General features: G+C 36.3%; 3 protein-coding genes and 8 pseudogenes across 11 annotated transcripts; 1 reads left to right on the top strand and 10 right to left on the bottom strand.

Moving 5' to 3' along the window:
- Positions 1-6913: 6913 nt before the first annotated feature.
- Positions 6914-7923, bottom strand: LOC306639211 (olfactory receptor 4C11-like; annotated as a pseudogene). Its single transcript has one exon. The product of its transcript is annotated as an olfactory receptor 4C11-like (transcript).
- Positions 7924-26162: 18239 nt separating this feature from the next.
- On the bottom strand, positions 26163-27120 carry LOC306639000 (olfactory receptor 4C15-like; annotated as a pseudogene). Its single transcript has one exon. The product of its transcript is annotated as an olfactory receptor 4C15-like (transcript).
- A 26630-nt stretch (positions 27121-53750) lies between these two features.
- Positions 53751-79965, bottom strand: LOC306639770 (olfactory receptor 4C15-like; annotated as a pseudogene). The gene is made up of 2 exons: positions 79616-79965; positions 53751-54322 (listed from the first exon to the last, which is right to left on the bottom strand). The product of its transcript is annotated as an olfactory receptor 4C15-like (transcript).
- Positions 65812-66747, bottom strand: LOC306638993 (olfactory receptor 4C15-like; the record flags this gene model as incomplete). The annotated part of the gene is made up of 1 exon (XM_079102442.1): positions 65812-66747. One exon carries the CDS (start codon positions 66745-66747, stop codon positions 65812-65814), a length of 936 nt encoding a protein of 311 aa, XP_078958568.1.
- Positions 77682-78616, bottom strand: LOC306639013 (olfactory receptor 4C15-like; annotated as a pseudogene). The gene has a single exon. The product of its transcript is annotated as an olfactory receptor 4C15-like (transcript).
- Positions 79966-83233: 3268 nt separating the features above from the next.
- On the bottom strand, positions 83234-88154 carry LOC306639769 (olfactory receptor 4C3D-like; annotated as a pseudogene). Its single transcript has 2 exons — positions 88136-88154; positions 83234-84197 (listed from the first exon to the last, which is right to left on the bottom strand). The product of its transcript is annotated as an olfactory receptor 4C3D-like (transcript).
- A 2100-nt stretch (positions 88155-90254) lies between these two features.
- On the bottom strand, positions 90255-96288 carry LOC306639768 (olfactory receptor 4C46-like; annotated as a pseudogene). Its single transcript has 3 exons — positions 96262-96288; positions 92814-92884; positions 90255-90929 (listed from the first exon to the last, which is right to left on the bottom strand). The product of its transcript is annotated as an olfactory receptor 4C46-like (transcript).
- Positions 96289-100636: 4348 nt separating this feature from the next.
- On the top strand, positions 100637-101614 carry LOC306639766 (heterogeneous nuclear ribonucleoproteins C1/C2-like; annotated as a pseudogene). The gene has a single exon. The product of its transcript is annotated as a heterogeneous nuclear ribonucleoproteins C1/C2-like (transcript).
- A 2438-nt stretch (positions 101615-104052) lies between these two features.
- LOC306638930 (olfactory receptor 4A15-like) lies at positions 104053-105004 on the bottom strand (annotated as a pseudogene). Its single transcript has one exon. The product of its transcript is annotated as an olfactory receptor 4A15-like (transcript).
- A 9811-nt stretch (positions 105005-114815) lies between these two features.
- On the bottom strand, positions 114816-115763 carry LOC306639765 (olfactory receptor 4A16-like; the record flags this gene model as incomplete). Its single annotated transcript, XM_079103515.1, has 1 exon — positions 114816-115763. The coding sequence occupies one exon, from the start codon at positions 115761-115763 to the stop codon at positions 114816-114818; it is 948 nt and encodes a 315-aa protein (XP_078959641.1).
- Positions 115764-128394: 12631 nt separating this feature from the next.
- LOC306639764 (olfactory receptor 4A47-like) lies at positions 128395-128970 on the bottom strand (the record flags this gene model as incomplete). The annotated part of the gene is made up of 1 exon (XM_079103514.1): positions 128395-128970. The coding sequence occupies one exon, from the start codon at positions 128968-128970 to the stop codon at positions 128395-128397; it is 576 nt and encodes a 191-aa protein (XP_078959640.1).
- Positions 128971-144179: the final 15209 nt, after the last annotated feature.

The raw sequence follows: 144179 nt of genomic DNA, 5'->3' as shown, positions 1-144179 counted from the left end.
TTTATCCATTCATCAATTGAAGGGCATCTAGACTTGTTTCACAATCTAGCTATTGTGAATTGAGCAGCAATGAAGAGTGAAAAGAATGCATCATTGTAGGATGCTGATTTTAAGTCCTTTGGGTATAAGCCAAGGAGTGGGATAGCTGGGTCAAATGGTGGGTCCATTCCAAGTTTTCTAAGGAATCTCCACACTGCTGTCCAGAGTGGTTGCACTTACTTTCAACCCCACCAGAAATGTATAAGTGTACCTTTTTCCCCACATCATCACCAACACCTATTATTGTTTGTGTTCTTGATAATAGCCATTCTAATTGGGATGATATGGAATCCTAGAGTAGTTTTGATTTGAATTTCTTTTATTACATGAGATGCTGAACATTTTTCCATATATCTATTGATCACTTGTAGATCTTCTTCTGTGAAGTGTCTGCTCATTTTCTGCACCCATTGATGATTCGGTTATTTGCATTCTTGGTGTACAGTTTTTTGAGTTCTTTACAGATTCTGGAGTTTAGTGCTCTATCTGAAGTGTGTGTGACAAAGATTTTATCCCACTCTGTAGGCTGTCTCTTCACATTGTTGATTGTTTACTTTGCTGAGAAAAAGCTTTTTAGTTTGACTCTATCCCAATTATTGATTCCTGCTTTTATTTCTTATGGTTCGGTAGTTATGTTAAGGCAGTCTGGTCCTAAGCTGACATGATGAAGATTTGGACCTACTTTTTCTTTGATTAGGTGCAGGGTCTCTGGTCTAGTTCTGAAGTCTTTGGCCCATTATAATTTGAGTTTTGTGCAGTGTGATAGCGGTTTTGTTTCATTTTGCTGCATATTGATGTCCAATTTTCCTAGCACCATTTGTTGAAGAGGCTGTCTTTTCTCCATTGTATGTTTTTGGTACCTTTGTCTAGTATGAGAACACTGCATTTATGTAGGTTTGACTCTGTGTCCTCTATTCTTTACTACTGATCTACCTGTCTATTTTGGTGCCAATACCCTGCTGTTTTTATTACTATTGCTCTGTAGTATAGTTGAAGATCTAGTATTGTGATACCCCTTGCTTCACTCTTCCTGCTAAGGATTGTTTTAGCTAGTCTGGTACTCTTATTCTTCCAAATGAATTTCATGATTGCTTGCTCTATTCCTGTGAGGTATGTCATTGAGATTTTAATTGGAATTGCATTGAATTTTTATACTACTTTTGGTAGTATGGCCATTTTGACAATATTAATTCTGCCTATCCAAGAACATGGGAGAGCTTTCTATCTTCTAAGGTTTTCTTTAATTTCTTTCTTTAGTGTTCTATATTCTCATTGCAGAGGTCTTTTACCTCCTTGGTTAGATTGATTCCCAAGTATTTTATTTGTTGAGGCTATTGCGAATGAGGTAGTTTTCCTAATTTCTCTTTCAGAGGATTCAGCACTTATGAATAAAAATGCATTAGACTTCTGAGCATTGATTTTATATCCTGCTACTTTACTGAATTAATTTATGAGTTCTAGAAGTTTTCTGGTGGAATTTCCTGGCTCCTCTAAATATAGAATCATGTCATTGGCAAATAGGAAGAGTTTGAGCTCTTCTTTTCCTATTCATATCCCTTTAATTTCTTTCATCTGTCAATTTTTTCTGGCTAGAGTTTCGAGAACAATGCTGAATAGAATTGGTGAAAGAGGGCATCCCTGCCTTTTTACAGTTTTTAGAGGGAATGTTTTTAGTTTTTCTCCATTTAGAATGATGTTGGCTGTGATCTTACCATAGAGAGCCTTTACAATGTTGAGGAATATTCCTACTATCCCTATTTTTTTCTAGTGTTTTGAGCATGAAGAGATGATGTATTTTATCAAATGCTTTTTCTGCATCTATTGAAGTAATCATGTGATTCTTAACTTTACATCTGTTGATATAGTGAATTACATTTATTGATTTCCGGATGTTGAACCAACCTTGCATCCCTGGGATAAAACCCACTTGATCATGGTGCATTATCTTTTTAATACATCTTTGTATATGATTAGCTAAAATTTTGTTAAGAATTTTTGCATCTATTTTCATTAATTATATTGGTCTGAAATTTTCTTTCCTCGATGTGTCTTTGTCTGGTTTTAGTATCAGGGTGATATTAACTACATAGAATGAGATTGGAATGGTCCCCTCCTCTTCTATTTCATGGAATACTTTGAGGAGTATTGGCATGAGCTCTTCTTTGAAGGTCTTGTAGAACTTGGCTGAGAGTCCATCTGGTCCTGGACTTTTCTTTGTTGGTAGGCTTTTGATGACTTCCTCTATTTCATTGCTTGAAATTGACCATTTAAATTGTGTTCATCCTCCTGATTCAGTTTAGGTGGATCATATGTTTCTAGGAAACTGTTGAGGTCTTTGAGATATTCTTTGTTGGAGTATAGATTTTCAAAATAATTTCTACTTATGTTTTGTATTTCACTTGTGTCTGTCATGATTATTTCTTTTTCATTCTGAATTTTAGTAATTTGATTTTTCTCTCTCCTTCTCTTTGTTAGTGTGACTGTTTATCAGTTTTGTTTATTTTTTCAAAGAACCAAGTTTTTATTTTGCCAATTTTCTTGATTGTTTCTTTTGTTTCAATTTCATTGATTTCAGCCCTGATTTTTACTATTTTCTCTCTTCTACTACTTTTGGTGTTGATTTGTTCTTCTTTTACTAGGACTTTGAGTTGTAATGTTAGGTTGTTTATTTGTTGACATTTCCTTCTTTTATTGAATGTGCTCCATGCAATGAATTTTCCTCTTAGTACTGTTTTCATAGTGTCCCAGAGATTTTGATATGTTATATTTTGTTCTCCTTTACCTCTAAGATTTTTTTTTTTTATTTTCCCCCTCATGTCCTCTGTTATCCAGGCATCATTCGACAGCATATTATTTAATCTCGAGGTGTTGGAGCAGTTTCTGTTTTTTATTTTGTCATTGATTTCTAATTTCATTTCATTATGATCTGATAGAATACAAGGTAGTTTCTTTATCTTTTTGTATTTCCTAAGAGTAGTTTTGTGGCATAGCATATGGTCTATTTTAGAGAAGGATCCATGTACTGTTGAGAAGAAAGTGTATTCGCTCATTGATGGATGGAATAATCTATATATGTCTGTTAAGTATAAATTATTGATTGTGTTATTGATATGAATGGTTTCTTTATTCAATTTTCTTTTTGGAAGATCTATCCAGTGGTCAGAGATGTGTGTTTAAAGTCACCTAGTATTATTGTATTGTGGTATATTTGGTTCCTGGAGTTGAGAAGGATTTCTTTGATATACATTGACAAGCCATTGTTTGCTACATAAATATTTATGATTGTTATGGTTTTCTGATTTATGCTTTCCTTAAGCAGTACAAAATGTTCTTTATCCCTTCTAACTAATTTTGGCTTGAAGACTGCTTTATCTGATATGAGGATGGATACCCCTGCTTTTTTACAGAGTTCATGTGCATGCTATATTTTCCCCATCTTTCACCTTTAGTCTGTAGGTATCTCTTTCTATGAGATGAGTCTCATGCAGACAGGAAATTTTGGGGTCTTTATTTTAATCCAATCGCCAATCTATGTTTTTGATTGATGAGTTTAGGTCATTAACTTTCAGAGTTATTATTGAGATACAATTTGTATTCTTGGTATTTTGGCTTATTTTTTTTTTAACTTGACTTGGTTTCTCCTTTATTTGACTATTCTTTTAGGGTAGTTCTTCTCTATGCTGTCTTTCATCATTGTTTTTTATTTCTTCCTCATGGAATATTTTGCTGACAATCTTTAGTTCTGGCTTTTTATTTGTAAATTCTTTTAGCCTTTGTTCATCATGTAAGGATTTTATTTTGTTGTCATATCCAAAGGTAAGTTTTGCTGGGTATAAGATTCTTGGTTGGCATCCATTTTCTTTCAGGGCTTGAAGTATTTTGTTCCAGGCCCTTCAAAGTTTTAGGTTCTGGATTGAGATATCTGTTGATTTCTGTATTGGTTTCCTCTTGAATGTAATCTGCTTTTTCTCTCTTGTAGCCTTTAAAATTCTATCTTTATTTTGTATGTTAGGTATTTTCATTATAATGTGACTTGGTGTAGATCTGTTGTAATTTTGTATATTTTGTGTCCTGTAAGTTTTTTGTGTTTGTTTTTCCATTTCATTCTTCAGATTTGGGAAATTTTCTGATATTAGTTCATTAAATAGATTGTTCATTTCTTTGGTTTGTATCTCTGTGTCTTCCTCAATCCCAATAAATCTTAAATTTGGTACTTTCATGATATCTCATAATTCTTAGAGGTTCTGTTCATGATTACTTACTATCTTCTCTGTTTGGTTAACTTTGTTTTCACTATTAAATATTCTGTCTTCAGTATCTGGGATTCTGTCTTCCACATGATCTAACCTATTGGTTGTGCTTTCTGTTGAGTTTTTAATTTGGTTTGTTTCCTTCATTCAAGGATTTCTGTTTGGTTTTTATTTTCAGACTCTCTATCTCTTTATTGAAATAATCTTTTGCTTCTTGCATTTGGTCTTTTAGCTATTGATTGTTGTGATCATTCAAAGCCTGCATTTGCTCTCTTATCTCATCATTTGCTTCTCTGATCATTTTAATTATGTACATTCTGAACTCCCTTTCTGACATTTCTTCTGTCATGCTTTCATTGGATTTTATTGATGTAGCATTAGGTTTTTTATGACACTTTCTTCCCTTGTTTTCTTATATTTTTCATCTATCTTCCCTTTTAGGACTGCAAATCTGAGGTAAATCAGTTTCCCCTCTATAAACTTATAGTGTCCCTGCAGGTTTCTAATACCTCACCTTGAAGTGTGAGATCAATATTAGGAGTACACCACACAAACAATGTGCATCCTCAACTCAAATAGTCCCTTTTAAGATATTAACTATTTTGTCTTAATAAACAGAGATTATGAGTTTGATTATTATCTACAGCTTAACCAATAGGTTAGCAATAAGGACCACAATTTCTAATGCTGGACAGAGGATGTGGAGGAATGTAGGATGTAATGTTACTGAGAAAGGATTGTGTGTATAGAGGTACTATGTCATAGGAATAGTGAAAGCAGAATTAAAAGAAATTGTTTGTTAGCATGTGAAAAGAGAGTGTCTCCAAGGAGACAGATAGATAAGAGGAAAATAGGGTGAGAAAAATATTGATAAAAGAATGGAAAAGTAGGAATAATAGAAGGTATAAAAGGAATAATCATTACTACTAATAAAAAAACTACAATAAAACTACACAGTACCATTCAAACATTCCATTCTTCATTAGCCTGATTCCTGGGAGAAATATTATAATGCAGTGACCCAAGAAGGGTGCTGCCCCTCTACGGACAGTGGCCTCCAAGTGGGTTATAATCATGCTACTGGGCAGAGAAGCCTCTTTGTGTTGATGGATATTCAACCACAGCACAGATTTTAGGCCGCTTGCTGGGGCTGGGCAGGGGCTGGGCTCGGCTGGGCCTGGTTCTCTGGGTAGGCCTCCCATGCATGGAAGTCTCTGCACAGCAGTTTTAAAGCATAAAGTTCTTTTGTTGAGTGACTAAAATTATGCCAATATTATGGATCATTCCTGTTTTTTCACTGTGGTTAGAAGCTAGGAAGGACAGTTCCAAATATCTTAAATAATATAAAAAAAATGAAGAAAAGTACATCACATTTTGAATGAACAAGGCCTAGGATGAGAGAAAAATAGAAATAAAGTAAGACTTTGGTTATAAAAAGAGTTGGGATCCAAAGATACAAAAATCAGAGAAGTGAGAACATTAAGGTCAGAGAAATGAAGCCACATTTTAATGAAAATGAGAAGAAAAATATTTTCTCAGGCAAGGAGATCAGTGTGATATTACTAGTTAGGCCAAATCCAAATATATTACAGATAAGCTTGGAAACATAACGTGTCCTTCAACAGAGCACCCTGAAATCTAGGTTGCAATATTTTAATATCTTTTCATTGACAGACTGACAAAAATGAAACATTTTCTCTTACACTAGGACTGTACCTCATACCTAGACAAAACTGTACTCCCATGAAATCCTAAAGCCCAAAATTTCACTTTGGTGCACATGTTCGTTCTTTGCAGTAATGATGATACTAGGTCTTTTTTCTTTACTGTGACTATTTCAACAATTATATGTCATCCATGATGGTGGTAATCTTTACAATTCTCATAATTTTACAAAAGATTTTCAATTCATCAACAAAATGATTTGGGCGATGTGCACTGGTTATAACAAAAATAATAAAATAAATACATGGAAAGAAATTATGGTTAAATACTCAGTAAGTGCATTATAACCAGTATTGATCTTATTTTAAAAGAACAAGGGATCACTCTATTTATGTTTATGAGAGGAATAAAAGGCTACTTTTCAAGTTTGTTACAAAACTACTCAAGTATCAAATGGGAATTAACTATCTGATATTTATGATCCTTTGGGAACATAGTTTTCTTGGGGTAACTTTGGGTTGTTGATTGTTAAGGCAGATAAGAGATGACACAGATTTAAGAGTGCCACAACAGATTTCCTCAAAGATTTGATATTAGAAATGCATGTTGAGAAAGAAAATGAAGAATAAAAATCACAATCTTAATAGTGTATAAAATAAATAAAATTATAGAAACAATAAGATCTGTCTCCCAAGCTTCCAAGGGCAGGGTAATCAATGCAGAGAGCCACAGTGTGTGAGCAGTTGCTCCCCAAATATGGCTGCACTTGGTATTCTATCACTACAAGTAACGTGGCCTTAAAATAAAAATATTCATTCTGCTTATTTTACCAAACATCCTACTGAAATAGAATTATACTATAACATCAGAACAAGAATATTTATTTTTCTCTATGGATGCAATTTTATTTAAATTATCATAGAAGTAGTAAGGAGCCTACCACTCTTCACTGCCTTGCATCAGAGTTTGTTGAACCATAACTTTCTGATGGCATTTTTGACTTCTACATTCCTCAGAGTGTAAATCAGAGGATTGAGCAAGGGTGTCCCAATTGTATAAAATACAGCCACCAACTTATCTATTGGAAATGTAATTGGAGGGTGAGTGTATGTGAATATACATGAATCAAAGAGAATAAGATAACCACAATGATGTGGGAAGTGCAGGTAGAGAGGGCTTTCCTTCTTCCTTCTGCACTGTGATGACTTAGAGAATGTAAAATGAAAGTGTAGGAGATAAGCAGGATTATGAAACTCACCATGCATATGGCCCCACTGTTAAACACTATGAGTAAATTGATGACATAAGTGTCCATACAGACAAGTTTCAACAAAGGTTGCAAATCACAGAAATAGTAATCAATCATATTGGGGCCACAAAGGGGTAATTTCAAAGCCAGGAAAAACTGCACTGAAGAATGGATACAAGACCCAAACCAGGCTAGAATCACCAATGCTCCACAAACCTGTGGGTTCATGATAACTGTGTATTGCAGGGGCTTGCAAATGGCCACGTAGCCATCAAAGGCCATGAGGATGAGAACCAAGGTTGCCATGCAGCTAAAGAAGTGAACAGCGAAGATTTGTGTCATGCACTCATTGTAAGAGATGACTTTCTTCTCAGCTATCGCATCTATAATCAATCTGGGGGCAGTGCTTGTTGAAAAGCAGGAATCTGAAAAGGATAAGTAGAAAAGGAAAAAGTACATGGGACTCCCAAGAGTCCAGCTGTATCGAATGGTCATCAAAATGAGCAAGTTTGCCAACAGAGTTGCAAGATAGAGAAACAAGAAGACCACAAACACTATTTTCTCCTTTAGAATATCCTGTGTTAACCGAAACAGAATGAACTCATTCACACTGTGATTCAACTCCATGGTTACAGTGAGTAGAGAAAGGGCACAGCTGAGAAGTGGTTTATCTGCAAATAAAATTGATGAAATGATAATTTGATAGTAGAAGTGGACTGCACTCAATTACATCTTTGTAGTTCCAAAACGTTCAACATAATACAGTGAGTCTCCCATTTGTTCATGTATTGTAATGACTTGGTAAAATTATTTTTTAAGTTGATGCCCTCTAACCATAGGCATTGATGCAAGGTCTTCTTACTTGGGACAAAGAATATGATATTTTGTGGAAAAGAATAAAACCTACAAGTAATTGTGGTCTCTGCCCATCTCTGAGAGCTAGTGACTCTGTTGTAGCACCTTACTCAGGTCATCTTAATGTTTTTTTAATTTTCATTTTTATAAAAGTTAAAGATTCCAACAGACTCGTACACCAATGTATATGGTAAAAATGTGCAAAGAATGGAAATGCATCTCAATTACTAAAACTGTTATCTATATATAATATCAAAGTATTAAATTAGAGAGGTCCTCTTGTAAAATCCTATTTTTAGATATGGACTGAGGTTTGTGCCCATTCTTCCTCATCAGTGTCTTGACCAAGTTTTGCTTTAAGATGGAATTATTTCCTCCACTTTTGGTTCACACAGTCCTAATTTTACTTTCATTTTCAATCAGCACACATGAGATCTTTAAATAAATCATTAAGTTTGGAATTAGTAAGTAAAGTTACTACATATTTAAAACAATCCATCACTCATGTTAGATTGAGTCTCACACCTTACACATTAAACTTAGTGTGTCACTTTGTATACGCCTAAAACTGAAAAACTGGATTTTCCTACCAAGTTTTCAAGAAGTGTTTGTATCTGTCTGTCTCTGTTTTTTCCAAATCATTAACCTAAAGGATTTCAATACATAGACCTTTTCCCATCATTTGTTCAATCTTCCTTTATGTGCACACTTCTCTACACAATTTAAATCATCCTATAATATTTAACTTTCTGGCCATCACAAAGAGTATCCATGACACAATATTTCATTTTATCAATTATAAATTAACATTCAAAATTTCATGGTATAAACTTTTGATTTATTTTCAAAGTTGTTTTCAAATTTTAACTCCCATGTATAAACTTTTGCACAAATATCTTATTTATATAAGTTATATTTATGAATTTTATTTAAAAAAGACAAAGGGATCTCTAAGACATAAAATGTATACATTTTTAAATAAATTGGTAATCATTCTCTAATACCCTTCCAATTTACTTGCATTGATGTTTATTAGAAATATTTTGACTATAGGATAGGAGTATTTTCACAATAAAATATTCAAAGATTACAGTGAATTACAAGATAACAATTCATATTTTTTAATCTCATTCTCCAGAAGTAACTTTATATATTATTCAAATTTTTCATATACATATGTTTTTGTTAAATATCCCCTTTTTGTATAGATACTCAGTAAGCTTATACTGGATTTCTCTAAGTAAAATCAGTATTTCATAATTAGTAATTCTAACTGTCCATTTATTTCTAAAATAAACTCATATATTGTAAATAAAAATTTAACTTTCTTTGCTAAAATAGTATTAGTTCAATGTGATAAACTAGGGTTTTTATAATAACTACAACTGATTTTAATTCTAGTTATCTCTGACAATTATAAAACAGAAAATGAACTAATTATTAGTTAATTTCAATACATTAGGTTCCTCATGAGAGAAAACTAGAAAGCGAGTGTGAGAAAAGGACCAGTTAGAAATTACAAGAAGAAGAAAAAATGCTTTTCATCAGGTAAACACACAGAGGTTCTTCAGAAAAAAACTACTTTTGCATCAAATACAAAGGCTGTTTGAAATACAGTCATGGGCAAATGATGGACACCCACGCTATCCAGGCATGCAAACCTATTTTGGTTTATTTTAAATAAGAGGATAAAAAGATTTAGGGACAAGGAGCACTTTGTCAAGATCCTTGCATAAGCTTAGGTCAATACTGTTTCAGGTTTATCATTGAAACCAGTTATTATTTCTTAAACTCCTGAACTAAACTTTATCTCTGATTTGGGGGACAACCGTGGTAGTGAAGCATACCATTTACTCTTCTTTAAATTTTATTTCTGCTCATTAGAATTTTAACAAGTTCAAATTATATCTGGGCACAAAACCCTTCTGAGCTTTTGTCCAGAAAATCATCTACCTCTATCCCTTTTCTTTGATATTACTATGTGTTTTGATTTGACTTGAATAAAATACTCTATATTACATATTTTCCTTGTTTCATTACCTTATGGTTTAAACAAAGGTTCACTATTCTTATTTCATTTGATGTGAATGTTTTCTTACAAGGTAAGTATGGCCACTGGTCTTGTTGTTTTCTGTATATTAACTGTGACCTGTAACATAGAGAGTTTTACTAAGCAAAACCAAGAATGGGATGTTGATACTAAACAGTTATTCTCTTTTGTATCTGCCTCACCTGTCATGTAATATAACAAACCACAATCTTCCATGTAGATTGCATCCTCAAAAAGAGAAATCTTGAGCCATCAGAAAATGCCAGTTGTTTTTATTTTCCTGAATTTATCATAAAATCAAGTTCTTCAACTTTCATGTTGAGAAAAGTATCAAAACATGAATTAGAGAGCTAATGAATAACAGTGAAAAGGAGACAGGGCAGAGAGTCAATGAATCTGAGTAGCAGAGAGGAGAATGATAGTGAAGAGAGAGCAGCAGAGTCGGGGAAGGAAAAAGGAAGATCTAGAGAGGAGAGGTCAAAGGAGTCTGTTACCCAAGATTTCATCTCAAAGTTTAGCCTCCTTCTTTCCTACCCAATTCAATGCTCTTGTGCCAAAACCAGAGAGAGGGAGTTGTGCATCATGAGCAAGGAGGACCAAAGTCCTGAAACTCGAGGTGGGTAAAAACTGGAGTCCTAACATATACTCTGTCCCAGAAACACCACCACTAGCACTAAACTCTTCAAATGAGATGATCCTATGATAAAAAGTACAGCCATGCTGGGTTCAATGTCACGGTGATGTCTAATTCCACCTTCTGTTAACAGAAAGCCATTAAAGATATACTACAACTTCCTGCTGAGGCCAGGGGGGTATCATGAATCCTGGACCACCATAACTGTTCTTTTGGGAAATACTCCCCAGGAGCTCCACGTTTCATAGGAGAAGTAGTCAGTATAGTTTCCATCAAATCAATCTAGAGAAGGTAAAGTGCAGAGAGCCTTTCAGAGAGATTAAAACTCTTACCTCTTTTCTTTTAAGCAAACAGATGATTTCCAAGAAACTTCAACTTTCATTTACAGGAAACTGAATCACATGAAGCCTGGTTACAGCTTTCTATCATAATGACTATGAGATGTGGAGATACTATGCAGAGAGGAGATTTTACAAGTGGACATTACGTATTACACATGGTTCCTCCAAAAGCACTGTGTCATATGAAAACAACAATTTCTCTACTGGAACAAGGAACAAAGTTGTAAAAATTGGAGGAAGTTTCTTAATTTGGTTCTTGAAAACATTATGGAACAAACTATTCCAGTGTTCGGAGAAACCTCTTAAACCAGCATTTTTTCCAAGTTTGTCTTTGGTAACAGTGTAAGTAAATGAGTTTCTTTTTATTGGATTGGATATTTATAGTAATTCCACAAAGGTTTTAGAAGCCTAAGGTTTTTATTCTCAGGAGCTCTAAGAAAGACAAACTCCCAATCAGTCAGTCCCAAAGGTTGTCAGTGAGTTACCTAGTTAACACAGTCTGAAGACAAGGCAGGCACTGGGGTTAAATTTCAACTCAGTATTAATAGCAGCTGAGGAAAACTTGCTCTTTTTTTTATGTGATTATGACTTAAGTCCCTCTCTTATGTAATCATGGAATTCATTGAAGCCAGTTAGATGTCCACCTACCATGAGCCCTGGCTCTACCACTACCTGCTATCTGAATTTAATCAACTACATTAATCTCTTCAATTTTCAATTTAATCTTGTGTAAAAGTCAACTAATAATATTTATTTACCCCATTTCCACTCCCCTCTATGTTTTAAAACAGTGCAGAGAGAAGAAAGGGATGAGGATTACTGAATATTTTTTAACACATTTTTCTTTTTATTTGTAAAGAAATATTCTCTTCCACACAAGGAAGATGGCTAGATATTTGCATTTGAATGTGATCATAAGCTACTAAAGTTGGGACGTTACAAAATTACTTTCCTATGCTGGATGGAGACTGTGATTTATTAGCTATTGTATATATCTGCTAGGTATTCCATTGCCTCTGGAATACCTATAATGAGGTTTATGTCACAGATCCAGAGATGGGGTGGGAGGACAGAAGCAGGAGACAGACTGCACAATGCTTCACACTTTTGCCCATGTGTCTGAGCACCAACCAGCAAGTCCAAGTGTCTGAGAGAAATATCTTAGGGAAAATATTACTGCCAGCCTGGCCTTTTTCATTGCAAACAGACTGGAAGAATTTTGAGAACATTTTTTGGTGTGTCACCTAAAGCTTTTGGACCTCAACTTCTCCACCAATTAAATGGGAGTGTGAAGAAAAATTTATAATGTTATCATTTTATCAGTATACAATTTTATAAAGACTTCAAGATATATCATAAAAGAAGTAATCCCAGACTCAGAAAAAGATGCAGAAGTAGTTATTGTGTTTTTATGAATCCTTCTTAAATATGAGGATTAAGGTGAGAAAGTGAAAAGACTCCCTCAAGGCGACAAAACCCATTAGTAACAAAACGAGCTTAGAATCTAAATCTCTAACTAGGAGTCTAAAGCTTTGAAAAAGAAAAAAAAGTAGTAAGATATTTATAGTAATGTCATAAGATTTCTTGTCCTGTAAAACAAGATCAGTCAACTAGGCAGGAGTCTGGGTCAGTGATCTCACCTAGCACCTTCAAGCGCTGAGTGAATTCTGTGAATGCACATTAAATATTTCTTGTGGACAGAACAGTTGAGATACCTAACAACTCCCCATAAAGCAAAACCAGGGCTAGCCAGGGATGGATTGAGGGCAGTGAACTCTGGTCATTTAGTCACAGAAAGTATGCAAGTCGGAATAGATGACAACTGATATTTGTACGCTATCATCATTTTTCTTTCTTTCTTTCTTTCTTTTTTTTTTTTTTTTTTGTACCAGGGATTAAACCCAGGTGTGGCTCTCTACAATTGAACCACAACACTAGTCATTTTAAAAAATGTCTTATTTTTAAAAAAGTTCTCACTACATTATTGAGGTTGGCCTTGGACATTGTGATCCTCTTTCCTCAGCCTCCCAGGCCCCTGGGATTACAGGTGTGTTGCTACCATCGCAGCCCAGCACTCTTTTGTCTCTCTCTTTTTTTGCGGGGGGTTGGTTTACTAGGGATTGAATGCAGAAGCACTTGGCCCTGAGTTTCTTAGTGTCTCACTTTTGCTGAGACTGGCTTTGAACTCACTTTCCTCCTGCCTCAGCCTCCCAAGCCTCTGGAATTACAGGTGTGTTCCTCCGCACCAGATCACTCTTTGTCTTTTGATCCACGTGTCTTATGTAAAATCTCAGAGTGAATTAGGAACTTACTCTAAAATTTGTTCACTTAAAGTTACTTCTTACTAGGGTAAGCATGTCAATGAATAATAAAGAAATTGTTCAGATCAAAACTAACCAATAAAATGGAAAATTGAAGTGATAGATTATTTTATTGAGATCCAAAATACCTATAGATCACTGAAAGCAACTTTTATTTTTGAAAGCAATGGGAGAATGAATGGAGAATGAACAGACTTGTAGAAAATAACTTAGTATAGACATAGGAAATAACTAAAAATAAAATTTTTTGAAGGATCCCATTCCATGCCATGTTAAAATATGAACTGTAGTTTTCATCACTATCTGTGTGCTAATGACACCAATGACTACACGCACTCTGCCAACATTTCAATAGATTAATGTCAGAGGTGGGTTTGAACTTTTCTAAGGGAAGATATATCATGCATTCATTCAGTCAAAGTATGTTTAATAAGACAGAGATGCATCAGTGAACCAAAGGGAAAGAAATTCTGTTCCTTATAGCTTAGGGTTTATGAAAGGAGACAAACAAAAATACAAGTATACAAATTATATGGAGGATCAGAGAGTGATATAGCTGTCAAAGAACAGAGAGGGTGACAAGGGGCTTAATGAAAGCCACAATGCAGAGTTCTGCCTTTTAAAACACAGGTGATGTGGAATGCATAGGGAATCAGGGAAGAGAGTGAGCTGGCACACTGATGGAAGAGGGGTCCAAGTCAAGAAATAGGTGCAGAGACTGTGAGCTAGGAGATGCCCCAGTGTGTTCAGTGAAAGAAAAGGAGCCCAGAGGGAGGGAGGGTGTGAGAAAGAAGCAGTCAGGGAGGTCACAGCCACCTAAACTATAGAGTCTTGGAAGTGACTGTCAGGACTCCACATTTTCCTCTAATCAAATGGAGAAAAATTGCAAGATTATGATCAAAGTCATGTTTTCAGGGTACCTATGAGTTAATACAGCACCACTCCTGAATTATTTCCCTTTTAAAGTTAGAAACCTGCTGTTATTCTTTCAAATGTCCAGAAACATTTTTTTCAAATCTCCACTTTTAACATTGGCACTGTATTCTTGCAAATTCTTTAAATAACTCTGGTAACTCCAAGGAGCCAATGTCGTGTTAGCCCAACAACATTGTTGGGATGAGTGTCATCATGCATAAACAGATCTACATGGAAAACAAAATGCAAATCTAAAGCCACATCTGTTGTTCGGAGAGAATGAAATATTTCAGTACATAGGTTTGTTCTAGAAGCTACCTGATAACCAGAGATCACTAAACTTTAGTAATAGAAATGACAAATGTATCTACATTTAAATTATCTTTTTATTGATAATTGTTCCAATAGAATCATTTTCACTTGGTAGTCAAAGCTAAAAAAATTAGAATCATACAAATTTAAATGAGATCCTCTTTTAAAATTGACTTTTTACTTTGTAATACTTTTGGCTACTATTTTTTTCTGCAAGAGGGAAATTTCACCGCACTATGTATGTACCTTAATAAGGCATTGCTGGTATAGAGGTGTTATAACAGTTCCCTTTGACTTTACTTGGATAAGAAATGCTGATTGTTGACTCCCATATGGAGTGTGCCCAACTATCCCTCCATAACTGACTGATGGCTTCTGATCTGAGAGGAGCTATCCATAGGCAGAACTCTTTCTCAGGAAACACAAGAAGGGACTCAAATTCTGCACCCCACACTGAATGCTGAAGTCACCTGACACGGGGTGTCCTACAGCAGAGGTTTGGTGAGTCTCTACCCTTTATCCATCTTGAGTCCTAGTTGTTCTTCAACAGTAACTAAGATCACTGTCATCCATATTTTATAACATGAAATGGTATGAATAAATTTCTGTTTCTAATGTGCAAAATATTTTGTTTTCACTCTGTAAAGTTCTTGCGAAGTAGAGAGAAGGGAGAGTAATCAGTAGGTAATCTCTCCATTTTTTCTTTCTTTCAATTTTAGACTCAGAGAAACATAGAATTCAATTCTTTTGAATTTATATATGAAATATCAAATTGCCCAGTCAGACCTGATAACTCATGTGAACATAAAAACCATTTCCTGAACCCTATGTGAAAGAATGGACATTTTTTAAGCTGTTTTATCTCAACTCCCTAAGGTCTCCCTCCCAGTAATGGGAACAAAGCCCTTAAAGCTGTTCCAGGAAACAGCCCCAAACAGAGAGTTAAAGAGTAAATTGAGCCAGATAGTCAGATAGTGCTCAGACAGTAAGATTACCAGAAACTAGTGACCAGAATCTGCGTCCTGTTGTAAAACATTGTGAAACTTGTTGCATGTTATCAGCCAACTCAGACCCCCTTTGGAATTTCCCGGTGGCTTTGTTCCCCTTTTTTTCCTTTTTTTCCCTTTCATGTGTGACCCCACCTGATGTGTGGTTTCTGCCTTTATAAACTTGTAAGATTTTCTGCTAGGGACTCGACTCCTCGACTCCTGCATGAGTCACGAGTTGGGTCCCAGCACGCCGGAATAAAAACCTCTTGCGGTTTGCATCAAGTGACGCCTCCTGTGGTTGATTGGGGTTGACGTAGAGCTGTGGGACAGAGTTGGGGTCTCCTTTTTGGTGGTCTTATATTTGGGGGCTCGTCCAGGATAAGACGGCCCCCCCTCATCTGCGGAGTCGACCTGGAGGTAAGAAGGGGTACCCCGAGGTTGTCTGTCTTTGTCTTGTGTTTTGTTAGTTGGTCTGGTCCTGTGAGTGTGCTTTTGGTTTCAGTTTCACAGCCATTCCGCGAATCCTGAGAGTGGCTGAACAGTGGTCGGTAGACTTTCCCGGAGGGCCACAGGTTGCAGCCCTGGGGGACGCCCCAAGGGTGGAGGAGGGCCATGGACGCCTGGTAGTCTCCTATGGTAAGGGCGCTGATAGGGTTCAATTGGTGGATCAGATATTGGCACCCGTCTGATTCTGTTGTATGTTTGTGGTGGACAAGGTGGAGTAAGTGGGTCCTTGTATCTGTAGCATTTTTGTTGTTATTTTTGTTGTTTGTGTTTCTAACAATGGACGAACTGATGATGGGACAGACTGTGACAATCCCTCTTAGTCTGACATTAGACCATTGGGCTGAAGTTAAGGGAAGAGGTTGCGACCTATCAGTTGAAATCAAGAAAGGCCCATGGTGGACCTTCTGCTCCTCAGAATGGCCTGCTTTTAATGTAGGATGGCCAGCAGAAGGGACCTTAAATCTATCTGTCATTCTTGCTGTTAAAGAGATTGTTTTTCAGAAGGAACCTGGAGACCCTCCGAATAAGCAGCCTTACATTGTGGTCTGGCAGGATCTGGTGCAAAATCCACCCCCCTGGATTCGACCTTGGGTTGCAAAACCCAAGCCCCAGCCAGCCACACAAATCCTAGCCTCCCAATCTCCCAGTTCTGGGGGGAAATCCAGTCACTCAAACCCCCCCAAGAAGATTTATCCCGAAATCCAGGCTGACCATCTTCTCCTTGACTCACCTCCCCCATACCCTCCTGCCTTGGTCCCCATAGGGGGTCAGGAAGAGACAGAAGAACTGCCGGCCCCTGCAGTCGCCCCCTCTGCTCCCCCTAACGAGTCTCTGCCAGGGCCCACGCAGGGCACCACGGGGCCTGCTCAGGGTACCAGTAGCCGCCGTGGAGTAACTCCCGACACCACCGTTGCCCTTCCCCTAAGGGCTTATGGGCCCCCGCCAGTGGCAACGGATGGTGGACTGGCTCCTCTTCAGCCCCTCCAGTACTGGCCTTTCTCCTCTGCAGACTTGTATAACTGGAAAACTAACCATCCTCCCTTTTCAGAGGACCCCCAGTGCTTAACCAGGCTGGTGGAGTCTTTAATGTTCTCTCATCAGCCCACATGGGATGATTGCCAGCAACTACTGCAGACCCTTTTCACTACTGAGGAGAGGGAGAGGATTTTATTGGAGGCAAGGAAGAATGTACCAGGAGAAGATGGACGACCCACCCAGCTCCCCAACATCATTGAGACTGCCTTCCCCCTCTCCAGGCCTGACTGGGATTTCAACACGGCAGAAGGTAGGGAGCTACTGACAGTCTATCGCCAGACTCTAGTGGCCGGGCTCCGTGGGGCAGCGAGATGCCCCACTAATTTGGTAAGGTAAGAGATGTTATCCAGGGGGCCACAGAACTCCTGTCAGTATTTCTCGAGCGCTTAATGGAAGCTTTCAGGCGCTACACCCCATTTAACCCTACATCTGAGGGGCAAAGGGCTTCTGTGGCCATGGCTTTTATAGGGCAGTCAGCAATAGATATTAAGAGAAAGTTGCAGAGAATAGAAGGGTTACAAGATTATACCCTACAGGATTTAGTTAAGGAGGCAGAGAAAGTGTATCATAAGAGGGAAACTGAGGAAGGGAAGGAGCAAAGGAAAGAAAAGGAGAGAGAGGAAAGAGAAAACAAAAGGGACTGTAAGCAGGAGAAGAACCTAACACGGATTTTGGCCACAGTAGTAGGTGAGAAAGGCCAGGAAAAAACACAAGGCAGGGCTAAAAAAAGGGTCAGGTAACCTGGGCAACCACACTCCATTAGACAAGGATCAGTGTGTCTACTGTAAGGAGAGAGGTCACTGGGGTAGAGAGTGTCATAAGAAGAAGATCAGGCCCGCCAAGAAAGCATTAGCCCTAGAAGAAGAAGAAGATTAGTGGGGTGGGGCTCGGAACCCCTCCCTGAGGCTAGGGTAACACTAGAGGTGGAGGGGAAGCCAGTTGAGTTCTTAGTAGATACTGGGGCTTAACACTTGGTCCTACTCCAACTGACTGGGCCAATCGCCCACAAGAAATCGTGGGTCATAGGAGCTACAGGGCACCAGCAGTACTCATGGACTACCCGAAGAACGGTAGACTTGGGAACAGGACGGGTAACCCGCTCGTTTCTAGTCATCCTCGAGTGCCCTGCACCTCTACTTGAGAGAGATCTCCTAACCAAAATGGGAGCTCAGATTACCTTCACCCCTGATGGCCCAGAGGTACCCCAAGCAAGGGAATAACTACTGCCCTGACTCTGCACCTGGATGATGAACACAGACGTTTTGAGAGACAGGGAGCAAAAATATGTCACATAAATAACTGGTTGAACAGGTATCCAGGTGTGTGGGCTGAAACAGCTGGAGCAGGACTAGCCACAGAAAGACCACACATAGTTATAGAGCTTAAGGCCACATCTACTCCTGTGGCTGTACGTCAATACCCTATGACTAAAGAGGCCCGGGAAGGAATTAGGCCGCATATCCAGCGCCTCCTTCAGCAAGGTATCCTAGTGAAGAGTCAGTCACCATGGAACACTCCCTTGTTACCTGTTAAAAAGCCTGGCACAGGAGACTATCGCCCGGTACAGGACTTAAGAGAAGTAAACAAGCGAGTACAGGACATCCACCCCACTGTACCTAACCCTTACAGCTTGCTGAGCTCTCTTCCCCTGGATCATATTTGGTACACTGTCTTGGACTTAAAGGACGCTTTCTTCTGCCTGCGACTACACCCTTCCAACCAAAACATCTTCGCATTCGAGTGGAGGGACCCTGACTCTGGGACAACAGGACAATTGACTTGGACGCGATTACCCCAGGGGTTCAAGAATTCCCCGACCCTCTTAGATGAAGCTCTCCACCAAGATTTAGCGAACTTCCGTGCCAGCCATCCCCAGGTAACACTTCTGCAGTATGTAGATGACTTACTACTGGCTGGGGCCACAGAGGAGGAATGCCAATGGGGCACGGGACTACTGCTAGAAGAACTTGCCCGCTTAGGATATTGGGCCTCCGCCAAGAAGGCCCAGATCTGCCAAAAGGAGGTAACGTACCTGGGGTACGCCCTCAAAGGGGGGCAGAGACAGCTAATGGAGGCCAGAAAAGAAACTGTGACTCAGATACCCATTCCTCGCTCACCCCGCCAGGTGCGAGAATTTTTAGGGACTGCGGGGTTTTGCCGCCTGTGGATCCCTGGGTTCGCTACCTGGCAGCTCCCCTCTATCCTCTGACTAGAGAGGGTGCCTCATTTGAGTGGGGTAATGACCAGCAGCCGGCCTTTGATGACATCAAGAAGGCATTACTGTCTGCCCCAGGCCTGGCATTGCCAGACGTAGCAATGCCCTTCGTCCTATTTGTGGATGAGAGGAAGGAAGTAGCCCGAGGGGTGCTGACCCTGCCTCTAGGGCCATGGAAGAGGCCGGTAGCCTACCTCTCCAAGAAGCTAGACCCTGTTACTAGTGGCTGGCCTGCCTATCTGAGGTCCGTGGCAGCAGTGGCAGTATTGGTGAAAGATGCTGACAAATTAACTATGGGACAAAAGCTAACGGTCTTTGTCCCTCACTCACTGGAGAGCATCATCAGACAGCCCCCTGACCAGTGGCTGTCTAACATCTGCATGATACATTACCAGAGTCTCCTACTGAATGGAGACAGGATCCAGTTCGGCCACCTGCCATCCTCAACCCAGCTACCCTACTACCTGAAACATCCACCCAGGAGAGTGTGCTGCATACCTGCCAACAGATACTAGCAGAAGAAACAGGGACACAAAGGGACCTCCAAGACCAGCCCTTACCAGATGCTCAGCTGACCTGGTTCACTGATGGAAGCAGCTACTTAATAGAAGGTAAAAGGGTAGCCGGGGCGGCAGTAGTGGATGATGAAAAAACCATCTGGGCAAGCGGCCTACCCGAGGGGACGTCGGCTCAGAAGACTGACTTACTAGCTCTGACTCATGCTCTGTGGTTGGCAGAAGGGAGAAAAATTAACATCTACACTGACAGCAGGTATGCCTTCGCTATTGCCCATGTCCACGGGGCCATCTACCGACAGCAGGGGCTGCTGACCTCAGCAGGGAAGGAAATCAAAAATAAAGAAGAAATTCTAGGCCTGTTAGAGGCCATTCACCTTCCTAAGAAAATAGCAATTATTCACTGCCCTGGACACCAAAAAGGGGGGTCAAAAGTTACCAGAGGGAACCAAAGGGCTGACAGGGAAGCCAAGCAGGCGGCTCAAGGACTTAACATCCTATCCTTGTTGGGGAAAAACTGATGTCTCACCCTAAGAATGCGGTATGCCCCTCTGTTAAGAACTTTGAATATTCAGAAGTAGACCTTGAGGAAATGGACAGATTAGGATTTCGCCTGGAGACTCCAGAGGGGATCCGGGAAACCTCAGAAGGAAAAAGAATTCTCACTGAAAAACAGGCAATCATTTTTCTCAGACACCTTCACAAGTTAACTCATCTGGGCCCAAAACATTTAAAAACTCTTGTCCAGTCTTCACCGTATTACATCATGAAGCTTGAGGGGCTTGCAGATACAACTGTAAAAGAATGCAAGTCTTGCCAGATGGTGAATGCCCGGCCCAGCAAGCTACCTCATGGCAAACAGCTCTGAGAAGACCGTCCTGGGAGTTACTGGGAAGTGGACTTTACTGAGGTAAAACCAGCCAGGTATGGATACAGATACTTATTAGTATTCATAGATACATTTTCAGGATGGGTTGAAGCCTTTCCTACCAAGAAGGAGACTGCTCAGGTGGTGGCCAAAACAATACTAGAAGACATCTTCCCAAGGTTCGGGGTGCCCAAGGTAATCAGGTCAGACAACAGCCCTGCGTTTGTTGCCCAGGTAAGTCAGGGACTGGCCAAAATCCTGGGACTTAACTGGAAATTACATTGTGTTTATAGGCCCCAAAGCTCAGGGCAGGTAGAAAGAATGAATAGAACTTTAAAAGAGGTCATGACTAAATTATCCTTAGAGACTGGCATAGCAGTCTAGACCATCCTCCTTCCCTTTGCTTTGTTTCGGGTGCGCAATACCCCTGGCTTCCTCAAGCTAACTCCTTTTGAAATCCTTTATGGGACTCATCCCCCACTCATTACCATACAACACCTTCCTTCCCCAGAATCTTACCCCTCTCAATTTCTGTACCAGATTAAAAGCCCTTGAGACTGTGCAGAGGGAGGTGTGGAATTGGTTGGCTGAGGCCTACAAGCCTGGAGAACTGCAGGTACCCCATCAGTTCCAGTGTATGTTCAGCGCCACCGTGCGGCCACCCTGGAATCAAGGTGGAAAGGACCATACATAATGCTGCTCACTACTCCAACTGCAGTAAAAGTCGATGGCATTGCCTCCTGGATTCACGCTTCGCATGTCAAGCCTGCACCACCACCAGACCCAACGTGGAAAGTGGAAAAATTAGACAAACCCCTCAAGCTACGCATCCACCGTGTTTCTGCTCCTGTTGACGCACCTCCCGCCGATAAGTAGCCCCAACCCTCATGCCCCCCAATGACTAACATGGCAGGTTCTCTCCCAGACTGGAGATATAATATGGAGCACCACCAGGGAGAAACCCCTTTGGGCTTGGTGGCTGTCCCTAACCCCAGACATCTGTGCCTTAGTAGCTGGGTTAGATAATTGGGACATCCCTACCCTAACTTCTGAGGAGGCCTGTAGACATTGGCCAACATCACCCAGGCCTTTCGGGGGAACAGAATACCGCCTAGTTGAAGGGTATGACCCAGGATGTAGCTACCCATGCTCCCGTGACAATCTAAAACAGACCCCTTTCTATGTCTGCCCCCGGGATGGGAGGTCACAGAATATGGCAAGGACAGGCGGAGGTATAGACCATTATTATTGCTCCGCATGGGGGTGTGAGACTACTGGCAACACTTATTGACGCCCCACCTCCTCCTGGGATTTAATAACCATACAGCAAAATCTTACGGCAGACAAATGTAACAACCAAGGATGGTGTAACCCTCTGAACATCTCCTTCACGGAAAAAGGAAGGTTATCACATGAATGGATAAAAGGGAGAACATGGGGATTCCATTTCTATATGTCAGGGTGGGACAATGGATTTACCTTCTCTATCAAGCTGAAGATTGAAACCCCAACTACCGTCCAGGTAGGACCTAACCTAGTATTATCTGAACAGCTCTCATCACCCGCCGATATCAGGCCCCCTGTTTTCCGAACCCCAACAAATAAGCCAGTTACAACTCCATTGGCCCCCAAACTAGCAGATACACCCAAGATACTGAAACAGGGCAGAGACTCCTTAATTTGATACAGGGAGCTTTCAGCATCCTCAACGCTTCCAACCCTAATCTGACTGACTGAGTCTTGCTGGCTATGTCTGGTGTCAAGTCCTCCGTATTTTGAAAGCATCATCTTCTCGGGGACCTTTAATAACACCACCTCCCATGACTCCTGTAGCTGGGGGTCAAACAAAACTCACTCTTACAGAAGTCTCTGGGCTAGGCACTTGCTTAGGTACAGTTCCTGCAAACCGTAGACATCTGTGCAACTAGACAATAGGAAGCCCTCAAACAACTACCAACTACTATCTGATTCCCCCCGTAGGTGGATGGTGGGCCTGCAGTACAGGACTGACCCCATGTGCATCCTTATCAGTGTTCAACACAACCAAAGACTACTGTGTCCTCTTACAACTGGTACCTAGAATTATTTATCATGAGGCAGGTTCTTTTGAGGCTGAGTTTGACCTACAGCCCTGTAGACAGAAGAGGGAACTGGTCTCACTCACTTTAGCTGTCCTGCTGGGCCTAGGAGTAGCGGCTGGAGTAGGGACAGGGACCACTGCACTTGTTCAGACTCCCCAGTATATCGAAGAATTACGGGCAGCTGTAGATGAGGATCTGAAGGCTATAGAGCAATCAATCACAAACTAGAGGAGTCAATGACCTCTCTATCCAAGGTGGTACTACAGAATAGGCGAGGCTTACATCTCCTATTCCTTAAGGATAGTGGATTATGTGCTTCACTAAAAGAAGAATGTTGTGTTTACATAGATCACTCTGGTGTAGTAAAAGATTCCATGTCCAAACTTAGAGAAAGACTAGAAACAAGACAACGAGATTGAGAAGCACATCAAGGGTGGTTTGAGAGTTGGTACAGCTGGTCCCCCTGGTTCACCACCCTCATGTCCACCCTGATGGGTCCCCTTGTTATACTGCTTTTACTCCTCACTTTTGAGCTCTGCATCCTAAATTGCCTAGTTACCTTCATCAGGGAGAGAGTAAGTGCTGTACAGGTACTAATGCTCAGGCAACAATACCAGTCCCTCCACCAAGGAAATAACTTTGGAGAAGAGTATATAGAGACAGAAGTTCCATGATTAGAACTTTCCAAAAAGAAAATGGGGAAATGAAAGAATGGACATTTTTTTTAAGCTGTTTTATCTCAACTCCCTAAGATCTCCCTCCCAGTAATGGGAACAAAGCCCTTAAAGCTGTTCCAGGAAACAGCCCCGAACAGAGAGTAAAAGAGTAAATTAAGCCAGATAGCCAGATAGTGCCCAGACAGTAAGATTACCAGAAACTAGTGACCAGAATCTATGCCCTGTTGTAAAACATTGTGAAACATGTTGTATGTTATCAGCAAACTCAGACCCCCTTTGAAATTTCCCGGTGGCTTTATTCCCTTTTTCTCCCTTTCATGTGCGACCCCTCCTGATGTGTGGTTTCTGCCTTTATAAACTTGTAAGATTTTCTGCTAGGGACTCGACTCCTCGACTCCTGTGTGAGTCACGAGTTGGATCCCAGCGCGCTGGAATAAAAACCTCTTGCGGTTTGCATCAAGTGATGCCGCCTGGGGTTGATTGGGGTTGCTGTCGATCTGTGGGACAGAGTTGGGGGTCTCCTTTTGGGGGGGTCTTACAACAGAAGACAGATAATGTAGGAATCAGACAGATTAATATCCACAGTGGAAGAATGAGCCATGATCCATGGTAGCCACAGAGACGTTTAGGAGGGAAAACACTTCCATACATTGAACAAAGTAAAGAACATATCTGACTTATGATTTCACAAATTACCATTTCTGAATAATTTTTAAAATTAGGATTTTTGTTCTACATGTACTGTCTTCTTTCAGCTATCCAAAGATCTTTTTCTAAATTCATACTTTTTACATTATCATAATGTGTTTCTGCAAACTCTTTTAATAACTACAGAAACTCTAACAGGTGAAATTGTAATTAGCATAACAGTTAGATTGCCTAAAAGTTGAAAACACTGGAATGTACTTCAATATGCTTAAAGTTATCAATACAGAAAACAAATTGGAAAGTCAAAGCTGCCATTGTTTTGGAGGCAATTTTGAATTATTGTTGTTCAATAAACTAGTGGGAATGAAAAAGTTTGGGTAGATGCCTTTCAGTATTTGTTTACCCTCCACCCCACCCACTGAATATTAGTGCATTTTCTCCTTGTATATAACTAGAGTCCACAATGAAATGCTGAGCATCAAAATAATTTAAAAAGTTTGAATTTGAGCACATGATGGATCAGACATGATTTGGTGTTGGTCACTGAGATCTGATCAGAATAGCATTTTACCTTGTAGCTACATTTCAAATCTTGGCTTCATGGATTCATAAAGCGAAGCTTTATGGAGTCAGGCTAAAAGGTCCACATTTCTTGAACTAGTTCTGAGGGATAAATGAACTGTAAAAATGTGGACCTTGAAAGGCAGAGGACCTGAAGAAGCTCCTCCTGCTTTGAGGACAGGCAGGTGCGAAGAAAGGGAAAAGTGAAGCAGACACGCTTGCGTGTCTGAGCCTTGTCACACTCTTGGTCTGCTGCAGGACACCTGCATTGTCCAGGTGAGGTTTTGACTCTCAATTTAATCTTTCATGAACTTTTTCTGGGGTGATCATTGAAATTACATGTATCTTTTGAAATCTATTTTGAGGAGGAAAGTAATATCTTATGCTCTTCTACTGTGGTGGTGGCCTGTAAGATTAAACAGAGGAAAAAGAAAAGATACTTTACTACCTTTGCCCACAGTACTCTCAATGGTATGTCTTCATTGTTGATTTTCCAATTACTACTGATGACACTTGACTACCTGAGACTAGCAAAACAGAAATGACCACCAAATAAGTTTTTAAATTTGAATGATCCCTTTATTGATAATTACTCAAATTATTTGCACTTAGGTACACTCAATCAGGAAAATGAAAATCACTAAATAAACTGTCATTAATACTCTTTAGGACATATGCTTTACATCTGGTTCCTCTGGGTGCTGTCCCCTCTGTGGGGACATGGGGAAAGTGTGTTCACTACACCTGCAGGTTTGACCTGGTGTTGCAGGTAGGTGTTGCCTCAGGGGTTGCCTTTGTACTAGAATAAGAGACTCTCCCTAGTGATTCCTCTCTGGAATTGCCCCACCTATTCTTCTGTAGTCGCTTGATATTAGGTGGTCACCTGATCCAAGGGCCCACCCATAGAGGCAGAATTGGTGCATTTCAGATTCTATCTCTCAAATTCAAAAAGTGACTCAAACTCTAGTAGATGGTAACGGACCCATCATTCAGAAGAAGTGAAATGATGCAGGTGCCTTGAAAGCTCTTCTCTCTGATTTTCCTAACTCCTGAAATTTTACATTGGAATCACTGATTTCAGCATCAGAAAGAATGTTCTTTTCATTTGAAATATTCCTAATTTCTAATAGTTTCTTCCACAAAGTATTTTTTCAATGCATAATATGAATGGAAATCATTGTTATTAGTTAAAATCCTTCCAATCTTTGATAAAGGTAAGAAATTGTAAAATTGAACTTTCATTTACATATGAGAATATAGAGTGGTAACTCTGAGTGAAAGTGTGATATTAAATTGAAGCGTATGTTTTCACTCCCCAACACAGGATAACTCTGCCTTAGAATTAGGTAATCTCATTCCATGACAGCAACTGTTTGTCTAACTAAATATACTAATGTTTTTACACTCTACATCATATTTTTTATACTGAAATACATTATTTTTTAAGTGAAACCACCAATAATCTCTTCCACAATTTCCTCATTGCATTTTTCACTTCCTTGTTCATCAGCATATAAACCAAAGGATTGAGCAAGGGAGTCAGGATGGTGTAAAACATTTCCACTTCTTTATCAAAAGAGAAGGCAGATGGAGGCCATGCATATATAAATATACATGGGACAAATAACAAGACCACAACAGTAATGTGAGATCCACAGGTGGACAGAGCTTTCCTCCACCCTTAAGCACTGTGTGTTCTCAGGGAGAACAAGATGACACCATAGGAGACAAGCAACAGGGAGAAGTTGATGATGCAGATTAATTCACTGTTGGTGATCACCAAAAGGCCTAGGATATGGGTGTCAGTGCAGGCCAGCTCCAGTAGTGGGTACAGGTCACACATGAAATGATCAATGACATTTGGCCCACAGAAGGGCAGCTGGAAGGTAAAGAGGATCTGGATGATGGAATGCAGGAAGCCTCATGTCCAGGACACCCCCACCAGAATGCCACAGAGCCTCCAGTTCATGATAGAAGAGTAGTGCAAGGGCTTGCAAATGGCCACATAGTGGTCAAGGGCCGTGGCTGTGAGGACAATCATCTCTGCCCCTGCAAGGAAGTGTTCAGCAAAAAGTTGAATCATGCATCCTTCATAAGAGATGGTTTTCCTTTCATGAATGGAGTCCACGACTATCTTTGGTGTGATCACAGAGGAGAAACAGGCATCCAGGAAGGACAGGACTGCCAAGAAGAAGTACATGGGGGAGCCCAGCAGTGCAGGGCTGCAGAGGATGGTCACTACAATCAGCATGTTGCCCACAATAGTTGCAATGTAGACCAACAAAAACAAAATGAGTACTATCTTCTGAACAGTGGGATTCTGTGAAAGCCCCAGGAGGACAAATTCAGGTACAAAGCTTTGGTTTGTCATGATTTCTAATGAAATGGTTAAAGTAAAACTAATGATGCAAATCTACAGTATGATAAAAAAATGATTAGTTTATAAATGTCACCACCAACAAGCTGTTATATACTCATGATGGTTTTGTTTGTTTTGTTTTATGGTACCAGGAAAGGAAGTCTGTGAAGCTTAACCACTGAGACACATTCTTAGCCCTTTTTTTTTTTTTTTTACTTTTTATTTTGAGACAGTCTCAATAGTGGCTCAAGGCCTTCCTACTTTGGTGAAGCCTGCTTTCAAGATGTGAGCCTTTCCAGCCCTGTGATTAGAGGATTATGCCCCATCCCAGGCTACTTATGACTTTTTCATTACAATTGTGACTACTGCTTACTATTGTAACCGAGAACAAAAATTAGAAGTTTGTTGAAGGTAGTTGTCAGAGGTCAGATACAATTGAGGTAGGTGTAAACTATAGAATACTTCAAAATGCCAGAAAGTTAATAAGGGGAAAGCATCCACATTGTTTAAAGAGAAAGAATATATATATATATATACATATATATATATATATATTTAATTTCAAGTGATATTGATAATTTAACAGTGACTTCTAGGGTAAGTGATTGGGAAACTTTCCAAAACTACACAAGTCCTGTGATTTATTAACCATGTCTGGTGGGAATGAAAACCAGTGTGCCAACTGTTCCTGGAGACAGTCTTATCTACAAAAAGAATTAGAAAAATATGCACCTAAAGAGACACTCAAAAATGATAACTTCTGCAACCTTTTTTCTTTAAAAATGGTGAATGGGCCTTTTTCTTAGTTGGTTATTTATTTAATATTTATTAAGTATTTTTTCCTGGTTCTCTTTGATATACATGACAGTAGAGTATATTTTGACATACACACATGGAGTCCAACTTATTCTAATTAGGATCCCATTACTGTGGTTGTACAAGATGTGGAGTTTCACTGGTCATGTTTTCATATAAGAACATAGGAAAGTTATGTATTGTTCATTCTACTGCCTTTTTGTTTCCCATCCCCTGACCCAGAAGTTCATTTGATTAGAAAAAGGGGAATGAAGTTAAGTGAATTGGCTTTTAAATGAATTAATTCATTTCTTTTTTAAAAAAGGAAGATTTGGGTAAAATATTCTGCTCTATAATAACCATGTAACAAGTAGAACTTTTATTTTTTTTTAATTTATTATGTAAATATGGAATAGAACTCCATGCAAAAGACTGATTGCTACTCCTGAGTGTTATCATGAGCCCTGAGTAATGTATTCCAGGTCAGATACAGCTCAGGGCTCACTCGCTATGAGCCGTTCTCTAGTTGCTATTATCTTGATTTTTTTTTTAATGGGAAACCCAAGCTTAAAGAACTTAAGTTAAACCAAACAACACATACTTCATATGGGATGTCACCCACAGTACCTCTGTCCCCACACCCATGTCCTTTCCTCTGGATCAACAGGAAAAGGATGGGGTTTTTCCATTTCCTGCAAGGACTTCAGTGCAGACTGACCTTTCCAGAATTACTCTCAAAACTGATAAATCTTGAAACCTCTGATTCTTTGTTCATGTTTGAATGAGGCACTTTGATGAAGCAAATCCAACAAATGATGAGGAGTGAGAATGTATGGCCAATCCCCTAAACGTGCAAACCAGCAACAACCACACAGGTAAGGAAGAGAATGTTAGCAGCCAGCCACAGTCTAGAGGCTTAATCATTTGCCAATGTTTACTAAAATATGACTCACTCTGATCAGGTACAACTCAAGGTAAGTGTTTCAAACTGATGAGACTTTCTTGTCAGGCAGAGTTTTTCATTTATAGCTTACCTGTTCATCTCCCAGGATTATCATGAAGGTCAAACTTGAAAGTATAAAAATGTTGCTTATGATGATGAGCTCTTACACATTGTAGTTAATATGTGCTCACTTAATGGAGCCAGCTGCCTTGCCTGGAGAAAGTTTCTCCATGATTCATATGGATAATTCCTTGAACCCTTGATATCACAGTCCACAGACAGAACTTCAAGAATGATGTGTCCTCACCTGTATGCATAACCAAAATGTTTCAGTGAAGTAACTGATGTGTGTGTCTACATAAAAATGTCTGTATTTATATGTATGTAAGTTTATTAAAAATAGATGTATTGAAGTATAAGGGGTTTTATAAGAGAATAAAAAATCATCTATGTTTTATGATTCCCATTCAGAGTAAGCAGAACAAATTAAACATTTTACAACTAAGTAGTATGCATTGTATAAATTAGTATTTGTTTGTTTTCTTTAAAACCATCATTTATATTGTGTTCTCAGGTGGTTCCTGAGCAAAGTCTCTACTTTCATCTTCACAGCTGCTTAAAACAGAACATATAAAACAAACTATGACTTTTCATTGGATCAATTAGAAACCACTTACTACAGAATAAGGAGTAGCAATGCATCACCCATCAGTGTACATGTTTGCCAAGGACCAATACAGAAAAGAAAGAGAAAGGAAATGAGTGAGAACATTGTGTATATGGGTTCAAATACAGATTGTTCTGTTTGCTCTATGGCATGAATCAGGTTACTTAAAATTCTTTAAGGCTCTGGTTTTACTTTTTGTACTTATGAGTTTAATATTAATAAAAAACTTTCTTGTGCAAATCAGATAAAGTCACAAAAATAAAAAACACCAATGTTCATTAGCAGTGAAGAAATATTAATTTTTTATGCACTGCAGTTTTGAAGGTGCAACGTAGCCCCTGAATATGTTATTGTGGAGTCAGACCCACCTATATCCATTCATCCTTCAGATTCTTCCTTGTGAAAGAAAACCAAATGGAGTGGCAAGTTGAATACAGGGTCCCAAAGTAATCAAATAATTACAGACATCACTCCACTTGTGTTTTCTGGGAGGTTTAAGAGCAATACCACTGCATAATTAAAACATTGAATACAAGCACATCGATCCTTTTTTGTCCCAAATGAAAATAATTCTCAATATTAGTGTTAACAATCTGACATGGATAATATGCTGTGCCTCATGGTTTATGATCACATCGTTTAGAAACTTACATCATTAAATGCTAATTATCTTAAATAAGATTTATTGTCTTGGATTGAATCCTGGAATATTAAAAGGACAATAGTGGCAAAATTAGTGAAATATGAGTAAAATGTGGTGTTTATTTATAAAAATTTACATAATTCATTACATATATTGACAAATGGATGCACAAAAATGTAAGGTAATAATATTAAGGGTAATTGAGAATTCTACATGAATTTTCTGTATTCACGCATCTTTTTGGCTAATCTAATATTACTTCAAATGAAAAGTTAATAGAGAAGCAGTGATCAATTTCTGGTATAAAAAACCTACAATTCAAGCCCCATTGTCTACCAGAAAAGTACCATTTAACAAAGTCCTGTGCCTCAAGTTGTCTGACCATGGAGCTGACTACAGAGGAATCATGAACGTGGGGTTCCCAGTGGAAGTCAACAGGAATATCATGATAAGTGAAATAAGCCAATTGCAAAAAAACAAAGGCTGAATGTTTACCCTGGTAAGTGGAGAATTATATATAACGGGGGTGGAAGTGTGGGGAGTGAGAGAAGAATGGAGGAACTTTGGATTATGCAGAAGGAAATGGAGGGTATGAAAAATAGTGGGATGAGACAGACATCATTACCTTGTGTACATGTATGATTACACAAATGATATGAATTTACATTGTGTACAACATTAGAAACAAAATGATGTACTCCATTTGTGTACAATGAACCAAAATGTAGTCCGTAAAAATTTTTAAATAATTAAATAATAGAAAAAAAGAAAACTAATATCACCATTTTTAAGCAACACATTCACCCCATGAAGTAAAGGACAACATGAATCACAAGATTATCAATTTCAATAAAAATAACTTTTAAATGTAATCCTTTTGGAAGCAAATTGACAAATATTTTTAGAATCATAAATGCATTTGTATTTTTTGACTAATTTGCCAAACCTAAAAATATATAATGAAAGCAAAATGACATAGGTACATTTTATAATGGAAAATGCTGCCATATTACATAAAACAAATTCAATGAGAAAGATTCAATTAGAAAGATGTCTCTATAAATCAGATCATCACATTAATGTAACATGATGCTATGAATAAAGCCATAATTAATAAAATATAAGGTAAAAACATTTTGCAACATTTTAAAGAAGAAATAAAAATATGATAAATCCCCCTCATATGTACTGATATTTTAATAGAGTCTTACAATCCAGAAGATAAACTACTACAGTGAGTCTTAATTTGCAATAAATACCTGGTTATTATGATGACAATTATTTATAATTAAATATAATTAACAAACACAATGAAGAACTCACCATTATCAGAACAGTACAGAAAGAGGATGTGAAGTTTGAGGACAATTCATTCGCAAATGTGGCAGTAATACCCTACCAAAGGGGGAATCTTAAATTAAAATTGTAACCTATTGTAAGCTCTCCCCTAATGGTACTACATATGCCAGACCCCTCCATCCTTTATATATTTACTGATATCAACTATAAATTTACATTCTCCTACAGACATAAGTTTAATGTGTCTGTATTTTTCCTGGAACATTCTGGGGTCTTTCCTGTCTCAGTAACAATATTCTCCAATATGCTGGAGCCACATCTGAGATTGCTCATGGACCCTCCCAGCATTATCTGTGGCTACAGGACCTGAGAGGGTGGGAATCTTGAGAAGTTTGCTTCCCTTTGCAAAACTATGTACACTGACTACTGTTTTCTTCCTATTAGTTTTATCAGCACAAATATATTTAGCACTATTCTAAAGAAGTTATATTTCTTTAATTTTCAAATATGTATATATAACATTCAGACCTAAAAGAGAGATTAGTAATAAGGTTGTCATTATTACTAGTAGTAATACCTTATTAGTAATAAGGTTTAGTAATTATATATCGAGCATTAAATTTCAGATGCAGTTACATATACATACATGTGCATATCAGTCACATTTTCCTACGTTCTTCTAAATATTGTTATTGCAAATTAAAAGGGTAAAGTCCTATTTGAAAATACTCCACCTGTTATTGCTTTAAATAAACCACATTTTTCTTGTTCATTTTGATTAAATTTTAGATTCATTTTAAGATAAATATAAAAGCATGAAATATAATTTGCTGTAATTCAGTCCCTAGTACTTCCCCCTTCCTTTCTTTCCTCCCTTCCCCATTCCTTTTCCTTTATTCTACAGATCTTCCTGCTATTTAATTTTAGATTTTTTTAACCATATTTTTAATTCAGAGTTATATTCAGCAACAAAAGATAAAGTTTTCAGATTTCAGATCCTTTGTTTGCCCCTCAATATTCTTCTGATATTTTTTCCTAAACTTCAAAACACATATATGTATAACATATAAATTTCAAATGCGTGTGTGTGTGTGTGTGTGTGTGTGTGTGTGTGTGTGTGTGTATGATATGCTTATGGAATTTGAGAAAAAAATTCTTTGTTTCCACTGGTGTGCTTCCAGATATCGCAATGGTTTGGCTCATTTTAAGACAGACAAACCACAACAGCAAGCACTACAGAAGTTCAGAGCTTAGTCACTTAGATTTTTCTGAACAATGCTGAGGCAAAAACCTAATGTTACTTATGACATCAAATGAACATAGGAAAAATTCAACAGATAGAGTTAAAATCTAAAGGCTCCATTCTGTGTCTTAGTCACTTTTTCTTAGGCTTAATTTTTTTCTCTGTATTTTTTAGCAGTGTGGTGTGGAAATAGTGGATAGTACATTCAATACCAACAAATTGTGACAGTTCTGAAAGACTTATGTTTATCAGGTTAAAACATAAGCATTGTTTGTACATCATCTTATAAGACCACTTTTTTTTTTTTGTTTTTGTTGTTGGAGATTGAACCCAGGACCCTATGTATGTTAGACAAGCACTCTACCAACTGAGCTATAGCCCCAGCTCTGAAAAGACCAATTTTAATCTAAAACATTACAATTGTGCAAATATTATCAAACAAATGACCTGTTGTCACTTATATTTGGAAGCTAAATGAGCAGCTCTCACAGAAGTGGAGAGTAGAATAATGGTTCCCAGAGGCTGGGGAAAGTGTGGCAGGAGGTTGGAGGATGGTTAACTGGTGCAGTGGTGCCCGAGGATAGGCAGCATAGCTTCTACTTTAGCATAACCAGGATTGAAACCAATGAATTGTATATATTTTTAAATGCTGGCAGACATGATTTTGTATTTTACCAGGTTGAAAAAATGATAAATATTTGACATGACAGATAATGCCTATCCCCTTTGTCTGATCAAATTTTTCCCATAAAAGTCATCATGTACAATCATCATGTGTCCATCAAAAAAGACAATAAAAAATAATTACAATTATGAAAAGATATATGAATTTGGAGAGATAGTCCATATTCATTGGTCATAGCACTAAATGAAGTGGAAATTCTCCCCCACGACAGTCACAAAACAAAAAAAAAAAAAAAAAAAATCACATTTGATATGTGTTTCTAAGTGTTTGTATTTGGCTTGAAGATAAAAAACTGAAAATGAGTCATATTTCATTAGACTGAATTTTATCAATGAGCCAAATATTCCCAATAAAAGGCTGCACTCTAAGAACTGATGCTAATTGGTCACTTATTCTATGTGAACTATGCACTGTCTGTTCCACATGTATTATTTTATTAACTTCAAATCCCTTGACTCTGTTAATCTTATAAACCTCATTCAACACGAGAATTCTGAGGTCATAAAGGTCGTGAGGTTTTAACAAGTGCACAGTTGCTGACAGACTCATTCTGTTCACAGAGCTCAGCACCCCTGCTCTACACATAATTTTAAGCACTGCATCACAATTTTAAATCATCCATAAAAATTCAAAACATTAAACTATAAACCTTACCATGTGTCAATTCCTTGAAAATTCTAGTGATGGCCTTTCCTATTCTCTATGAAGAAAAGTTCAACTGTGGGTCCAAAACTGTGAGGTCTACATTCATTCTTTGCTCCACACCAAAGATAGAGAGGAAGAGCATCTTTGGCAGTCAAATGGCCCCACTGTTCCTTGAGAGCAGTGTCAGGAACCAAGAAGGAAAGAGAAGCAAAAGTTCCTCCTGAATTTCCAACTGGACTTTAAAGAGGCTTCCATCATAGGCCATGAACCTGTAGAATTCCTAATTGGTTCACCCCAGGGAAAAATTATTCATCAGCATGATGTGCCAAGACACAATTTTGTGTGGTTTTTCACTTGCTCAAATGTTTACAAAACTTTTGTCCCAAGCAATTAGGTGTTTATTCTTCTATTTCCTTGTCTTCCTGCTCTTGGGTTTCTATCTGCAGATGCTATTATTTCCCATCATACTCAGGAATAGAGCACTTGGTGTTTGGGAGCATAATATAATGGATCTTGCAGGATTCAGGCCAAATGATTGTGCATCTACTAAATGAAAATGCAGAGTTCTGTTTGATAAGCCATCCATTCACCATTCCATATGGAAACATGTACTGCTGGAAGGAGTATTTGTTAAAGAAAAGTATTTCATGTAAAATATGTGAAGAAGTATACATTCCTTGAAATGTTGTTTCTCTCAAGACTGATATTATAAAATAATAACTTTAAAGACACAAACAAATTTAGAAAGGAGATTGAAGAAACTTTTCTCTTTTCATTTATTTGGAAGATGGTTGAGCAGATGTAGTTAATGTGAAGGAAAATGTCATCTAAAATGATGTTTGGGGGAAACATGTACGTAACTCTTTAAGCCCCTTCAGGAGGATCCCCACCAATAATTTTATACTTTTGTGGTATTTAAAAATTACATCCTATCTAATTTTATGTCCATTCACAAACCACAAAAAGTGCCAAGTTTAAGTGACTTGTGAGAAAGGTTTAGACACTAAAGAAGCATCATATCCACAGTCTGTGAACGTAATCACTGCATTCAATAATGTGAAATTTGTTGACTGTGTCCAGAGTCCTGAAGCCACACACTGCAATCAAAAGCAGGAGAGAGTGTTCAGACATTTTAAAACCATGCACACTTCAAATCAGATAATGAAGTTCTCAACTAGATTGTAAAACACACAGATGGAACCAGACTACAGTGTGTTATCTCAGTGATTGTCATATAGTTTGAAGCCACACTACCTCCTGTCAAATCACACCCTACTGCCCATCAGTTTCTGTCATTCAACCTGTTCCCTGATCTTCACCTGTAGAACATAAATGATTCTTTTTTTTTTTTACCTTTAATAAGTTTTTATTCTGACTTTGAACAAAGAACACCACATTATTTTGGTCCAAGAGCTGAAAAATATATAGCCAGCACTGTTTCTGAAAACTCTGAATACCTGCAGAAACTGTAACAGAAACAGATGAACTTAGTATTAGTGCAACTGTTAGTTTGCCTAAAAGCTGAAAATATTGAAATGCCCTTAATCATGCCAAAGGTAATCTACATAGAAAAGAAAATGAAAAGCTAAAGCAACAGTCATTTTGGGGAGAATTTTGATTTATTCTGTTCATCAAACCAGTGGGAATGACAAATATTGGGTACATACCTTTCATAGTTATTTATTCTTCTACTGAATGTTAGTGGATTTTTCCCCTTGTATATAATTACAGAGGCCACAGTGAAATGTTGGCATTAAAATAGTAAAAACATGTTGGAATTTGAGTGTATGATGTATCAGACATGAATTGGTGTTGGTCAGTGCAATCTGGCCAGAAAAGTGTTTTACTTTGTAGCTTCATTTCAAATCTTGGCTTCACACAGGTTCATAAAGTATTGGAGTCAATCTGGCAGGTCCACACTTCTTGAGCTAGTTCTTAGGAATAAATGATCTTAAGTGACAGGACTTCGATGGCAGAGGACATGAATAAGCTACCCCTGCTTCAGGATAGGTGATGTGAAGAAAGGGAAACATGTCTGAACCTTGTCACATCCTTGGTCTGTTGAACACACATGTAGTCCAGGTGATGATTTAGACTCACAATTTACTCTATCACAGACTCTTTCAGGGGTGATCAATGAAGTTACATGTATCATGTGCATATCTACTATAAGAAAGAAAACTAAAATCATGTACTTTTTCTAGAGTTGTGTTGGCCTGTCAGATTACAGAGAGGGAAAATAAAAGATGATTTGCCCACAACACTCAACTGGATATAATCAGTATTGATTTGTCAAAGCAAACTAATATTTTACTCTAAACAAATTTATCCCAATGACACTTGACAACCTGAGACAAACAAAACATAGAAATGACCACCGACATGTTTATAATTTGAATGATCTCTTTATTGGTAAATACTCAAATTAATTATTTGAACTCTCATTTCTGACTCCCTTGTGGAATTGCCCCACCTGCTCTCCCAGAGCAGAGTGTTGTAAGGTGGTCACCTGGCCCAAGGGGACCACCAACATAGGCAGAATTGGACTAATCAGATTCTCTCAAAATTCAAGAAATAACTGAAATTCTAACAGACATTAATGAACCCATTTTGGAGATGAAGTGAAAAGATGTAGGTAACTTGAAAGCTCTCCTCTCTTATTTTACTAAGTCTTGATGTTCTAAATCAGATTCTCTGATACTAGTATCAGAAAACTCTATCCTGTCACATTAAATCTTATGTGTTTTTCTCCTGATTTCCGGAATATTTCCCATAAGGTTTTTTCAAAGATTAATGTAAATGTTTATAATTCTGAGGGGTTAAACCCCTTTCATTTTTTAAAAATAAATTTCACAAAGCACAAAATTGAACTACCTTGAATTTACATATAACACTATTGAGTTGCCAACTCAGAGGGAAGGGTTTATTTCCAATTGAAAACATAAATTTTAACTCCCCAGCATATTAATGTCATCTTCTTAAAATTATGTGATCTGTTTCCATAGAAGGATATCTGATAGTGTTTGTCTAAATAAATACCTTTTACTCCTTACATTATGTTTGACTCTATAATATTTTATTTTCCATGAAATACCTCCACCAGTCTCTTCCACATTTTCCTCATGGCATTTTTCACTTCCTTATTCAAAGGATTGAGTAGGGGAGTTAGCATGGTGTAAAATATTTCTACTTCTTTGTCAAAGAAAAAAGAAGATGAAGAAGGTCATGCATATATAAATATGCATGGGACAAAGAGCAAAACCACCACAGTAATGTGAGATCCACAGGTGGACAGATAAACACTAAAATCTCCCTTCTGTGGCTTAGTCACTCATTTCTAGGCTTAATGTCTTACTATTTGGTTTTTATGAGTGTGTTGTTGTGATGTAGAGGGTGTTATATTCCATGAATTTGTGCATGGTCCTGCAAGACTTAGGTGTTTACCATGTTAATATGTGATTATTCTTTCTAAAGCATCTGAAAAGATCACTTTAATCTAAAACACCAGAGTGGTGGGAACATTATCATGCAAATGATGAATGAGAATACTGTTAGAAAAACATACTGAGCTAGCACAATAATATGCACTTCAAATAAGTCACACAGAAAGACAGATGCCATTTGCTGTCACTTTATGTAGAGGATAAATAAGTAGGTCTCAATGAAAGAGTGTAAAATTGTGGTTCTTAAAGTCTGGGAGAAGTGGAGTGGGACGATAGTAAGGGCATGGTTAATTGGTAGCATGGTGCTGCTGGGCAGGGAGAATAACCCTACAGCACAGTGGAGTTACCAGGGCTGAAATTTTAATTCATTGTATGTTTCCAAAAAGCTGATAGAGGTGATTTTCAATTCTCCAAGTCAAAGAAAAGATAAGTGTTTGAGGTGACAGACAATAGCAATTACTTAATCTGATCAAACTGTTCCCAAATATATATACAATCATCATGTGTCCATTCAAATAGACAATGAAAAACTTAATTAAGAAGTATGAGTAAAGATCTACATATTTGGAGTAATATTCCGTATTCATTTTTTTTAAGTACTGAATGAATTGTAAATTCTTCCTTCTATACACACAGAAAAAAGACATGCATTTGATGTGTTTCAAAGTGTTTAAATTTACCTTGATGATGAAAAGTTGAACATGGGACTTATTTCATTAGATTTAATGTCATCACTGCACAGAGCCAAAAATAATGCATTCTAAGACCTGCTGTTCATTGGACACTTACTCTGAATCAACTCTATACTATGTTCTTAACATTTATTATTTTATTCAATTTCATATTCCTCGACCTTGCTAATGTTTTAATCCTCATTAAATATGAAAACTCAGAAGTTGTAAATGTCATGCAGTTATACCAACTGCAGAGTTGCTAACAGAGACATCCTGTGCACTGAACTCGGCACACCCACACAATCCTGTTCTAGGCACTGCATCACAATTTATAATCATCCATGAAAATCCAAAAAGTTAAACTCTAAATCTTACCATGTGTCAGTTGCTTGAATATTTTGCTGATGTCCAATCTCCTGTTCTCCATGACAAATGGTTCCTCTGTGGGCCTCAAACTATGATGTCTATACCCAATTTTGCTCTGCACCTAAGAGACAGAAGAAGAGCCTCCCTGACAGTCACAGTAGCAAATGTCCTCATTGCTACTCAAGAGCTATTTTCACCAGGGTCTCAGAAACAAAGAAAAAGGGAGAAGCAAAAGTTTCCTCCTGAATATCCATCTGGACTTTAGGAGGCTTGCAACATAGGTCATGCACCTGTTGAATCACTGCTTGGTTCTCCCCAGGGCTTGGAAATTTTCTATAAGCATGATGTGCCAAGACACAATTCTGTGTGGTTTTTCACTTGATCAAGTATATGCAAAACTTTTGTCCCAAGTAATTAGAGGTTTTCTTTTCTGTTTTCTTGTCTTACTGCTCTTGGATTTCTATCTGGAGATTCTGATTTCCCATAATATTCAGGAAGAGAGCACTGGGTATTTGGACACATAGTACACTGTTGCTTGCAGAATTCAGGCCAAATGCTTGTACTTCTTGTAAATATGGAAACAGAGTTCTGTGATAAATCATTCATCCTCCAGCAAATATATAAACCGTGTACTGTTCTGAGATGGAAATAGCAAGGGGTACTTATTAAAAAGGAATATTTTCTATAATACATGTGAAGAGGTATACATTATTTAAAAAGTTATTTTTCCTCTCAGAAACTGCTCTTGTAATCCAGTGATTTTAAAAACAGAAAGGAAATTTAGAGATGAAACTGGAGCAACTTTTTCCTTTTTATTTTTTATTTTTTTGGAAGAAGATATTTCAGACATGATTAATGGAAAGGAACACAGCATTTAAAATAACATTTATGGAAAAACTTGAACATACCTCCTCAAGGTCCTGGAGAAGAATCCTCACCAACATTTTGCTATTTTTCTGTATTTAAATACTGCATCCTATCTATTATTATGGCTACTCATACTTTACAAAAATGCAAAGTTCAATTGATTCATGAGAAAAGTTGAGATCCATGAACCATAACTTCCATAGTTTATAAACTTGAATGTTATTTTATGCTAATTGAAATTTAACCTGTGTTTCCTGACACAGAAGAATCAACTGACATAAATTATGCTCCATGTTAGGATGATATTTTTTAAAATATTATTTAGCAATTAGACCCTATCTATATTTTCTGCAATCCTGGTTCTCACTGAATAACATTCTTAGCATCTTCTTCATATTCCCTGTGGCTTTGTTTAATCCTTTATTATTTGCTACTTGTTTCTGTTTGAAAAATTGTGACATAACATGAAAATAATATTGTGAATAAGAAGTAGAACAGTTAATATAACAAATCATATTATTTTGCACAATTTGAAAGCAATGAGGTAAGGCAGCACAGGTGAGCTCACATCACAGCTTGCCGGGATGCTTGATGAGCGAGGCAAAGAACTTCATTCCATGGAGAGTTTTTACCATTTCCTCAGTTTCTATGCCCAGACTGTTTGGCTTATTTAGACCATGGTGTCAGTGACTGCTGTCAGATAAGCTTGAGGAATGTTCCCTACACTCATCCTCAAAGTTGTTTTTGGTCAGAGTGACTATAAGCTGATTAAAACACGTGGCCTCTTGGGCAATTTTTTCTGGGTTCTGAATACCCTATTACTTCATTTAGCTCATAGCAAAACTTTTAAAACAAAGATTTAGTCCTTGTGTTGATAAAAGAGATCTAGACCTCCATTTGTATTCACACATGTTCTTAACAAGGCTGCTGCTAGTAGCCATATAAAATTGAGAGTTGGCCTTATCAATCTTCGTGAAAACTTGTTTGTCTTTGTGAGAGAAGTACTGGGATATTAATTCACCAAAATTATCTCTAAAATCAATACCTCATCTATAGTCAGTCACAGGTAAATATTTTATATAATCAGGCTGTTGAAAGACTACATATCAGGTAGGGAAGTCATCTTTTATTGTTTTCTGTGGAGCATTTTCATGTTGAAATGATGTCTCTGAAGTTACTTGGTAACATTTACTTCATGCTACTTATTCACAGTCCTGCATTATTTATCTAGCTGCCTATTTTAGAGACTTCTAATGATTTTTTCAAAGATACTTATATAATGGTTACAGACACAAATCTGACGACTAGAGTACAAAGAAAATGTGAGCAATGATTCAGCTTTATGTTAAATCAAGTGGAATTTTATAGCACAAATATAGAACTATGCATCTTCTAAATGTGTCTTCCATTGAAATTGTCATAATTACTGCACTCCTGAAGTGTGAAGTCCTTTGACATTGTCCACTTCCCAGCTCTTCAAAATTGGTTAACATTAGGGAGGACGGATTGTCCAATGAAAAATGTAAAATTATGTAAGTCAATTAAGTATAATGAAAGAGATTCATATTCTAATTGTGGTTCTTACAAATGCAAATACATCCAGAGTTTGACCCTTGTTTGAGATCAGTGCATAATGTGAGTCTTCAGAGATTAGTCTCAAGCCCAACCTACCACTCAATAGTGGTCAGTTAACAAGTCTCTTGAGATTCACGTGTGAAAAAGAAATAATAAAAATTCTACCATTTTAGGATTGTTGATTGATTCAGCAAAACATGCAGATGATTTGACTGTGTGCTATGAACAAATGAAATGCTTGCTTTCATGATGATATTTAGTATTGGCTTTCTATGAGGCTGCTTTTGTTGTTCAAAAATATTAATTTCATTTGTTTATTTACCTATACTACAGTTGTATAAGTGTTTTAAAACATGAAGTTGCTTTGCTGAGTAATTTAAATTATATAAGCGCTATGGATCACACAGTTTCTCCTATGGTGAATAACTATCTAGTTATGACCAGTCTCAAAAACTTTAATAAATTTAAAAATTAAATTAGTAAAATACACACCTTCTTTAATACATGGGGCTCAGAGTGAGAGGAAATAAGAATAAAATAGGTCTTTGGATTTGAACAAATTGGGGATCCTAAGATAGGAAAATCAAAAGAGCAAGGACATTTGAGATTACAGAAATAAAATTAAAGATCAATGGAAATAAGTAAGAAAATTCTTTCTGAAATAAACTTAAGATAAATATAAATAACTTCTTAACCAAATTTCAGTCACAGTAGAAATACTTTGAAAAATAAATTTTCCTACTAGTTCAAGGTCATAAAAACCAACATATGAAGTTGGGATATGCTTTTGTGGGCACTGTTCACTCTTCTTTTCACTTTTCCATTCTTTCTTCTTTCCTCCTATCACATTAGAAGGAAAGTAGGGCCAGGCATGGTGGCACACTCCTGTAAGTGTGTCATGATGCAGGAAGATCACAATTTCAAAGTCAGCCTCAGAGAAATCGAGGTGCTTAGCAACTCAGTGAGACCCTGTCCCTTAATAAAATACAAAATAAGACAGACTATAAGGCAGTGTTTGAGTGCCACTGAGTTCAATCCCTGTTACCAAAAATAAAAAACAAGAAAGAGAAAGTAGTCACTTTAAAAATATTATGATTTATAAATATAATGCAATGATTATTCTGGTTTTTGAGATAATTGCCATGGCATTCCAAGTCTTTAACCTCATGCTATCATCTTGCTTTCCACCTGCCCTCCCAGAACTTCTGCTCATTCATGCTTCAGTTACGCCCAACACATTCTGGTCCTCATAAACACACCTGGGAACTCTCATTCTCCAAATGTTCCTTACCTCATAGGGTCTAATAACCCTTCCTTTGAAATGTTATTAATTACCACAGTCAAATAATGGACTTACTGATAAATGTCCACTGTTAAATGTGTGTGCATGTGTGTGTACATATTGAATCATACAATCTTCTAAGTATATCCTTCTTCATTATTGCATCAAAATTTTTCATTCATTTCATTTTACCATATCTTATAAGGCAAGTTAATGTTGTTTTACTTTGTGTCCTTCAAACTAACTTGGTGGATAGAGTTTAGCAGAGAGTGGTCAGAAAAAAACTCCAGAACAGGAAAATCTCACTAGCATGACTACTCGTTTGTTATACAATTCCTGGTCAGCTACAAGGTGTTCATTTTCTCCTGATGATGTTTAGATCCTAATATAAATCCCTGTGGATTTTTTAAAGAGAAACCAATTAATCTTACTGACTTTTTGCCATATCTGATCTGAAAAAGAAAACCAACATTGTACCCTTCTCCTTTGGACCTAACATGAAAGATTAAGGAAATAAATGGAAGATTTAGACTTTTGTTCATAGCACACAATAGGCATTTTATTACTGTCGGTGTGCTAGGGGAAACTGACATATTTTTCTCTAAGCATATTTAACCCAGAAACTAAATGACAACCTGAGATTAGCCAAATTTAACTGTGGGAATGTCATGTAAGATGTGTCTATATTTGAATGATCACTTTATTAAAAATTGTTCTCATAGAATTATTTTCACTGGGTGCAAAGATTCACAAAAATTAAAATCATTGAGAAAATTGAAATGTAATATTTTCAAACAATCTTTCACCCTCTGGTGCCAGTAGACTCTTTCAGCAGTAGACTGCTTGACTAGGGTTCACAAGGTCCTGGGTTTGATCACCAGTTCTGCATAAAGTAATAATGATACATATTTTCAAAGGTTTTCACTTTAAATAGAGTATATTTGTATCCTGAAGGCTTTGGGAATTTTGTTAACACTCACATTTTTTAAAGGGTGACTGACATCAATGTCCAACAGTTTGACAGGAAGTTTCTCTATCTCCTTTTTTATTGATTACTAGATTCACATAAGAATACAATGTATTTCTCTTTAATTCACATATCAGGATATTGAATTGCCAACTCAGAGTAGATGACTGATGGGAAAGTGAAAGAATCATCGACCCCAAGAAAACTGCAATTTTTATAGAATTGGCATTTGACTTCAAAGAAAGTGAGCAGCCCATAATATTTTGGTTTGCTATCATTTTTTATTTCTTTACTTTTTACACTTTTTATTGTAAAGCCTAATATTTTATTGTTTCATTGGAAACCACCACCAATCTGTTCCACAATTTCCTTAAGACATTTTTCACTCCCTTTTTCCTCTAAGTATAAATCAAAGAATAGAGGAAAGGAGTTAAGGTAGTATAAAATATGACCACCTTCTTTTCAAGGGGGAAGACACAAGGAGGTCTTGCATATGGAAATATGCTTGGGATAAAGAACAAAACCACAACAGCAATGTGAGATCCACAGGTGAACAGAGCTTTCCTTCACCCTTCAGAACTGATGGTTCTTAAAGAGAAATAAATGACACCATAGGACACAATCAACAAGAGAAAATTATTAGACAGATCCACTGTTGGCAACCACAGAAAGTCCAAAGATGTGGGTGTCAGTGCAGGCCAGTAGTGCAGGTCCAGAGGTCTCAATCCACAGATGGCCAATGATATTGCCCTGGGCCCAAGTGAGGCAGCACATCATGGGGTGAGGGACTAGAAAAGGAAAGGTGCCCCCCTTGTGGCAGCAAAGAAGCAGAAAGCAGCAGGGAAGGACACCAGGGAAGATGCACCTTCCAGTGAACACCCCCAGTGTCCCAATTCCTACACACCTACCCCATTTGCATATGCTTACCACCCAGTCATTAACACTAGGATCTACTGATGGTTTCAGCTCTCACGATCCAATCAGTTCTCATTCCTGTATCAATACAGGGGCTTTGGATGTGGACACCTCATATCCAAATCATAACAGTTTACTTCACTGGCATGGGACCAGGGCCATACTGTGCCACAAGGTAGATGCTGGCTAAAACAGCACAGCAATATTTCTTGTTATCTCCAGGTAAAATAAAGATGCAGGGACTTTATGTTTCCAAAGCAGCAAGCTCAGGCCTGACCCCACAAGATGGCTCCCCACAGAAGCTCTTCATTCGTAAGTGCTGAAACTCAGGGCACTTCTCACACATTAGCTTTCTATGCAGCTCTTGGATCAGCTAAGTTCAGACTAACTTTCTGTTCTGTAGATGTTTCTACACCAATATTGTTCTTTATCTCTTTTCCTTCCCCTTTTTGTCACCACTGTCCCCTGCCTGGCTCCAGATGTGCCAGCACAAGATTGTTGCTAGTGCATACTTTCTCCTTTTTTGAGATGAACAGAACCTCCTTTTGTGGGGGGCTCAAGCCACATCCACCATGGATAAGGGAAGGGTTAACTGCCAGAGGACAGTGGTGCCAGTGACAAATCAATTAATTACTAATCAACTTATCTAATCAATAGACATACAAGAGTCAATATTCTTTTCAATTGGAAGGGGGTGGAATGGATTGAGCCATACCATAAATGACCAACAACATGAAGTAGCCCACATCTCCTTTATTTATAGTTGCATAGGTAAAGGGAGCCAATACTGGGAGAGGCTTCTTCTGTTAGGAACAGAATGGAGTGGAGTTAAGAAAACCATTTGCTTAGGAAACTAGCATATCCCCAGACAGTAAACCACTCCCATATAGGGCCACCTACTCCCTAGCAGTCTGGAAGAGTCCCTCAGTTCCTGGGAGTCGGAGCTCTGTATCCCATGGATCAGTCAAATCTGATTCTTTTAGGCATGGATTGCCCCTCACATATTCCTCCTTTAATATATTTTAAGAGGAAAATGATGGGCAGTTATTTTGAGATCTTGGTTCTGAAACCTGCTTTGAGGTCCCAGAGTGTGATTCTGAGGGTATGAAAAACCTACTATCATGATACAAAAAAGAATTAGTAGCAAACATATTGTTCCAATAATGCACCATTCAATTAAGGAAATAATTGATCAGCTAGAGATGCAGAGTCCATGAGACAAATTTTGCTTTTGGAATATGCTGGATGTGGTGATGCGATTTAATAAGATCCAGGCTATTATTATTGCTGTGTCAAATGTTCATTAGATGATTCTTGATAATCTCTTAGTCCCATTGGGACATATAATATTTAGTTGCAATACAGACATGCTTACAGTCATTATGGTATTTAAGCATTTGTTTAAATTGGAGAGCAAAAATCTCATCACTGATATTTGTAATAACACCTATTAAAGCATATAATTTGATCTCAATCATTTTATTAATACTTATCTTTCAGGGGCCATAGCATATTAACAGAAGAAATTATACCCCTAGATATAATAAAGGTGAGAACAGATAGAAACCAAAAAGAATACATTAAAATATACAGGACCCAAATTATCATCAAATAATGAAAATATCTGTTAGAATATATATATGTGAATTATTATTAATCTTTCTAGTGCAATATCAATCAGTTCATTGGACTCAAATTTTGTCTTTATTACATGGTTACCAGCAGTGCAATGTAATATCCAAATAACGGAACAGTCCAAATTTCATGGAGTTTCAAAAATCAGAATGATTCTTTATCTAATCTTATAATGTGTTCTGAAAATTAGTTTTAAATAACTCCATTATTTGCCTAATTTCTTAGATCTCCCACTGTATTAAAAATTTAGATTAAACATGGTTGCTTGTAAATTCTTTGAAAAAGTGAAAGTGAAACATATTTAGTGGCAATGTTGCCGCAGTAGGACTTGCTAGCTTTGAATATTCTAGAGGAAGATATTTTGATATAGCTGTCTTTTGTCAATTGTTGAAGATCAATCCAAAAACAAGTCCAACACCTGTAGAAATTTTATGTAATATTGGCAAGACATTTGTATATTTTTAACATTTATGGAAGGTGCCAGACTCTATTGCAGAACAAGTAAGGCAGTAAGATATTGGTGGATATTTCATAGAAGTGAGTGTCTTTTTAAAAGAAAGTCCCATTCTAATAACTGTTTGAACACATAATCTTAAGTTTCAAGGGCCAGTATAATTAACTTGTCTAGGTATTCCTTATGCTATCTTCTCCTCCAAGGTTACCTGTAGACAACCAGAGAGTCTATCATGGGACCAGCATATAGAGAAGTCTCCATTGCAGCCAGTGTACTTAAATCCAGTCACATAGATGGGCATGATGTATCTGTAAAACCTCCCATCATATGAATATCATCAGTAAATACTGGGATTGATTCTCCAGTCCACATTGCTGGGTGTATTAAAGGTGGATCTGAGAAATGGGCCCAACAGATTTCCCATACATTTCACTTACCTGAGAGTTCATTAGAGCCAACATACAAATATTGTGGTTGGAGATTTAAGATCTCCTTATTGTAAAATTTTGTGCATTCTATTGCTCCATGTGTATAAGACTCCTAATATCAAAAATTTAAAAAAAGTTTTTGAAATTAAGTGGGTTTACAAAGGGTTCTGTTTTCCCCTATTTTTTAAAATTGCAGAAATAGATTGATATAAACTGGAGCATTATTAACCTTAAATTATAGACAGTGTCCTAGCATTGTACAAGTATTTAAATCATAAGAAGTGACATAATAAATATTTCTATTTGGCTAGGAAAATTAATAAAAGTTACCTATTGTTAAAGTTAGTGTTGTTGAGTTGAAAGGGCTTTATAATAAAAGAAGGGTTAGTTTTTACCAAATATGTGATTTGAATTCATCTCTAATAGGGGTCTGAGTTACAAAGTTGTAAAATGAAGTCATTAAAGACATTGACAATCACTATCATGACCTATTTGTTCTATACATAATGGCCTTATTATTTTAACTTATTATAATAGAATTGGTAGCTTCTTTCAGGACATTGATCTAAGAAATCATTTAAAAATCTTAGAATTTATGTCATTGATCTACCAATTGAATTTTAAGGTATCTATGTAAAGATAATCTTTATGTATAAAGATATAGTTGTATGAATACCATTAATAACCTTGTTTTTAAAGTAGTAAAAATAATCCAAATGTCCAATGTATGGGTTTGGATAAATGAACTATATGACCAAAACTCTGGCAGTAAAAGTCATGTTGTAAAAGAATATTAATTATGTACAATCTAAAGCAATCTTTTAAGAATTAAAATTAATAATATATTTTATATATATAAAATATATATATCTTTAAGCTTATGTATGGAAAGCAGTTTAGAAGGTTATTTAGTAAATGCTAATAATACTTGTTTATGGATGGTAAAGTCTCAAAAAATAACTTATGGGTACTTAATTTTCCCTAAGTGGATTTCTTGACAAAATTCAGGGAAGGTATCTTAATTTTGAAACCATCTTTAGCCTCTTATCTGAATATTATTTAACAAAACCTCCATATATGATTATCTGGATTAATATAAATTAAGTAACATAATCCAATATCACATCTGAAACATGAAACAGACAAGCCAAGAGAGCTTCCATCCCACTGGGGGATAGTGTCAAAATGCTTCCATATCCCATATCGTTAATCTTTAAATGAGCCAGTATCTCTGGAATGTCCTCTAGAAATATAATTTAGTTTACTTCTTAATGTAGAGAGTAACATAAAAATTGTATAACTTATATTTATTCAATTTTAAAATATTATATGACATAATTAAGTTTTTAATTAATGTTATTATTATATGTTTGTAAGAGAGCATTATTGAAAAAACTTTGGTGTGAAGAGCATTGATTTAATAAAATGACCCTTCAAATCTTATATTTCAAAGACTTCTTCATCTGGGAAAGGAGGATACCACTAACATCATAAGTTAGTACTCATTACCATGGTTAATTAAAATATAGTCATTGATGTATTTATATTCATCAAGTTTGGCTTCTAAAGAGAAATCTGAAATTTGGAATGTAAGGTGTTATTTTGAAATAACAGTTATTGTTTAACCAAGTTGTATAGATCATAATTTCTTTGAAATTAACTTTTTTAAATAATAGAAATTCAACAGGCATAAGTTATTTTATTAGATGAGAAATTATTGTTTTAATATTTCCTTTTTCTTCTATCCTTTAGTTAGAAGACCCAAATAATAGGGGTAGTGAAAAGATCTTATCTATATGTGTAAATAGCCTTTATGATAGAAACTTAGTAGAATTTAAAGAATAAAAAACTTTAAATAACCTTAGATGATTGTGTTAATTAGCCAATGTAATTACATGTAAACCTTTTAAAATTGTTTTGTACAAATTTTGTTTTAATTTACTCAGACATGTTATAGTCTTTTACCAGGTGAAAAATAAACATTTTAAACCCTATATATATCACACCTGATAGTACAAGTCCTAGCATCTTATTTCTCAATGAGAACTCAGAGAATAAAGGAATTTTAGACCTTCTTTATATTAACCAAATCACAAAGCCATCTAAGGTTTAAATATATTTAGGTAAAGAGTAAAAATCTGATGTTTTTATATTTAGTAGATGATGTTTCATTTGACACTCTTTTAGCATTTCATCCTTGTATATCAATGGGTATGTCCTGTTATAAAGGCCATGATAATTAATTCCATTTACCTCAAATTAGATTCATTTATTCTTTTTTTTTTTTTTTGTTTTGCATTCTTAAACTATTTATTTAGTTTTAATAAGCACACAATGAGTGGCATGTGTTAGAGGTGTACAATTTGAAATGTTGGGACAGGTATGTTGGTGGTTAGCAAACATCACCACAATCAAGAAGATGAACCTATCATCCCCTTGAAGTCCCTCGGACTTCTGTTATCCCTCCTGCCTGACTTTCTTATCCTCACCCCATTTCAACGAGTCAACCAATCTTCTTTCTGCTAATAGAGATAATTTTGTATTTTTCAGAATTTGTATCAGTAGAATTATGTACTATGAGTTCCTTTTTGGGAGTAGAGGGTCTGACTTCTTTCCTACAGGCATTTTAGTAAGTCCACAATATTATCTTATTGTGGTTTTTATTGAATTTCTCTAACGGTTAACAATATTTATTTATTTATTTATTTATTTTATTTTATTTTTTTTTAATCTCTCTTTTTTTTTTATTGTAAACAAATGGGATACATGTTGTTTCTCTGTTTGTACATGGCGTAAAGGCATACCATTTGTGTAATCATAAATTTACATAGAGCAATGTTGTTTGATTCATTCTGTTATTTTTTTCCCTTCCCCCCACCCCTCCCACCCCTCTTTACCCTCATTTATTCTTAACTGCAAAAGTCAAGGCATCAAACAAATGCAGATGTTAATATTAGTCATCTCTTTCCTGTTGAAGAAAATCCTTAGAAACAAGATATACTGATCTTAAATTTTATAGAAATTAGCAATTTTATTATTTATTTGAACACATGGAAAAATGTGAATTGCTAATTATAAAAAAGCCTTTTTATTTTTATTTATTTACCCAACATAAATTAAACCATATTAGTTCATGTGAATTAAAGTTATTTGGATTTATTTTTATTTTTATTTTAAAATGTGAGCATGCTCAATGAAATGTAAGCACATTTTGAAATCATGTAAACATAGTCATTGTGTGCACACATTTATAGACAGTCAAAAAAGAAATTTTTTTATAGTTTGCTATAATTGAGGCTCCACAGCGATGAACAAACACCCCTCAAGGCCTTGATTCAATTTGTCTAAAAAGTTAAGAAAAAAATTCTTAAATATATTTCAGGTTGCTGGCTTCTGTCCTGATGATTATTATGCACTTTAAATTCATCCCTACAAATCAAAAGATTAATCCATTAAAAAGCACAATTAGAACATATTTTATTTACTTAAGAATTTTTTTTTCTTTAATTTTGGCTAAAGGCAATCTATTTGAGAAAAATGGGAAAAAATAACCCTGGTGAAGACTGTGAACTCCAGTTCATTGTAAAGGAGATGCCCTTTAAATTTGCATTTCTCTAATTACTAGAGATGTTGAATACTTTTTCAAATATTTATTAATTACCTGTATGTATTCTTCTGTTAAGTGTCTGTCCAGTTTTTTGGCCCGTTTATTGATTGGGTTCTTTGTATTGTTGGTGTAAAGTTTTGTAAGTTCTTTATAAATTTTGGAGAAAAGTGATCTATCTGAAGTGTGTGTAGAAAAGAGTTTCTCTCACTCTGTAGGCTCTCTCTTCACATTCTTGATTGTATCCTTTGCTGAGAAAAAGCTTTTTAGTTTGAGTCCATCCCATTTATTAATTCTTGCTTTGATATCTTGTGCTTTGGGAGTCTTGTTGAGAAAGTCTGATCCTATCTTACTCCAATTAGAATGGCTATTAGCAAGAACACAAAAAATAATAGATGTTGGCATGGATGTGGGGAAAAAGGCACACTTTTACATTGCTGGTGGAGTTGAAAATTGGTGCAGCCACTCTGGAAAGCAGTGTGGAGAATCCTCAGAAAACTTGGAGTGGACCCATCTTTTGACCCAGTTATCCCACTCCTCGATTTATACTCAAAGGACTTAAAATCAGCATACTGCAGTAACACAGCCACATCAATGTTTATAGCAGCTCAGTTCACAATAGCTAGATTGTAGAACCAACCTAGATGTCCTTCAGCAGATGAATGGATAAAGACATTGTGGTATATATATACAATGGAATATTACTCAGCCATAAAGAATAATAATATTATGGTATTTGCAAATAAATGGATGAAACTGGAAAATATCACGCTAAGTGAAATAAGCCAATCACAAAAAAACCAAAGGCCAAATGTTTTCCGTGATAAGTGGAGAATGCTATATAATGGGGGTGGGAGGGTGGGGAGTGAGAGAAGAATGGGGGAACTTTAGATTATGTAGAAGGAAATGAGAGGGGTTTATGAAAAATGGTGGAATGAGACAGACATCATTAACCTATATACATGTATGATTACACGAATGGTATGAATCTACATCATGTACAACCATAGAAATGAAATGATGTACCCCATTTGTGTACAATGAATCAAAATGCAATCTTTAAAAAATTAAAAGATAAAAAAAAAGGAAGAAAAGGAGATGCCCTAGTGCAGGGGTCGGCAAATTTGCCTCACACTCGAAAGGTCATTGGTTCTCCATCAGCGTACAAAGATTTTCAATCATTTGCTTATTTTAATCATCTTTTCAGGGAGTGGACACGTAGGGAAGTAGAAGATCTCAGTCAAGATCTCAAATCCCCCTTTGTCTTGCCCCATAGAGTTAAGAATAATTAAGTCCTAAGTGCAGCAGAGCAGGTAGGAGAGGCTAGAAATGAGACCCAAAAAATCAGGTGGTTCTGCCATGGTGTTTCCTAACTCTTTACAGTTCTTGGCTACGCACTGCCAATTCACTTGCCACCTGCCCAGCCATCTGCCTGCTCTTCAAAAAGCTGTTCCAAAAGCTCCATCTGCTTAGGAATTAGCTCCGCTCCCCAAGAGCAGGCAGCAGTCTGGTGAGCTTTCCTGGTGCTGTCTGGTGCTTCCCATCTTTCCCACTCAGGATTAAAAATCATGCCACTAAGGGGAAAGGTGGGGGCTTGATTTAGACAATGAAAGTTGGGAAATAATCTCCCCTGATCAGTTAGAAAACCCTACTAAATTTTTTATTAGAATGTTTCTTCCCAGGATTCTAAATTTTTGCACCTATCTCAGCCACATTAGGTCTCAGTCTGGAGCACATCACACAGTGAGACTTCACAGTGCTGTAGCAGAGAGACCCACACTGGCTGGTTGATCAAGTCTGCAAGATTTAAAGTCACCAGGTATCCATTTACATTTTAACAACTGTAAGAGTTGCTTTCTTTCCACTGAATTTTCACTCTGGCTATGTATTGAATATAGCTGAATAGATTTCTGTTTTTATTTCTCTATATACAGAGAGCGAATTCCCCAGGCCTATTGTCACACAACAAAAAATTCCTTTCTGTTTCTATTAATAATATATTCACATGCACATGCTTCCCAGGAGAAAGGTATGGACATGCACCTTACTTTGTTTATTCTAAACAGTTCTGGAACAGTTGCTGTTTTAGGAACCAACTGTGGGGGTTCCAAGCTATGTCAAGCCAGCATGAAGTAAGAGTTAACTGCCTGGGAACAGTGACACCAACAATAAATAAACTCATCTAATCAGTAAACACACAAGAGTCAATACTTGCAAGGGGTTATAACAGATCGGGCCATATCAGAAATGACCTCCAACAAAATGGAGTGGCTCACCTCTGCTTTGTTTATAGTTGCATAAGTAAGTGGGGGCCAAGACCAGGAGAGGCGTTTTCTGTGAGGAACAGGATGGTGTGGAGTAAGGAAAGCCATTTGCTTTGGGAACTAGTATATCACCAGTTGGTAAAACACTCCCATACAGGGTTACTTGCTCCTGGGCAGTCTGGAAGAGTCTCTCATGACTGCCAGTTCCGGAAAGTCAGACCTCTGTCTCCCATGGCGTGGTGTCTGAATCTGCTAGATGGATCCCCACATCAGATTGTCTCCAAGATCTCACTGTCCAATACTGAACTTCACTTCATTCTCTCAGTCGCCCAACTTGCTGAGTACTCCTCTCCAGCTTTTTCTACTTTGAGTAATGGAGAAGGTGAGAGTGCTAACAGGTTCTAGTTTGCTTTCTTTACCTCCACCCAAAAGAACAGCATTGGGTATGTGTATTTAAAGTATTATAGTGAGGAAGGTAGAACGGTTAGAGAGAGGTAGGAGAAGTCAGGGTCAAAAGGAAAAATGTCATTTTGAGCAACAGCAAGAAAGGAAGAATAGCAGGGGATTAGATAAGGAAAAACCCACAGTCCAAAAATGAGCCAATTCATGGTAGGATAGACCATAGCTGGGAGAGAGAACCATTGCAAGATTTGCAGGAGAATGGTCATTTTCATCTGATTTATGATGTGGCAAATAAAATTCCTGAATCAATTAAGTTAGTAACCAGTTCTCCATTAACTTATGTCAGATATACAAATGCACTAATTCCCACATTTTCTATTGGCTTGGCTTTTCTAACTAAATTAATGACACAAGCCAACTTATGTTCACACAATAGTTATAATGCCTAAGATAAATTCATTGGAATGAGTGTCATCATGGCCAGGCAAAAATCAATATAGAAAATCATATGTAAAATAAATATTGTAGCCAGGATTCTGCAAAATTCTGGTAAGTAGACTTATAAGAATAAAAAAATGTGGGTTAGATGTCTTCTGGTATTTATTTATTGACTGAATATTTTATCATTACCTAAAGGTACAATAAGAGGTTGGGAGTGGAAATGATGAAATGTGTTGTATTCAAGCATATAATTGACATATGGGTACTGACTTGCCAACTCAGACTAGACACCTGCCTTTTCTTCCGTAGACATGTATTACCTCTTAATAGGTACTGAGCTTCTCATAAAATTTTGTCTAGGACCATTCTGATTACTTTGTTCTTTATACAATTTTTTAAATTTACTGTCTTATTTTTCATCAAAAACTCATGCTAATCTCTTCCACATTTTTCTTATAGCATTTTTCACTTCCTTATTTCTAAATGTATAAATCAAAGGATTGAGCAAGGGAGTGATGATGGTATAAACCATTTCCACCACCTTGTCAAAAGAAAAGACAGAAGGAGGCCTTGCATTTATAAATATGCATGGTACAAACAACAAAACCACAACAGCAATGTGAGATCCGCATGTGGACAGAGCTTTCCTTCGTCCTTCAGCACTGTGTGTCCTCAGGGAGAACAAGATGACACAATAGGAAACAAGCAATAAGCAGAAGATCATAATGCACAAAAATCCACTAGTGGCAACCATCAAAAGACCTATGAGGTGAGTGTCAGTGCAGGCCAGCTCCAGTAATGGGTACAAGTCACACATGAAATGATCGATAACATTAGGGCCACAAAAGGGTAGCTGGTAAGTGAGAAGAACCAGTATAATGGAATGCAAGAAGCCCCCTGTCCAGGTCACCCCCACCAGAATGCCACAGAGCCTCCAGTTCATGATGGAAGAGTAGTGCAAGGGCTTGCAAATGGCCACATAGCGGTCATAGGCCATGACTGTCAGGGTAACCATCTCTGCTCCACCAAGGAAGTGCTCAGCAAAAAGTTGAATCATGCATCCTGTGTAAGAGATGGTTTTCCTCTTATACAGTGAATCCACAATCATTTTTGGTGTGATAACACAGGAGAAAACAGACTCCAGAAGGATAAGAATGCCAAGAAGAAGTACATGGGGGAGCCCAGCAGTGCAGGACTACAGAGGATGGTCACTACAATCAGCATGTTGCCTAAAATAGTTACAATGTAGACCATCAGAAACACAACAAATACTATTTTCTATACAGTCAGATTCTGTGAAAACCCCAAAAGAACAAAATCAGTTATGAAGCTTTTGTTTTGCGTCATTTTCAAGGGAATGGTGAAAATCAACATTTATTGAAATTGCCCAATTGAAATTTGCAATTATGATAAAGGAAGATTTGCTTCATATCAGATTACTATTTTATCATCATCAACGTTTCAGTGCACATTTACCTTTATTGCTTCCTTTGTCATTGAAAACACCAGTTCAGACATTTGTTGAGGAGATGTTTTGGAATCGGGCAGCATTGATTTGGAGATAATTGATTCTGTACCTTAAATTTGCTAGTGGTTCTATATAGGGAAATGCAAGCATCTTCATGTGGTAGTGATGATTAACGGTTTCTAACTCAAATGCCACCTTTGAGAATTTACTAGTGTTTTCTCTAAATAAAACTTGGGGAGGCATTCTGAAGACTTATTCATTTAAGAAAATGAGGACAGTTATTTTATTATTCTTGCTTGTCATTGTCATGAAAAAGGAAGGGGTGACTAGCAAGCCATCTCTGATCTGGAGACTCCCATACCTGTAAATAGAAGAAGAAACATCATTCATTTTTGGAGGCACTTAAAATACTATGTATACCTCAAATTTCTTTACAGTCTATACTGGATTTGCCTTTTCATGTATTAATTACTTCTTTATAAAAAAAAAAAAAGACCTAGAAAATTGTGACTAGTCACACACTTAATATCTCTTTGAATGGAGAGGACTTTTTTTATTTTTTCATCTTTGAAAATGAGAATGGAAATCCGTGAACAAAAGAAAGCCTAGCTCCAAATGTTGTACTGATTACTAAGTGAAATAAGGCAAGGAGAGAAATCACACAAATCCCACTGTCTAGGGGATAGTTCAGGTCTTATTAACTCTATTTTACTGATAGGAAACACACACTTTAAGATACTTTAAGATATTGAGTTTAAATAAGTAAAAGATGAAGGATCAGGGACCTTACACAGAACATTCATCCCCATATGAGGCCCTTTCCACTGGATCAACAAGAAAAGAAGTAGGGATTTTTCTTTCCCTCAGTAACTTCAGAGCAAGCATGACCTTCCTGGAGTCTGTCCATCTGAAACATAAAGAACTCTCATACTTCTGTGAAGGTGGCATCTCAGTAAAGGAAAGAGCAAATGATGAGGAACCAGAAGGTGGTAGCTCAATCACGTCCATATGACAATTGTCATCAACCACATAGGTGAGGAGAAACAGGTGTAGAATAGCAATCAGAGTCTTCAGGCCTTATTGATCATTTTCTGATTTTTTTATACAATAAGCCCAATCTGGTCAAGTATAACTCTGCAAAATGCATATTACCTTTATCTGACTTTCTTTTAAAGCAAAGTTGCTATATGTAGCTTACCTGGTCATTTTCCAGGCTTATGATGAGTGTCAAATTTGAAAATGTGAAAGTGTCATTTATAATAATTTACTCTTACCATCTGTGGTTATCATATATTTACATTACAAGCCAGCTACATTAGCCACACAAAGCATTTCCATTGGTCATGCAGATAACTGTCTGAACTCTGTTCCCCCCCACGCCGGAAGCAGTGATTGAACCAGGGATGCTTACCCAGTTAGCCACACCCCAGTCCATTTTTCATTGTTTATTTAGGAACAAGATCTCACTAATTTGCTTATGATCTCACTATGTTTCTGAGGTTGGCTTTGAACTTGCCATCTTCCTGCTTCCGCCACCAAGTTGTTGGGATTACAGGGACTGCACACCACACCAGGCTAGTAATTAACTAAACACTTGATGTCACATTCCCACAGGTAGACACAGAGTCAAAAACTGATTAATCCTCACCTGTACAAACTCCTGTAATGTATCAGGCAAATAGCACATGTTTGTGTGAATAACTTTATATGCATAACTATATCTATCTATATAGGTTTGTTTAAAATATAATAAAAGAATAGTAGTGTTTATTGTGAGAAATAGAAAATAAGCTTGCTAATGAATGCTTCAGTTAACAGAAACAATTTTAAATGTTAATAAAACTTACAAACATGCAATATTCCCTTTACTACTGGCCCTTCTGCTTACTTTAAAATGACCATTTCCACTGTGTTCTCAGGACCATTCCTAACCAATGTCTGTACTAAAAATCAATAGCCTCTCACTACCTCTCAGAAAATAATTATTTATTATAAAAGAGAGAGAATCCAATGATCCAGTTCTGGGCAGCTTACTATAGGTCTCAGCCAGGAAAAATAATTAAGTGAAACCAGTGAGAAATCTGGCTTTAGACTTATGCAAGCCTCGGTGCAAATTCAGGACCTTACCCTACTTCTGTGATGTGGATCAGGGTGCTTGAAATTCTTAAAATTCTGTAAGCCTCAGGTTACAGTTCTGCATCTGGGTTCAGTTAGAATGTCTATCACTATGACTCCTGTGAGTATCCGATTAGGTCCTCAGGTAGAAACCTCAATGCACAGGGGAAGGTGATGTGTGGTGAGAACAAGTTGCCACTGCCCCTGAGCCAGAGCAGAAATGACAGCATGCTTACTTGTAATTCTTGCCTTGCCATAACCAAGGCTGAAGACTGTATTACTCATCTTCAAACGTGCGTGAAAATGTATTACATATTTTCACACTTAGCAAAAACAAAAAAAAAATGTTTTTAAATATATGATAGTTTTAAATGTCCCTGGTGACCCCTAAAAGCATTATTGGGTTCTCAGACCACATGCATTTACTCCTGTTTTGACAGACTCATTGTATCAGGAAAACCAAATTGAGTGGGAGCCTTAAAGAAAAACAGGGCCCTAGGTTAAACTAATAATTAAATAAGATTTTCCTCTCCACTTCCTTTTTACAGTGTTCTAAGATCAATAGTATTTAAATTTTTTACACTTTCAACTAAAAACTTTATCAAATAAAGGGATTTCCAAAATTAAAGTCAAAACCTTGACAAAAGAGTACTGTGCTCATGGTTTATGATTTTAAAAATTTGGAAAGGCAATTGTATTGAATGCAACAAATATCCTGCATTGAATCCTAGAACAGATAATGAACAGCAGTAGAAAAAATAATTACATATCATAATATGTTTAATTAATAGTAATGTATCCACTATGATTTCATATTCTTCACGAATAGTCTTTTTTCATCTAAAATTATAATATTACTATCTTGGCAAAAGTTCTGTTAATCTAAACTTACTCTAATAAATTTGAAAATCATTGTGTCTGCCATCACAAACTAGAATCCCAGCTAACTTGGTTAATACTGTGTCATTAAACAAAATATCAGGCTTCCAATGTTCTAGCTATAAAATAATTAACACTTGTCAAGCTGCCTAACCTGTAAGAATTGGTTTTAATTAGTATATCAAAAGGGTGTCATAAAATATTGATATCAGCATTATTTTTAAGCAGTTTCTTCATATACAATGTGAGACTGAAGTTGAATTATTCCTCACTTAGTTTATCTTTTTAAAATGTTATTTTTAAATTATACATCTTAAAATTTCAATGAAACTAATTCTTTTGGAAAACATTTTAGTAAAAATTTTATATTCATAAACATGATTGTGTTTTATACTAGCAATCTCAACCCTAAAATGTGCTCAAGAATGTGAAGCAAGATTGGGAAGATTTATAGTGGAAGATGGTACCGGGTCATGTACAATAGTGAAGTGGAGAGATATGTAAGTGCTCAATACTACACTAATGTTTAATGTGAACCAGGCTATTGCAAATTCACACACCATGGCATGATCAATAAAACATTAAAATATGAGGATTTGACATTTTTAAAACATGTTGAGAAAATCAGGTAGAAAATTCTAAACAACTCAGCTTTTTGCATGAATGTATCATACAACTTTATAATCAAGATAGAAGTCGACAAAATAATGGACTATTAAATAGCAATGTAAAACTGGTCAGTATTATAAAAAATATTTAAATGGATCACACATTAAATTTACTATGCCAGATTATCCATCATGTACATACAGTTCAGTTCAGAAAAAGAATAGGAGGTTTGAGGAAAATTTATTTATACTGGAAGAACTAAGTGACTAACATAGAATCTTGTATGAAAATGTTTACATAATTAGCTTTCCATAAATTACTGTACTACAGATGGAGCTCTTCCTTTGAACTCACCTGGTTGTGTCAATTGTAAACTCACATTCTCTCATGAGTGATGGTTTACTGTGTCCTTAAATTTTCTGGAATATCCCAGAGTCTTTTATTTCTTGATAGCCATGCCCTGAAATGTGCTGGGGCTGCAGGTGGGATTGCTAAGGGCTCCCTCATAGCAAGATCTGTGGCCATCTCCTGGGGCAGTGACCTTGGGAATTTTGTCTCCCTGGGCCTGACTATTCAAAATCAAAACTAATTCTAGCACCAATTGTTCTGCAAACAAGGGATTTTCTGTTTCAACTTCAAAGTACATATGACATTTAAAATTAAAACCAGTATTATAGGTAGTTTGTTGCAACTATATTCAAGCAAGAAATTTCATAAACATTCAATATGCATATGCATGCATATCATTCACATTTGCAGCTAATTCTCTAAATGATTATTGCTGTTATAAGTTAAAAGAATAAACTAACATTGTATTTGTAATTGTACATTTTAATTTCACAATTCACCATATTTTTGATTCAGGCTTATTATTCACCCATGAAAGTTTTTTCTTGTCTAGATATCTCAGCATGTTCCTTTTCTTGACTGTCTGGGAAATATGTTTTCTTCCAATTTCCGTACCTGTTTCCTCTCTTCAGTGTTGCTCTACTGAGTTCCCTAATTGTCTCAACCTTTGTACTCTTAGTAGAATTTGAAAAATCAAAAAATATCAGCAAAAAAGAAAAACCTTCATTTCTGTCTTTGTCCATCCTAATTGATGCATGAACCTGTGTCATTTCTGTTGTCTCTTTTCAAGGGACAGACCACACCTCTACAACTAGCACACAACCAGCAGTAAAGCAGTTAAGAACTTCAGTGTCCACAGTTCTCCTGAGCAATTCTGAGGCACAAATCTGACATCAAATGAACTCAAGGAAAATCAAGAGGACACTGCTAAATCAGAAGGTTGTACTCTAAGAATTTAGTCACTCTTTCTTATCTTTAATGTCCTTCCCTGTGGCAGTGGTTAGTGTGTAGAGTAGAAAGAGTAAATGTAAAATCTCTTCCAACAGTGTGAAGGTGCACCATCATATGCATTTACCATCTCCCCACAATGCTATGCTTTATGTAGCCTCAAAAATTTCACTTCATAATCTAAAACTTTAGGAAGGTGAGAGCATTAGAGGTTAAAATGATAAATGAGCATATATTTTGAAAGAACCAATAAAATGCTCTTTGAAAGCCAGTTCAAAAATATGCACTTGCAGCATTTCTAGTATATTTGGTTTATTTTGAGTTGATGATAGAAATCTAAATAAAGGTCTAATTTTATTAGAATTGAAGGAATAAGTTCTAACCAGCACACCCAATTCAAACAAAGATTTGAATCTTATAGAACAGTTATTCTTGTTCACTGGGCACTTATGTATTGCCTACTGTCCCGTGGGCTCCACATGTGTCACATCAATTACTTTCACTTTTTTTGAGGTTGGAAATGCTCACGAAGAAGGAAAAGGAGTCTGAGTCAGAAAGGCTGAGTAATTAGCACAAATATACAGTTTTGGAGGGGCCTAGGTTCTGCATTAAACTTGGTGCCCTGAACAAACACCCATGTTTAATCACAACATTACAACTTGAAATCTTCCATGCAAAACTGTGAATTATAAATCTCACCACTTAGAAGTTCCTTGAAAATTCTAGTGACAGCTGTCTCCTCTTCTCCATGGAAAAATGCCTATTCAGTGGTGACCAAACTGTGTAGGTGGTTTTCAAGTCTTCCTTCCACATCTAAGGGAGAAAGAGGTAGTGTATCCCAAGCGTTCAGAATAGGGAATGTTCCCTCTGCATCACTAATGCTGCCTTCAATGTGGTCAAAGAAAAAGAACAAGTGAGAAAACATACTTTGCTCCTTGATTTCCAACCACAATTTAAGGAGGATTCCCTGAGAGCTTGTGAACCTGTAGAATTCCTTTTCAGTTTCCCTAAGGGCTTGGGAATTTTCCATCAGCACAATTTGCTATGACACAATTTTATGTGGGTTTTACAATTGCTCAAGTGTTTATGAAACTACTAAATCCCCCCAAATTTAATAGTTTCCCTCTTTTATTTTAATTTCTCTATAATTTCTATTTGAAAAAGGGTTCATTTCCCATCATATAAAAAAATAGGACACTCTGGAGAGAGGATGGAAGATAGTGTCTGCTTGGAGAATTAGAACAATATGTCAGTGCACTTACAAAATGTAAGAGCTGAGTTCTGCAATAAGGCAACATATGACAGCATACGGTGTTATGAGACTATGGCAGCAAAAAGTTCTTGTTTAATAAGTGTATGTATATTTAGGGAAAGAATTATATCAATTAGAACATAATTTTTAATCTCAGAAATTGATTTTAAGAGTCTTTGACCTTAAAACTAAAATCACAATCTCTACAGATTAATTTTTGTCACTAAACTCATTTGAATAGAAGTTATGACAGGTCTGTTTATTATAAGGAAAAGAGAACATTAAAACTAAAACTGGGACATAAACCTCAGATCCCATGAGCAGTGCCCAAAGTCTTCTGAACCACATAGTTGGGTTAGTCACAGCAACAACCCTATTTCCTTTTTAGTTAGCTCTGTTGCTGTGACCAAAAGGCCTGATAAGAACAATGTATATGAGGAAACTGACCTTATTTTGTCTCAGGTTTTCTGATGTTGAGTCTATGGTCAGTCTACACCAGAGCTCTGGGCCTAAGGTGAAGCACAAGATATTGTGGAAGTGTTTGGTACAAAATATGACCACCAAAATCATGCTACCAGGGACCTACTTATTGCACTGACACCCTTCCTGACTACAGTAGTCACCTAGTTAATTCATATCAGAGGATTAATTTGCTGATTGGATCGGGGATCTCATATCCCAATCATTTCACCCCTGAACATTCTTGCACATCTCACACATCAGCTATTGTGGGATACTTCATATTTAAATCAGAACACCTACTTTTAATAAAACTTGAAAATGATCTCTACATCTTCACTAACCAAAGTAAAGAAAGGGAGAGTAATAATGTACAATAGGCAGAAAAGCTAGGAATTAAGGGCAGTAAAATTAATATTAAGATATAGAGAACATTGGAAGGAACGTAAGAAGGAGGAAGGAGAGAAAGAAGAACAAATTCTAAGAGAAAAAATGAGGGAAGGGAAGAGAATTAAAATGAGATAAAACACAGAAGATGGAAAGTATCCAATTAATGAGTTTTTAAAAAATCTAAAATGACTTAAATATGTAAAGATATAACAAGGGGAAACAAAACAAAACAATATAAACACAATATAAGATAAATAAAAGAACAAACAACACAGGCTAAAATCTTGTCAGGGATTAAAGATGGTGAGATCTCTTTGAGAATTTTTGGTTTGGGAACACACCAGGAATCCAGGTGTGACAAACGTTCAAGGTACAAAAGCTACAAAAGCATAGCTTTTGAATGCATGTGAGTGTGGAGGTGGTGACCAAGTCAACCAGATCAGCACTGAGATGGAAAACTATTACTTTTTACCAAATCTAGACCACAATCTGCTGCAGAAATCGTGAGACACCCAGGTTCCACAGTTCATTCGCAAAGCCCTCAGCCTGCCTACCTCTGGTACAACTGAGGTGATTTCAGTAGCTCATTGAGCTCAGTAGATCCCTCCATTGCATAAGTGGCAGCTCTGAGAAACCCATGCCCTACCCCCATCACATGATCCTCAGTTCCCCGGGACAAGCACAACTTGTCCACATGATAGAGGACTTTGTCCAAGGGTAACCTAGGATCTGTTCCAGCTGCCAACTGGTAGGTAGACTTTGGTGACCTTTGGCTTTCAGCCATCTCACTATATATATTACTCAGAAGTCTTGTGCTTTAGTCAGCTTTCATATCACTGTGACCAAAATACCTGGGAAGAACAACTTAGGGGAAGAAAAGTTTATTCGGTGCTGACAGGTCCAGAGGTCTCAGTCCACAGATGACCAATGATATTGCTCTGGGCCCAAGTGAGGGAGCACATCATGGAGGGAAGGGCCTAGCAGAGGAAAGGTGCTCCCCTCATGGCAGCAAGGAAGCAGAGAGCAGCATGGAAGGACTCCAGGGAAGATGCAGCCTTCCAGGGAATACCCCGTTACCCAAATCCTATAGGTCTACCCCACCTTCCTACACTTACCATGCAGTCACTCAAACTAGTATCTACTGATTGTTTCAGCTCTCAAAATCCAGCCAGTTATCAGCCCTGCATCAGTAAAGAAGCTTTGGCTGTGGACACCTCATATCCAAATCATAACATTTTGCTTGTGGCATTCATTTGCTCAGGGCCATACTGTGCCAAAAGGTAGATGCTGGCTGGGACAGCAGAGCAATATTTCCTGTAACCTCCAGGGAAAATGAAGATGCAGGGACTTTATATTTCCCAAAGCATCAAACTCAGGCCTGACCCCATAAGATGGCTCCCCACAGAAGATCTTCATTTGTAAGTGCTGAAACTCAGAACACTTCTGACACACCTGCCTGCTATGTAGCTCTCAGATCAGCTAAGTTCAGACTTACATCTGTTGTACAGATTTTTCTATAACAATATTGTTCTTTATCTCATTTCTTTCCCTTCCCCCTTTTGTCAGGACTCTCCCCTGCCCAGCTCCAGATCTGCCAGGACTGGATTGGTGCAGTGTATACTTTCTCCCTCTGTTCTAATAACCAGAACCTCTGACTATCTCCAAGTATCTCACTGTCCAATACTGAACCTCACTTCATTCTCTGTCACCCACCTTCCTGAATAGATTCTCTCCAGCTGTTTCATGTTTAAATAGTGGAGGAAATGAGAATGCTACCAGGTCCTACTCTGCCATCTTTACCTCCACCCAAAAGACCAGCATTGGATATGTGTATTTAAAATATTACAGTGAGGAAGGCAGAAAGGTTAGAGAGAGGTGGAAGAAGTCAGTGTCAAAAGGAAAAATGCCATTTTGAGCAACAGCAAGAAAGGAAGAATAGCAGGGGATTAGATAAGGAAAGACCCACGTCCAAAAATGAGCCAATTCATAGTAGGATAGACAACAGTTGGGAGGGAGAACTATTGCAAGATTTGCAGCAGAATGTTCATTTTTATCTGATTTATGATGTGCCAAATAAAATTTCTGAATCAATTAAGTTATAAACCAGCTCTCCATAAACATGTCAGATACCAAAGTGCACTAATTCCCATAGTTTATTTTGACTCCGCTTTTTTAACTATATTACTGATACAAGCCAAACTTACATTAACAAAACAGTTTTAATGTCAAAGATAAATACATTGAAATCAGTGTCACCATGACTATGCAAAAATCAATATAGAAAATAAAATGTAAAAACAACTATTGTATCAGGATTCTGTACAATTCTGGTAAGCAGACTTGTAAAAACAAAAAAATGTTTGTTAGATGTGTTTTGGTATTTATTTCTTGACTGAATATTACATCTTATTTACTAATGTATATCATTATCTAAAATTATAAGAGTATGGGAGTAAAAATGATAAAATATGTTTGTATATGATGGATCAGAAATAAATCTGTGGTGGCCACTACAATCTGTCCTGAAAAATGTTTTATTTTATGCTGTTTCAAATATTAGATTCACCGGTCCATAAATTGATTGACCCAATGATATCAGTTCCTTGTTTCTCAAGCTGCATCTTAAAACTACATGAACTATTTAATGAAGAGAACTGTGTGAAAAGACAGGACATGAAGCTACCCCTGTTATGAGAATGGACAGCTGATGGAGAAGAAAGGGAACAGTGAAGGACAGGTACATTCGCATGCCTAAAGCTTTGTGACACACCTGGTCTGCTACCATCCCCACACTTTGTCCAATTGGTGTTTCAGACCAAATCTTAATACCTCAAGTGCTTACACCAAAGAGCAATGGAATTTAATCTAGATTTGGCCATGTCTGTTCTGGAAGAAAACTAATATATGCACTATTCTACTTTGGGCCTTACCTGGATGAATAAGAAAATGACAGAAAAGTTCAATATTTTTGCCCATGATATTCAATAAGAATTTTATTAGTGCTGATAGGCTAGGGGAAAATTGAAATGTTTTTTGTAAATCTATTCCAGCGGCCATATGGCAACCTGATATTAGTCACCTTAAGGATGGGAAGGACAAATAAGAAGTGTCTAAATTTGAATGATCTCTTTATTGGTAATTGCTCAAATAGAATTATTTTCAGTTGCCAGCACAAAATCACAAAACTTCAAATCACTGAGTAAATGGAGGTATAATCTTTTGAGACTTCCTTTTACTCTCTAGCACCTCTAGCTTTATTCCTTCTTTGACGCTGGAGAGGAATCAACTCTTCACATCTGCAACTGGTCCTGGTTTTGTTGGCAATGCAGCATCCCAAGAATACCCCTTGATTGTGCTGGAACAGGACATACTCATGGTTGACTCCCTCATGGAATCTGCATCCTCTTCTCCTCCTGAGCCTGGAGGAATACATAGTAGGCAGCCCTGGGACACTCAAGGCTTATCTATCAAGAAATTCATGAGGCTATACCAATTCTGTCAAAATGGTAATGGACCCAGCCTAAATGATGGAGTCATGTTATGCAGAATTCCTGCAGGGAAGTTCCGATGTTGCTTTTCTCTGTGCTCTTCCTGAATTCACATTGTGTTTATTCAGAATCACTGAGCTCACCATCCTAAAGAATTTTTTTTTTTTCACTTGAAATAATTTGAGTAAGCTTCCTGATCCTCATGTCAAAAATATGTTTGTTTTGCCTCCTCATGTTTTTGGGAATCATAAAATTATTGTCATACATTCAGACAAGTAATGTTTCTCTCCATTCTGTTTTTTATTAACTTCCAGGTAAGTCTAAAAGCCAACTATCTTTAATTAATGTATCTGGATACTGATGTTTCAACTCAGGCTGGAAACCTGCTATAAAAATAAAAACATGATCTTTGTCAGCCCAAATACTTTTGTTCTACTGAAGTGTATTACCTCTTAATAGTACTGAGCATAAAGTTTTGTCTAGGACCATTCTGATTACTTTGTTCTTTATACTATTTTTTAAATCTAATATCTTATTTTTCATCAGAAACTAATGCCAATCTCTTCCAAATTTTCCTTATAGAATTTTTCACTTCCTTGTTTCTAAAAGTATAAATCAAAGGATTGAGCAAGGGAGTAAGGATGGTATAAAACATTTCTACCACTTTGTCAAAAGGAAAGACAGAAGGAGGCCTTACATTTATAAATATACATGGTACAAAGAACAAAACCACAACAGCAATGTGAGATCCACAGGTGGACAGAGCTTTCCTCCGTCCTTCAGCACTGTGTGTCCTCAGGGAGAACAAGATGACACAATAGGAAACAAGCAACAAGCAGAAGATTATAATGCACATAAATCCACTAGTAGCAACCATCAAAAGACCTAGGATGTGAGTATCAGTGCAGACCAGCTCCAGTAATGGGTACAAGTCACACATGAAATGATCGATAACATTAGGGCCACAAAAGGGTAGCTGGTAAGTGAGAAGAACCAGTATAATGGAATGCAAGAAGCCCCCTGTCCAGGTCACCCCCACCAGAATGCCACAGAGCCTCCAATTCATGATGGAAGAGTAGTGCAAGGGCTTGCAAATGGCCACATAGCGGTCGTAGGCCATGACTGTCAGGGTAACCATCTCTGCTCCACCAAGGAAGTGCTCAGCAAAAAGTTGAATCATGCATCCTGTGTAAGAGATGGTTTTCCTCTTATACAGTGAATCTACAATCATTTTTGGTGTGATAACAGAGGACAAACAGGCCTCCAGAAATGATAAGCATGCCAAGAAGAAGTACATGGGGGAGCCCAGCAGTGCAGGACTATAAACAATGGTCACTACAATTAACATGTTACCCCCAATAGTTGCCATGTAGACCAACAAAAATACAGCAAATACTATTTTCTGTATAGTAGGATTCTGTGAGAACCCCAAAAGAACAAATTCAGTTATGAAGCTTTGGTTATGCATGATTTCCACAAAAAGGGCAAACACACTACAATTTTTGAAGTTTGTAATTATGAGAAAGATTGGCTTCAGACTAGTTTATAGTTTTAGAGTCACCAATTATTTTGTCATTCCAAACACAAATTTCAACATTTATTGAGAATAGGAGCTAGACATCAATCAGAACTGAAGATACAGTATTCATTACCTTTGAATTATTAGAGCTTCTATAAAGATGAATAAAATCATCTGTCTATGGTTAAAAAAAAAAGAATAATAGATTTTAATATCCAAATACAGCTTTGATGATTTGCTAGTGACCTCCCTAAGTGGATCATTGGGAAACATTCTTTACTTCAGCCCCATAATGAGGAGAGGAGGACTGTAGCTGTATTATGCATTTCTGCCATGGTCACAGGAGGAGGTAGGGGTGACCAGCAAGTCATCTCTGAGTTGGAGACCCTCATTCCTACAAGAAGAAATGATATGTAAAGTAAGCAAAAGTTTTAAAGCATGGCTACTCCTCAAAACTTTCTTTAAATTGAATTTGTTTTATATGATTCAATTTCTTCTTTTTCAAAATGAAGTATCTGTGAGAAAGTACCAAGTGACAGACAACACATAAAACTGCAATAAACGTTAAGGTTTTTCTTTTTAATTAACTAATGGTCATTAGAAGAGAATTTCATGAAAACAAAATGCCTACCTCTGAATGTTGAAATAGTGAATAAGTGAAATAAAGAAAGGGAAGCATTTATACAAGACTCACTGCCTAGTGAACCCTGAAGGATTTATATCCTTATTTCATTGACAGAAAATTCATGCTTCAGGAGGATAAGTTCAGGCAAACACCAGATGTTTGCTCTAGGATGTTACACAGAACATTTGTCACCATACCCAAGTCCTTTCCACTGGATCACCCAGAAAGGAGTAGGGATTTCTCTTTTCTATCAAGGTCCTCAGGGTTGGGGATATCTTTCTAGGGTTTTCATCCACCTGAATCATTAAAGCTTCTGATTCTTTGTTCATTAGTGAAGGAGCATCTTAATCGAGGAAGTATAAAATGATGATGAATGAGAAGATGATGACCAATCACTCATGTATACAAATAGGCAACTGCCATAGACCAGAGTCTTCAGACTCTATTAGTCATTTTTCAATAATTTACACAATGTGACTGGGTCTGATTAAGTGAAACTACCCAATATATTCTTATTTAGCTTACACATTCATCTCCCAAGTTCATGTTCAGGGTCATATTTGGAAGCTTGAAAATGTTGCTTATGATAATAGGCTCTTACTAATTATAGTTATTAAGTACTCCAGGAAAAGCCAGTTGAGTTTTCCACTGAAAACATTTCCATGAGTCATCCAGTTACTCCATAAGGTTACTTAAAACAGTTAAAATTCTGAAACCTTCAGTTAACACTTCCATGTGAGTTTAGTTAGAATGTCTATCAATAGGACTCCTGTGGTGATCAGACTAGACCTTACATGTGGGAACCTTGCTGCAGACAGGGACCAGGGGAGGGTGAGATGTGGTGAGAACTGCCACAGCCCCTGACCCAGAGCACAAATGGCAGCATGCTTATTCCTAAATCCCACCTCACATGACCAAGCCTGATAAGTATGTTACTCATCAAATCTATTTTATGATGAAAAAATATATTCTTCAATGAGTAGCAAAGAAGAAATAACCTGTTTAATTGTACAGCACATTTAAATATATTTGACAGACCTTGAGTACATCATTGTGGCCCTCAGCCCCACATGCATTCATTCCTGTCTCAGATACATTCATTGTGAAAAGAAAACCAAGTGGAGCAGGAGGGTAAAAGGAAGACAGGTTTGATGTTAATCTAATAATTAAATGAAACTTGCCCTTTCACTTACTTTTTTAAGGGTATTTTAAAAATAATTTAATTTTAAATTTTAAATATTCATTAAATATAAAAGAAGTAACCTCTTGTTTTATCAATTAAAGACATTTGCCAAATTGGTGTCAGAACATTGACAGTGGAGAATATAGTGAGCTGATGGTGTTGCTCACAAAGTGTATCCTTTTAAATTTTTTGAAAAGTAATTGTCTTAAAAGCAACTGATTATTTTGGATTGAATTCTAGAACAGAAAAAAATAATAGTAGAAAAATTAGTCAAATATAATCTAATGATTAGTAAAGAGTAAGTAGCCATTATCATTTCGTATAACTGATAAATATTTCTATGCTAATTAATGGTGACAATATTGGAGGAAAATGAATATTACACAGGATGTTTACAATGTTACCAATTTTCTGTTTACCTGGACTTACTTTAATAAAATGTTAATTTTAAAATTCTTTCAGCGTTTGGTATTGGAAAACTATCAGTTTTTTTTTTTTTTTATTGTAAACAAATGAGATACACGTTGTTTCTCTGTTTCTACATGGCGTAAAGGCATACCATTTGTGTAATCATAAATTTACATAGGGTAATGTTGTTTGATTCATTCTGTTATTTTTTTCCCTTCCCCCTCCCCTCCCACCCCTCTTTTCCATCTATACAGTCCTTCCTTTCTCCATTCTTGTCCCTCTCCCTTTAGGGAAGTATTTGGTAATCATGTGTCACTGAAGAAACCAGCATTCACACTTCCAGTAGTCTAAAATAGAGAAGAAGACTTCAACTACCTGACCCCAAAGAATTAGTTGATTATAAATAATATGTTTTTTAAAGTATAAATTAAAAGGATGAGACAGAAAATTGGTAGCAGCAGTTTTTTAAAGCACTGCCTATATACACAAAGAAAGATGAAGTTGAATCACTCTAAAAATTTATCCTTATAAAATCACAGTATTTTGTTATACCTCTTAAGATAGCAATGAAACAGGTTCACTCATTTAATTCTTTTGTAAAACATATTTGTAAATAATTTAAGAATCATAAATATGTTAGTAATTTTATACTAGCAACCTCAACCCTAAATGATTATTCTGAAAGTGAAATGAGGAGAGAAATCTTTACAGTGGAAGATGGTACAGTGCTGTGTGTGATGGAGATAAGGGAAACATATCTAGAATATTCAATTACAGAAATATGTTTATACAAATCATATGGTTACATATTAAGCATATGATAACACCATAGGATGTATCAAAAGTGTTTAAAAATAGGTGAAATACTTTTACAGTATGTTAAATAAGAAAAACAACATTTCTAATAGCTTGTTTACATTAATTAGTTGAATATAATATATTTGGAAGAAAACAAAAATGATAAAAATAATTTTTAAAAACTCTTAAATTGCAATGTATCTGGCTATGATTTTAACAACTTTAAAATTGATCATAAGTTTAAACATACAATACCAAATTTTCCACCATCTGAAGTTCAGCAAAAGAAGGTGAAATTAAGGGAGATTGACTTGTATAGGAGGAAATAACTGGTTAAAATAACACAGAATTTACATCAAAATTTTTTAATTATTGTTAAGTTTCCATAAAACGTCATACCATGCACAGAATCCTCCCTGTCCTTATGCATTAATTTTGATATTGATTTTAAACTGTCCTACAAGCAGCAGTTTATTTTGACTATTTTTCTCCTTGGACACTCTGTGGTCTTCCCTTTCTTGATCTGCCATACTGTAGAATATGGTGGAGCTGTACTTGAGATTTCTCAGGGCCTCCTGGCAGCACAGACTATGTGGACACTGGGCCATCACCAGAGCAGTGACTTTGGGAAGTTTACCTCACTGCATCCCACTACCCACATTGCCCACTGTTTCCTTCTCTGCCCACATTGCCCACTGTTTGCTTTCCACTCTTTTTAGCCACAAAACTAACTTTATCACCAATTGTTGTGAAAATAATAGAATTTCTGTTTCAATTTAAAGTACACATAACATTCACTACTGAAAAAGGGGTTAGTAGTGAATTTTTCATTATAAGTAGTGTTTTGTAACTATATTCAAGCTGTAAATTTCAGATTTTTTTTTTTTTTTAGGTTTAGAAAACATTTACTGTTTTTGTTTTCATCCAATTCACAAATAATACAAAAATTTTTAAAGAAAAAAATAAGATTCCTTGTTTTATTACAAACAAATCAGGACCATGTAGGGATTGCCTTTTTGCACCTGCTTGGACAATTTGATATATATTGCTGCAGATGAGTAAGACCTAACTTACTAAGGATTTGAGTCAGAGCATATGTTAAGTTTCATGCATTAATTTATATCTATTTGTGATGTTGGCAGCTTTCTATGGCTGAGCAGTAAATGAAAAAATGTTTGAGCTGACACATAATATATTCCATTTTCTGGTCATATGCAAACAAAGGTGAAAATATTGTCCTGCTTTTTCAAAAGTCAAAAACTCTCTTAAGAACATCTCTTTAAGCCCCATTCTAAGGCATTCTTACCACATTTTAAGCCAGTTTTTCTTTTTGTCATCATTGTTTCTACTGCTAGGGATTTACAACCCCTAATGCACTAAAGAAAAATTAAATGGTCATTGTTAGAAGACTGGACTCTGAGGCTTGAGTCCTTCTTTCTTGCATTAAATGTTCTTTCCTGTGCTACTTGTGAGTTTGTAGTTGTGGAAATAGCAAAGGTTATATTCTACATCAATAATTGTGAAAAGCATTACTTGGATTTACCATGGTTCAAGTTCAGTGTATTTTATACAGTCTCAGAAAATTCCACTGTTTGATCTTAAACCTGCAGATGGGGAGAACATTAGAGGATAAATAATAAATGAAACTTTATTCAGAACAAAAAATTACTGTAGGAGAACAAGGACAAAAATATGAAGTAAACAGATGAAGATGAAAATCTAAATGGTAAGTCTAATTTTATTATACTTGAAGGAAGATATTCTCCCCACCACCATATCCTGACTGAAAGAAATATTTGAATCATTCAAATATCTGTTGATATTTCTGGGCACTTAGTTTTTATCAAGTGCTGCCTGAGGCTCCACATGTATTATTTATTCCCTTTCACTATGACTGAGCTCAGTAAAATAAGGTCCATTAAAGATAAGGACTCTGAGAGCCACAATGGTTAATTAGTCCAATATGCACAGTTATGGATAGACCAAGGCACGGCTTTAAATTAGTACCCTGACCTCAACACAAACACACACTTTTAAACACTGCTTCACTATTTGAAATCTCTATTAAAATGCAGAAATGTGAATTATAATCTTACCCCATATTGATTCCCTGAAAATTCTAATGATGGTCAACCCCTATTCTCTGTGGAGGAAATTCCATTCAGTGGCGGCCAGAATGTGAAAAGTTTTCCGATTCTTCCTTGTACATGTACAATGGGGTGGTAGAGCCTTTCTGGCAGTCAAGGTGGAGAATGTTCTCAGTGGTCCAGAATTGTGGTCTTGAACATGATCTCAGGAAAAGAAAAAGGAAGAAGCAGGTTTCCTCCTTGGTTTCCAACTGGAATTTAAAGAAGTCTCCCTGAAAAGTTATGAACCTAGAGAATTGTTCCTCAGTTCTCCTGAGACTTGGAAATTTTCCATAAGAATGATTTGTGTGAGAAATTTTGTGTGCTTTTTCTAATTGCTCAGATGTTTATTAAGCTTTGTGTCTGCCACCAATTAAAAGATGCACAGCTCATTTTTTAACTTCTCTTGGGTTTCTGTGTGAAGATGCATTCACTTTCCTTGATGCTCAGGAATGAAACACTGTGCATGTGGGGATGGAATATAGGGCCTGATTGTAAAAGTAGGACAAGATGCCAGGGCACTTATCAAATTCAAGACTGAGATTTGGGACAAGGCAACATCAATCTACCTGGACAATGTGTGCTGTACTCAGATTGGGGCATGTGCTTGTTAAAGAGACACATTTCTGTACACAGATAGAAACTTTTATGTTAGTTAAATTGTTGTGTGTTTTTTTTTTTTTTTTTTTTTTCTCTCAGAAACTGATTTTGAAATTCTATGAGTTTAGAAATAAAGCACAGTTTCTGGAGATTAAAATAAATTTCTCTTTTCATTTCATGTGAAAAGAAAGTATGGCAGTTCTCTTGGGTCTATGGCCATATTCTCCTGATGCTCCTGATCTCATCTGATAGTTCTGTTGGATGAAAAGGACCCAGTTTTTAAAACTGAAGCTTGTATATATACACAATGGGATATTATTCAGTCATGAAGAAGAATAAAATTATGACATATTCAGATAAATGGATGAAGTTGGAGAATATCATGCTAAGTAAAATAAACCAATTCCTAAAAACCAAAGGATGAATGATTTCTCTGATAAGTGGATGAGGATACATAAAGGGGGGAGGCAAGAATGGAGGAAGGATGGATTGTGTAGAAGAAAATGAAGGGTGGGGAGGGGATAGGTGAAGGAAAGATAATAAAGTGAGATAAACATCCTTACCCTATATATTTGTGTGATTACACAAATGGTGTGACTCTACTTGGTATACAATCACAGAAATTAAAGTTGTACCCATTTCTGTACAATGAATCAAAATTTTTAAAAAATGAGGGGAAAAGGGGATATAGCACTTCATACCACTTTTTGGTGGGACCACTCTAAAGGATTTGCTTCTCTGTAGAATCTTTACATGAATATCCTACCTTTAAGAATATCCTTCTTTCATGTAGCTTCAACATCTTCTATTTATTCTATTTTACCATATTTTGTGAAACAAGATGATACCAGTTCTATTAGTGAGCTTCAACCTAAAGTAGCAGAGAGAGTTTAGCAAAGAGAAAAAATTCCAGAACAAAAATCCAAACTCTTTTTATACAACAAGGAAATCTGTTACACACTGTCCCACAATGGCAAAGCCTCACACTGCAACATTCCAGGTGCAGACAACCTAAATCCAAGAAACCACAGACCATCAAGAACACCACTACCATGTTCAGAACAGGTACTAACCCAGCCTCTAGGGCCATGGAAGAGGCCGGTAGCCTACCTTTCCAAGAATCTAGACCCTGTTGCTAGTGGCTGGCCTGCCTGTCTGAGGTCCGTGGCAGCAGTGGCAGTATCGGTGAAAGATGCTGACAAATTAACTATGGGACAAAAACTAATGGTCATTGCCCCTCACGCCTTGGAGAGCATCATCAGACAGCCCCCCCTGACCGGTGGCTGTCCAATGCCCGCATGTTGCATTACCAGAGTCTCCTACTGAATGGAGACAGGATCCAGTTCGGGACGCCTGCCATCCTCAACCCAGCTACCCTACTACCTGACATGTCCACCCAGGAGAGTGTGCTGCATACCTGTCAAGAGATAGTAGCAGAAGAAACAGGGACACAAAGGGACCTCCAAGACCAGCCCTTACCAGATGCTCAGCTGACCTGGTTCACTGATGGAAGCAGCTACTTAATAGAAGGTAAAAGGGTAGCCGGGGCGGCAGTAGTGGATGATGAAAAAACCATCTGGGCAAGCAGCCTACCGGAGGGGACGTCAGCTCAAAAGGCCGAGTTACTAGCTCTGACTCAGGCTCTGGGGTGGCAGAAGGAAAAAAATTAACATCTACACTGACAGCCGGTATGCCTTCGCTACTGCCCATTTCCACGAGGCCATCTACCGGCAGCAGGGGCTGCTGACCTCGGCAAGGAAGGAAATCAAAAATAAAGAGGAAATTCTAAGCCTGTTAGAGGCCATTCACCTTCCTAAGAATGTACCAACAATTCACTGCCCCGGACACCAAAAAGGGGGGTCAAAAGTTGCCAGAGGGAAACAAAGGGCTGACAGGGAAGTCAAGCGGGTGGCTCAAGGACTTAACGTCCTATCCTTGTAGGGGGAAAAATCGATGTCTCACCCTAAGGATGCGGTATATCCCTCTATTAGGAACTTTGAATATTCAGAACTCGACCTTGAGGAAATGGACAGATTAGGATTTCGCCTGGAGACTCCAGAGAGGATCCGGGAAATCTCAGAAGGAAAAAGAATTCTCCCTGAAAAACAGGCGATCATTTTTCTCAGACACCTTCACAAGTTAACTCATCTGGGCCCAAAACATTTAAAAACTCTTGTCCAGTCTTCACTGTATTACATTGTGAAGCTTGGGGGGCTTGCAGATACAACTGTAAAAGAATGCAAGTCTTGCCAGATGGTAAATGCCCAGCCCAGCAAGCTACCTCACAGCAAACGGCTCCGAGGAGATCCTCCTGGGAGTTACTGGGAAGTGGACTTTACTGAGGTAAAACCAGCCAGGTATGGATACAGATACTTATTAGTATTCATAGATACATTTTCAGGATGGGTTGAAGCCTTTCCTACCAAGAAGGAGACTGCTCAGGTGGTGGCCAAAACAATACTAGAAGACATCTTCCCAAGGTTCGGGGTGCCCAAGGTAATTGGGTCAGACAACAGCCCTGCGTTTTTTGCCCAGGTAAGTCAGGGACTGGCCAAAATCCTGGGGCTTAATTGGAAATTACATTGTGTTTATAGGCCCCAAAGCTCAGGGCAGGTAGAAAGAATGAATAGAACTTTAAAAGAGGTCATGACTAAATTATCCTTAGAGACTGGTATAACAGACTGGACAGTCCTCCTTCCCTTTGTTTTGTTTCGGGTACGCAATACCCCTGGCTTCCTCAAGCTAACTCCTTTAGAAATCCTTTATGGGACTCACTCCCCACTCATTACCATACAACACCTTCCTTCCCCAGAATCTTACCCCTCTCAATCTCTGCACACCAGATTAAAAGCTCTTGAGACTGTGCAGAGTGAGGTGTGGAATCAGTTGGCCGAGGCCTACAAGCCTGGAGAACTGCAAGTACCTCATCAGTTCCAGGTCGGAGACTCAGAGTACATCCGGCGCCACCGTGTGGCCAGTCTGGAACCAAGGTGGAAAGGACCATACATAGTGCTGCTTACTACTCCAACTGCAGTTGATGGGGATTGCCGTTGATCCGTGGGACAGAGTTAGGGTCTCTTTTTTGGGGGTCTTACAGGGACACTATAAGATATTCAGCCAAATGATTTTATCTGACCTGTGATGTATCAAAATATACTTCATAATTAATTTCATTATTTAAACTTGAAATCAGCTATCATCTTCCTTCTGATATCTAGATTTTTTAAATATTCACATTTTATATTGGTAATTTTTCTGAAAATTATTTTGATAACTACAGTAACTATAAGTCAATTACTGTAAATAACTGTTATGTGACTAAGAGTATACATATTGGTATGAATTTTACCACACCTGGGAAAAATCATCATAAATAGAATACAAAGCTAAAGAAATAACTGTTGTAAAGATGCTTATGAAAAATCCTCTTAAGTAAATTAGAAAGGATTAAAACCTTAGATAGATGTCTTTCAGCATTTGTTTATGCTTCTGCTGAATGTTTTGTTTTCTTTAACGAGGTATCATTACCAGAGTACACAATGAGGGGTTTAGGATTAAAGTGAAAACATTTGGTCTATTTCAAGTTTATGATGAATCAGTGAGGAATCGGGTGGTCACTGAAAACAGTGCAGAATAATGTATCATTTTATACTATTTCAAAGTTTGGTAAAGTAACTGAGCTGATTAGATCAGATCTCATTTCTTGAGCTAGTTCTTGGAGGTGAATGACTGCTTAGAGTCTGTAGGGATGAATGTATCTCTGTGTACCTGGGAAGGACATGATATCTCTATGATAAGAAAAGACAGATGATAGAGAGAAAGGGAGAGGTAAAAGACTGGTGTGCTGGTATGTCTAAACCTTTGTCACACACCTGGTCTGCTGCAGGGCTCTCACATTGTCCAGGTGAAAATTTAGACCCTAATTCTCAGTTCCTCGTGGATTTATAATAGCAGTGAAATCTTATCTATCTCCTACCACATTTATTCTGGAGAAGAAAAGTATTATCACTAACTCTTTTACTTTGGGTATGGCAAAGGAAAAAAACAGAAAGATTTAGTACTTTTCCCACCATAAACAATAGGTGTTTTATTAGTGTTGATGGACTAGGGAAAACTGAACAATATTACTTTAAATACATTTATTCCAGAAACCACATTGCAACCTCATATCAACCAGCCTTCACTGTGAGACTGACATATAAGCTGTATAAATTTGAATGATCTTCTTATTGATACTTGTTGAAATAAGTGTGTTTTAACTTGTGTACAAAAAAAACCACAAAAATTAAAATACCAAATAAATTGAAATATTTTCTTCTTTTAAAGTTCCTATTTCTCTCTGGTGTCTCTGAACTTCCTCTTTAGCTCTTGGAGGAGTCTGCTCTCTACATTCACAGTTGGTCCTGGTTTTCTTGGTTATGCCATACATATGTCAATTCCCTTTGATTGTACTTGAATAAGAAATACTCATTGTTGAGTCCACATGAAATCTGCCTCCCCTTGCTCTCCAAAGTTGATTGATATGAGGTGGCGCTGACTGAAGAGGAACTCGCCTTAGCCAGGCATCTCTGGGCCATCAGGGTCTACCTGTCATGAAATTCAAGAATGACTAAACCTATAGAGATGGTAATGGATCCACCTTAAAGAACAAGATTTCAGCAAACAGGAAACCTGCAATCAAAGTTTCACTAATGTTCTTCTAAAGGCCCCTCCTGAGTTCAGGTTGGTTTTCCTCCAGCATCACTGAAATAAATGAACTAAGTAAAAATTTCCTATCAGTTGAAATACTTTGAATCGGTATCTGTCTCTAAATTCTAAGATACTTTTGTTCTCCGTCCACAAATTTTTTTCAAAGCATGGAGACAGTGACCAACAATCTAAAAAGTATTTTATCTTTATATTTAAAAATATTTGATTCTAATTAAGCATAAAATTCAATAACCTTCAATTTATATAAAAGGATGTTGACTTGCCAGCTGGAATAGAGACCTGATAAGATATTGAAAACATCATCTCTGACCCCACCCTAGTGACATTTCTATAGAATTGTTACCATTGTAGAGATAGAGTTCCATCAATATTTTTGTATAGGATCATTTGGAATTTGTTACTAATTGTTTTGTTTTCATAAAGTTTGATGATTTTATTTTTCATCCGCAAGCACTACCAAACTCTTCCACACTTTCCTAATGGCATTTTTCATTTCCATATTCCTAAAAGTATAAATCAAAGGATTGAGCAAGGGGGTTAGCATGGTGTAGAGTATCGTGATCATTTTGTCAAAGGAAAAGGCAGATGGAGGCCGTGCATATGTAAATATGCATGCAACAAACAACAAAACCATAACAGCAATGTGAGATCCACAGGTGGACAAAAGTTTCCTCCTCCTTTCAGAATTGAATGTTCTCAGAGAGAGCAAGATGACACCATACAAGACAAGCGACATGGTGAATATTACAGAACAGATAAGCCCACTGTTGGCAACCACAAAAAGTCCAAAGATGTGGTTGACGGTGCAAACCAGCTCCAGTAATGGGTACAAGTCCCATAAGAAATGATCGATGACATTAAGGCCACAGAAGGGAAGCTGAAAGTAAACAGAATCCGGATGATGGAATGCAAGAAGCCCCCTGTCCAGGCCACCCCCATCAGAATGCCACAGAGACTCCAGTTCATGATGGAAGAGTAGTGCAAAGGCCTGCAAATGGCCACATAGCAGTCATAGGCCATGGATGTAAGGACAATCACCTCTGCCTCAGCAAAGAAGTGTTCTGCAAAAAGTTGAATCATGCATCCTTTATAAGAGATGGTTTTTCTCTTATAGAGTAAATCTACAATCATCTTTGGGGCCATGGCAGAGGAGAAGCAGGCATCCAGGAAAGACAGGAATGCCAAGAAGAAGTACATGAGAGAGCCCAGCAGTGCAGGGCTGCAGACTATGGTCACTAAAATTAGCATGTTGCCCCCAATAGTCACAATGTAGACCAACAAAAACACAAAAAATGGTATTTTCTGAACAGTAGGATTCTGTGAAAGCCCTAGGAGGACAAATTCAGTTATGAAGCTTTGATTGTGCATGATTTCTGGGAATAAAAGTATTCTAATAAAAGATGTTTCTACTCTAAGATAAGGTTTTCTGTTAATCTGCAATTATGATAAGGAAATGTTTCCTTCAGACCAGTTTATACTTTTGTGATTCTCAATGGTTTGGTGCACCCAGATGAAAAATTATCTTTCATGCTTCTTTTGTCACTGAGAACACAAATTAAGTCATTTTCTGAGGGTGGAAGTTGGAGATCAGGCAGACTTAAGGTAGAGATGAATCTTTGAGGACTAAAATACTAGAGTGTCTATAAAAGGGGAATGTAAACATCCACAGGTGATAGAGAAGATTCGTAGCTTCATCTTGAGTTCCAGCTTTGGTAATTTAATTGTGACTTCCTGCAATTCCTTGTTTAGAAGCATTCTGAAGTTCATCCATGTAATGAGGAAATTTGGACTATAATTGTATTAGTCCAGTTGGCTACTGTCATGGAAGTGGGCAGGGTTGAATAGCAAGCCATTTCTGGTCTAGAGACCTGGAGACTGCTGAATCTTTAAGTAGAAGAAATAAAGTGAATTTTACAAGGCACTTGAAAATCCTGGCTACTCTTCAAATTTTCTTTAAATTTTTCTACTGAATGTGCTTTTTAATGATTTGATTCTTGCTTCATAAAATACAAGGATCTATGGAAAAGTGCCTAGCTACAGACACAAGTATGCATAAAAGTTGATTTTTTAAAAATCATCATTTAAAAATGAGAACAGAAGTTCATAAAGACAATACTACCTGCTTCTGAGTGTTGACATAGGACAAATTGAAATAAGGCAAGAAATCATTTAGTATTATTATTTACCACACTGTTTAAGTGATCATGATATTGGGGCCACAGAAAGGTATTCTGTACCTGAAGAGAAGCTGTATTGCTACGTGCATGGATCCGCCCAGCCAGGCCCCTCCCACCACCAGGCAGCACACTCGAGGACTCATGATGCTGCTGTAGTGCAGGGGCTTGCGGATGGCCATGTAGCGGTCACAGGCCATCACGGTGAGCAGGATGATCCCCACACCACCAAAGAAATGCTCTGCGAAGAGCTGGGTCATGCAGCCTAGAGGGAGACGGCACTGCTCTCAGAGAGGAAGTCCATGAACAATTTGGGGGCAATGACGGAAGAGTAGGTGACATCCATGAGGGACAAGGAAGCAAGGAAAAAGTACATGGGAGACTTCAGACTCTGACTTGCACTTATGGTCACCACGATGAGTAGGTTTCCCAGTACTGTGACCACATACATGATTAGAAACAAACCAGAGAGCATTTTCCTCAGCTCTGGATTCTTTGTATGCCCAAAAGGATGAATTCAGTCACGTTGTTTGGATTCTCCATTGAATGTGGGCTGAGGACAGCATGTCACTCTGCACTGGAAAATCTGCAGAAGGATTATCATTTTAATTAGCAACCACTAGGTGGTGCTGTCCCAGACCCCCCTAACCTGCCTTTGACTCCAGCTGCTGCCACAGAATCCAGCTAACAATTAAAGCCTGACAGCAGCTTGACCCTACTGATCCCTCACCACCCCCTCCTCCCACCAGCACAACTCTTGCTCTCTGTTCCACTGCTTGTGCCTGAGACACTTAAGAAATTGCTTCATTATGGTGCACATACCTACTCCTGTGGACAAGGAGACATTAACCCTATAGGGGAATCCACTGACAATGGGTCGATAGGAGCCAATGGATAAATGGATAAATGGAACCAACTTAACTTTATTTCCCTCATTCTCTCCTGTGTTTCCAGTTTTCCAAAATAAACCTGTTTTGTTTTTGTTTTTGCTGTTTTTTAGACTACCATGCTAGGTCACTTCCTTTCATTTCTCACACCCAAGATCTTAGAAAAATATGATTTTCCATTGATTTATTCCATATACTTATTGAACACTTAGAATGTCTAGTTGAAAAACTCTGAGACAGATCGTAGCTGAAGGACTCTCTATTTATTATGGATTACATTCTTTCCATCTATATGTCTACCTCCTAACATTGAATAATGAATAATAATATTATTATTATTGTATAGCACTGATATTCAAATAGTCCCTACCATGTGTCAATACCCTGTGAAATAGTTTCCAGTTGAAATTTATGTTCAAACACAAATTTGTTTGTATGTGAAACATTGTTTATCTAGCCCCTGAAATTATCTGACTTACTATAAGAACTAAACAACATTTTGAAATAGATAACACAAGTCAAAATTTCCTGATTGTAATTGTCAAGTAATTGTATTAATGCTATGGAAGAGTCTGGGAAAATCCCTGTAGAAACATCATTTGTCTCTTTATGTTCCCAAACTTATATCCATAAAGGGCATCACACCACCTCCCTGACTGCATGGCTTATCTTCTTCCAAGCGTCTCCCGCACCCATGTGTCAACTTCCTTGGAATTTGACTAGCTATTCATTCCTGGAGTTCAGTGCATCCCAGTTTTGATGATGATCATACATGGGTGGCAATGAGAGGGCCAGATGGCTTTTCCCTGACACAAGAGGAATAAAGAGAGTGTGCATATTCTGGGAAGTGGAGGCCAAGCAGAGCTAAAGGGAGGAAGGTAACCCCAAAATAAACAAGGAGAGAGACCTGAGAAAAATCTTCACAACACAGACAGAGACCCGGGCCATGTTTTGATGTTTTGCATGCCACCAACAAGAAGTGTTGTGACAAGAATGGCAGAGAGGGTAAAACCCAGAATATCTGGAGCCTCCCTTAGCCTCACTGAGTCTCATTTTCTCTTGTAGAAAATGTATTCAGTCTGAACTAATAATACCTGCTGCTGCATTAAGAGATATAAAATGTGAAAAGGAACTAACAATGCACATGCCTCCCAGCTGGCTTTAACTATAGTTCACTTACTCTCCTCATTAAATAATGGCTAATATTTTCATTGAATTAAACATTGAGATTAAAGAATCTTTATATATCAACTTCCAATGTAGTTTCTCTTAAAAGCTTTTAGAAGAAAACCTACATATTTCTTTTTAGGTTATTTTATTTTCAAGCACTAGATATAATCATATGCAGTGTCTGCATGAGAGATTCTTAATAATGAATGCCAAGGATCATCTTAACAGTCCCTAAAATATTTACAAACCAGTAAGACCATCTACTGAGGATGCCAGGATTACTTAGGTATTTTCCTTTGAGTCCTATACATTCCAAGTTTGCTGTTGAAAATTTATAATTTCATTAAACTCAGTCCTCCACTGAGCAGTTGATGTAACCTCAAAGACATAACCCTTGTCCTTAGTTTCCCCCTTCAAACATTCTCTTTTAATTTGGAGTACAAATGAAAATTTTCTCACTACTCTTCCCATCCTTATTCTTGGATTACCTTTATCTCCTGTCTATCATAAGACAAGGTGAATCACAAATTATTCAGTCTGAAGTCTGTAGAAATAATTATTTTTCACCAGCAATGAAAACTGATCATTTTTACTAGATCAGGGGCTGACTACATCAGCTTCCAGGCCTATACATTATTGGGAAAAGGTTCTATTTCTTATGAATTTTAGACATTCATGCATAACTCAGAACATACAGTCCTCCTAGCCCCCAACAAAATGGGAGTTATACATCTGAATTTACTGCATGTTGAAATTAAAGGAGAAAAAGCTTCAGGTGACCAGTGAGTCTGAGAAAGGAAACATTTGTTAGAAGAAGCAAAACTGGACAGTTAAAATCAGAAGTTTTGATTTACAAAGATATTATGGTAACATAGAATGACCTGATATTTTCTGAATATAAGATAAATATATTTATAACACATATCACATCCAAGAGCTTTACAAACTCATACCTTTTTAGTAAGAGTAAATAAAAGAATGTTTATACTTGTTGCTGCAAATGACCTCCTAAAGTATTGGTAAGAAAAAAAAAAAATCCTTGATATTCAAGAAAACTGAGCCATGAGAATATCTAAGAAAAGAAGAAGAAATTAAGAGTAATTTCAAAAATTCTGACATATTCTGACAGGAAAAGAAACAGAGACAGATCAGGAATCATTTCTTGTTAGGATATGAATTGTTCCTTTCATCCTTTTATGGGTCTCTTTATTTTGTGTATTCAGGTTGCAAAAAAAAGCAAAATTAAAAAAAATCAACAATGATTCTTTCACTCTTCAACTGTCAACACTTCATATGTTGATCTAAGAATTTCCTTTACCACAAAAGGCCAAGCAAATCTTGTTTTTTTTTTTTTTTTAAGTCCTGAGACCAATTCGTAGAAACCCTTCTGTAGAAAGCCAATTTTACACAAATAACCCATGTATGAAGAATATACTAAAGTCTCCCTGAAACTGTGGAGAAGCACACTCCAGAATCATCAAACGAAAGATTTGCAGTTCTTTCCATTGAAGATCCAGATCCAGAACCTTTGCATGTGAACATTGCAGCTTTATTAAAACACATTAAACACTACCAAAAGCACCTAGCAAAAGTCTAACTAACCACTATTAAGTAACCAATAAATGTTAGTTTTTTGAGGGAGCCCTTTGTGTTTTTCCAGTGATCTGTAAAATGTGCTACTTCTCTTGCACTGTGTGTGCAGTAGGTTTGACCTTCCATATTTGGGGTCGTCATCACTTGGCACGATGAATGGACTACATAATTCTTTTCTTCAACAAGCTCTTCATGGCACTTTTTACCTCTGTGTTTCTCACTGTGTAAATTATAGGATTCAGCATGGTAGTGAGGATTGCAAAGAACACAACCACCGATTGGTCCACCGGGTATGTGGCCACAGGATGCATGTAAGTGAATATGCAAGGCACAAAAAAGAGAACTACAACTGTGAAGTGGGAGCCACAGGTGGAGAGTGCTTTACACAGTCCTTCAGAGCCTTGGGATTTCAGGGAGCTCAGGATGGCGATGTAGGAGATGAGAAGCATGGAGAAAATGAGCAAGAACATGGCTCCACTGTTGGCTGCCACCACCATTCCAAGCCTGTAGGTGTCTCTACAGGCCAGTTTCAATAATGGGAAGAGATCACACATGAAGTGGTCAATGACATTGGGACCATAGGAGGGCAGGCTGATCATGAAGAGAATTTGCACAGTGGCATGCAGGATCCCTCCAATCCAGGATACAACCACCAGGAGGTGGTAGAGTCCCTGCCTCATGACAGTCATGTAGTGCAGGGGCTTGCAGATGGCCACATAATGGTCATAGGCCATGACAAGGAGGAGGATGATCTCTGAGCCTCCCAGGAAGTGCCCCACAAAGAGTTGAATCAGACAGCCACCCACAGTGATAGTCCTCCTCTGGTAGAGCAGGTCGACGATCATTTTAGGGGTGGTGGACAGAAGTGTAAGAGGCATCTATGAAGGATGGGTAGGTGAGAAAGAAGTACATAGGAGCAGAAAGCATGGGACTGAGGGGAGATGGTGATGATGATGAACAGATTGCCAGCACAGTAAAGACCAAAATCAACAAACAGATGATGAAGAACAGTCTCTGCAGGTGTGGATTCTGTGTGAGGCCCCAGGAAAACAAATTCAGTCACGTTATTGGGAGGCAGTAAGTTATCCTTGCAGGAAGTAATGCCTTCCTGGGGCCTGATTTTACCTGCAAAAAAGATAAAGAGAAGATAGCCAAACTAGTAATAAATGTATGCATGCTGAGTGTCATAGTACGGAGATGGTGGCAGTCATTGCTACTGCGGGACGCATATCCTTGCCCACAGTCCCCACCCTAAGTAACTGCCTCAGTTATTCTTTTTCACTCTCCTCCATGATGCTTTCCTCTCCTCAGTTAGATACATGTCAACCTATAGCCTCTGTGGTTTGACAGTTTTGTGTAATTTACTGAGAAAACACTGGGCTATACACACAAGATCTTGATCCCCTGTTTCCAGCTCCATGTGATCCTGCTAATAATTCCAGTGCCCTCTGCCTTTGAGTCCTCTCTGCATCTGTTGAATTCACAAATTATAACTTTGGGATGTATTTGTAAGCTGTAAAGTGCTGCACACTGATAAAGGCTATTCTCTCTTCCAAAGTTTACATTTGAAACCCACTGCTTTACCCATGAAAGGACATGTACAATACATATCTGCAGTGAGCAGCGCAAGATAGGAAATATACATAAATTACAGGAGACTTACCTCTCTGGCACCTACCATAGCAACATGCTATTCTTGTCTCTTTCCTTGGTGTACTTAGTACAGCTCTGGCACAGTGTCTTCAGCATCAGGTACTTGTGAGGTAATGAATAAATGCACAGTGAATTTTACTCGACTTCCTACATTTCCATATGTGAGATACACAAGCTTCCGTGGCCATAAACCAAGAACTCAAGTATCCATTGTCTTCCCAATCTGCTTCTCCACATCATCTACTTATGAAAAACATAAACTTCTCAAACATAAAATTCAGTTCATTTTCTGGCATACTTTTTATGTAATGTTATTGGGTAAGTGACTTTCAAGATAATTAATAATGTTGGTTACTTAAAAGACTCCTTTAAAATTATGTTATACATATAATTTAACATACTTACTTGCAGTAAATTTATATTTCAATAACTGGAACCAAAAAGAGCCTTTTGAATAGCAGTTCGTTTATTACGATCTACTAAGCAAAAGAAAACCTTATTACAAGTTCTTAAAAGAAGAAATTTAATGTGGAACTAGAAAGTGATGGTCAGATGGATAGAATAAGGTACTAGGCCTCAGCACACACCTATAAATACAAATGCATGATCATAATAATTCATCCCAATTTGGAGACATCAATTCCCCAATGAATGAACAGAAAAAAAACCACAATATAATCAAACGTATTCTGAAAAGCAAACATTTCTTTCCCTTCAAAGTAAGCAGATAAATGCTTTCTTTCTTAATTTTAAAAAATTGTGTACATAAATGAAAAGGAAACTGAGCACTTTCATTGTATTCCACTATTCTGAGGTCTAATTGGTAGATCTGAAAGAGTATGGTGTACATAAAATGAGAAACAATCAATGATAAATGTGACTGAGAAATAACTCTGAAGAAACAGAAATCATTTTGTCTTTTCTGTTTGACTTCACAATAACCTTTCTGGAAATAAACCATATGGGGAAATATTTTTAGAAATGGAGAATTCTTAGGTAAAACACATTCAGCACAATTACAAAAACCATGGAAGATTGGAAACTGTGCATGTCCAACGTTAGATAAGTTTATGAGTATAATATAATGCATCCCATAATGGGTAGTTGTTAACAGAGATATTTAAAATTTGTATAATTTCATAATTTTTTGTTGTAATAATGGGTAAAATTTAGAATGCAAATTTTAATTTCTACTATAATTCCTATAATTCTTATTATTTACATATTTGCATCTAAAAGGAAAAAAAGACCCAAAATATTTTTACTTCTAAATTGGGGGATTATAGTTGACTCAATCTTTTTTTTTTTTTTTTTTTTTTTTTTTGGTGGTGCTGGGGATTGAACTCAGGGTCTTGTTCATGCAAGGCAAGCACTCTCCCAACTGAGCCATATCCCCAGCCCCTCAATCTTTCTTGGTGACTGGACATGCCAAAGAAGAGATTAAAAAACTCAGCCTGGTGGAGATGAGAGTTGTTATATGATTTTTAAGGTGCATTAAATCCTGTGAATCTGTAATTACATGATTTCTCACCTATCACCTATCATCTTATCTGACATAGCTCCATGGCCAGGGCCCCAAGCAGGTGCTAGCTCACCAAAAGGTAAAGTGAGGGTAAAATGCCACATAGCTCAGTCGCAGTGAGCCCTTGTTGATTGAAAAGTGCACCTCTAGATGGTGCCTTTCTCTGGAGCCTTAGCAAGAGCTGCCACATATCCCGTTTGTAGACACTTTCTGTGACCTATCTTAGCTGTGGCTAATTAGACCTCAGGGGTGTTTCACTCCATTAGCAGAGCTTGCCAAAACCCAATTATTTCACCTTAACTGAACATTAGAGGACTTTCACAGCACTCATGTTTAATTGTTAACTTTTTCTTAAATCCACCGAAGTCAATCCCTCTGTCAAGAAAAACACACAAAAATGATCTGCCATTACAGAATTTGGATATTTGATAATACAGGAACTTAGTATATTAGTATAGTTTGAATATTTGCGTGTGCTATAAATTGAACATTTGAGTAGGTAACTCTGATGTCTTAAATTTTATTATAATATTGTCTTTATCAACGATTCTTCATTGTTAGACTTTTTGTTTTTGCAGTGCTGGGAATGGAACCCCAGCTTTGAACATGCTAGACAAGGGCTCTACTACTGAGCTACACTCCCAGACCTGTGACCCATGTCATAAGAACAGCACTTCACAGCAGGTCAATTCATAGTTTCTTCAAAGCAGTCATTTCTCATGCCAACTCTGGAACTAGATTAATGTTATAATGAAAATAATAGCATTCCAAATTACATTTAGACTTATAAAATACATTTTTTCAACCATTTAAATTTAATCTAATTAAATCCCTCTGGAATGGACAAAAAGCATGCTGCCTAATAGCATGGAAACTAAGTCAGGGAATCAAAACATCACCTCTCAAGGTAACACAAAGTATTGGGCCAGGGTCTTTATTTTTATTGGTTTGCTTTGCAACTAATGTGTGATAACACTTTTATGCTGCCACCAATCGTGAGGCCAGAATCATCACTAATATTCAAAATTATTTTTAAGAACAAACTGAATTAAATTAAAAGCAGGAATATTCCTATAGAACTATATTCACTCATCCATGTTCAAATATATTTTCTAAAATAAGAAAAATAAATTGTACATACCTCTGAATTGGCAATGTCATCACTGTGAGCAGTGTGTATCAGGGTAGAAAAACAGTTTCAGAAAACTAAACCAAATGATCAAGCCTAGTTTGACCAGATATTTGAATTATTATAGTGCTATTACATTTGTGATAGAAGGTGACAAAGAAATTTGAATGAGGGATTGGAACTGTGCAAATAACTATAATGAATATGCATTTTGCTAAAGTTTCATTTGTGAAAAGTTCTTCAATTTTTCCTTCAGTTCTGGAATAAAAGCACAATCTCAGAATGGAGAAGGAGCACATATTAAGTTTGTCATGCCCAATCTAATAAAGATTAAAACCCATTATTCACAGCCCATTCATCATTCACCATCCTCTACTGAAAAGACTGATGTGTAGAGAATATTTTGGATTCCCCACTGCTGTCTAGTTGACTCCCCAGAGCATAGAATTCTGTGAACTGGAGATAGGCAGAGTCTATGGAGTTAGGTCCAGATCAGTGAGCATTGTACAAGAAGGGAACTTTTTAATAGAGGATTTCCTAGAGCTATAAGGGAAAGTCTGATTCCAGAAGAAAATCCAAGGAGTGAATATACAAAACTCTGAAGGGACAGCACCACAGATATTTCAAACATAATGCAAACCAGAAAGAAAAATGGAGAAATTAAGTATGGTTCAGATCGTGCAGTCGGTAGGAAGGCAGTCATCATGTTAGCATGACATTTGACAGGTTCATGACAACAAAAACCACATACCCACCTACCTGGAAGCCTTACAGACATTTTCACGACCTTTCATAGGCAGAGGAACACTCCTCAGGGCAACAAAACACCACATGCAGGGCTCATATTGCCTTAGTCCAATTCAAAACCCCTTTTGTCCCAGGAAGACACTCCTAACTGCTCCAAAATGAAAAAGTTTAGAAACATGGCCAATCATTCATCTATCATATATAATCTCTCAAAAACCTTCCAGTTTGACTTTTCTAATAAAGTAGAATAAACCAATAATTAAGGTAATAAACATATCAACATAGACAGAATCACTTATACACCTTCTAAATTCCTAAGTAACCTGCTTGTAGAAATAGTATGAGCTATTTAAGGTCATGGAATGAGATGATGACTCAGTGAGAGGTAGACCCAGGCTTCCTGGTGCTGAAGCCTGCGTTCTTATTCTCCAGGAAGTTCTTGCAATCAATATATGCTTGCTAAATATTGTTACATAACAGTCCACTGATTCCTTAAACAAAACATGTGGTAGCTGTGAAGTAGACACTCTATCCAAAGTGGCAGCTTAGACTCATCTATAAGCATGACATTTGTATTTATACTGTGGTCACAGACTGCAGTTTCTAAAAGACCTGAAAGTTATTCCCAACAAAGACTTTTAAGTAAGCTGAGCTGGTTAGCTGAGAAGTATTTTCTTTGGTCAACTGTAGAATTTTGTTTTTTTTCTTTCTATATGATTATAAGCCATCTCCTAAAGTAATTGTCAAAAAGGATTCCAGATTCAAGGAACTAAATATAAAAACAACTTTTTAACAGTGGAATAGTTGTGTGGTGTGCTTTTGAAAAAAATCAGAATTTTGTTACCACTGATGATTTTTAACCTAATAAATTGGCACTTCTTATGACATATGTAAAAATATTTTATGCCAATTTTAATTAAACACTAGCCCAAGGGAATTCTATATATGGAAAATACCACAGGATATGTATTAAGAATATTTGAATTGAGGTGAATGTATGTGTTGTATGATTTAGTTATTTAACTTTTCTGATCCTTTTCTCTGTAATATAGAACAATAGATTTCAATTTTATAAGTTCATTGTGACCATGAGGACATTTAAAAATTTTCACACAGGTTTACAAAAAACTCATTTTTATAATCACTGTCAATATTTACTCAGTGCAACCAAATGAAATATAAATTTAAAACCAGATATATCAAGGTATTCCAAGGTCTAATCCTGTGTCCTTGTTTCACAATGTCTTAAATGCCAGTAAGCAGTACACCTTTCTCAAACCAATTGATTATATATTCAACAGTTGTGCAGATCAGAATTTGTAATGGAAAAATTTTCAACTCATTACAAGTCAAGAGAGGCTCTAATGCAAACACTTTCCTTTTTCTAATGCCCTTTGATATATTTGAAAGAACATTGATTTTGGACCTAAAAGAATGCACATCTGAACACTAGGTCTGTCTCTGACATTGAACTATTTAATGAAACTTCTTGAACTGCATTTTTCTCCATCTATAAAACATGAATATGATGATAACATTTACTTTGTGAAAGTGTTTTGACAGTAAATCCACAAGTGTGAGAAAGGTTTAAAGTAGCAATTTTCATGTATTCATTCCATGGTAAACCATGTTCATAGTTTAAATTCCAAAAATAAGTCATAAATTTTAAATTAAAAGCCATCCTTGGTATGAAGAAATTTCACATCATCCCATCTGTGGGACATGAATATCCTCTTTGTCCAGCATATTCACATCTATTATGCACTACCCACCCGTTAGTCATTTTGTATGTGTCTAGGTTATCAGACAGACTGTTATGGTAGGTATCATAGATCTTATTTCAAACACTTATCTCAATAATAATCCCAAAGTACAAAATTTCATTACATGTTATAATTGTTTTATTTTGTTATCAGTTGTTAACCTGGGGCTGAACTTATAAATGAAGTTTATCATCACATATTGGTATAAGAAAAAAACATACTATATTTATAGGAGTTTAGTAATACCCCTGGTTTTAGTCATCCAATCCAGGTCTTGGAAATGTATGCCCCCATGATGATAAGATGGATTACTGGATAAAATATAAAAATTGCAAAGGTCATGACAGAGATAAAATATCCATGTTGGATCATTTATTGTCTGGAATCGCAATCCTGTTAAGTAACATTCTAATGGCATTTTTACCTCTGCATTCCTCACTGTAGTAGATAACAGGATTTAACATGGGAGTGACAAGGGTATAAATACAGTTACTGCTTTATCCATGGGAAATGTAGCTACTGGTCGACATGTACATAAAAATACACAGCACAAAGAAGAAGACAATTCAACTGTGATGTGGGAGCCACAGGTAGAAGGGCCTTCTTTCTTCCCCACAGAGATGTGAGTCCTCAAGGAGCACAGGAGGACCACATAGGACACCAGCAACATCACAAAGGTGATCATGGCAATCACCCCTCCATTGGCAGCAACCAAGAGACCAAGGAGGAAAGTGTCCAGTGCAGGCAAGCTGTATCAGGGGGAAAATGTCACACATGAAGTGATCCAGTGTGTTGGGGCCACAGGATGGCAGCCAGAAAGTAACTAGAATCTGCCCAAAAGAGTGGAGAAAATCCACCACCAGCACAGGCCCACCAGCAGGCAGCACATGCGGTGGCTCATCATGGTCACGTAGTGCAGAGGTCTACAGATGGCCACATAGCGGTCATAGGCCATGACCACAAGAAGGACGATCTCTGAACCTCCTAAGAAATGTTCAAGAAAAAGCTGCATCATTCAGCCATTGAATGAGATAGCTTTTGGTCTCAGAAAAAAAAAAAAATTAGGCTAGAATTTTAGGAATTATGGAAGAGGAATAGCATGCATCTAACAAGACAGGAAAGCCAGGAAGAAATACATGGGGAGAGTGCCAGGTCTGGCTGCAGAGGACAGTAACCACAATGAGCAGGTTTCCTGTGACCGTGACATGCTAGGTGATAAGTAACACCAGGAAATAGGATCTTCTGCATCTGGGGGTTTCTGTGTCAGTCCCAGCAGGATAAATTCAGTAACATTCATTCCAGTTTCTTTCTTTACTGTGTTGGTGATGAATTCAGAAGTTGTGGATTAACCTGTGAAAGACAATATTCTTAAGATAGCAAATATGATGAGCAATATATCTGAATTTTGTCTTAAGAATATAAGGTATTTTCTTCATGTATGCTGGAAAAGAAGAACAAACCGACTTTTGTGATTTTGTAAAATAGCTATATTAAGCCTCTGCAGGTGTCTAATTCAGCTTCTTATAACAAGGATGCTGAAAGCCCCTTTACAACAGCATTCTGACAGGTGGTCACTAGACCTTTGCTGGAGGACATTTAGGCATAGGGATCCTGCCGTGGTAATAAACCCAATTTCTTCTCAGTTCAAGTCAAAATTTAGAAGAGTTTTTAAAACCTCTCTGTATAATTCTGTACACTTGATCACTACAGTTAATCCAGCCCCTTCTATTTAGAAACTTAAATAAACTACAGAGAACATAGGCTGTTTATAACTTGTTTATTTTTTATTGCAATATTTGGTTCAATGTCTGACTCAAAGAAGTATTCAGTAAATATTGATCAAATGAACAAATAAGTTGAAGGACTCTTTACTTATTTCTTCTGTCTTATTTTTTCCCTTGCTGACTCCAAACAGGAGAGCTCATGATCCTATGCTCCTTTCATCAATCCAGATCTCCTCTCATTCTTCTCCACCTTGGGTGGCTGTGTTCCACATCCAGTTTCAACAGTGACCTTACTTCTGGCCAACATGTAGAGTCAGCTGAAGGCTAAAGGCCAGGTGGAAAGGGAAGGACGCCAAGGGATCTGTTTGCCTGTCTCCCTTCCATGGTTTGAATGATGGTTACTTTCACCAAGACAGCAGCACTTTCGGGGGGCAGATGTTATGACATCTCCAGTTTGGGGTGCTCATAGTCGCCTTCATCTAGCTCTCTCAGGATTGTTTGTTTAATGTGTGTAACTGGTTGCCTATTATTACTACCCTATTCCTTATCCCTGATTAGTTTCTTTTAATTTTTGGTATTTGTTCTGATTAGTTATGGATGGAATTTTGAAGACTATCATGCTAAGTGAAATAAGTCAAAAATCAAAGTCTGAACTTTTTCTCTGATATGTTGGATGCTAACACACAATAGGGGTGCACGGCACTAGGGAAGAACAGAGTTACTTTACATTAGGTAGAAGGAGTGAAGGGAGGGGAAGGATATGGGGGTAGGAAGGATGGTAGAGTGAAACTGACATTTATCCTCATGTAGCTTAGTATGACTGCGTGACCAATGTGATCCCACAATACGCATAATCAGAAAAATAAGAAATTATACTCCATTTATGTGTGATTTTTTAAAATGCATTCTATCATCATGTATAAATCTAGGAATTGTACTTGATAAGTAATCTTGATAAACTTTTTAATGTTCCACTTGATTATTATACTTTGTTTTATGGACTACAATGGATGCAAAAAGTTTATATTTTTTGTTTTCAAAAGAATGAGAAAATCATTTTGCTTTCCTGAAAATGTGTTTTATTCAGGAGTCATTTACTCTTCTTTTATGGCATGGCTGAAAATTAAATTTACCTTTTGTCAGGAAAGACTTTGAAGGCAACATTCAGACTTTCTGGTGAAAGCAAAATGTAATATAATTTACGTGCACTCCGAAGCACTTTTTAGCCATGGAGTCCAGGACTCTGAGGAGTTTTTGTCTTTCACTGCCCGAAGCTATTTTACAAATTCTTTAAGTTGTACAGAACTGCTAATGATCCAAGTAATTCTTGTTGAAATAAATCAAATGCTGTCTGATGGAAGTTCAAGTTTCCTGAGTATTGCACATAAAGCATTTTCATTTATTTCTGAATTCATTACAAATCCCTGATTAAACAATGTGTGATACATTGCATTTTTCTTTACACTAATGATAATTTTCTAGTTCCATCACTAATGAGCAAAATAAAGTCTTGTCATGTGTTTGTTTACATTTTCATCAAGTCATGACTGCTGCTTTTTAAAAATTCTTTTTCTTTAGGTATTAAAATTACTTATGAAAGTTCAATGACATTTTTTAAATCCTTATTCTTATTCTGTGTATTTCACTATGAATTCTTCTGTTTTACTATATTTGGGATATTTTCATTTAACGTCAAATGGACATAAAAATGCTATTAAAGAACATTTTTGTGAACCTCCCAACTCCACCCCTCCCCACCCAGAGAGGCATGTGTATGTGGAGGGGAAGGGCTGCCTCAGTGCAATATGTTTCAGGTCTGTTTAATAATTCCACTTTATGGCCATTTCCAAAATTTTTAACTATCTATTGTGTGTCCATAGAAATGTAGCAGTGAAAATAGAAATGCACTCTATTTTTATGTCCTGGTAGAGAGAGAGAGAGAGGATGACAAATGAAGACAAGGAATGATAGAGTCTGTCAGACTATAACACCTGCTATCAGAAAAAGAAAGCGAAATGAAGCATGGAGTCTGAGAAGAGAAGCCATTTCCAGAGGAAGCTTCATGGAAAGGAATACATAACCAGACTGGAAGGATGTAAGGAAAGAGCCACGAAGGTATCTAGACAATGGCTCCCTACAGAAGCATCAGCAAGGGCAATCCCAAGGAGGGTCAGGCTCAGTACCTGATCCAGGGCCATGGATGGGGGCTGAGGGCAGCTCTCCCAGGCTTTGAAGGTTATTGTAAGGAGCATGGCTTTCAGTGACAAGCACAGCAGTGGGTGGTTTTGCTCCACGTGATGTAACTTAGATGTCAGTGGGATCCTCTGACCGCTGAATGAAGAATGCAGGGAGGCTAGTAGGATTCAGCTGAAAGGTGACTGGGATCTGGACCAGGATGGAAAAGGGTGAATACTAAGCTGGAAAAGTTGGAAAGAGTTGTAATATGAAACTAGATCTAGTAGAATTTCTTGACATGGGAATCAAAAGGAAAAAGAGTGTAAACTTCACTCCAGTTATTCACCATATCCCCTAAATAAAACAAGGCCATTTATTGAGAAATTTCATGTGCAGAAGCCACAACTCACAGAGCCAACATGCATGAGGGCTTATCAAGTTCCTGACACCTTCAATCCTTACCTCCACATTGAGTCAGATGCCATTTTATCCTGATTTAATATGTGAAATGAGTCTTAGAGACAGAATGGAAGTTGCTCCCTTTGCTTAACAGGCTGTAGTCCAACCTGACATTGAAATAAATGGTTAAAGTCATTCTGTGAAATGTGTTTAATCCCTCAAATCCTTAAATATTTTCTGTAAAGTGAAGCTAATGGGAGTAACCTTAATTAAAGGGAGATTAGCTCACTTACTGGCTCAAAGTAGGCAGTGCCAACATCAGCTGTTTTAACTTGTATTGCACTTTTTAGAAGCATAGGATATCACAACTTACTGTGAAAATGGATGACCTGTGGCCACAACTTCTAAAATTACAGTGTTATTTTTATGAGGTACATTGATACATGTTACCCAAAACAATGAATTATCTCAAAGAGTAACTCACTTGTCTATCATTTTTCTGCATGGCTTTGACCACCCAACATGGATCATGAATTTTTCCTTCTTAATCAAAATGAATGTTAGTAAGCTATTTAACACACAAACACACACAAACTTTGACATGATTACATTTTTAAAATGAGTGTCAAATATAATTTATGCAATAACATATTTACTTTACAAAAGTTGATGTTCACTGACAATCTTCCCTTTAAACCCATCTTTTCTACTTTATTGCTCAGCAACCTCCCTCCACAACAAAACAGAAACAAAGCAAAACAAAACAAACAAAAAATTAATTTCTACTCATTCACAGCTCTCCATCAACTTGAAATGCTTTGAGGGTTTTTTTAATGCAATAAAGTAAAACAGGGAAAATAGAGAATACTGTTCTTTCTGCCTAATCTTTTAATTATCTACTGTCTCATAGAAACACAGCAGTGAAAAATATAAATACACTCTATTTTTATGACCTGGTAGAGGGAAAGAAGTGTTTCTCTCTTCAAAAGCAAGTGATTTATTTCTCAGGTAAAGAAAATAATAATCTGGAAAACTGAAGCTACAATCATTTTCTACGTTTTATTAAGTAAAACTCCGGCGGGAGAAAGAAGTCCATGGATTTGACTGCTTTCAACAGTGATGCCAGAAGCACATCCTCATCAGCTGTGATGTTTTCACTAACTTCCTCACACACAACACACTGACAACCAAGAGGAGCTTTCCAAGCAACCATCTCTTATTAGGAAACAAACTACATATTATGTCAAGAAGGAAAAGCTCTAATCATTCAATTTGTGCAAATGCTATGTTGTTCTAGTGAGTTTTTAAAAAGTCATTCTTTTGCCTTATGGAAATAAAAAGAATTCTTCAAGAATTTTTCCTTAATACAAATACAATCATTCATATTTTATTAAAATTTGTCCTTTTTTGGAAAAGAAAGATTCAATTATAAAAGTTAAGCATTGCAAAAACAGAAAATAAATACATTAAAATAGTCCTGCTATGTTATAGTTTGCTAAAAACTGAGACATTTTAATATTTTTTATTTGTCTTATTTAATATTCTTCTGTAGTACAACATGTTATTCTTATTTTAGGAAAGATGATTTTAAAGAAATTTTAACATACTTCTGAATGATTTTTTTTTCTATAGTTATTTCTCATCTTCTCTTTACCCTCCTTTCTTGTGGCCTCATAAATACAACAAGTTCTGAGAAATTTAAGAAATGAGGAAATTTTGTTTACTTCCCTGGCAAGTTATGTGAATAAGTTGGAGAAGTATAAAATCCTGTTGTCAAGGTTAAGCATGATCATTGTATATGTAATCAAAAATGAATACTAATTGCTTCATTTATGCAAGCACTGTGCAAAGCACTTAACATGAATTGTTTTATTTAGTATGTTTTTAAAAGAGCTATTTGTGGGCAGGATGTTTACTCCTTCTACTTCACGGATAGGAAAATTGGGACTTGGAGGGGCAAGCCTGTGCTCAGGGCACGGAGTTATCGAGGAGCAGATCTGAAGGCAGAGTTCAGGTCTGCCTGGCCTCAGCCCTCACTTTGACTTGGTCCCATAATAGTTCCCAAGTAACAACTTACCTGAATAGCATTATCCTTCTTCAACATCGCCTTTCACACAGCTTTAAGAAGACTGTTTCTTAATCAAACGATGGAAGCATTAAAAACTGAGTTTAAAAACCTCTGGGTAATTTAAAATACGTCAACTTCTCAGTATCTTTGTGAATTTCTCATGTACACTCTCAGGAGAATTTAGAATCACCAACTCATTTACTTTTTTTTCTAAGTCAGTTAATAGCAAATTATTCTTCTGTCCTACGTTCACTATTAAAAGAAAATTTATACAGGTTATACGATTATTTTTAAGCCACTTTCATATCAATTACAAGACAACTTTGAAATGAAATACATTATTCTAATTGAAGAAAAGCTATGGCTTAGAATAATTTATTATCTCAGGATTCTGTAACTAATAAATCATAGACCTGCACTTAATTTCTTCTCTTTATTTGCACTATGCTGTCTGCCTGATTTAAAACATCTCTAAAATGGAAAATCTCTGAAATTACTGGACTTGGCTTCATCTTAAACAAATAATGCTAGGCTTCATATTATATCATAGCAAGAGTTTTATGAGAATTCAAGTCTATAAAGATCAGACATTGACCTATAAATTAACAATAAAATATTATTGAGGTCAGATTATAACCTATAGATAGGTAAACAAATAATAATATTAAAATTTCAATGTGTTTGGAGATAATTACAGTTGTTTATTTTCATTTTGCATAAGACAAAACCAAGACCCAAGAAGAAAAGAACAATCCCCAAATTGGACATTAACATGGTGGTACATTAGAACTTCAAATCTGGTGTCCTAAACCTCGTGATTGGTGATCCCCTCAGCATAGTACATGACCTTAAGACCTGAGGACTGACCTTGCTACTGCCACACTCCAAAATTCAACATGGGGAACAGTCCACTCAGTGACCCATGATTTAAGCAACACACCCTCCAGCACCAGTGACCATGCTGTGCACAGTACATGTCTCACAGGGTCTCAAACTGGCCCATGCAGTGACCCCACCACTTGCAAAGATGCATAACTGCCTTTACAGACACCTAAAGTCTATCCCACTAAAGCACTTACAGATACTACAAATGTTGATTAATGCTGAAAAACATCACACAAAGATTATAATACTGCAATCATACTGCCGAAGCAAAAGGACAGAATAGGAAAAATCATTTCACTATGAAAGATACTCCATAAAATTGGAAACATTATTATTATACTAAATGAACAGATATCATGTAGGGACAAAGAAATATTTAAAAACATGACACATATAGAGGAAAATAATCTCAAGTAACTGATATTGAAAAAAGGGAAATATGAAACTCCTGAAAAGGAATTAAAATATTTTAAGAGAACTTAATGTGATTCAAAAGAGTAGAGCTAATCAACTCAATGAAATGAGGAAAGCAACTCAGGATCCATATTAGAAATTAAAAAATAAGCCACAGGTATAATTACAAAGAACCAAGCAAATCATGGAAATGAAGAGCTCAGTGAATAAAATAAAAAATACAATTGAGAGTTTCATTAGTGGACCGAATGAAGCTGAAGAATTTTGCAACTTGAAGAGATGTCCTTTTAAATAACTTAGCAAGATAAAATTTAAAAAGAAGGAAAAAGGAAAATGAACAAAGAAAGAATATAAGATATATGGAATTTTACTAAGGAAACACATATTTAATTATTGGATCACTAAATGAAGAATGCAGGGAGAAAGATGGGAAAAATCCTAGGAACCCTATTTGATCAAATAATAGTGAAAATATCTTAAGTCTTGGGACAGATACAATCATCTAGATTCAGAAAATTCAAAGGTGCCAAATGGACTCAAAGTAAAAAGGTCCTCTTTCAGGTACATTGTAATCACGTTGTCATATGTCAAAAACAAAGAAAGAATTTGAAAAGCAGCAAGAGAAAAGTGTTGAGTCACATAAAAAGGAAATTACATTACACAAACAGCAAATTTCATAGATCAAATCCACAGGCCATAAGAGAATAAGATGATAATTTAAAGTGCCAAAAGAAAGCAAAGCAAGCGTAGAATACCATTCACAGAAAAATATCCCTCAGGAATAACATGGAATTAAGACTTTCCTAGGGAAGCAAAGTTTGAGGAAATCCATCACTATTAGACTGCCTTTAAATTCTTCAGAGGGTACTACGTTTGAAAGCAAAAGGGTAATAACTACCTTTTGATCATTAAAATAAACAAAATTATAAAACTCACTTCCAGGCAGATACACAAATAAGAAAAAGAAATGAATCAAATTTAATCACTACAGAAACCCAATAAACCACAAAGACAATAAGAAAGAAGGGGAACAAAATTATGTAAAATAAAAAGAAAAAAAATAGTAAGATGATAAGATAGCATATTATCCGTTAATAACAATCCTAAATGTAAATGGATTGATTTCCTGTAATAAAACATATAGGTTCACTAAATAGAAAAAAAAAAAAAAAAAAGAACCAACTATAGGCACTCCTGATGAATTACCTAAAAAAAATCAAAAAAAATTCTTACTTCCAGCATAATAGGTTTCTCAAGCAAAACAAGACTACCAAATGCATGCTATGAGGTCAGAAGTGATCTCATTAACAATAGCTACACAAATCAAATAAATATCTAGGAATAAAGTTAATAAAGAAGTTGAAAAAATCTCTACAAGTGAAAACTTTAAAATATTGACTGAATAAATTGAAGAGGATTTTCAAAAATATGGAAAGACATCTGATGTTCATACATTGGAAGAATTAATATTGCTAAAATATACTATACAATTGCTAAATATACAATTGCTAAAATATACTATACAAAGGGAACTACAAATTTCAGATTGTACTGAAGATTTTCATCTAAGCATTAGGAAAAGAAAAATAAATAAAACTTAAACTTTGATACAGCTTTTATGAATATGATACTATTTGGAAATTACTTATTCAAGAAGAAACTGAAGCATGCTAAAAAAGAACAATGAAAAATTAAGGCAGCAGTGCTTGTTTGACTTAAAATATAAAGCTACTTTTCATTTTTTAGCCTCTTCACATAAGACAATATGCTAAAATTAAGAAAGATTGATTCCTAAAGAGATCAAATCCAGAGCTCTTGGGAATCATTCCCTTTAGGCCTCTGAGTCACCAAAAGCAAAGTTCCATCAAGTTGAAGTTGGCATGCTTGAGAGAGCACATGGAAATCATGTTAAAAAAAAAAAAAAGAGAGAGAGAGATGACCAAGGAGAGTACCAGTTATTTGAGCCTCCCACTGTTCAAGATATACATGTAAGTTCCTTTTAAATAAGCAGCACCTACCAATTTCTGACTCAATATGCTGAGCTTTCTGTAGCCAGAGTGCCCAGCTAAGCTGCTCACAAATTCCTGACCCATAGATGTCATCTGGTAGAGTAATAGGGTGATTGTTGGTATAGGCCACAATCAAATATTGTGGTGATTTATACACAGAAATAGTAAATGAAATTTTGCAGCAATGTAGGTACTATAGTATTGGCTCACAAAGACAAACTAAATGAACAAAAACAGAAAAACTAAGAATGAGAAGACTTGACACATATTTTTATGTATGGAAGGGTGACATTTCAGGGTAGTGGGAAACTGATTATTCAGTAAAATTGCTGGAAAAATTAAATGATTTTATAAGAAAGAAAGTGTATTTTCACCTCATATTGTATTGGAAAATTCAAATGCTACAAGGATTAAATCTGGAAAACAAAACTTTAAATTTTAGAGAAAGTTAAATTATACAAAACCATGGCAAGGAAGAATTTCAAGAAGCAGACATGAGGGCTTTCTTCTGAGTCCAGCTTCTTCATCTCTATTCCATGCACAGCTTGGATCCTAGAACTCAACTGTGCTCACACCTGTATCCAGGTGCCAGATTCTCCAATTCCAATAATTACAAAGTTTTCCATTCTCTATATTGGATTCCTTTCTCATGAAAATAACCAGATTACTTTTAATTTTATCCATTAAATAAGAAATGAAATTTCACACTGACTTTTACTCAATGTGAGTTGAATAATGGAAGTGTTAATATTGCTAAGTACCTTAAGCAAATCCATTATAAGTTGAGAAAATGATGAAGAAATAAATGCCAATTTTTCATCATCAATGTTATATGTTGACTTTTCAACAAGGCCTAAAATGTAATGCCAGTTTTTGTGAAGAGATGAAGACTGAGTGGTTGAAGGCGCCTTGCTGACCTCGAGCAGCGGCCGGTTTCTTCACATAGAATCTGAGAGTAGGAGATTCAGACTCAAATCTCTTCTCCCTCCCCCCTCCTGGTTACAAATCACTTGAAATATATAAGTTAGTTACAAATCTCACTTTGCTTGAGTGAGAATTTTGATCTTCAGCTACACTCTTGCACCTTTGTGAAGAACCTTATCAACCACGATGGCTAGCAACGTTACCAATAAGACTGATCCACGCCCCATGAATTCCCATGTATTCATTGGGAATCTCAACACTCTGGTGGTCAAAAAGTCTGATGAGGAGGCAATCTTCTTGAAGTGTGGCAAAATTGTGGGTTGCTCTGTCCATAAGGGCTTTGCCTTCGTCCAGTATGTTAATGAGAGAAACGCCAGGCTGCTGTAGCAGGAGAGGATGGCAGAATGATTGCTGGCCAGGTTTTAGATATTAATCTGGCTGCAGAGCCAAAAATGAACAGAGGAAAAGTAGGTGTGAAACGATCTGCAGCGGAGATGTACGGGTCATTACCAGAACACCCTTCTCCGTCCCCTCTACTCAGCTCCTCTTTTGACTTGGACTATGATTTTCAACATGATTATTATGACAGAATGTACAGTTACCCAGCACGTGTTCCTCCTCCTCCCGTTGGTAGGGCTGTAGTGCCCTCTAGACACCAGCGTGTATCAGGAAACACCTCCCGAAGGGGCAAAAGTGGTTTCAATTCTAAGAGTGGACAGGGGGATCTTCTTCCAAGTCTGGAAAGTTGAAAGGAGATGACCTTCAGGCCATTAAGAAGGAGCTGACCCAAATAAAACAAAAAGTGAATTCTCTTCTGGAAAACCTGGAAAAGATTGAAAAGGAGCAGAGCAAACAAGCACACGTGAAGAACAATAAATCAGAAGAGGAGCAGAGCAGCATCTCACTGAAGAAAGATGAGACTCGTGTGAAGACGGAATCTGAGGGGGTGCAGATGACTCTGCTGAGGAGGGGGACCCCTGATGATGAGGATAATGAAGGCAGGGGATGACCACCTGGAGTTGATCAAGGATGATGAAAAAGAGGCAGAGGAAGGAGAGGTGACGCTTAAGCACAGAGTGGGGTTCAGAAATCTTATCCCATTACTTCTTTACCGAGGTGCTTGTCTATGATCAAAATTTCACCAGATCCTCTCCCTAGTATCTTCAGCACATGCTCACTGTTCTCCCTATCTTTGTCCTTCCTATGTTCGTTAATTCATATTGCCCTGGGCATAGTCCCATTTTCACTTCCTTTGACGCTCCTAGTAGTTGTCTTACCCTGTAATTTTGCTTTTAATTTTGATACCTGTTTATGACTTAACAATAAAAAGGATGTATGGTTTTTATCAACTGTCTCCAAAATAATCTCTTGTTATGCAGAGTACAGTTCTTTCCATTTATACATGATTTCAGTAGTTGCTTCCCTAAATGCAAAGGCAATTCATTTAGTTGTAGCACCTGAGAGCAGCTTTGAGTTAGAGGTATGTGTGTTATCCTCCATATAATAGTCCAGTGTGAGGCTATTCAACACAAATGTAACAATGTATTTTTGTGAATGAGAGTTGGTATATTAAATGCATCCTCTAGAAGAATAATTAGTGTAATGGTCTTCATTTGTTTTCTAAAGTTGATACTGTGGGTTATTTTTGTGAACAGCCTTGTCGCCTGCCAGTGGGGCATAAAGTGAAACATGCACCACACTCTACTTGCTTGGACGGAAAGACCTTTATTACAGGAAGAACACTCACTTATATACAGTTAACAAACCAATCAGAAGCTTGTTGCCAAGGGGATGTAAGTCTTGGAATATTACTATCGGTAGCTTAGGCATGGTCTGACAGGGACAGCCAGTGTGCTCATCTTCCTGTTTACAGCGAGAGACAAACTACATGCCCACTGGCCAGCCGCCATCTTAGCTTGGACTTTGTGGCACCACCCCGGGCTTCGCCCGCCACACAGCCTGACATTTGGGACCTTTTTTCTCAAAATAAACAAGTCCTTATTAAAGCAGGAATTTGGAGAAAAAAAAATTAAATTCCAGAGCTTTTTAAAAATATGGTCTTTGTAACAAACAGTGTTAGATTTCCAAATGCTCTACAGAGTAATGACAGAGAAAAATCTTCGATTTACTATTCAAGTTGACAACAACAAAATTTATAGAGAATTAGAAGGGAATTCATTGTGTAAAATATTGTGGCGGGCGAAACCCGAGGCCCAGGGTTACGCCATGTGCATCTAAAGATGGCGACTGGCAGAGAGCAAATGGTGTCCTGATTATGCATGGAGAATGTCAGGAAGTGTGAACAATTGGCTGCATGATAATCAGTTCAGCCGCCTAGCTTGTGGACAGATATACTTTACATGTATGCTTGAGGGAGTGATCCCTTGACCTTTAACAGGATTGGATGGACATATCTGGTTACAATTGCTTATGCATGAGACTGCTTATATATTGAGGGTGTTATTTGAGTAAACGGGAAGCTGCTTCATGAAACTCTGAAGTGTTCCTGTCTTTCGTCCCCCTGGTCAGGCCGTAAGAGAAGTGGCTGCGGAGCAGCTTGGAGCAAGCCAGGCAAGAAGCCATGGTTTTCCGTAAAATATAACAATCTGTTCCCAAAACATTTAGCATTTATGTTTTAAAGCATAAATAAGTACATCCAAAGAGTTGGATTTTATGTTAGCAGGTCTGGAAGTTCCACTGTGGATTGACAGAATTAAAAATATTTTTTTTTTCTATTGGAAGAACCCAGTTGATCTGTATATACACAAAGGTATTGAGCAAATTTTCTAAAATTCGGTCATAAGGTAGAAATTCAACCATTTACTACCTGAGCATCTTACCTCCACATAGTACAAAGTTAGCTAAGTTAATTTCTTGTGAATTTTTTCTGAGCTTTGAACACTTGGTATGAAATGTGAAATCCATCCAGTTGACCAAGAACTGTTTTTATGGTTAGAGTGACAGGAAGGATTCTGTATTTGCTGTCTTTCAGTGCAGGGGGAATTGAACTTAGAACCTCATGCTTTCTAGACTAGCACTGTGCCACTGAGTTATATCCATAGCTGCTAGATTAAAAGTTTAGCAATGAGAACTTTAAAATGTCCTTTTCTTGAACCAAAGAGAACAATTCTATTGGGCCACATTTTTTTTTTTTTTTTTTAATGTAAGGAGGCATCATAAACCACACATAAAACAAATTTTCAGCTCTCAAAAAAAAAAAAAAAAGAAATGATAAGATAGAGAGGTAATGAATGTTAATTAGCTTGACTGAAATTTATAATATATACATGGATGTAACCACATATTGTATCCCATAAGCATATACAATTATCATATGTCAATCAAAAATAAACTTTCAAGTTCAAAAAGAGAAAAGAAAATTAAAGAACTTGTAATAAAAAGATATTGTTGTCCACAAAATTATCTGGAAGGCCATAGCATATTCCACTTAAAGATTAATTTATATGGATGATTCAGAATATATAGACTAAATCACCAAAGCAGAATGGATATAAAAATGGATTGATGGAAAGTTGAAGCATTGTTTGCTTCTGAGAAGGAAGGAAGGTCAGGTTCTGCAGGAGGGATACAGCCCTCCCCCAGCTACTGTCACTTTTTAATTCCAAAGCTTCTTTGTGGCATTTTTCATTTCTGCATTCCACAGGTGTAGATTAGAGAGTTCAACATGGGGGTTATGAAAGTTAAAACCACAGTCATGGGTTTATCAATGGGAAATGTGGAATTGGGCCTTGCATACAGGAAGATACAGGGGACAAAGAACAAAATGACCACAGTGATGTGGGACGCTCAGGTGTAGAAAGCTTCGTGTTTTCACTCCAGACCATGGGTCTTCAGGGAGTGTAATATGACCCGTAAGAAACTAGGAGAATTAAGAAGGTTTGCAGTGCAAATTGCCCCTCCGTTAGCTGTCATGGAAAGACCAGTGAGGTAGGTATTGGTGCAAGCAAGTTTCAGTAAGCGATACATATCACACACGAAGTTGTCAATGACACTGGGGCCACAGAAAGGCAGTTTATAAATAAAGAGAAACTGAACTAAGGAGTGGAGGAAATCCTCCAATCCAGGCCACCAACAGCATGAGAAACACACTTGCCTGATACATGATGATCAAGTAATGAAGAGGTTTGTGATGGCCACATCTCAATCATAGACCATCACCACCAGGAGAATGACTTCAGCCCCAGTAAATAAATGATCTATGAAAACTTGAGTCATACAGGCCTGGAAGGAAATGGTCTTTTCCTCATAAAGCAAATCTATTACCATTTTGGGAGCAATGGCACCAGAATAGACAGTGTCTATAAAAACAAAAAGTCACAAAAAAGTACATGGGGGAGCCCAGGGACTGGCTGGCTGTGATGGTCACCATGATGAGCAGGTTGCCCATTATGGTCACAATGTAGATGAGCAAGAATGTGACAAACAGAACTTTTTGCCCTTTCTGGATTCTGGATGAAGCCCAGAAGGATAAATTCAATCACATTGTTCCTGTTTTCCATGTGTTCTTCAGAATGTGGTAAATTGATGACAGAAGTCTGCAAAGAAGAGGCCAAAAATGAATTTGAGATGATTCCAAGTTCTACTTTAAAACTGGAAATGACCAGAGCATGTAGTACACAGGTGGGAATATGCCACAGTGAAGCCCACAATTCAGAGCAATCACTGTGTGCACTAACTGAAAAGGAAACACACAGCAAGGAAAGTATGATGGCTTTCTTAGCAGTATTTCTCCCCATGGACTCACATAGAGGAAAGCAATAGAAAAGGAGCATTTGGGATTTTTCCCACAATTATTGTACTTATTTTCATAAATCTCTTCCTTCAGCATCAATGATGAGACTTCAAGGATTCTAGATGGCAAACATATGTGAAAGGATTTATCTGCAACACTATCTCCTTAACAATTATAAAGTCACATTCTCCTAAATATTTCTCAGAAGACCGCATTTGTAGCATTATATAGGCCTTATATTTTCCTGATGACATTTCCATCCTCCAAGATCTACCATGAAAACAAGCTCATGGGTAATGACTTTCGCTCCTTGTATTTATATAAAATAATATCCATTAAATAGAGCATAAAATTACAAGTCACTGTTTAGATATTTGCCAACCTAGTACTTTCCTACAAGTTCCAGGAATCTAGGAATAATTCATGGCAATTAAATAACCAGGGACACTGTGAGTGCTCAGTGAATATTTATTAAACTTTATTTAATTAATCTTAATTTCACAGCTCACCAGAGATCAAATGAGCAAAAATAAATATATTAACTCATTTCCAGCCATTGAAAATTCAATGAAAGGACAGATTTTTTTTAAAACACACACACACACACACACACACACACACACAAACTGAACTGACATTTATAGCAACCTAGGTTATTAAAGAGAAAAAACTCAGTATTATGTCAAAGTGGATGGGCACTGCATACATATTGTACCCACTTTTCAAATTTGTTTACAGTTGATAATGGCTAACCGGGAATCAATTCAGAATGTCAAAAATTTGATACAGAATCAAGGGAGAGTAGAAAGAACTCTATATTAAGATTCTGGAAATATTTGTTTATTTTAGCTAAGTCATTCTGTGAAACTTGTGTCCCATCTTTATTCCTTATTGGAAACACTGTGTTTGTTTTTACATGTATGAGTTCCTGAATACTTATCATTGACAACATTCTCTGAAATGACATCGTCACATTTTTCTGATAGACCTTTTTTGTATTAATCCAGTTGACTTAGCCTACTCTAAAGATTACATTTTTATAAGTCATCATTTCAGGAAGCATTTTGTTTATATAAGTAGCTCTTGGCTATTGAGTTTATGCTGAGTTAAAGACATTCATTCTTACTTGAAAATAAATCCTGTATCAGACTGTGCAGCCACGATCCTGGGCTAGTCTTATGTGTGATATGTGAAATTTCCTTTTGAAAGAATTATTTTAATATGCCCCATTTCAGGTGCTACATTTCTGGATGGTCATTATGAAAGCAGGGGAATAGTCTATCTTTTGTGTTTCCATGAAAGCAACGCTACTCTCAAAACATCTAAGGAAGAGTAGAATTGGGGGCAAAAAGAAAATAAGAGATAACTGAGAGAAAGCAGGTCAACTGGCAAAGAGCAGAGCTGAAGAACACAAATATGCTTTACAATTCTAACGGTTTGTTGGAGGCATGAAAAATTGAATGACTTGAGAGTAGAGATGCCTAAGATATCCAGATATATCAATCAGGAGGTGCCCTAAAGGGAGCGTTAGTATCAGCATTTGTTTCTGGAAATCTTTATCTTACAGGTCAAAGAAAAATGGGAAAATCAGATTTTGAACTTAGATATGTATCAGCAGGAATAAAACAACTGCCCTAAAGAAAAAAAAAATCCATCTTTCTGTTTCTGATAAGGCATATATACAAAATTAATTGTCTTCATTCACAGTTATGATTCTATATCTATGTTATAATGGAAAGTAAAGACATTCACAGGAGCTTTCTGAGCATTTAGAGATAACCTCTGGTAGGAGGGTCTCTCCTGTTGACAGTCATATACTTACAAGCACTTCATTATATACCACATTGTATCTGCTCCATAAATATTTCAGTTTTTAAAAGTGTTCCTGCAGCCCATTATTACTCTAGACTGTTGAAAATAATTGATTTGTCTGAATGTCACAACATTCTATACTTATCACTGTGGTGACAAAATCATGCTATAAGCAACAGCTTTTTCCAAAGATGAATAATAATAGAAATGATACAGGTAAAATTTTAGGTCCTAATAAAATCAATCAACTCATTAGATAATTTTAAAATAAGTGAATTTTAAATTAATACAACATTTTTTCCTACTTAATTTTAACATAGAAAATTAAATTGCTTGTTTGTAAAACCTTCATACATTTGAATGTATTTTTATAACAAATTAAGAGAAGGAGTGTGGTTTGCCTGTATCTATGGAGGGTTTTGCCCATTTTTTATTTGTTTGTTTGGTTGTTTTTTGTGTGTATGTGTGTAATAATTTTTGCAAAGGTTGACTGGGATGCCGGCATTAGTGAATCTTTTGACATGTCCAGTTTCTAAATTCTCGTTTGGAATTTAAGCCTCAGAATTATGTTTTCCCCATTGTGGGACTTTAGTAAAATTACTCAACATTGTTTGCAGAATAAATATTGTAAGAGTATCTAACACATAGAAAAAATTTAAGGATCCAATATGGAAAATCAAGTAAGATCTCAAAAAAACTATCTGGTAAATAATAAATACAATAAGTGCAAAAATATTATTTACTCTCATTTGTTTCCCCTGTGTTACTGTCCTTAAAGCCACATCTTTGTAGATTTGTATGAATTTCCCCCAAAGCTTGCTCTCTTATGTACCCACTGGAGCATTACTGGAGGATAGATGGATTTATTAAATCACTATTGTTTACAGGTATGCAGACTGTCTTATCTTACCAATCACATTACTGTAGGAAAATCCATTGCTTTTTCTTTCTCCACAAATCAAATCATCTTTGAAATTCAACTCAGGAATAATTTTTAATTCAGAGGGTAAAAGAGTGCATAATATCATGTGCCCAGTTGCATTCACTATATTTTTAGGACCCTAGATTTGAGAAAATATCCATACGATTGATCCATAGAAAGAAAGGCATTTTCTTTAAGATTAGGTAGATCTTCTACCTAACAAAATTCATAACTTCTATTCCCACTAAAGCATCCTTTCAATAGGTAAAAGTGGGTTTATGAATAGAATTTCTTTGAATATGAGATTCCACATTTCATAAGAGATTATTAATTATACTTCAAAATGTAAGTTTTAATGTTCAATTGATATGCAAATATGGAGTTTAACATATTCAATGTCACATGGGGCATATACATAAAAAGCATACTGACAAAAGACCAGAAAAAACATTCATACACCGAGGTTAATACCAGCATTATTTATAATACCCAAAGGTAAAGACAACCCAAATGTCCATCAACTAATACATGAATAACAAACTGAGGTACATACTTACAATAGAATAACATTCATGCAATATGCAGGGTAACAATTTGTAAAAAACAAATTGTTAGATTCTCTAAATGATAAAAAATGCACATGATATGTTTTATACTATAAAAACATTAAAGATAGTAAAAATTTCGTTCTATATTATTTTATTGTACCACCAGCTTTCTCTGTTTAGTATTTATTTAAAATACCTCTAATAAAAAATATGGAGAATTTTACTGCCATTGTATGTATTTTAGTAACATTCTTTGAAATGAAGAAAATGAATGAAAAAATGTTCAACATCTTTAGTAATAAGAGAAATGCAAATCAAAACTACACTAAGATTCCATCTCACCCCAATTAGAATGGCGATTATCAAGAACACAAGCAACAATAGGTGTTGGAGAGGATGTGGGGAAAAGGTACACTCATACATTGCTGGTGATACTGCAAATTAGTGCAGGCCACTCTGGAAAGCAGTGTGGGAGATTCCTTAGAAAACTTGGAATGGACCTACCATTTGACCCAGCTATCACACTCCTTGGCCTATACCCAAAGGAACATAAAATCAGCACACTACAGAGATACAGCCACATCAATGTTCATAGCAGCTCAATTCACATAGCCAGACTATGGAACCAACCTAGATGCCCTTCAATTGATGAATGGATAAAGAAACTGTGGTATATATATACAATGGAATATTACTCATCTATAAAGAATGATAAATTATGGCATTTGCAGGCAAATGGATGAAATTGGAGAATATCATGTTAAGTGAGATAAGCCAATCTCAAAAATCCAAAAGAGGAATGATCTCACTGATAAGCGGATGATGACACTTAATGGGGGTGGGAGTGGGACAAGACTGGAGGAAGGAAGGACTGTATAGAGGAAAAAGAGAGGTGGGAGGGGTGGGGGGGAAGGAAAAAAATAATGGAATGAATCAACATCATTACTCTATGTAAATTTATGAATATGCAAATGGTATGCTGTTACTCCATGTACAAACAGAAACAACATGTATCCCATTTGTTTACAATAAAAATAAATTAAAAAAAAAAAAGAAATGAAGAAAATGGATCTACTCCCTTTGTGGTTTTGACATAAAACTTTTGAGGTAAATTTAAAAAAAATACTTCTTAAGAAAGATATATAATTCACTTGAGTAAACGTGTGCTTCCCTACTAATCACAGTAGTGATTAGCTGTTGTAAACACATAACCTGGATTTTCTAGTTCCTCCTTGGTCACTTACTCCAAATCCAAGCTTCTGCCAGTTTTACCTTGGTCCCAAAAGATGATGGCTGAGTCTGATGGAGTTAATCAGGACTGCCACCATGTCAATCCAGATGGGACTGCTATAAATGTTTTGTCACACGAAAAGAAAACTACTGTAGCCTGTTTGTGCTCTCAAAAACATATTAAACTTTACAGATTAAATCATGGATTTATCCAAAGTTGTCTTCAAGAACAATTAGTCATTATGTTTAAAGTATCATCAAATTTGAAAGTTGCTATTGAGAAAATATATCCAGAAGCAAAAAAAATTAAAACTTCACTGCTATTTGCTGACCAAATAAACCTATTTTTAGTCAATAGTGTACAGTATTGAAGAATATAAAACATAAAATTTTTTGGGTATTTTGAAAGCATCAACAGGAGAGTGTGAATATAGCTCATGTCTGGAATTGAAGTGACCTCTTGACAGTTACATTAATACCCAAAGAGAATTTTTTTCTCCCAGGTAAGGCGAGATCTGACTAGGCATTTAATAACAATGAATAGCAAAAGTCCTTCACTGAGATGTTCAATTGTCCACAAGGTCACTCGTCCCAAATTAAATTCACTCAGGGAGTGTGCCACTAGAGAATGGATACCTTCCACATGATCCTTCCAGGGTCATTCTTTATTTTCAGATGCTTCTTCTGGATGATAACTTTGGGAAAATCAATAGAAAAATAGAAATCTAAGAGCAAGAGCAAATCTCTTTGACATGTCCTTCTCGAAAAGGCACTGCTTCTGGGGAAGATGAAAACAACCCCAGTGAAAAATGCTCTTGGGAGACTTGATGGCAAAGGAAAGGAAGGAAAGGAGAAAATAAGGGTTTCTTGGAAACAAAGAACAATACAGTATATGATATTCTCATTCTTGTTTCCCATTTACATTTTTACTTTACAAAAAATGAAAAAATATAATAGCAGGCACTTGTGTACTAAATATGGTCTGAGACACCCAGAACTCCCAACTCTCACTATCTCCACATGGAAGTCAAACTGAGGAACAAACTAAAGCCAAAACATAAATGATTGTAACTCCACCAAAAGCAACAGTAATAAGAAACGAGAAAATGAAAATAAAACAATTCAACTCATGGCCCCTTCCATAGAACAAAGAAGCAAAAAACAAAAACTTGTAAATGGAGTTCTCCAAAGCAATTGTTTCTTGTGGAGATTCAGATGCATGTGGTTTATTAGTGTGTGCCCTAAAGAGCAACACCTGTTACAAAACGATTATACAGAGAGAGAGTCATATGAATGTAGTCACTTTGAAGACCACTATTCTGCAGTAGAGATGGTCTCAGAGATTCAGTTCAAGGTAACTAGGCTGAACCTCGAGATCCTTAATTCAACAAGTAACTAGATACAAGCAAAGATGAGCCAGGATACAGAATGCCTGTCAAATATGTGTTACTTTAACCTCATAAGAAAGAATCAAATTTGAAACACATTCCACAAAGAGGCTTCTCAAATTGTTAATGCAATACTGAATCACACAACTGAAGAGAAATTCGAAGTCAAAATAAACTGTACAGACATGGTGACTAACTTCAAAGCAGCATTCTAGATTTAACCCTTAATATTGTCTTCACTTCTCTCTTTTAGGACCAAACTTGGATGACTGTAATGTAGTAATATTCCGCCTGAGGTTAGCAGTATGTAAGCACATCCACATAAACCACATTTTCACCTTAAAAAGAATGTATGTCAAACTAGGGTTGACCAAAAATACTGCAAAGAAATTACTGGAAACAAAAATAATTATTTAAGATTGTATCATTTTTTTAATCAAACAAATCCAAAAGAGTAAACTGAAAAAGCTGTCATTTTAAGGAAGGAAGGTGAGTAAAGTGATTGAATTCAAGATTAGACTTTCTTAAATACAAGTAACAGTGATGTAAAAATTAAAATGTAGAAAGGATATCTTTAGTTATGGCAACCCAAAATACAAAATATAAACTCAAACAAAAAAGTGAAATATTTATATTATGGAAACAAACCAAAAGAATTGCTGAAGAATCTCAAAGTCTTAAATAATAGTTCATGTTGCCAAATAGAATGAGTGATTGTGATCAACTAGTCAATTCTTTTCCAGCATAATGATGCATTAAATATATTACTGGTCAAAAATCCTTGTAGATTTATGCAACCTTATGAAATTCTAATAATAATGTTGGAATTTTTTTATTTTATTTTTACAGACTGCATTTTAATTCTTTGTACACAAATGGGGTACAGCTTTTCATTTCTATGGTTTTACACAGTGTAGATTCACATCATTTGTATAATTATACATATACATAGGGTAATGATGTCTGTCTCATTCCAATATCTTTCCTTCTCCTGCCCTCTCCCCTCCTCATTTCCCTCTACATTATTACCTTTTTTTTTTTTTTTTTTTTTTTTTTTGGTGATGCTGGGGATTGAACCCAGGGCCTTATGCTTGCAAGGCAAGCACTCTACCAACTGAGCAATATCCCCAACTGTACATTATTTTAATATGAGTGTTGAGTGGTGGGACTTTTATCAAAATCTATTTACATGAACTAAAAGAAAAGATATTGGCATAGAAATAATCAATTTGAAGAAGATAGTATAAAAATACATAAATGTTAAACATTAGATATAGTGAACATGGGAGGATTTTGTTTTAGAAATGTGTTACAAATGGTTTTAAAACAAAAGAAAATTAATAATGACAGCAGTAATGGTAAGAAAACAAACAATCTGATAAGATAGACAAAGAATCTGAATAATCATTTCTCAAGACCAGCAGGTTGTTGCTGAGGATTTGAGTAAAGGGGAAGCTTTTACTGCACACTGTAAGATTATATATTAGTACTTCCATATTCAATAAACAAAGTGTGGAGTTTTCTCAAAAATTAAAAATGAAACCACCATAGATCCAGCAATCCCACTCCTGAGTCTACACCTACAGGGCATGAACTGCAGCATTATTCACTATAGAAAAGTTATGAAATCAAGCTAAGTGTCCATCAGTGGATGGATGGATGGACAAAGAGAAGGTGGTATATGCACAAGGGACTATTATTCAGCCATAAAAAAAGGAAATTCTTTCATGTATAGTCACATGGATGAGACTGCAGGACATTATGTTAGGTGAAATAAGTCAGGTTACAAATACAAACATTTTGAATTCACATTTATGTGTGGAATCTAAAAGGCTAAATTCAGAAATAGCAGAAAGGTGGTTACCAGAGATTGGTCTAAGGGATGCTGGTCAAGGGATAGATATTTTCAATCAAACTAGAGGGACAAGTTCAAGAGCCCTATTATACAACACAGTGATCACAGTTAATAAAAAGTGTTATTGAAAATGGGTGAAAGAGTAGATCCGAAGTCTTCTCACTTCAAAAATTCTAATTATCTGAGGTAATGCATTAACTTGGTTTATGACTGAGCCACTCTATAAAGTGTACATAGCTTAAAACAATGCACTTTATGTCATAAATATGTACAATTTTTATTTATCAACTTGAAAATGAATAAAAGATATCAAAATAAAAACAAAAATAAGATTAAAAAGTTCCCATCCATCAAATGAAAGGATACTACTGTAGAAATATAAAACAAAAATGGAGAATTCACATTACAGACAATTTATACAGAATTTGTACACAGGATTCCTAAAGGGCTTCAACAATTAAAAACTAATGGAAAAAAGTGGAAATTTAGCAAAAAACATACATACACATTTCATAGAAGATTAGAAAAAAATGGATGTTCTCCAAATGCGAGTATGTTGAGCTTCAGTAACATTAGGGATTACAAACTAAAATCACAATGAGGTCACAGTCTTGAATTCAAATAATTCACGTCAGCAGGCACTATTGGTGGGGATGTAGAGCAATGCAACTGTTATACACTGTTAGTGGGGGTGTATACTATTCTCTGTGAAACACTATTCTCTGTGAAACGCAATGCATAAACATCCTTTGGTACATGAAAGAATTTCTTTCAATTAGAAAACAATTACAAAGCATACAGATGATCCATATTGTAATGAAAGCAATTCCATCTTCTTTGTGATGTTACAAGATGGCTGCAGACCAAGGAAAACTGGGTTTTTGCACAAAATTGTAAACAAAATTTCATTTATGTCATAACAAATTTATTTTTTACTTTTATTTATTCTTTTTCATTATTTTATTTTGATAGTGTTATTTTTAAAAATTTTTTCATACATGTATATAAAGTAATAATATCTGTCTCAATCTACCATCCTTCCCAACTCCACCAAATTTAAAACTATACATATTTAAGTTGAATACAAATTTAAAGGGACAGGATGCTATGCAAAGTGTTATTTCTTTAACAATATCTTTAACATCATGAAGACAAAATAAGAAGCTTTACATGTTCTTCAATGAGGGGTAAAATTGCACATGATCACTAGTGTAGACAGTAATAATAATGTTTTTTGGACTAGATGTTTTTCTAAAACAAGTAACTGCAAAATAATTCAAATCTGTTTTCATCACTGACATCCCCACTGACAAAGTCTTCCCTACTAATGTCTTGAACAAAAATAATTTGCCATCCAAATATCATAAACTAAAAATTCATAGACACTGACCCCAACAGAAAATTAATCTTAAAACAAAATATATATACAGCTAAAGAAATGTGTCATGCTAATAGAATAATGAATATTAAAATTTAAGACTTAATCTTCTGGCTCCAGAAGTTTATCTGGAATTTCTTTCTGATTAATTTGGGTGACACCAAATTTTTGAATTTTAATAGACACTTTATTTAAAGTCTCATTTCAAGATAAGTTGAAGAATGAATTTTTAGTTTAGCTTCATTTTGTTTTTGCTTAGAATAAACACCCATACCTTTTATTCATCAGCTCTAATTCTTTTCCAATTTGATCCTACACTCAAAAGATAATTTATTCTACTCTTTGATAATTATGAGTAAAGAGAAGCATCCCTGGAGACTACATTGAGTTGACCACACAAATATTTACCACCCATTTCTTGTATTAGAATTAGTATCCAAAGGATTCAACGTGGGAGATCCATTCTTATTTCACCTGCAGTTAACTTTTTACACCAGAGTTTTTTCATAGCGTTTTTCATCTCTGCATTTCTCAAGGTGTATATTAAAGGATTCATCATGGGAGTGATAACTGTGAAAACCACACTTATGGGTTTATCAATAGGAAAGGTAGAAACAGGTCTGACATAAATGAAAATACAGGGAACAAAAAAGAGGACAACCACCATGATGTGGGAGCTGCAGGTAGACAGGGCTTTTCGTCTGCCGTCCAGGCTATAGGATTTCAGGGAGTTTAGAATGAAACCATAGGAGATCAGAAGAAGGATAAAAATGACCATACAGATTGCTCCACCATTGGCAACCACAGTGAGGCCTATAAAGTAGGTGTCAGTGCATGCAAGTTCCAGTAATGGGTACATGTCACAGATAAAGTGGTCGATGACATTGGGACCACAGAAGGGGAGATTGTACACAAAGGCAAGTTGAACCACAGAGTGTACAAAACCTCCCACCCAGGCCACCACCAACAGGAGGATGCAAATCCGCCTATTCATGATGCTCAAGTAGTGCAGTGGCTTAGAGATGGCCACATAGCGATCATAGGCCATCACCATCAGAAGGAAGACCTCAGCACCCCCAAACAGGTGGTCTGTGAATAGCTGGCCCATACATGCTGGGAAGGAAGTTGTCTTTTTATCATAGAGTAAATCTATAATCATCTTGGGTGAGATGGCACTGGAATAAAGAGCATCCATGAGTGACAGATAGGCAAGGAAGATGTACATAGGGGAGCCCAAGGAGGGGCTGGCAATGACGGTCACCACAATGAGCAGATTGCCCACCATCGTCACAATGTAGATGAGTAAAAACATGACAAATAATGCCTTTTGTCCATCAGGATCCTGGGTGAGGCCCAGGAGGATGAATTCTGTGACATTGTTATTCTGTCCCATTCACTCTCCCATGAGGCTTGTTTCAGAGGTGAGAGCTCAGAGAACAGCACCTGCCATGGAACTGAACAGGACATGAATCCCCTCTGTCATGGAGCACACCTTCATCTTTCTGTCTTCTGCTGTGGTGAAAACACTGTGAACACTCAGTGAGCACCTGTTCTGGTCCTCTTCTAAGAATCCCAGTAGACCTTCCCTTGACAATTGTGTTTCCCTTTGGATGATTTTGATGGACTTACAAGTAAGAGATTCTATCCTAAGATCTCAGTGGGTGTCTGTGGAGAAGGGTAGGCAAAGGCCCCACTGTCATTCATACATTTAATATCTTCTTTCAGTCATCTTTCTTCTTGGCACAGAAGTCAGCAATCATGAACAGGAAAAGAGTTTCTGCTTTCAAGATTCCTATTGGATAATGGTGGCATAAACCCTAAACATACAAAGTATTGTAGAGTCAGTCCTTTGAGTTAGTTGTATTTATGGGGAAAACTTTACAAGATAATCTGTGTAGTACCAAAAATATCACCTCTTCTGCAAAATCTAGCTCAACACTATGTAAGTGCACTACTAGACATCCACTGTGCATGTCTTAATGACATTCAGTCTTCATATACCTCTCATTAAATTTGAAAACTGGACCTGAACTATATCAAATAACTGCAAAAATGATAGGGCACATTTCCCCCTGTGTACCAATTACTTTATGGGGTCCTGAATGTCAACATTTTCAGGGTCTATGATTCTATGGATTGTATTCTTGCCTCTGCCACATTCTTTACACATTTACATACACTATCCTGATTTTCAGCATTTTTAATTTTAATGAAGTAATCCTTCAAGTGTCACCCTCACCACCTACTGTGTCAGCTGTTAGTACATTATTTTCAGAACTCTTGGGGTGAGCTGGGTGGTAAGGAAGGAAGAAATGGGAAACTGAAAAGTGAAAGAACAGAGGAACAAGGCATTCTAGCTAATGTTTCTTAGTACAGAGAGTGCTTACAAACAGAACTGCATTGTACGGATTCCAAAAGGCAGCACACTAGAGGAAATGTCCATACTTAGCATGAGAAGGTAGGAGATTTTGTCATTTTCTAAATGCAATTACAAATATGTCTCCATTTTCACATTGGAAAATAAAGAGAATGAACTATATGAAATCAGAATTATTTTCTGTCCAACCACAACACTATAAATGTTTTGACTTCACCTTTTCCTATTCTTTTTACTTTTTTCAATTTTAAGATTTGCAGAATTAAATTAAATTTCCATGGTTATTACTGTTTAAAAGTGCTAGCTAGTGGTAAACAGTGGGTGGTAACTATGGTGACTAAATAATGACTCTAAATTTCTCATTCAGTAGTTATCAACAGAGGACCAAGACACTCATGAATGGAAAGTAGAGAACCTGGATGAACACTGTAGATTCTGGACCAATCCCAGGTTCATCCACTTGCTCTCCATTGGAGCATGGGCAACTGAATAAACCTCCCTGTGCCTCTGTTTTATCATTTTTTAGCATAGAGAGACCCACAAATCTACTTCTTAGGGGCATTTTTATTGAATGCCAGTACTTTGAGTGAGTGCTGTTGAGCACCTGGTAAAATTGAAACAATGAGAGCTATTATTATTATTTTTCAATTTTTAAAATTTATTCTAATTAGGCATGATGGTAGAATGATTTATGCTTTTTGATTAATCACATATAAATGGAGTACAAGTTTTCATTTTCAGATTGTACGTGTTGTACAATCACATTGGTGATGAAATCATATATGTACATGAGGTAATAATGTCTCCTTCACTCTACAATCCTTCCTACCCCTTCACTCCCCTCTACCTAAAGTAACTGTATTCTTCCCTAGCACGCCCCACTACTGTGAATTAGCATCCACGTATCAGAGAAAACATTTGTCCTTTGTTTTGGGGGGGATTGGCTTATTTCACTTAGCATGTTATTCTTCAACTCCATCCATTTACTAGCAAATACCATAATTCATTCTTCTTTAAAGCCGAATAATATTCCCTTGTATATATGTATATGTACTACATTTTCTTTATCCATTGATCTGTTGAAGGACTCTTAGTTTTGTTCCATAGTTTAGCTATTGTGGATTGAGCTGTTATAAACATTGATGTGGTTTGTCACTGTAGTATGGCTATTATTAATGTTCCTCATAATTTCACCATGAGCAGTGCATCAAAACAAATTAGAATCTGTATTAATCCAATAAGAACTATTGACAGAATCCAGGTTTAAAGAACAGTATTTCTGTAACTTATGAACACATTCAAGGTGTAAGATAAACCTGCATGTCTAAGGAATTATCTATTTCATTATATATAAGTACTAGGAATATTTACCTATATAGGAACATATTTGGAAAGAAAGTGAGAAGATACTATTCTCATGGATTTGGTAGTGGGCAGAACATGTACAGATGAGCTTTCTCTAGAGTCCAGCTATGATGAACCTTCTATGTGTCTTGTTCAAGTTACTCTTTCTTTCTGATTCAGGAGTACTGTGGATGTCAAAGCTATACACTGATAAAGGCATAGCTCTTAAAAACACAAGGGTATAAAGTAGTCTATGCCCAATTCTCTTTTTTTCACATCTTATGTCCTGCAATGTTCAGTGTACTTACTGTCATTGATTGTCATTGTAGGATTTCACTAGGATTAATATTCTATAGAGTGCCCAAACTATACTATATACACAATGTAAATGTATAAAACTATACTACATAAATTGCATGAATGTATACTTTACATTGTCAAATATTTGATACTATAAACAGTTAAAAAATAATATTACTGTAGTTTCCACTGAAATCATGGAATTAACACTATAGCATAAAAATAATTTGATACATTTTTAAGGAAAATAGTTCTTTAAAATGATACTCATAATTTAAAATCACCACATGTAGTTCTTCACTATAATAATTTTAAAAATCCCAGTCACAGTAGATGAGGTACTTCCCTGAACATGGGTTTCTTTATGTACCTATCTCTGACATATATGCTGGGATAATTTCAAGACTACCACAGAAAAGTTCCTATGTGCTTCCAGGAAATAACAGACCTTTGTCCCCTTATATTCTCACATTCTTGGTATGTCATACAATTTTAAATTCACTCATCCAAATGTTCTAAAAATGATTATATTATTTACATATCATGTAAAATATAATACTCCATAAATTCAAGTAATAAAAACAGTGGATTCATTTTTGTACTTGTAACATATATTACTTGTCATTTGGCAAACTTTAATAAATATTAATCAGGATGTACCATTAAACCAAATATACTTGGTATATTTGAATTAATTTGTGTTTTGTCAACTCAATTTTTGCAGTTCTAATACCTCCTTTGAGAATACATGAACTGTAAGACATTTGCTATATTTAATTAGATCACAGGACTTTTCAATAAGTATTCATTTTTAGTAGTTCCGTGAATTCACATCTTGGGTCTTGTCCTTGATCCACAAATCAATACTTCATTCACTGAGGGTACTTGCAGTGCCTCGTGTACATATGAGTCTTCATAGAACACATGGTAATATGTGGCTAACCAGTGAATCCATGAATAGTTCTAAGTGGCTACAGAAAATATATTTCCAGAGATCTCCATTATCTCAGTCTCTCAGAGAAGGATAAATGTATACATGTGTATACCTTAAATATAAAAACATTTTAAAATATCAGTATTTATAGCACAAATGTAGTCTGTTATTCTCCCCTGCTGGGAAAACAGCTTCATAGAAAATATAATGTTATGCTCGCAAAACTATCTAAAATCAAGACTTAATTTCATTTGCAGGAAAGAACATGGAACTGGAGAGCATTATGTTGAGCAATATAAGCCACACTCAGGAGTCAAGGGTCGTATGTTCTCTCTCATCTGTAGAAGAGAGAAAAACTATTTTTAAGAAAAGGGACCCCATGAAAATAAAAAGGAGACAAATACAATTGAGGAAGATGGAGGAGGGAAGAGGGGAGGAAAAGGACAGTTCTGAGAAGTGAAATTGATCAAATTATGTTATGTGCATTCACAAATATGTCACAATATATCTCACTCTTATGTATACTCATAATGCACCAAAATTTGATCTAACTAGTGAAAATGAACTTCGTCAAACCCATTATTTGATGGCACAGTAAACAAATGATCAAGCAACACTAAGATTAGTTACATGATATTTTTGTCTATTCTAGACAATTATTGTGAAGAAACCAAGAAGGACATGAGTTTGAGTGTTTATGATAATTCATTCCTTACTTATTAAGCACTTTACCTACCAGAGCAAAGAGTGAGATGTAACCTCACTACAAAGCTGACGATGGAGTTTTCTCACAGGTAGACACAGAACTCTTCAGTGTGTTGCTCATTCAAAAGCATCTTCCTTAGTCCCTTTCCTTACTAATTAAAACAGTCCCCATATCTGCATAATCTCATCCCAGAAAAATGAGACCTTCTGCACACTTATCCAAATAGCCAGACTATAACAAGAAAATGGGACATAAAGGACTAGATACTAAGAGAAGACATGTTCCAGCTTGAGGAGAATTTGAGTTTTCAGAAATCTCTTGGGTCATTCTAACAAGAAAATAATCCTTCCATTTAAATGTGCAAATTCCATCTATGATTTTTTATATCATCTCTATTTCTAATAGATTAGCTTGTTAGCACATTTGGAATGAATTCAAATTAAGTAATCTCTCCTGAACAGTTTCCTTCCCTTGAGCAATCTCTAGAGGAAGAGAATTTGGGTCTTGCCAAGAAAGTAGCTGACTGCCTAGAGTTATAAAAAAAAAAAAAAAAAAAAACTAATTTAAAGAGAAAAAATTCAGATCCCAGGGTAATGCTGCCTCATAGAATGAATCTGAAGAATTATTTCCCTTTTATGTTTTTGGATCAGAGAACAATAGACACTAGTTCCTCTTTAAAAGATTGGTAGAGCCAGGTGCAATGGGGCATACCTGTGACTTCAGTCAATCAGGAGGCTCAGGAGGAGAATCAGAAGTTCAAGGCCAGCCTCTGCAACTCGGTGAGGCCCTATGTAACTTAGTGAGACCCTGTCTCAAAATTTAAAAACAAGGGGCTAGGGAGATAGCTCAGTTGGTAGAGTGATTGCCTTGTAAGCACAAGGCCCGGGGTTCGATCCCCAGCACCCCCCAAAAAAAATTTAAAAAACAAAACAAAAAAGAAAAGAGCTGGGGATAGAGCTCAGTGATTAAGTGTTGATGGGATCAATCCTTGGTACCAATAAATGCATAAATAAATAAAAAGTTTGATAAGATTCTATAATGAAGACATCGAGTTCTGGGATTTAATTTTCTTTCTTGGGTGACTTTTATTACTGATTGAGTTTTGTTACACAATATTGATATATTTAGATCTTATGTTTCATCACATTTCAATCTTGGTGTCATATGTGCAGAGGGATTTATCCATGTCTTTGTTTCAATTTGTTGGTGTGTATTTGTTTTTAAGAATCACTAATGATCTTTCATATTTCCAAGATGTCAGTTGTAATACCTTCATTTTCATCTCTAAGATTGTTTGTTTGGATCTCTTTGTTTTAATTTAGTTAGCTAAAATTTTGTTTAATTTTTTTTTAACTTTTAAAAATAACTTTTTATTTGTTGGAATTTAAAATATTTGTTGCGTTTTTCATGTTCTGATTTTAATTATTTGAACTCACTCAATTTTTTTGTGTAAATTTCCTGTTTTGTTTTTGCCTTCAGAGCTGGGATCCAACCCTGGGACTTACACATGCCAGTCTAATACTCTTAACACTAAGCTGCATCCCAAGTTCTAAACTTCCATATTGCTTTTACTCCATTCCATATGTTTGCAAATATTCTTTGTCATTTTTGGGGCTTTCAAGAAGTTTTTCCTTCCCTTTTTATATCTTCATTAATCCATTTGTTGTTTCAGAGCATGGTTGAATAATTTCCATGTGTTTGCACAACTTCCACAATTTCCTTTGTTGTTGACTTCTTACTTTGTTATAGTCAGAGAGGACACATGATATAATTTTGATATTTTAGTTCCGTTTGGTCTATAGTGTAGATTAAGTCTGAAGTTTCTTGGTTGATATTGTCTATAAGATCTGTCCATTAATGAAAGTGGACAATATAATTCCTCATCTATTATTATACTAGAATTTGCCTCTCCCTTCAGATTCAGTATTTCTTTTGAATATTTAGGTGCTCAGTTATTGGGTGCATATGTCCCTACAGCTGTAAATAGAAGCAGAGATTATACAACAGATCAATTTGTTTGTCTACCATCTCTCAATATTTCTCGTTAATTGTTTTCTATTGTCAAATGTGTTCAAAAGAGTTGTTTCTGGGATTGGCTTATTTTACTTAATATCATTTTCTCCAATTCCATCATTTATTTGCAAATGCCATAATATTATTCTTCTTTATGGATGAACAATATTCCATTGCATATATATACAACTATTTTTTATTCATTCAAAAAACGAAAGGCCAAATATTTTCCCTGGAGAATATATATAATGGGGGTGAGGGTGTGGGGAGTGAGAGAAGAATGGAGGAACTTTAGATTATGTAGAAGGAAATGAGAGGGAGGGGGTATGAAAAATGGTGGAATGAGACAGACATCATTACCTTATGTACATGTATGATTACACGAATGGTATGAATCTGCATTGTGTACAACCATAGAAATGAAATGATGTACCTCATTTGTGTACAATGAACCAAAATGCAGTCTGTAAATAGTAAAAAAAGAGTTGTTTCTGTGTCTTTGGCTTATTAGCTTATCATAGATGTAAGTGTAAATCTCTGTGTTTTCTCATCATGGTCAAAATGAAAATTCCAAGAACAAGTATAATTGAACATTGGAAAATTAATTGATACTCATAAATAGGTCCAAAAGAAAGATGATAAGTTCATTTAATAAGTTCTTAAAGAATAATTAGTTAATGCTATATAAATTTCTGGAAATACTTATGTTTATTATTTTGTTCTTAACTTAAAATGAAGGAAAAAAATCTTAAACCCAAAGACAGTACCATGCTTAATAGCAAAACACTATAATCAATTATTTTTTCTCAAAATATTTTAAAAGTATTATAAAACTCCTTTTTATGTGAGTTTTCATGTCAAAACAAAAATACAAGAATCACAAATGGAATTCCAGTTATTAAGGATGCTCCTAATATCCTGAGAATAGGCAGTAAGAAAAGTGTGCATCCTGCACCACATGAGCTGAGGGAACAAGACTTCATACAAGTCCTCCAGCCTCTGCCAATCCCTCCAGCACCTCCCTCTGCAGATTTCTGCACCCACAACACACTCACTACACAGAAGCTGCCTCTTCTACTCTTCCTATTGGAGGAGATCTTCAAAACCTTTTCAGGAAAACATCAGTAGAAACTAGATAAAATGTTAAAATCATGAGCTGCTCATATATGTGTAGACTCATCCCTTAAAAATTCTTTGTTCAGACTTTCTCTCTCTCTCTCTCTCTCTCTCTCTCTCTTTCTCTGTCCATCTTTTATAGTGTAATATCCAAAAGGAAGAAGAGAATATTGATAACAAATGGAGAATCGACTGAACCAGCTAACACATGGTAACACCTAGACATAATTTCCTGAGAAACAAATTACATTTTTTTTGTACCAGGAATTGAATCAAGGGGTGCTTAACCACTAAGCCAAACATTCCTAGCTCTTTTATTTTTTTAATTTGAGACTGGGTCTTGCTACCTTTCTGAGTGCCTCCCTAAATTGTCTGAGGCTGGCTTTGAACTGGCAACCCTCCTGATTCAGCCTCATGAGCTGCTGGGATTTTTTTTTTTTTTTTAATATAAAGTCATTGTACTAAGGTACAATTTGTAAACCAAAAACTAATTCTATTAATGCATTCAGTTGTACAAACACCACTACAATTAATATATAAAATGTTTATTTCATTTAAAAACAATTCTTTAGGGCCTTGTCATAATCAATCCCTCTCCCCACCTCAGGCCCTGGCAATCACCAATCTATTGACTATCCATATGTTTTTTGCCTTTTATAAAATCTCATGGAATTGTGTGTATGCAGCTTTTGGAGTTTGGCTTCTTCAGTTTAGCATAAAAAATGATATATTCTTTCCATATCGTTGCTTATATCTGTGGTTTTCCGTCTTTATTATTGTATTGTATTCAATTATATATATAACCCAGTTTTCTTATGCACTCATCAATTGAAAGACACTGAGATATTCCCAATTTGGGGTGATCATGTACAAAAATCACAATAAAAATTTGCGTGCAGGTTTTTTTTTTGTTTTGTTATATTTTTTTACAGTACTGAAAATTTAACCTCGAGTCTTGCACATGCTAGGCAAGCAGTCTACCACTGAGCTACATCCCCAGACATTTTAATTTTTATTGAGACAGGGTCTCCCAAATAATCCAGCTTGACCTTGAACTTACAACCCTCCTGAATCAGTCTCCTGAGTAAAACTACTGTGGCCAGTAATGTGCAGTGTTTTTTTTTTTTTTTTTTTTGATTCATTGTTCACAAATGGGGTACAACTTCCATTTCTCTGGTTGTATACAAAGTAGCGTTACACTGTTTGTGTAATTATACAGTTCCTGAAATTATGTGTGTGCAACACTGTGCCTGGCTATTTTCTGAAAAACAAATTATCTGAAGTTGTTTTAAGGAAGTGCCTCCAGAGTCAACTCAAAGTTGGCTCACAATTGTTTCTTGAAGAATAGGCATGCACAAAAGATATCATCATAGCCCAGTGAATAAATGTGGCATTGCAAGTAACAGTTCAGATCACAGTGATGACCAGGGGTGTGGTACGTAAGAGGAATTCAGGATTCCATGCAGAACCTCCTGCCAAAGGCATGACCTGAACCTCAACCTGAAGAAACAGCCCATAAATCTCAACAGGATCTCTTAGGAATTTCTCCCAAATTACAGCAATTTACTCTGCAAGTCTTTGCAGGGTGAGAAGGGGAGCTCTAGGTTTCTATTGTGCAGGCCTAAAGGTCATCCTGCCTCTTCATAGGTAGCATCATACTGCTCAAGGTGGGGGTTTCACCATGAGTCATGTGGAGGAGTTTGAGCTTAAAGCACACACACACACACACACACACACACAGTTTATAATATGGACATGCAGTCTTCTATTGCCTAAGTCCACTCTTGAAATGCTTGTTTGAGTGGATTACAGAGGAAAATTCTATAAAAACAACTTAAGTTACTTGAATTGAGAAGAAAAGAAAGGATCAGGAATGGTTCCCATGACAGGAATCCTTGTTTTGCATGTGACAGGAAAATGCAATGTGAGCCTTTGTGTTCTCTTTTGCCATAAGGGGGATGTGATTGGGACAGTTGGTGAAGTAGCAATGAGCTGTGTGGGTTGTGTAATAACATTTTCTCAATGTCAGCTTCTTGATTTTGCACTGTACTGTGGTTACTCAAAAGTGTCTTGAGTTTTGGACAGAGTTTTGGAAAGAGTTTTATGACTAAAGTGTCATCCTGTCTACAATTGACTCCTCAGCCTTTAAGAAAAACTATCAATAAGTCTATACAAATAAAACAATGATATTGATTTGTATAGTGACATATATGCACACATATATATATATATATTTAGTAATATGTACTGGTACAAAAAGAGAGACAAGACAGTAAGAAGCAAATGTAGAATACTTTTAACTCCTGGGAAATCTGGGTAAAGGGTGTCCAGGATGTCTTTCAACTCTTATATGATTTTGAATTGACATCACACTTTTAAGATATTTTTTAAACAAAGAGCTATACATGAAAAATATAGAACTAAATAACCACTAAAAATAACAGAATCAATGGGTACTTACTCTATATATGCAAATAGGTCTGAAGGTCTGGTGATTACCAGGTAACCAAACCTACCATTCCTTGGCCGAGGCAGGATTTCTCGGATTGGGCCTGGATACTCTGCAGGTCATAACGTTTCACAGTGTTTTCAACTTTCATGAGCCTTTGTTTGTGCAACTGTAAAATGGCTCCAGTAAGAAGGCCTACCTCATGGTGTTCCTGGAGGACTTAATCATTAGAATGTTACAGGAGGAAACCTACATAACACGTGTAGAACAAGTTCTGAAAAGGATAAGCATTTTATAATGCTGGGTGTGATTGCTACTCACAAACTTTCAAAGAGAATATCATCCCAGTGCTACTTAAGTTATCTCAGAAAATAAATGAATTTAAATGATAAAAATATTTCCCTGGGTATGGTGGTGCATGCCTATAATCCCAGCGACTAGGAAGGCTTAGACAGGAGGATAGTGAGTTCAAAGTCAGCATCAGAGAAAGCGAGGCACTAAGCAACTCAGTGAGACGCGTTTCTCTAAATAAAAATACAAAATAGAGTTGGGATGTGGTTCACTGTTTGAGTGTCCCTGAGTTCAATCTCCAGTGCCCCCCAAAAAAGTATTTCTATAAAGCACTCATTCAACAATTATTTACCATGGCTAGCTCTATTAAAGGTGCCAAGAACTGATCAGTAGCTTATATTCTAGAGAGAAATAAATAATAAAAAACTTAAAGTAAAATATACAGAGAAGTGCAGCTCAGAGGACTGAGGCAGGAGGACTGAAGTTTAAAGCCAGCCTCAGCAACTTAGGAAGACCATTTAAAAAATAATTGAATGCAGCTCAATCCCCAGTAGTGAAAAAATTAAAAATAATGAAGTCCTTCTAATGGGAAAAAAAAAAAAAAACAAAATAAAACCAAACAAAAAACACAGAGAAGTGAGTCAACAGTACTACATTTAAATGTTGTAATTGACCACAAAGTATGATAGGGATACAAAATATTGGGGTGGATTTTTGAAATATGATCAAAATCTTGGTATATAACTTTCCAAAATAGTGTTACATATGTGGATGTTTATACCCTTTTTAATTATACAAATTGATGCAAAAAACCTTGAAAAGAATCATAAGAAACATTCAATATAAGGAAACAACATAATGGAACCCTACCAAAGTTTAGTCCACAAATGCCAAGTTAGTTTAATACAATAAAATCCTATGTAATCAGATCACATTAATATGTATAAGGGTAAAATATTTTAATCACCTAAATAGCTGCAAACAAGGTGTTTAGAAAAAGCATACCAGTTTGATTTTATAATTTTAATAAAAACATTGTGACATATCTCAGCTGTCTTCACCATTATTTCACATTATCCTGGATGTAGCCATCAATCCAGTTCACCAAGAGAAATCCATTAGCAGTGTTAGAATTTGATAAGAAAGAAATACTTATTGTTAGGACAATGACAAAAGAACATAGCAGGAAAACCAAGAAAGAATAAAGAAGTAACAACTAAATTTAAATAGGAACCACCAAATGAACATAAAATTCATAAAGTCGGTGACATCAAAACAAAGAGAAATGGACAAGGTAATAAAGTTGAAACACAAATAATACAACTGTGAATCTCCACTAAAAGAGAATGTATAGGCAAAAGAACTGCAAAAAATAGTAAATCATAGAGTAGTAATCATATTTCAGCAATAATAGTAGTATCATCTTTAGTTTCTTTAATTTTTTCAGTTCTACTGATATCTGATTGACAAATAATAATCATACAGGTTTTGGGTGGACAATGATATTTGATATATGCGTACATTGTGAAATGACAACTATAATTAGCATATCCATCATGTCACATGATTAGAGTTTTCTTTAATCATTTTGTGGTAGGGAACTTCAGAACTACACTCTTCTTGGGAATAAAGAAAAGTAACAATAGCTACCATGCTATCAACTCCAGAAATAGTTAGCTTCTACATGAAACTTGCTACTCCTAGACCACATTTCTAGTTTTCCCACTCTCCAGCCATGACAACCATTATTCTTCTTTCTGCTTCTGTGAGTGTGAAGATTTTAGTGTGAATGACATCATGCAGTATTTGTCTTCTGTGTCTGGCTTATATCATTTAGCATGATGTCCTCTGAGTCCACCCAGGTCACACAAATGATAAGCTTTCTTAACTGAGAACCTGAGAAACACAGTGCCTGCACCTGTATCAGGACTGGGAGATGCTGGTGAGGAATTCATCATATATATTTTTTCAGATTTACTATTTTACAAGTGTTCCACTGTAATATTCATCCTTATTATGCTTTCCATGTTTATTTTAAAAATAAGACTATTGCACTAAAATTATGAACGTAATGCTAGCAAAATAAAATAAAAAACATATTTCGCACTTAATACTATAATAGAAAAATGGGTAAGAAAGTAAACATAAAATGATAAATGATAACATAGTTACTAAAAATAAATGAAAAAAATTAAATACACCCGATTGTAATACTATAAATATTTTATTATCAAAAAGATTACATATTTTTATTGACTTACTAGTATATGTGCACAAAAAATTCCTACGTACCTCAATAAATAAGACACTACAGAAAAAGCAATACACTAGGGAACTATGTTAATGTCAAAACTAATAATTTATTCTTTAATTAAGCTTAAAAAAACGTCTTAGCAAATCAGTATCAGTTTTAATTCTGAAATGAATAATGCATCCTAAGAAGACAGCTTCACAGTGAAATGTTTCTCTTCATAGTGAAAGACTCAGTGATTTATTACCTGATATGACTTATTTTCCAGAGTTTCTTCATAGCATTTGTCATCTCTGAGTTTCTCAGAGTGTAGATGAAGGGGTTCAGCATGGGGGTTACGACTGTGTAAAACACACTCAATGACTTGTCAATGGGAAAAGTCTTAGCTGGTCTGGCATACATGAAAATACAGGGAACAAAGAAGAAGACAACCACAGTGATGTGGGAGCCACAGGTGGAGAGAGCCTTCCGCCTCCCTTCCTGACTCAGGTTCTTCAGAGAGTGAAAGATGACCACATAAGACATGAGTAAGAGCAGAAACACAATAGAGCACATCAGCCCCCCATTGGCAATCACTAAGAGGCCAGTGACATAGGTGTCAGCACAGACAAGTTGCAATAAGGGGTACATATCACACATAAAGTGGTCAATGATATTGGGGCCACAGAATGGGAGTCCATAAATAGTGCCCAACTGAATTATTGAGTGTAAAAATCCTCCAACCCATGAAACTACCAGTAACACAATACACACCCATGGCCTCATGGTAACTAAGTAATGCAAGGGCTTACAGATGGCCACATAGCGGTCATAGGCCATCACCAAAAGAAGACATATTTCTGACACACCCAAAAGGTGTTCTGCAAAGAGCTGAAACATACAAAATTTGAAGGATATGATAACCTCCCCTAAGAACAAGTTTGAAATCAATTTGGGGGAAATGATTGATGAATAAATGATATCCAAAAATGATAAGTTAGCAAGAAAGAAGTACATTGGAGAGTCCAGGGTCTTATTGAAGGTTACAGTTATGACAATGAGCAGGTTCCCCAGAATTGTCAAAATATAGAAGAGCAAGAATATAACAAAAAGTACTTTCTGCTCTTTTGGATTTTAGGTGAGGCCCAAGAGGACAAAGTAAGTTTCATTTTTCCTATGTTCTATCTGTTCATTTATTGATGCTGATTTCAGAAAGTAAAACACCTTACCTGTAAAACAACAAAAAAAATCCTTATTCATCTGTCTTATATGTTAAAAACATGTACTGGTGGCATACTACCTTCAGTAGATAGCTGAATCCAAGTAAAATAGGACAAATTTTCCTGCCTTAAGTGATTTGATACATAACTATGCAGTTCAACATTTAAACTTGAGAAATGTGTTGATAAATACATTTGTTGATGCCATGCTATAGATTCACAATGCTGCAATTGCTAAAGCTGTTGAGACTTGGGAAGGTCTCAGATGAAGTTACTCTTTAAATGAGTTTAAAGATATGAAATAATAAGAGAGAATGAAAGGGAAATCCATGAAAAGATGTGTTAGGTATAATCTCACACAGTGTAATACCCAAGTTCCACTCAAGGTAATTTTCATAGGAAGGGGGATAAAATAAATTAATAATGGAAGACTACAGACCACCAGTCACTATCAACACTGGTGCTGGTCTTTAGAAAATGATGCCCTTCCTCCACTTCCTTTGGCCTCAGGTCCACTGGAAATGTCACCCCACAGCACCTTAGTACCCATGTTTCCAGGAACATTGTGCTCACAGTGATGTCTGTGTCCCCTAGGACAGATGCCATCTCCATCACTCTCCTCCTTCCTTGCTGAGCCCTCACCAGTCTCACCTTTCAATGTTCACAATTCTACTCACCATCTCTTCAAGGAAACCTGGTTCTAACATATTTCCCAAATATTTCCCAGCATCTACCCATTAATCGATCACAAAGTTGACTTCAAGCATTAGATATTTATTGCAGCAGCAACCACTTCCCAGTGCCAAAAGCCATATTCACCTGCCAGATCCCCAGTTGGTTTAAACACAAATGTGTCTGAGAGTCCTGTTGCTAGACATTTGAAATAAAGGTATGGGTAAAGGTGGATCCCTCACACCATGAAGGAAAGATTAGCCTTGGCTTCCGAATGACCAGCTCGTTCTCATGTGTCACTCTTCCTGAATCCAAATTTTGTACTCCACTAAAACATGTTGTATTGGATAGAGAACCAATCTAATCAATGTATTGTTATTGCATTACACTTACAAACTCTGTATATCCAAATAGAGCCCCTTTCTGAGGTACCACGTGTAGATCTTCAGCAAAGAAATTGGGGAGTGGCACAACTAAACCATAATTATTGCCTGTGACAATATGAGGAACCAGTATGTACCACAGTCTCAGACAGCTTGCCAGTCACTGGAACCTCCTCCTAGCTTTTACTTGTGTATCCCTCATTTACCTAACCTGTAAATCCTTAAAGCACTCTGATTTGACCTATCTTCAGCACTATTCCTCCCCTCCCTTCAAAAGTGATGTCTGCAACTACATACTTGACATCTTCAATTAGATATTCATTTCATATTTACAAAAGAAATTTTTTAATTTTTCACAATAAATCTTTCCTTCTTAGATTTTGTCAAGCTAACTGAAGGATACCTCCTTCCATCTTGTTTTTCAGGCCAAATTCTGGCAGTGTTCTACCTTCCTTTATTCCTCTCACCTTGCCTATCCATATATTTATTCAGTCCCCTGGGCTTTCTATTCATACTATCTTGAAAATGTGATCATTCTCATTCCATTCCCTCACATCCCCTGGGTACTGTGACAGTCCCTAGCACATCTATCATTTACTCTTTGACAGATGCCAATTTCATAGACCAGAGCAGACATCACAAACTTTAAAGCAATGGTGAGTATTGTACAAAGGACGAGGTACATTAAATATTTTCTTCATTTATCCAACCAACAAGTATTAACAGACACTATGTTGTGTCACACTGTGCACATAAGGCGAACTTACAGTCATCACTAGAGTCCGCTAGTTCACCAAGGCGCAGGGTCTACACTGGACTCATGTCATCAGAGGAGAGAAATCTCTATGCTGACTGAGAAATTAGCTTTTCACCTCACACCTTCTTCCTTTCCAGATGGTAGCAATTGTGTTAAGGACATAACATGGTCCCCGACTTAAATTTTCAGTTTTTAAATATATTTCTGATGATTATCTTATACAACCTGAACAGCCACCTTCTGCCTACAGAAGTTTATCAATATTGTCTTACATTCTTGAGTGATATAATTTTCTCTATAATGAAACATTCACACAATCTCCAAGTCTGATTTATGCTACTGACTACAAAGTCTTACCTGTGGAAGCTTGTCTGCAGTTTGAAGGAGGAAATTTTGCCTCATCTGTAATAATTGAGTAATCCGTCTTCCATCTAGTATGCACACAGAAGAGAAAAAGCTGGGTTACTCTTGGATAATATATTAAAATCACACATTTGGGTTTGTCAACTTTCTCCAGAGTCTTCCAAATACTGGCATTGTACATGGTATTTGAAGGATTCCTTGGTACAAATAAAACTAATTTTTCCTTATTAAAATAATTTAGTAAATGTTCAGACAAATAATTTCAACATAGTTATATCACAGCTAGCATTTTTTGAAAAGGAAAGTTTTCTAGATTATTTCTGGTAACTTTAATAAACACCATTCAGCTTTTTAACCTGTCTCCTTTTGTTCTGGGTAAGGCTAAATACTGGTGTTTGGTAGATGGAGAGTGTTGCCCTGTCTTAGTCTGCAATGCTGAAGGGTCATCCTGTGTTGCACTCTCCTAGTCTGCAACACCGGGCAGCAATGAAAAAGGAAACTCACTCCCAGGACAAAGTTCTGAGGAGAAGAGCTTTATTCAGGAGAAATGGAGCACTTGTCAACTTGTCACATAGGAAGCTGCTTCTGTCTTTATTGCATATAGATAGCCATATGTCTTAAAGGTCAAGACTTGTGAAAGCAGTACTAGCCTATTTGGCAGACTATAGGTTGGTAACAGAAAGTAAAAAACAACCATTGGAACACAGAATGTGGCGGTTTCACAGATCACAGAAGAACTGTTTTTCAGACTGCAGAAGAACATCCAGCTCACAGAAAACAGGAGAGGAAAATGTCTCCTTCCAAGGGACAGAGCCCACAGGAGCAAATACACTTGTGCCCCTAAAAATCCTTCTTTAAAAATAAGAAACCATCTCTCTAAATAACTAAATCTGTTACTAACAGAACAGATTGTCTACCTGACAGGATTAAAGATTCACTGAAGATTTTATACCATGAGCACACATTAATCATGGAGCCCTGCATCTGGAACACATCCAAGCTGATTCTTGCTTAATTACACTCCTTGGGACTCTCCACAAAATTTTAAAAGAACATCCATGTGTCCACATGCAGTAAATCAAACACACAAGTAGAGTCACAGTGATGAAACAAGAAAAAAATAACTTCAGAACATTATAAGACAAATATAAATCCAAAATAAAACAGCAGACCTCTTAGTTTGTTCCAATGTATGTGAATCTGTCATTCATTTCTCTTCTCTGCCAGAACCATTTTGATTCTCCATCTTTCTTATGTTCAAATTTTTCTCCCTATTCATATGGGATGGTATATTTTTAAAAAGATTTATGCAGATGTAGTAACTAACTAGTTATGTTTGTGTTCATCTTTTATTCTTTTAAAAAATTACAGAATCACAGAGTGTCTATGTGTTATAGATAATATCTTAGATGGCTATACAATAGTAGATAAACAGAAGGAAAAATAAAACTACAGCCCTTATGGCATTAACTTTTTCTTCTAATAGGACCACAAAATAATCATGGTAATAATTTAAATTATGAGTTTTAATTTGTGTTGAATATGAATAAGAAAACCAAGGGGTCATTGTGAAAGAATAAACAAGACAATTTTGAACAAGGTAATTAGATAAGAATGTTTTAAAGGTAATATTTGAGCTGAATTCCAGAGAATCAGAAGCTGCTCCTTGGGTCCACTGATACATGTAGGAAGATCTAATGTGGAACAGAGTTGGGTAAGTTCAAGATGATAGTCACTGTACATGAAGGAAAATAGAACAATGCAAAATTTATGACACAAGCAAGAATCAAACCCTGCAGGAGTATTACAGATATCTCTAAGAAATTTGGATTCCATTTAAAGTCTTTTCAAATAGGAGTATGCAGGACTTCCACTTAGTAGTCCAGCAAAAATTCCACAAAACATTTACAAACCAAATCTAACCATGTATAGAAAGAATTAGACATCATGACCAACTGAGATTCAGCCCAGTATGCAATGCTGGCTCAATGTTAAAAAATCAATTAATGTATTTGATCACACCAGAGGTTAAAGAAAAATCACAGAATAACATCAATAAAATTCTACACTTCATTATAAGTACTTTCTGTCACCATGGGTAGAATCATACTTCCTAAATTTAATACAGAATATCTACCAAATAACAAAAAAATTGAAATCATACTTACTATTAATAATCTATGAGTTTTTCTGCTAAGATCTAAACAAGGGAAGGAAGTTCTCTCCCACCAGAGATTTTCACCATTGTACTGGATGTATCAGTCAATATAATAAGACAAGAAAAAGAAAAAAAATGCATACTAATAAAAGAAAGCAAACTGTCTATGCAGATGACATCATCTATGCAGAAAATCCCCCAATATTCTACAAAACTCTGGAAATGATAAATGCGTTATGGATTAAATATAAAGATCCTCCAAATACTCACATGTGAAAAAATGCAAAAGCATTTGGAGGTGAAATGATTGGGCTGTGAGAGCCTTACTAGTGCAATAATCCACTTATATGAAGTAACTGAGTAGTGTCTCTACACAGGTAGCATGTGACTGGGGAAGTGAATCACTGGGGGTATGCCTTTACATTTTATATAGTGTCCCTGCTGAGCTGAGCTCATTCTCTGCTTCCTGACTGCAATGTCCTGAGCTTCACCATGATGTTCTCCCTCACCTCTGGCCCCGATGATATTGGCCACCTATTGACTGAGACCTCTGAAACTGGGAGCACCAGATAAACTTTTACTCCTCTAAATTTGTTCTTTCATGTCTTTTGGGCTCACAACAGTGAAAAAGCTGAGTAAAACAAAATTATTTGAATAAAGCTATAATACACAAGTTTAATTATCCAATTATACTCAGTTTAATATATGCCAGCAATGAACAGGTGAAAGTTGAAGTTAAAAACACAGTAGCACTTACTTTCAAGAATGAAATACTTGGGTATAGCTCTAGTGAAATATTACAAGATCCTATGAGGAAAACTACAATGCTCTGATGAACACAGAACTAACTAACTTAAAAAAAAAAAAAAAATCCCTGCTCATGCATAGAAAGACTCAACATTGTCAGTCAAGGTCAGTTCTTCCCAATTAGATCTTTTCCACAATCAAAATTTTTGTGTCTTTATGATCTGATTTTATAGATGTTGGCAAACTAATTATGAAGACACAAAATGGATAACAACAGCAGAGGAAAAAAACAAAATTGGACATTGAACACTACCCAACATCAAGACTTGCCACAAAGCTAGGAAAGCAAGACATGTATTGTTGAAAGTGTATAGGAGGTGATCTCAGAAGAGACATATATGTTGACCATTTTAGAAGACAGGTCTTTAGGTTCTCATGAACTAACATACTCTTATTATACAGTCAAGCAATTAGGCTCCTTGGTGCTCATTCAGATGAGTCAGAAGTTTATGTTGGCACAGAAACTTGCACACACATTTCTTTCATCTTTGCTCAAAATTGTCAGAATTTAGAAGCAACAAAGATGACATTCAGTGGTTGAATAATAAACCATGGGTGCTCATACAATAACATGTTATTCATTACTGAAAAGAAATGCTCTATGTTACCACAGAAAGGCATAGAGGAAACACAACACATACTACCCCATGACAGATGCCAGTCTGAAAAGGCTACATATCAAATGGTTACAAGTATATGACTTGTCAAAACTGGGGAAAAAGTAAAACTTTCAGTAGTTTTGCAGCACAGCTGATTTTCTAGTTCAGTTAAACTCTTAGGAGAGAGGACGCACATCATTACATATTTTTCCAAGCTCATATAAAGTGCAGCACCAACAACCAAGGGTGAACCCTAATGTAAACTAGGAACTTTGGATGACGTCACTATTGAGGAATCCAAATGAACCAGTGTGGTGTGGGAATTTGATAGTGTGTGCTGTGGTTCACATATGCTAGCGTCAATGCAGACATGTCGACAGGTGGGACCCTCAAGAGGGGATTCATCCACTGCTGATGATGTTTTCCTGGGAGTGGGTTAGTTTCCACAGGAGCAGGTTCCTGGCCAAGGTGAGCGCAGCCCTCTCTTGCTATCTCATCCCTGCCCTCTCCTGCCCTCCCACCTTCACTATGGCTCTCAACTCCCAGGGCATCTCCAGATGCCAAAGCCATGCTCTTGGACTTTCCAGCTGCAAAAACATGAGCAAACTAATCTGTTTGACATGAATTAATCGGTCTCAGTTATTTTGTTACAGCAGCAGAGAGTGGACTAAGGCAGTCAGGGAGCAGTCGGGGAGCTGTGTTGCCAGGGACAAAGGTTAGATAGAAGGTCTAGGTAATTTGTGCACAAATTTTGTTGAATCTAAAACTGCTTTAATAATAAATTTACTATGTTAAAAAAAAAAGTCATGCAATTTAGAGTTGGGAAGCATCCAAGTACCTGAAAATTAGTTACATAACCCAGGAACCTAAACTTTGAGCCAAAATCCAGGCAGACCAAGATGGGATCTAAGATGGAATAATCACACCATTAGAACTTAGCCTATTGTGGATTTTGAAAGAATTGATTACAGTTAACTATTCTTTTTATGACTTGATACTTGAGAAAGTTTCTTTATACATGTGTAAGCATTATTATTTTTTGTGAAACAAGAGAATTTTTGTAACTGAACATCTATAAACTGCTTATATAATGTTTGATAAACAGAAGTATACAATGAGCTTTTCAGTTCTTTAAATTAGAATAAGAAACATGCCTGATTCTGCATTTTAAATAAATCTAAAAAAAAGAAATGAGAAAGTGAATAGAAACCAATTCTTACTTTTTAGTTGTTAAAACTAACAAGCCTATTTTTAAAACTCTTTTGTGAAGGAGAAAATCAAAACCAAAATTCTACAAAGTATAAAATTATTCAAACAAAAATTTTATCTCAAACCCAGAAATATTATAACTGTAGCTCAAAGGAAAATTTAAGGCCTTAATCTTCTTATTATTTAAAAACAAAAGAAAGAGTAGGTTAAGTAATCTTCCAATTAAAAATTTTAGAATAAAACTCTAAAATTAACCTAAAGAATGTATTTATAAAGAACTTACAAAACTTTACACCAAAAATACAAAGAACCCAATCAATAAATGGGTCAAGGAACTGGACAGACACTTTACAGAGAAGATACACAGGCAATTAATAAATATATGAAAAAGTGTTCAACATCTCTAGTAATTAGAGAAATGCAAACTTAACTCTAAGATTTCATCTTACACCAATTAGAATGGCTATTATCAAGAACACAAACAATAATAGATGTTGGAGTGGAAGTGGGGGAAAAGGCACAATTTTACATTTAGAATATGTAGAAGGAAATGAGAGGGGGGGGTATGAAAAATGGTGGAATGAGGCAGACATCATTACCCTATGTACAAGTATGATTAGAAGAATGGTGTGAATCTACATTGTGTACAACCATAGAAACAAAATTATGTACCCCATTTGTGTATAATGGAACCAAAATGCAGTTGGTAAAAAATTAAAAAGCTAAGTAAAAAAAAAAAAAAAAAAAAAAAAAAAAAAAAAAAAACAAGAATGTAGGTAGGAGAACACAATGAAAATAAAAATAATTTCCATGGAGCTATAGTATCTGTGTTATTGTTTTCCATTACTATAACAAAGAAAGACTTAACAAGAGAAAAGGTTTACATTGGGTCACTGTTTGGGAGGCTTCATTTCCTGACCAAGTGACCCTTTTGTTTTGGGCCAATGTAAGGCAACACATCATAGTGAGGAACATGTGCTTGAGCAGACTGTTCACAGCATTTCTGGAACATGAAAATGAAAGAGAGGAAGAGATTAGAGGCCAGTGTCCTAACAATTCTCATGAAGAGCATCCCCATCAACCACCTGAAAATTTCCACTATGCCTCACCTTTAAAAGTATCAACCATCTTCCAAAAGTCAGAGGACCATCCTTCATGGACAATTGGGGACATCCCAGGTTCATATGATAGCAATGTATAATGTGTCGTCCTTTGAATTAAAAATTAAAGACAGAATGAGAAACTTAATAAATAAATCACTACTAATGAAATTAGTAAAAGAAACATAAATCTCAAATTTAGAGATGAAACATAGAAACCAAAGAAAGTTTTTAAAAAGTTAGTAGTAGAATTAAGTAAAATAAATTTTCATCTGGATTACATTCCTGATTTCACAGGAAATTATAGACCAACACATTTTCAAATATATTTTTTATTTTATATTTAAGGTGTGTTTTTTATAGGCATTTATAAGTGAGTCTTGTTATTTTTATGGAGTCTGTAATCTTTGCATTTTATTTTCTTATTTAGACCATTTACATTTTATGTAATTGGGGTAAGGGTAATTTAAAGCATATAATTTTGCTTTTTTTCCCATGTGCTTTGTGTTTTTAATTCTCCTTTTTCATTTTATGCTTTCTTTTGAATTATTTATGGATTTTATCTTCCTTTTTATTTTTGTTCTTCACTTATTGAGCATACCTTTTAATTTTGGGGTCTTGTAAATTACAATTTAACTACTTATAGTCTACCATGAAGTGATATCATACCATTTTATGTATTTATCAAAACTTAGCATAGTAAGCTTACTATTTCCTATTCCAGCCCTTATGATATTGAGACAGGAAGCTAGACCAGCTGTAGGTGGATAGGAAAAAGGTCCTCAGAGGAGGGAAGGAGGGAGGGAACCATGCCTCCCAGAAGGAGACCCTGGGCCTGGAGGACACTCTGCAGCTGACCTGACAGTCTCAACTGTAAGGGCTCTTACTTAGCTACTCCTAGCAATGGTCAACCACAAAACCTACCCCAAGCACTTCCTCTCCAAAGGAGGGACCAAATTCCAAGACTAGGTCTGTCCTCTTAATTATGTAAATAAGGTATTAAACTTGTGCAGCTCTGATTGCCCTATTAAATTCAGACCCTGAAGAGCTTGACTGGTCCAGGACAGCATCTCTCATTCACATAGGCTCCACCAATCACCTGCACTGGGCCATCAGCAATGCCTTTAAATAACACCCAAAGCACCACCAGCAGCGCTCCCTTTGGGACCCCTCCTATACTCCAAGAACCCTTTTCTGCTTTAAATAAATGTGGTTACTCTACCCTACACTTGTGCCTGGATCTCATTCTTTGAATTCCTGAGACAAAGAACCCCCCTGACATCATGCTCCCTGTCAATTATTGTAAACTATATGTGTGCATGTTTAAAACCCCATAAGATGATACTGCTGTAGTCTTAAACAAAAATATTTTAAAGATATATGTATATATATAATGATATATCATTATATATAACATAATATAATACATATAATGTATAATAAGAAAAATCTTAAATATTTGCTCATGCAGTTATTATTTTTGGTTCTCTTCATTTGGTTTCATAGACTGATATTGTCACCAAGGATTATTTTGTATGAGTCTGAATGACTTCCTTTTCAACCTGCAGTGAGAATCCACTTGATAAATTCTCTTTTTGCATGCCTGAAAAAAATTGATTTCATGTTAGTGTTTGGAAGGTTATTTCTCATGTACAGTCTCACAGTTTAGGAAATTTTTCTACAAAGAAAAAACATGGTCCTTCCCTGTCCCTTTGGTTTCCCTGTTTCATAAAAGACAATTGATAACACCATTATCTGATTCTGGGTATATTTTTCAAGCTGATTTAATATTTTCTTTCTTATTAAATTTGAGAAATTTGTTTAGGATGTGCTTTTGTATCACTGTTTTTATGCTTCTTATGTCTGGCTTCATGCAGCTACTTGGGCTGTATTTATAAAGTACTCACCAAATATAGAAAGTATTCTTCTATTTTTTTCCACAACTCTTTTTCCATCCATTAATGTTTTCTTCAGAAACCCTAGATTACATATTTATTAGGTCAAGTAAGTGGCTCCACAACTCACTATTATGTTTTTTCTGCTTTATACTTTTGATATATAGATAGATAGATAGATAGATAGATAGATAGATAGATACTTTTGTGTTTATTTTATTTTTAATAGTTTTAGTGTATCTGTAATCAATTCTTTTGAAATGTTCAATGTGCTATTAATTCCATGCCTGATTTTTGTCTTAAATATTGTAACTTTTGTTTCTTAAGCAAGTTCAAATCAGGTCATCTTTTATCTTTTGTATCTCTGTGTAATTTTTAAGTATGGAATATAACTATGTATATTAACCTTGTTTGTCACTGATGGAAGTTTCAATTGATTTACTTTCTTCTACTTAAATTGTGTCATTTTATGCTTTGTATCATAATTTACACTTCTTGCATTAGATACTGGAATTTATCCTTTTATTGGTTATTTTTAGTTATACAAGAAAATATAATAATATACTAGGACATGATTATAAAAGCATGAAATATAATTTGTTTTAATTCAGTCCGCAGTATTATCCCTTCCCATCCTTTCCTCCTACTCATTGTTCTCTTCTCTGTACTCTACTGATCTTTCTACAATTTACTTAGAGATATTTTTAAAAGTATTGTCCTGTGGATGTGCATGTTGGTGAGAAGCACTGTAATCTATTCATATATGTACATAGGAATGTTATGTCGGATTCATTCCAATGAATTTCCCTGAATTTATTGTTTTATCATATAGAATATTATGTATGATTATATTTCTAAATATTCTTGAGCATTGTTGTGGTGCAGTGAGGTAGACTGGAAATAATTTTGATTTTGTTTCCCTGTATCTTTCTGCAAAATTCTTATTATATTTTATCAATCTAGAGAAATACCCATTTTAAGTCTAATAATGACACACTATTGAGTAAAGATTTTTCTAAGTACTCAACCCAAAGACTTGCCCCTGTACTCTGAGGATCCCTGTCCAGCTGGTGAATATAGACACTATCCTCAACCCTGAGTGCCAGGCACTGTTCTCTCTAGTGATCTGGCTAGACCTTCTGCTACTCCAGGTAATTTCCTCAAATGCATGTACTATGCTGAATATTGAGTGAATTTCTCTCTCTCTCTCTCTCTCTCTCTCTCTCTCTCTCTTTCCCTCCCTCCTTCCTTCCCTTCCTCTCTTTCTCTCTTTTCCTTTCTCCCTCTCCTTCCCCACTCTCCAACTCTACATCTGGAGACCTTCAACTCTCAATAACTTTGGTCTCTTCAGACTCACATTTTCACCTCCTCAGCTAAAAGCATGTCCCAGGATCTTCATGGTCACCCTCTGTGAAGACAGCATGGAAACTTTCCAAAAGCAACAAGCAGATCTACTTGTCTCCCATTTCTCAATGATCACTGTTAATTATTTTCTGTTGTCAAGTGCATTGGAAATCATTGTTAATTTTTTTCCTAGCATGTCTGCTTATGATAGACAGGAGAATAAATCTTCTCTGTGTTTCCCCATCATGGCCAAAAGTCACATTCCAAAAACAAGTCCAAATGAATATTGGAAAATGTATATATACTTCTTCAAATATGTCAAAATTTAAAATCAGTTGTTTGTTTTAATAAGTTCTTAAATTAGTCAATTCCTTATCACTTTCTGACTATATATGGGGAGAGACTATATATCTATATTTATATATATAAATAATATATGTCTATTTATGTATAAATTATATATATATATATATATAAATAATTTCTCAACCTGAAAATCAACTTAAGAACATTTGTATTTAGAGAAAAGAAAGTTTCAGGAGTAGTTTCACATGAAAGGAATTCATGCTTTACATATGACAGGAAAATACAATGTATGACTTTGTATTTTCTTTTGCTAGAAAAAAGGATATTATTGGGACAGTTAGTTAAGAGGAGATTTAACTGTGTGGATTGTGTAATACTATTGTCCAAAGGTCAACTTCTTGATTTTGATAACTGTGTTGTGATTATTCACAAAGTTTCTGGAATTTTGGAAAGGCTTCAAGTTTTAAGATTAAAAGTTCATCATGTCTACAATTTACTGCTCAGACTTCAAGAAAAAACTATCAATATGTTTATACATGTAAATGACAGAATTTCAGAATGAAAAATGATATTGGCATACGTCTATAATTATATATATGCAAAATCAAAAGAGATAAGAGACTAAAAAACAAATGTGGAAAAATATGAATAAGTGGTAAGAAACTGGTGGAATGGTCTCCAGGATATTTTGCAACTTTTATCTGAGTCTGAAAATATGTAACACTTAAAATTTTTTAAATAGGGATGGGGTTGTAGCTCATTGGTAGAGAGCTTGCCTCCAATGCGTCAGACACTGGGTTCTATCCTCAGCATCACATAAAATTAAATAAATAAAGATATAGTGCCCATCTACTATTAAACATATATTTTTAAAATTTTTAATTCAAAAAATACATATATAAACTATAAAAGTACCAAAAAAGAATCAATGGATACTATTCACTTCATTTATGCAAACAGCTCTGAAGACCTGACCATCATCACCAGGTAACAGTACCTGCCACACATGCCCAGGCATAGCTTCTGGATATTGTGTCTGGCATGGATGCTTTCTACAGCCCATTACCTTATACATGGTTTTTAACCTCCATGAGCCTTTAAACAAAGGTTCACAGTTTGTGCAGATGTAAAATGAATTCAATAATGGCATCTGACTCAAGGAAGCATTGAAAGAAATAAAAACTCACAGTACTACAGAAGGAAACCTACATCATGTTCTTGGAACAATTCCTGACAATGCCATAATTTTATTCTTCCTTATGGCTAGGCAACATTCCTCTGTATATATACACCACAGTTTGTTTATACATTCATCTACTGAAGGGCGTCTAGGTTGGTTCCACAATCTAGCTATTGTGAATTGAGCTACTATACATATTGATGTGGCCGAGTCAATGTAGTATGCTGATTTTAAGTGCTCTAGTACAACTGAGGAATGGGATAGTTGGGTCAAATAGTGAAATCATTCCAAATTTTCTGATGAATTTCCATAATGTTTTGCAGAGTGACTGCACCAATTTGCAACCCCACCAGCAATGTATGAGTGTACCTTTTTCCCCACATCCTCTCCAATACCTATTATTGCTTGTGTTCTTGATAATAGCCATTCTAATTGGGTGAGATGAAATCTTAGGGTGGTTTTGATTTGCATTTCTCTAATTACTAGAGATGTTGAACATTTTTTATATATTTGTTAATTGATTATATATCTTCTGTGAAGTGTCTGCTCATTTCCTTAGCACATTTATTGATTAGGTTATTTGTATTCTTGGTGTAAAGTTTTTTGAGTTCTTCATAAATTCTGGAGATTAGTGCTCTATCTGAAGTGCATGTGGTAAAGATTTTCTCCCACTCTATAGGCTCTCTCTTCACATTATTGAATGTTTTCTTTCCTGAGGAAAAAAAAAAAACTTTTCAGTTTGAATCCATCAGATTTATTGATCCTTGCTTTTATTTCTTGTGTTTGGGAGTCTTGTTAAGGAAGTCTAGTCCTAAGCTGACTTGATGAAGATTTGGACCTACTTTTTCTTCTATTTGGTGCAGGGTCCTTGGTCTAATTCCTAGGTGTTGATCCATTTTGATTTGTGTTTTTTTGAAGGTTGAGAGATAGGGGTTTAATTTCATTTTACTGCATGGGGATTTCCAGTTTTCCCAGCACCATTTGTTGAAGAGGCTATATTTTCTTCATTGTATGTTTGTGGCATCTTTTTCTACTATAAGAAAACTGTACTTATGCGGGTTTGTCTCTGTTTCTTCTATTCTGTTCTATTGGTCTACCTGTCTATTTTGGTGCCGATACCATGCTGTTTTTGTTACTGTAGCTCTGTAGTATAGTTTAAGATGTGGTATTGTAATACTGCCTGCTTCACTCTTCTTGCTAAAGATTGCTTTGGGTATTCTGGGTGTTTTATTTTTCCAAATGAGTTTCATGATTGTTTTCTCTATTTCTTTGAGGTAAGTCATTGAGATTTTAGTTGGAATTGCATTGAATTTGTATAGCACTTTTGGTGGTATGGACATTTTGACAATATTAATTCTACCTATACAAAAACATGGGAAATCATATTAGATTCCCCCTATGTAATCTGATATATTTCTCTTGCAGTCTTTAAAATTCAATCTCTAATTGTATGTTAGGCATTTTCATTACAATGTGCCTTGGTGTTGATCTGTTGCAATTTTGTGCATTTGGTATCCTGTAGGTCTCTTGTATTTGATTTTCTATTTCATTCTTCACATTTGGGAAATTTTCTATATTATTTAAATGAAAAGATTGTTGATTCCTCTGATTTGTATCTCTGTGCCTGCCTCAATCCCAATAATTATTAAATTTGATCTTTCATTTTTGTTTGTTTTTTGGGTTTGTTGAGTTTTTTGTTTGATAGTTGAACCAATTTAATCAGTACATGTTGTATATGTGTATTAAAATATCATACTCTACTCCATGAGTATGTATAATTATTACTGTTAAAAATAAAAATGAGGTATGTTAATTTTTTAAATTTATTTTTATTGTAAACAAATGGGATATATCTTGTTTCTCTGTTTGTACATGAAGTAGAGGCATACAATTTGTGTAATCATACATTCACCTAGGGTAATAGTTTTTGACCCATTCTGTTATTCTTTTCCTTCCCCCCACCCCTCCCACCCCTTTTTCCCTCTATACAGTCTCTCCTTCCTCCATTCTTGACCCACTCCACCCCCCATCATGTGTCATCATCCGCTTATCAGCG

This window comes from Sciurus vulgaris (genome assembly GCF_902686455.1).
Source record: "Sciurus vulgaris genome assembly, chromosome: 11".
NCBI classification, from domain to species: domain Eukaryota; kingdom Metazoa; phylum Chordata; class Mammalia; order Rodentia; family Sciuridae; genus Sciurus; species Sciurus vulgaris.
This window is presented reverse-complemented; position numbering and strand designations above follow the sequence as displayed.